The sequence below is a fragment of the Suncus etruscus genome, chromosome 3 (genome assembly GCF_024139225.1).
Source record: "Suncus etruscus isolate mSunEtr1 chromosome 3, mSunEtr1.pri.cur, whole genome shotgun sequence".
In the NCBI taxonomy this organism is placed as follows: Eukaryota; Metazoa; Chordata; class Mammalia; order Eulipotyphla; family Soricidae; genus Suncus; species Suncus etruscus.
The window spans coordinates 338,876-483,054 of record NC_064850.1 but is presented as its reverse complement, the minus strand read 5'-3'; the positions used below and the strand labels follow the sequence as shown (position 1 = coordinate 483,054).

Sequence of the window (144,179 nt, the reverse complement as noted above, 5' to 3'; positions counted from 1 at the left end):
TTGCTTTGCACAGGGTTGACCTTGGTTCAATTCCCCCACCCCTAGCACTCCCAGGTTCTCTGAACCCCTCCAGGCATGATACCTGAGAACAGCGCCAGGAGTCCATTGCCCAAGATAGCCCCAAAATAAAAAAGAAAAATTTAAATAAACACTTTCCACAGAAATAAAGACTGTGAGGGGGACAAAATTGGAATCATTAAAAATATGTTTTAATTAGGGACATTTTGTACTCCAAGATCACACAAAAGATTTAAAATTCAGGAGCCGGAGAGATAGCATGGAGGTAAGGTGTTTGCCTTGCATGCAGAAGGACAGTGGTTTGAATCCCGGCATCCCATATGGTCCCCCAAGCCTGCCAGGAGCAATTTCTGAGCATAGAGCCAGGAGTAGCTCCTGAGCACTGCCGGGTGTGACCCAAAAACCAAACAAAAAAAAAAGATTTAAAATTCAGTCTCTTAACAGAAGTAAAGGAGTAATTGAGGTCTCCCTTACCCTAGATAGAAACCTGTCTCTGGATAAAGGAAAATGCACAGGGCTGTGTGTGTGTTTTAGGGAACAGGAAGGCACACAGAGGAAAGTGAGGCACAGCGTGAACTTTCCAATGGGAGAAATGGAGGTCCAGTGGCAGGCAGGCTCAGAAGTGGCCCCCTTCCTGTCCAGTTCCCTGAGATGATGCCGGTGCTTGCTAGTGAATCATTCTAGTTCATGCCGAGGAATACAGCTCCCCCAAAGTCCACCCACCTGGCAAGAGACCAGAGCATGGCATGCAATTGCACTGCAACCCCAGACCAGGGCCTGATGCCTAAAGTAGAGCCCAACATGACCACACTGTGTCTACACACAGCCGGGTTCTTCCAACCCTTTCTTCAGGGACGTTGCCTCTCAGCTTCCAGTTCCATCCTTTTCCTTGGCCTGTGTTCAGTGTAGAAGCCCTATTTAGAGCAGGGATTCCCAGAGTTGAGTCTCCTCCTGCCACCTCTCCTTGACTGGCTTATAAAAATGATGGTCAGTAATAAACTGCTCAGGCACAAATTCTTAGGTCCTCCTTCACCTCAAACTCCCCAACCTCCTCAGAGTGTTGAGCAACTTGTGAACAGCAGCCAAATCTGACTTATTAACACTTAGAGTCCCTGCTAGACCCCCAAAACAAATGAATAAACAGATGAGCAGATGGTTGAGGCCAGTTCTGCCACATAGAAATGCTACACCAAGCCAGTAAGGTCCATAGCTTCTATTTTCTGAACATCCCATCTTAAAAAGTGAAAAGGTTATTTTCAATAATGTATATGATCCAATTCAATATACTAGTATCGTTTTTATACTTAATCCATAGGAAATAGCTTGACAAAAGAAATTTGATCCCTTCTTTTTCTCAGGCCAAGTCTGTGATGGAGATTACTTGAAACCAAGTTTGCCTAAATGTGCTTTAACTGCCAGAATTCAGTGTCACTCATGGTAACCTCACAGGGCAAGCTTCAATGCCACCAGGATCTTATAAATTTGTGTGAGCTCAATAGTGTACGAGAAAACTATGTTATGCTAAGCCAAGAGACAACATTGTGGTGATGTGAATTACGTTGTACAGGATCCTAAGTTTGGATCGGATCCTAATTTTTTTTTCGGCCACACCCGGCGGTGCTCAGGGGTTACTCCTGGCTGTCTGCTCAGAAATAGCTCCTGGCAGGCACGGGGGACCCTATGGGACACCAGGATTCGAACCAACCACCTAGGTCCTGGATCGGCTGTTTGCAAGGCAAACGCTGCTGTGCTATCTCTCCGGGCCTCTAATTCTACCAATGACAATTTTTGCAACCCCAGCCATGTGACAGGACCACTTCGTAACTGTGTCTTCCTCTAAAATTCTGCATCAATCAGTAGATCCCTGTTATGGGAATAATGTCTTGAGCAATGAGTCAAGATCTAGTAAGCCCTCAGGACAATCCTTGTCACATAGCAAATACTTGATAACATTAGCAACATAATTATTATATTTATATTTTATATACAGCCTTGTTCACTTCCTGCCACAAAAGGTAGGAGGTAATTTACTCACAGTACAGTCTGCTATGAGAAATAATGGAAGAACAATAATCATTCTGGACCTACATTTTGCACATAGTCTCTTGTGGACACCACTAGATAACTCTGTAAAAGAGACAGATTATGGACATGCAAATCGACCAGGCCTGGGACATCCTTTTATAACATTCACAGAAAATTTAGGTCTTTTCCTGGTCCACATTATCACTGATGAAAATTGGGAGAGTACTGGTTTAAATAAAAATCTTTTATAGCTTCATACCATTCTTCTTCATGTGTTTCTTACATCTGCTAAATTCAAATCCCACTGTCTGACACAGACAAGCTGTTTCTCTTCCAGTCCAGCAGAGAGCAAATGAGATTTGCATTGTATTTCCTGTGCAGGGCAGAGATTCTACCCAGAAACACTGAGCGCTTCACAAAGCAGGGAAGAGGGGACTTGGAAGCCAGGGCACCACATCTGGCACAAGGTTATAATACCTCCCTGGCTGTCATGCTGCAAAGTTTCAATGTTTCATTGAAAAAATTTAAGTGACAGTGCTTGAACCAGACTAGATACTAGATCAAAGTTTCCTAAAGAAAATGGTCTTACTAACAATAACATGATCTCATTTAAAAAAAAAGTCTTCTTTATAAATTTTTAATAATATCTTTATTTAAGCCCCATGATTACAAACATGTTTGTAGTTGGATGTCAGTCATAAAAAAATACACCCCCCACCAGTGCAACCTTCCCACCCCCAATGTCCCCCATCACCCTCCTCCCCCACCTCCTGCTTGTCTTTGAGACAGGCATTTATTTTTCTCATTACCATGGTCATGGTTGTCAGTGTATTTATTTTTCTAACTGCATTCTCCAATCTTTGTCGTAAACTTCATATCGTGAGCCGGTCCTTCCAGCCCTCATCTCTATTTTCTCTAGGAATTATTACCAAACTGTCTTTTATTTTTCTTAAATCCCACAGTTGAGTGAGACTATTATATGTCTATCTCTCTCCCTCTGACTTATTTCACTCACCATAATAGTTTCCGTTTCTATCCATGTATAGGAAAATCTCATGAATTGATATTTTTCCTGATGGTTACATAGTATTCCATTATGAATCTGTGCCACAGTTTCTTTAGCCACTCATCTGTTGTTGGGCATCTGGGTTGTTTCCAGATTCTGGCTATTGTAGATAGGGTTACAATGAATATAGGCATGCAGAGGCCACTTTTATATTGTGTTGTGGTGTGTGTGTGTGTGTGTGTGTGTGTGTTTGTGTGTGTGTTCCTAGGGTATATCCCTAGGAGTGGTATAGCTGGATCATCAGCAGTGAATGAGAGTTCCTTCTCACATCCTTGCCAGCACTTACTGTTCTTGGACTTTTAGATGTGTGCTAGTCTCTGTGGCTTGAGATGGTACCTCATTGTTTTGATTTGCATCTCCCTGATAATTAGTGATGTGGAGCACTTTTTCATGTGTCTTTTGACCAGTTGTATTTCTTCTTTGAGGAAATGTCTGTTCCTTTAGACTAAATTTTATCCAATTAGGCTACACAGGACTGAATCAAATTCCTCTTTCAAAAGATCCTCAACTCTTATTAGGTTGATCTTTCATGTTCTTTCCACCAAGTTTTCTTTTTCTACAACCAAACATCCCAGATCTCCTCCAACAAGACAATTTATCGTCTTTAAAGTATTCGAAAGCATCTGGACTCTAGTGAGTCCCAAGATGCCTCTCAGCACCAATACAGACGGAGTCTGAGGCGCTGGAGAGTCTCAAGCGTGGTCCTGTGGGCTCCGAACAAAGTGAAGCTCCTACGTGTCTGATGTTTCTTCGTTGGATAAAGTCCAAGGGTCTTTCTCCATAGATTCACTGCATGGACTGCAGATGCTGTTTCGTTTGACAGAGACTGTTTCAGGATTAATATGTGCTCCCCACTTGAAATCCGGTTCTGAACCTCTGAAGTGACATTTATTGTGGTCTTGGGAAAGGTTCAGTGGAGGTGAGAAGTGACAGCTGAGGGTGATAAATCCAATGCAGCTCAGTTTTCATTTAAGGACAAACAATCGTCCGGTTTGCCCAGCCCAATCTTCAGTCTGCCCTCTGCAGCTAAGTGATTCCTTTTGTAAATGGTAAACAACAGGAAACCAAGAGAATTGCTTCCACTATTAGAATGCTCCTTCAGCTTCTGTTTTCTGTTCCAATGTGATATCTTAAGCTGCAGGTTAATCATGTTAAGAAAACATTTCAGGACTAGTCAGGATCATGATTCCTTTCTTTGAAACGATGCCACACACAGCATGCTCATTACAGTTCTTGTTTGTTCTATGAAATCTAACATATTGAAGGTTCTAAAAATCTGCCACCAGCCATCTATTAAGGTAGCCCACGTGGCCACTCAGTGTTAGCAATCCAAATAGTTTGAATTGACATTTAGCTACAAAATAATACCAGGAGACTTAGTATAGAAAGAGTAAACTACTTCATATTAATATTTTATATTGACTGTTGAATTAATTATATTTTATATATTGAATTAGATGAAATGATTATTAAAAATTAATTTTACTTCTTATTTGTACTTTTTTTTCTAATGTGGCTACATTAAATTAGTCCCAGAGAGATAGTACAGTGGGGAAGATGCTTGCCTTCATGCATCTGATTCAGGTTTGAACCCTGGCACTACATATGCTCCACCCCTGTTCTCACCAGGAGTGATTTCGGAGCACAGAGCTAGGAATAAGCCTTATGCACCACGAATGCCCCACCCCAAAGGAAAGAAGAAACATTAAATTACTCATGTGACTCATTGCTGTGTATGTAAACATTTTTATGGGATTATTATGTTACTGACCCTACCCTGATCGGTGATTGTGCCCTACCCTAGCGTGTGACCTGGCATTCTGCTCCCACCCTAGGGTGGTACCTGATTCTGCTCCCACAATTGGGTGGTATCTGATCCCACCATTGGGTGGTACTTGATTCTGGGGCATAAAAGCAAGGGTCTGTGGAAGGTGAGGGGCTTTTTTCCTGGGGCCTATTCTTAGGCCTTTTGGCTTCGGCCTCTTCACGGAATAAAGAGCTGTTTCCTTCGGAATTCTGACTGCCTGTTGGCTTTCTTCCCGTCGCATTCGCCTCAGAGCCGCTGGCTGAACAGGGTAACAGACGCGTGGTCCGAGCTGGAGGAGAAAGGCCTCATCCTCCATCCCTCCATCAGTCAACCTCATCAGGGGCTGACTTGCAACAACTCATAATATGGGCCCTTTTATATGTCTTAATAATATTGGTCTTAAGGTAATAGAGGAGCTGAAAGCCCATTTCTCTAGTACTTCCTCTTGTTTAGACTCACAAGCAAAAAGGTCTACATTAGAAGTTATCACGGGGGGCCGGAGAGATAGCATGGAGGTAAGGCGTTTGCCTTTCATGCAGAAGGTCATCAGTTCGAATACCGGCGCCCCATATGGTCCTCTGTGCCTGCCAGGAGCAATTTCTGAGCCTGGAGCCAGAAATAACCCCTGAGCACTGCCGGGTGTGACCCAAAAACCACAAAAAAAAAAAAAAAAAAAAAAAAAAAAAAAAAAAAAAGAAGTTATCACGGGCTTAAATTTTGGTGAGCATAGCGCCATGTACAGAATTGTGTCCCCCAACAATTACGGATGTCTTTAGCTCTTATTAAATAAGAGCCCACTCAGTGGTGCAGGGGACCATGCGATGCTGGGGAGCAGACTCGGGGCCTTAAACCAGCCTCCCGTGAGCTCTCCCCCTCAAGCTGTGTCCCTGGTTTAGAGATGAGCCACCTAAAAGTGAGGTAAAAGGAAGCAAAAGGGGTAGGTCCTTTTTGGTGCTGAAATTTCAGGAGGAAAACCCCAGAATTTGCTCTCTCCTGGACAGATACCACACCAGGATGTAAAAGTGTTAAACGCTGTTAACAATCTAGACTTCTCTTGGCCTTTGCAAGCTCCATGAATTGATTCCCCAGCTCTGCAATTGCAGCAGGGAGAGAATCATTTTGACCCAAATTTATTTGATCACAAATGCCCACCCCCCACCCCCGGTTTGGCAAAGCAATTTGGAACATACAACCAGCACCCTGTCTACTTAATGGATAAGCTATACATATAGGCCCAACCGTAAGCCATATACTGAATTTTAGTCAAGTGTGTTTTTACATAAAAATAAGGTATGAAATCATACTGATATTTTCCCTGGGTCCCAGTGGGCCATCTTTAGCTGCCAGAAGTTTCCCACTAACCAAGTCCTAATAGTTCATCTGTCCTGCTCTTTGTAACTGCCCTCTACTCTTAGACACATCTGTGCATTCCTCGTGATTCACTCGTAAATCTTTGTGTAGCTCTCTCTTTCCCACCATATCCCTCAGTCTCTTTGCAGCTGATCTGGACTAAAGTCACCTTTATTGACTTATCACGTTAAATTGCAGGTGTTTGCTCAGCCTGTCCATTCCTAAAGGGCATACACTGTGCTTTCTTTCTCTCTTACCTATGCTTTGATTATAGTTCACAGCTCACAGGATGCATTTTTCTACATGTTTATAAAATAAGCAAGCTAATGATTGATAGTGTACTTAATTAAGAAGCAAGTTGAAACTCTTCTCTACAAAGGTGAAATCACACTAATATATAGTAAGAAATAGCCCACCTGAAGGATCCCTGCACACAAAATTATCTAAAGGCATATTAGACTTTTGAAGAAAAGGAAAATTCAGAGTCAATCTTGTGGTGCTCAGAGACTACTCCTGGCTCTGTGCTCAGGGAATGCAATGCGGTGAATTTAAATCCAGGTCTCCTGCAAACAAAGCACACAAATCCGTTGAGCTGTCTCCCTGCCGGGCACACCAGATTCTAAGTTCGGGCTTATACAATCACATAGAATTTACAGGTGAGCCGAGGAGGGAAAAGTTGCTCACTGCAGAAAAATCAGAGGTTTGAAGTTTGTTTTTTCTTATTCCTTTCCCTGCTCTTTCTGAATTCTTTAATTGTCTTAAGGTCAGCATCTTTCTGGCAAAGCCATAATGGATGGCTTGTGTGAGGCTTCAGTGCATCTCTGTGGGGCAGGACAAATATGGATGGGGAACAAGAGAGCTCTTTAAAGTGCTGGTAATCTGTGATCTATGCCCTGGTCTGCACTGCAAAAAAATAAATGAAACCTTGGGTGCAAGCTGCAGGCATTCATTTGCTGAAAGGATCACCTTTTAAGTGCCCTTCTTCTTTGAAGCCTCACTAGTTTCGAGTGTGAGAAGTTTGCTTCTCCTGCTTCCTTGCCTGCAACTACTGGACTCTACCTGAGTGGAAAGCTGGTGCTGGATTGGGGACCAGGCAACTAAGATCAGTGCTCTGCTATGGTCATGCTTATATAAAAACTTTACATCTCAGCAGGAATTTAAAAGACACCAAGTAGTACGTGATCTATTTATCTTCATACACCTACTTAAAAAAGGAATGACCCTATGACATGCTGGAAAGTCAAATACACATCAGTGTCTAGATAGGAATAACTTTCCAAGCTGATTACCAAGTCACATTAGCAAGTGAAAGGATTTCATGCTATTCCCCTAAAAGTGGAATTGCCAGATTTACTGAATAAAAATATGGGATCCCTGGTTACATTTAAACTTCAGATAGATAACTTTGTTAGGTCAACACATGTTCCAAACATTGCATTGTTTTGCATTTTTCTGGCAACTCTGAGAGAAGTGAACGCTATCTTTTATCTACAGGAAATAATTTTGTTTCTGAGAAGGTGTCTGTTCCGTTAAATGAGAGGTATCTATCAATAAACACTCAAGCCCTTAAAATTGAAGTATCTAAGTTTTTTCTCTTTTAGTTCACACACTGGTTCTACCATGCTATATTCCCAGTTTTGTTTTGTTTTGTTTCCACACCTGTTCTGTGTGAGGCTCTGACTTACTTGGTAGGAAAATAAAGATTCCAGGAAATACAGAGGTTCCTGCCTTCTTGCACCTTGCAAGGTCGGTTATGTGACCCTGAACCTTGCTGAACCTTGTTTTGCCATCCTGGTAATAAAGTTGTTTGTGCTCTTGGAACTATGTTTTCCAACGTTTGTTTTAGGCTAACAGATAATATGCCAAAGATCCTCTGATCCAAAGTGGAAGAAATGCTGAGTCAAACACAATGAATGATACTTGGATATGAAGCTTCTCAACAGCCTAATGGTTGTTGTTTGATCCCAGAATGGTCCTTTCAAGTAGCCAGTCTGGGGACTGTGGAAATGCTATTCTAAGCTGATGCCAATTTATTTGTGGAATAAGTTGAGAAGAGCAAAGAAACACTGTTAGTCGTTCCTTCTCTAATAGAAGAGCTCAGTCTTCACACACAGATTGCTCTTAATAAATAATCATAGATACCAATACCCAGTTTGGTACACTCAAGAATTTCTTCATTCAGTCTGTACAATAATCATGGAAGGTGTCACGGGGGACACATGTACTGTCTTGTCAGAATATTGGGCTGCGAAGTTAAAAACTGATTCCTAATTCCTGTGAACTCTGTGAATTAAGAGAATTCAATTCAATTCAAACATTCAAGGAACTGGTTGAACATAATTCCAAGGTTATATGCCAGAGACCAAAGTAAAGCTTTCCAGTTCTTTTCTGAAAGTCTAAATCCCACTTACTTCAAAACCTTCACAGGAAGAATTCAGAAATGCATTTAAGAAGCAATATTTAAAGTAAGTTCTATTGATGAAGGGTATTGTATACAATATGACTGAAATTCAACCATGTAACTGTGGGGAAAAAACCCAACTGTGTTATGAACAATTTATAAGCCAAAGTGTTTAAATAAAGCAATAAAATAAAGTTCTATTCCCAAAATACACAAATAGTTCAATATTAAGAAATTACAATTCCACCCACCATGTGGGAGAAAATATTCACCCAATACCCATCAGATAAGGGGCTAATATCCAAAATATACAGGGCACTGACAGAACTTTACAAGAAAAATACATCTAATTCCACCAAAAAATGGGGAGAAGAAATGAATAGACACTTTGATAAAAAACGAAATACAAATGGCCAAAAGGCACATGAAAAAATGCTCCTCATCACTGATCATCGGGGAGATGCAAATCAAAACAACGATGAGATACCATCTCACACCACAGAGATTGACACACATCACAAAGAATGAGGACAAGCAGTGCTGGCGGGGATGTGGAGAGAAAGAAACTCTTATCCACTGCTGGTGGGAATGCCGTCTAGTCCAACCTCTATGGAAAGCGATATGGAGATTCCTCCAAAATCTGGAAATTGTGCTCCCATTCGACCCAGCTATTTCACTCCTAGGGACATACCCTAGGAACACAAGAATACAATACAAAAACCCCTTTCTCACACCTATATTTATTGCAGCACTATTCACAATATCCAGGCTGTGGAAACCACCAAGATGCCCTTCAACAGATGAATGGCTAAGGAACTGTGATACATATACACAATGGAATATTATGCAGCCATCAGGAGAGATGAAGTCATGAAATTTTCCTATACATGGATGTACAGGGAGTCTATCATGCTGAGTGAAATAAGTCAGAGGAAGAGAGAGAGATGCAGAATAGTTTCACTCATCTATGAGTTTTAAGAAAAATAAAAGTCATTTTTGCAACAATCCTCAGAGACAATGAGAGGAGGGCTGGAACGTCCAGCTCACTTCATGAAGTTCACCACAAAGAGTGGTGAGTGCAGTTACAGAAATAACTACACTGAGATCTACCATAATCATGTGAATGAATGAGGGAACTGGAAAGCCTGTCTAGAGTACAGGTGGGGGTGGGGTGGGATGGAGGGAGATTTGGGACATGGGTGATGGGAATGTTGCACTGGTGAAGGGGGTGTTCTTTACATGACTGAAATCTAATCATGATCATATATGTAATCAAGATGTTTAAATAAAGAAAAAAAGTTTAAAAAAAAGAAATTACAATTCCCATATTGTCAAAGTCAAAGGGGATCATGTACTTACATAAATACAAGCTTACAAAGAATTTAGTAAAAATATTCATTCTTCATAAAACTCATAACAATAGAAATAGGTTATTATTTATAACTATAATATAAGTACTTTGTGTAAATTTAGAGAAGAGAAGACAACTCAATATGTAGAACTCAAAAGAGTTGACTTAATAGTGGTAAGTTTTACAGGGATATTTGTTAAAATCAGAAAGGGGCGTTATTCCCTATTTCTGCTCATGGCCACCAATGCTTGGAGTGTTAAGGAACTCAAACTGAGGACAAAGAAGAGTTTAACTCTCAAGTGTTGAGCATTGCTCCAGGTCACAGACCAATGGATAATAAGCAGTGCTGAAATAAGCAGCACTTCCTGTAGCTCTCAGCTCCCACCACACTGTCAGTCTCTTCATTAGTGTAACCAGGATTTGGTGAAAACTCACCTTTCCACACCCTGAGCCCAAGCTCCAATTCCCCATAAGCTCTGATATTAGTCCTCCTTATCCCCATGGGATGCCTCACAGTGCCTGCCTACGTCCCAGTCAGTCACCTGACATAATTTCAAGCTCCTCCCTCAAATTCTCAGGGCTAAGCACTCAGTCTGGCTAGGCAGATAAACACAAACCTGGAGGGGTTGAGGGATGACTGACTCCTCCTTGAAATACTGTCTTTGCAATAGAGCGGCTTTAGAAAGAACAAATACCTCAGCTGTTAGGAGGAATCTTGATAAAACGAGTTTTCAGTAAGAGTGACGGAAATGGGTTTTATCATGTAGAAATTTCTGCCCAGGGTACGTTGTTTGACATGTTCGTTACAGTTATACTATAACTATAGCATAGTTATGCCTACCTATGTTTAAAGGTCCTGTACCTTTATCCTTTTAACCTGCACCTGTTTATGTGGTTGTTCATTTATTAAAATTGAATCTTGTATGCCTGTTTCCAAAATGAAAATAACTTGAAAGAAACAAGAATAAAAATCACCAAAAGAAAATAGCATGTTAGTATTGAGCTTTCTGGAAGCTGAGGCAGAAAATGAAAAACAGCACATTACATACCTCTCACTGCTTGGCAATGAGCACCCTGTGCTCCCCAGAGAAGACAAAGTTTTTTCTATTGTTAATTCCAAATCCTACACACAAGCATGCATATCCTGAAAATTATCTTTTCAATCCCTGCCATGAGGCCTGCAATTTGGCCGGAAGCTTCTCCACCATGAGCACTAACTGAGCATAAGGCAATTTCTCTGTAAAATGGACTAAAACAAAAAAGCCAAAGAGGGACATTCAAAAGGACATCCCAAAACATCACACTTTTCCATGTATGGATTCTCGGCAACACTATGCACAGGCTCATTTTCTTTTGTGGTAATGGTGGGGGAAAGGGGCCCCTGAGTTTATCAGGAGTAAGGTGCTTGCATGCAGCTGACCTTGGTTTAATCTTCACCACCATATATTGCTCCTCAAGTAACAGCAGGCTCTGAGCACAGAGCCTGGAATAGCTCCTGAGCACCACAAGATTTAGCCTAAGCCTGCCCACCCCTCTGCCCCAGAAAGAATGAGAAATTGGGGTGGGGACTTAAGAAGAGCATTTAAAACATAGAAAATTAATCTTAATAAAATTTAAATTTTTCTAATGTGTTTTTAAAAATGTCTAAGTTCATAGCAATACTATCCAAAGAACTGATTTTCTTTTGTGCTTGGACCTAAGAACTTGTCTTGTGAATCTGATGTTTGTTTTATACGCCTTTATTTATTTTTTTACACTGGTGCTTCAAATGACTGAGCATGTGAAATCTGAGTGCTCAAGTTTTGGCACTTCTAGAAAGCAATCAATTGCCAGGAGCTGGTTTCTTACTGTTTCCGTCAGTGGGGAAATAAAATCAAACTGACAGCTCACTTAAATACATTAAATAAAGTCTGAAAAGGTGGTTGATGGATTGATTCATCAATGATGAAATGATGCCAAACTGTCAGTTAATTAGCTCTCTCCTCTTTTGTGCAAATTACCTTACAGCTGATTAGTTCCATGGTAAAAATGCTATAAAAAGTTTGCAGTTATAATCTTCGCAGATCATGAACCATCCTAGAATTATCCTTTTAGAACTGACTTTCAGAACAGGTTGTTTGATAAGAATTTTGTATCAGAGGAGGGAAAATACTATGCAACTATTTCTATGGGGAGACACCCTTGGAAGAGAAAGATATTGGGTTAAATCCAGCTGTGTGTGGGGGGGGGTAGTTTAATCACCAATGCACCAATGTTTAAATGTTTAAAAAAACACTATAAAGATTGAAATAGGGCTGTCTACAAAGTCTTCATTATTCATATATATATATATATATAATGTGGCTTGTTTTCAGTTCTTCAGTGTGGAAGCCGTGAGACATGATAAAGTTCCAAGACAGCATGAATCACTGTTGCCTCTTATTAGAAAGCAGCATTTTTCTTCTTGGGGTTATGTATGGCCATTTTTCTTCCTCATTACTGATGCAGCATCAAGCTGTGAACTTCTCCATGGCTGAAAATAATTCATACAACCAATCTTCTTTAACAAACTAATCATCTCATCCCTTCAGGAAGTACAAGCCATGGAACACTGGTGATGATTATGAAAAAACAAGAGTATTTATAAAACCCACAAGGCTGCACATTAATATGGCTAAGAAAAAGTTAACTGGGATTAAATGATATTTCCAATTAATGCTTTCATTGAGACCTGGTGTAGGACCTCCTACACCATTTTCAGAAAAAAATGTTGTAAGTATTTTGCACTCAGAACCCCTTTATACTTTTAAAATATATTTAAGGAACTTAAGGACTAATAGACATGTATTATAGATAGTACCAATATTTGCCACTTTAAAAATTAAGCCAAAATGTTCAACCAGGGCTGGAGAGATAGTACAGTATAAAGTATGCTCATCTTGCAGATAGCCAACCTGTGTTCAACACCCAGAATCCCATATATGATTATTTAGTTTCATAAAAAGTGATCCATGAACACAGAGTGAGGAGTAAAACCTGAGTACCACTAGGTGTAGACCAAACATGCTTTCAATTCAACCAATATGTGTTTGTTACCATTTTTTAAAGACATCACTCAGGGCAAGAGACATAGTCCAGCAGGTAGACACTTGCCTTACACATGGCTGACCTGGGTTTGTTCCATGGCAATCACTTGGTCCCACAATTCCTGCCATGATGGATCCTTGAGCATAGAGCCAATATTAATATCTGAGCACCACTGGGTATGGCCCTCAAGCAAACAAACATAAAAATGTCTAGCCCCACACTAACATCTTTATCAAATATGACTATATTACCTAAAATTAAATAGGGAACCAGAGCAATAGTACAGTGGGTAAGGCACTTCACCTTGCATGTCGCTGGCCTGAGTTTGATCCCTGGTGTCCCATGGAGCCCTCTGAGCCTGCCAGGAATAATTCCTAAGTGCAGAGCCAGGAGTAACCCCTGAGTAACCCCATGAGTGGCCCTCAAACAAACAAAAAATACAAAATAGAAACATTAGAGAGAAGACTGGTATTGTTTTATATTTTTCTTAATTCCCTTAATGCTTGTATTTATAGAAAATAGTTGGGCTCTCTTAACTGCTTCTGTATTTAATCTCTTCTGATATAACACAGCATGTAATGACTAGAAATCTCCAGTGTATGTTCATGAAGAATATAGGGTCAAAAGGCAAATGCAACTATGATCTTACAAGAGAATTTTACCTTAGAGACCCTGCTAGATACTGAAAATATCCTGGATTCTCCTGGTGTTCCCTTTTGTGAGAACTGCTCAATTAGGATAAGAATGACTCCTATAAATATTTCTATAAATATATGTATAGTGTGATATTAAAATACATAAAATAGGTCTGAAGAGATAGTACAATGGGGAAGGTGCTTGCCTTGTATACCTCTGACCCAGATTCTATACATGGCACCACAAATGGTCCTCTGAGCCCTGCCAGGAATGATCTCTAAGCAGAGCCAGGAGTAAGCTCTGAGCACAGATAGCTGTGGCCCAAAAACCAAGCAGTCAAAAAAAAAAAAAAAAAACCCTCACTATATATGTGTATATAATACTCTTCTAATATATAATATATATGAAATGCTATTAAAATTACAAAAATGTGGTTAATATCACAGGATGAAAACCCAACAATTAGAAAAACAAAATTTTCAGCCCTCACTCTCTCGAAATTAAGAAGTAAATACAATATTTGTCTAGTTTAAGGAACTTAAAATTTATCTTCCCATAGGGTAGTGGAGTGTATTTCTTCACTCTTCAAAAGATCTTCTTCTCTTTGTAGAGTAAGCTCTAAATTGACCCTCCCAACAAAGGTTTGCCCAGTGGGATAGTACACTGTTTCCACCCCATTTGTGTATCATGACTGGCCATCTGATTCTCCTTAGCCAAAGAAATGGGAGTGGAAATAAGTGCTACTTTTGAGCAGAAGCTAAGGATGAGTGTTTATTTCCTCCCTCCCTCATCTCTCCTGTGAGATCCTGAGTGTTCCAGGAAGGGTTGCTTCATCACAAAGGGCCCTGATGAAGTAGTAACAGCCAATCTCAGAAGTGTAAGTCATGAAGTGGTAGTATTATGAACCCCATGATTATTTGATCTTCAGTGCACTAGATGTGGACAGGAAGCCAAGAGAGATTCGGGTTGTATTCTTCGTCTCTTGGCTTATACTAGTAGGGAAGTTAGTCCAGGACACGTGTCTTGGCAGGGTCTCCCAAGAGTGCAAGGGAATTTTTTAAAGGTGCAGCAGAGGGAAAGGAGTGGACCTAATTCTGTATGGGCCTGGGTGTGATGGCTCAGTAGTCAGAACATGTCTCATCAGGGAAGCCCTATCTCTTTAGTATATTAAATCTCCACCCTTAGGTATGACCATTAGTATAAAGATGAGGTCATGATATGACTGTACTGGGGGAGGTCCATCTCAGCATAAGCTAGGTCACTCCAGTTTCTTTGGTTGAATAAAACATCCTTCCTCTGAATTCTCATGAGATACGTCGCTCACAGATGTGCAGCTTAGTCTTTCCTTTTGCGGTGTTAAGCAAAAGGAAAGTGTTTGGTGTGGAGTCCCAAACACAGCTCCTTTTTGGAACTGGTTGGCCTACAAAAAAAGAAACCAGGGGAGATAAAATTAACACACAAAATGTATGCAACAAGAAACCAACAAAATTCATCTCACAGGTCAAAGAATATAAAATTAAATAAAAAGAGATTAAAAGAGGTAAGGACCTTGCTTGTATGTGAAAGCAAAATTATACTAGGATTCCTGGTACCACATATGATCCCCAGATCACATCAGAAAAGCACAGAGTCAGGAATAGCCCCTGAATAAGGGGCCCAAGCAAGATCTCTCCAATAATAATAATAATAATAATAATAACAACAACAACAACAACAACAACATAGGGGTTGGAGAGATAATACAATGGATAAGACACCTGCCTTATGCAAGCCAATCTGGCTTGATCCCTGGAACCTTGTATGGTCCTCTTAGCCCATGAGACATAATCTCTGAGAGTAAATCCTGAGCACAGTGAAATGTGGCAGAAAAAGGAGAAAAAGAAGGAGGAGGAGGTGGTGAAGGATAGAGAGGAGAGGAGGAGAGGTGGAGGAGGAGGAGGCAGAGGGAAAAGGAAGAAGAGGAGGAGATGAAAAGAAAGAGAAAAAGGAAAAAGGAGGAAGAGGAGGTGTAGAAGGAGGAAGAGGAGGAAAAGTTGGATCTACATAAGCATCCTCAATATTTTTAGCAAGTGTTAGAGATAATTATGAAGTCTAGCCTAACGCTAGGCAGTAAGTATTGAGGAATGAGTAAGACATGATCTCAACATGGACGAGGTGGTGGAAAATGTGGCTTCAACATTAGAGCTAGAGTGGAAGTGAACTATTCACAACTACATGACCTTGGGTAGATTTCTCTGAGTCTTAGCCTACTCTGTAAAACTGGAGTAATAATACCTACTTTGAGTAATTATGAGAATGAAATGATATGATTATTCCTAGTATATAGCAAATAGCCTATTGCCTCTGTTATTGCGATAAAGACCACTTTCCTGCCTCCTTCATGTCCCCATCACCTACTTCAAACCCTTTAGATGTGGGATTTTAACACCAGCTAACTCTTAGATTTCTCAGTTTCTTCTCTAAATTTTAGTTCTTCCAAAGCTGAAAGAGTACATGTATTAAACACACAGATATTCATTCTAGCCTGTTATCAAATAATACTTATTAAAAACTATTACTGAGCCCACTTACAAATGTAAAACCTCAAACACTAAGAAGTTAAATACTTCCCAAGTTATATGTAAATTCATCTCTTTAGCTCATTTTAAGGATTTATATTATAATTATATATTTTTATTTTAATATTCCTTTTTGATATGTTATATGTTTTTGATATGTTATCATCAAAATCATAAAACATCCTTTGATAAACATTGTTTAATGTGCTACTACATTTGTAGAACATCCTTAGAATAAAATTTCGAGGACAAGAAGTATAGAGATTTAGGCACCAGAGCACAACAGGGAAGGCATTTATTTGCCTTGCATGCAGCCAACCCAGGTTCTATCCCCATACCCCCAGTGGTCCCCCAGGCCTGCCAGGAGTAATTTCCCCTAAGACTGCCAGGAGTAATTTTTGAGTGCAATGCCTGGAGTCCTGAGTACCACTGGATGTGCCCAAACACCAAAAGTATATAAATTTAAAATCTGATAATTATTATAAAATTGAATCCTCTTGGCCTGCAACAGCTTGTGCCTCTAGTTCAATGTTTACCATAGGGAACTCATGTTCCCTAGAATATTATCATTGGGCACTGTTGAGGAAAAGCAGAGTATGGAGCCTCTTTCCAGTGTCTGCTGGGTAAAGCCTTCTTTCTCTGCTCTCACCACCGTGCGTTTGGAGAATCTACTTGGAAATAGGCTTTGTTCTCCCCTGAACTCCACAAGAATAATTTATCCACCTAAAAGGTAACTTGTATATTGATCCCACAGCATTGCAGGAGTGTAGCTTTTTCATTGATTATTTGATAATGGGTCATTTCATTTCATATATACTTCTGACTTCTCTGTCTAATTCAGATTAAAAAGAGAAAAGAAAAGATAGGCATCTTTGAGAACATAATCTGTCTCAGCGGAAAGTGTTTTCCTGCCATATCATATTAACTCCAAACAGTGACCCTGCAAATCTCCAAGTCATTCAGAACAATACATTCCTGAAATGACTCTTCCCACTTGCCTTGTTCTTGCTCAATATTTGAACAAGAAACTGAAGAGCATTTAGTTTGAAACAAATTGCATTTCATATTTCCTTGGAATGAAGTCAATCAAATCTAAAACACCCTTCAATGAAGTGAGCCTCCATTGACCAGAGAACTTGTAATAGCTTCCATTCTGTGTTCTTGGGCAATTTACAGCTGCATTTGTTGAACTTATAATAATCAGCTGGGATTCACAGAGGCCTAATACCCAGTACTCCACCGGGGAATACTACTCTGACATTTAAATATTTATTGATGATAATTGGATGACAGGATGGGCTCAGCCAGAAATAAATTCAATCTGCTGGCACAAGCCCCCTAATCAGGTTTTTCCTCATACCACACGAATGTGGTGGAGATGAAAGAGAAATGGAGTTAAAGAAAAGTCTGAAGGTAAGTGGAAACTAAGAAATTGAATGCTATGATTGATGACTGCTCTGTTTGGTCGACAGTAAACTAAAATAAAAGGCAAACTTTTATTACTGCTTTAAACTAATTATTAGTACAACCACAAGAGAAAAGAATTTAGAATGTTGTTTTATAGATTTTTTAACTTTTCTTCCATTTAAAAAAATATCTGAGTGCTTATGAACATTAGAAATTCAGTCTTTACAGATTAAAAGGATGTTTCTATCAAAGAATGGAAAATGGAAGGTCGAAAAAATAAAGACATGAGAGGGAAAAGGTTGGGGAGGGAGGAATCAGGAAAAATAATAAAGTTTGACTAAATTTTTAAAGATGTTGTCACTAGTCATATTCGATGATTGATTACTTCAACTAAGTTTCCCAAAATAACTAAGGAAAATTAAATAGAGCAACAATGCTTATAATGGGGCCAGAGTTAGCAGTTTTGCCTTGCATGCAGCCAATCTGGTTTTTATCCCCAATCCCAAGCACCACACATCGTCCCCCAAATCCTGCCAGGAGTTAGCCTTTGACAAAAAATAACCCAACATGCCCTCCCCAAAATAAAATAATGTTTATAGCCACCATAATACACCATAATAACAGCTAAAACTAAGAACTTACCCATGCCAGGGCCTATTCTATAAAGTTTTTTGTTTTGTTTTGTTTTTGGGCCACATCCGGTGACACTCAGGGGTTACACCTGACTCTAAGCTCAGAAATAGCCCCTGGCTTGGAGGACCACATGGGATGCCGGGGGATCGAACCGAGGTCCATCCTAGGCTAGCTCACGCAAGGCAGTTGCCTTATGCCCTATGCCACCGCTCCACCTCCCTCCACCCCATTCTATAAACTTTGAAGGGCTATTTAACTTAATCCTCACACTAACTTCAAACTTCTAAAAGGTAAATACTATTAATACTTCATTTTCAGGTGAGATAATACTTAAAGCATTGTAAGAAACGACAAGAGTCAAGCCCAGTTAATTATATTTTGAGTCCATGTTCTCAGCTTCTTCACTATGAATCTAATTAACATGTGGTCATTATTGAGTCTACCAGAAAAAAATGATCTGGTAGTCAATTCAATTACTCTATAGTTTGTAGGCTGTGCTACAAATTGCGGGGGTCATTCAGACAAATAATATTTAACTATGGTCTGTGATTATAATCAGCATCTCCCAATATGACAATTAACTTACATAATAGTTATTGAAAAAAGGAAGAAAGAGCAAATGTAAATGGGATATTCATTGCCACTAATAGAAGAAAACTAATGGATGCACTTCAGCTGGTAGTCAAGAATATCCCTGCCACAGACAGCAGGCCACAGATCTCCTGGACTGAACACTTGGTCCAGGAGACTGGGACCCCCCACGCCAGGCGGGTCTTCATGGCCGGCCCTGGCAACTCGGGCCCTGGGGGGTGGGTGGAAGAGGGAAACCCCTCCCCTATGTATATTGGACCCCCTGTTTTGTTTGCTAGTAATACTATTTTTCAAAACTGCGAGGGCGCAAATGCCGCGACAAATATAATTTTTAAGCATTATCCAAAAACGTTCCTGATCCTAGACTGTTCCTAGGAATAGAATCAGGATGCCCAAGATTTTGATAAAACACTCAAATTGACCTTTATTGTCTAGTCCTTTTATGTATTGCCTCTCCCCTCACCCCTGTGTCTCTCCTACCTCCTCATACCCAAACCCTGAACCATTATCTTCCCCTTATTCAACCCTCCTTATCCTCAGTTCCTAATTGGGTAGACACCAAGACTGACCTTTTGCCCCAACACCACCATCCAGCTCCTCATTGAAAGACACCCTCTCGGTCCCCAGCTCATGCCTCTACAAATAATTACAACCAACATGCCTGTTGACCCATGCTTGGTGGCCCTCATGCCCCCATCAAACTATGGACTGTTGCATGATACCAGAATCAGCTTCAGCAAAACCCCTAGTTCAAGGACAATATAGGTTTCCGTAATGCCTCAAAACATGTCTCAAACTCAACTATCACCTGTTGTCTTCAAATACCCTTGTTTTCTTTCTTTGTTGTTTTTTTTTAAACATAAAAGGGTCACATGCATCTCTTTTGTATATCTCAGATGTATTCCCTTAAATCTATAACTCTTTTTCAAATATCCTCATATAGTGACAATTTTGCCCACTAGATTAGTTATTTGATTGTTTGATTTCCCCCTGTGAGATCTGTTTTATAAGCAATACTGGTATAAGAGTAACTCTGTATAGTTTCATGTTTATACCAAGTTACGGGAAATGTTGGACTTTATTTGTCGGCCCCCAGATGCACCAACAATATCTTGTGGCATTGCTTCTCTTTCGCATAGGCACATTAATACATATGCAAACAAGTTCTTATCTAATAGAGATGGGAACACAAATTTGGTAATGTAATTAGGCCTTTTACCCTGAACATTGGCATAATGATTTGGCTCAGGCCTCAGAAGAATGGGCATCGCCCACACACACCTAAATGATGGATACCATCTATGGAAACAACCACAATTGTCTTTAACATTACCAGGATCCAAGCCTCTACCAGAGAAGACCTACCACTGTTTTGGCATTGACTTACTCCAAAGAGTGCTCCCAACATCCAGGCGACTCAGCAACAGTCTGCATGCAGGGCAGATCGCTCCGCACTTAATGATATGCTGAAACTAGAGGATGCTCCACATCAGCCTGACATCGATGAAAGAAATGCACAGAATCCAGAGTCTTTAAATATGAGTCTGATACCAACAATAGCTAAAGTGTGAAAAAGTTTCACCGGGACCTTGAGAATGACTGGAGTTGGATAGACTGGTATGCCTGGAACCCAGAGTCTTTCTTATGCCAATAAACTTCTGGGGTGAGGCCTTTTTGTAATCAGGTCAAGGATTTTTTTTTTCCATTTTCTCCATTTTTCTGGACCTATGCAAACGTTGGCGATTGCCACTATCACACCTTTACTATATTTTTTTTACTCTTATCCTTTAAGGAAAAAAAATACAACTTACTGAACTTAAAAACAAATTACTGTAGTAGAATGCCTGTCTCGAATACAGGCAGGGGATGGGAAGGGGGAGGAGGTAATGTTGCACTGGTGAAGGGGGGTGTTCTGGTTATGACTGTAACCCAAATATGATCATGATACTTAAATAAAAAAATATATTAAAAAAAAGAATATCCCTGCCATAAATAAAATTTGTTATTTCAACTTCTTCAGTCCCATAAGAGAAGATATACAGGCCATATTCTGAAAATTGAATCTCATCATTTCATCACTTTTTTTTTTAAAAAAAAGAAGATTGATTGTGGAAGAAATAAATTTAAGAAAGTGTCATAGGGTAGAAGCAGAAGATATAATTTAAACTATTCTCTAGGGAGAGGAAGATCTTTGAAAGTAGCAAGCAAGATTCAATGGACTTGTCAGGTACTATCTTGGGGTAAAGGGTATAATAAATTGGAGAATGAACTTAGTGCCTATTACCTTTAGTGAAAGTACTAGTTGTCTTACTTTTGTATCAACAAGTGAGTATTGAAATGAAAATTTTGTAAATCCCATATCTGTTTTAAATAAGACAAAATGGTGTGCACTAACTCCAAGATATCACCACTAATGCTTTGTCTAACAAAACAAATCTCTTTCCAGATAAAAAACAACATTTAATGTGTTTCTCTGTGTGTTACAATGTAAAACAAATTACTGGTCCCTCGGTAACAAATGAATTCTCCTCCCTGATATCTCAGAAAGTCTCCTTCTTGATTTCTCAGAAATTTTTGAAGATTCATGAGATGAGATTTTTTCCTTACTAATTCTATAAACTATTCCCAACTCTTTGTTGCCTTGTTTTGTTTTGATTTGTTCTTAGGTCACACTTGTAATGCTCTGGCCTTACTCCTGCCATTCAAGGATTACTCCTGGTTGGCTCGTGCATAGAGCAATCACCCTGCTTACTGTACTACCACTCTACCTCCTCATTGCTTTTTTTTTTCACATGGAAAAGCAGGCTGCAACTAACTATTTCTATGACCACCGTGTACAGACCAACTGTTGAGAAAAGCATAAACAGAAAGCTGCTCTCAGCATATTCTTTGTCATATCTATGATGCCAGTTGCCTGACTGTATTTTGTCTGGAGCCTCAAGTCCTATTTCTCTGGTTGACTCAGCAGGACTGTAACATAAGTCAGCACTGGCTTCTAAATGTCCATGTAGCTCTATTGTCCTTTGATCTTACTTTTCTTCAGGCACCAGGAACCTTTCAGTCACTGGGAAGAATCCTTCCTATAAAGAAAATGTGCATATTCCCAGGAAGCTAGATACCAAGTTTGTATATCCATGGTGGTATGGTTCTGCTGTTTTTCTACCTATTTGTGCAACTCTCTTCTTTTTCTCCTAAATGTCCTTTTTTAAGATTTAAAAAAGTGGGCTGGAGAGATAATACAATGAATAAGACATTTGTCTTGCACATAGCCAACTCAAGTTCAATTCCCTGACATCATATATGGTCCCATGAATGCTACTAAGAATGATTCCTGAGTGCAGAACCTGGAGCGACCCCTAAATACCACAGTATGTGCCCCCCACCCCCACCAATTTTTTTTTACTCAAACAGAATTGGCTGAATGTAAGAGGAGAGCCTCCATGAAGCTGTTTTTTTTCTGGAGTACTGAGGGTTTACTGTGGCGAAAGTTAACAGTTATATTGAGGAAAAAAGCAGGACACTCTTGCTCCTCTTTGCTCCTTTGATAAGACTCACAAAATACTCACTAATCTTTACGGAAAACAGCACTTCCAGTAATAGTAGTTTTGAATCCATATCCTTTCTAAAGTGAAATCCACAGACCTGTGCTAGTAAACAGATAGCCAGGATGGATGAAGTATGACAGATACTCCATACTCATGCTTTGTTTTCCCCTTTCCTGTTGGATGCAATCCCTGAGCCTCTCCATAAAACCACGACTCTGAGCACAATAGCAAAAACCTACTCTGCTAACCAGACTCTACTGGCCTGAGATACTATGAACCCTCCATTTAACAGAATCATTTTTGGGTGCTGGGGACTCAGGTGCAAAGTTTGCCTTAAGTGGTCATTTGCGATTTAAATTAGTTCCTGCTTGAAGAAATAATGATATTTATTATTTATTACATTTACTTATATATTTTATAATTTTATACTATATAAAATAATATGATTTTATAAATTTATGAATATAATAATTAAAAGAAAATAATATGAATTTTGTAATATTTATTATAAGTAATATCTTAGGCTCTATTATAAGAATGTGTGTATGGAGGTATCTATTTTCAACAAGGCTTAACTCAGAACAAAGCAAAGACTGAGGAATACAAGGCAGTCTGTGAGCAGTAAGTCTGTTCAGAACTCAAAGCACAAAAGTGGGGAGGTAGGAGAGATACTCTACACTCTTGGTCTGTGCAGTGGCTGCCTTACTATTTTTTTTTTTGAGGGCCATACCTGAGGGGATTCAGGGGTCACTCCTGGCTCTGCACTCAGAAAGCACTCCTGGCTGGCTCAGAGGCCCAGGGATCAAACCCAGATCAGTCAGTCATGTGCAAGGCAAATGCCTGCCTGTTGTTCTATCACTCCGGCCTCAACTTACATAATTTTTGAATGAGACAAACTCCTAGATACAAAAACCAATGTACTTTCCTTGAGGAAAATTGACTTCCTGTTGATGCACTAAAATTGGTCTATTTTATTTGACCTGAAGGCAGTGGACAACAAAGTAATAACACCACTTTCAGGTAATGGTTTAAAGATTCTTTTAAGACATATGCATTTGGGTTGATCTCTGCCTTCCCCACAAGTTTGCAATACCTACAATGATGTTTCAGTCCCCATGGCCATAAGTATCATGAATCATTCACCCTCTTTCTGGGACGTAGTCTTTCTCAATAAGTTGGCAAAGGAGTTATGGACACGTGGAAGTATGTGCCCTAAAAGTTGTTGAATAAATAGGCCTTGATTAGGATACAAACCTGTCCTAAGCTGCTATGGCTGCAGCTTTCTTTAATACACACTGTGATCACAGACGCCACACCAGCTGCATCCACCACCAAAAAGCACTGCTTCACCAACGAGACCCCACTTCACCACTCAACCACTGATCTCTGCAGAGACTCCAACCCTAGCAAAACATCACATAATGATGTGAACTGACATCCCAAAAGTTTGTTGGAGTAAGCGTGGGAACCTTTTCCCAACCTTCTTTTACTTCCAGAAAGCCTAGTAGACAAAACCACTCCCCACAAGTGCCAAAATATCAGAGCTCGGAATTCTTCAACTATGCAGCTCTGCATGGGTGGCCAAGCAACAACTCCAAATTTTTGAATGCTATCATCCCAGTAGGAACACACTAATTTAGACTCCAATGTGGAATAAAAGCCACCTATTGTTCAGAAACAAAACAAATAGATCAATTCACAACAAATAGCACAGTAAATCATCCGACAGTGACTTAACTTCATTATGAGATGCAATAATTTTCACAAATTTGTTCTTTGTTGTACTTTTTATTTGTTTTTGTTTTTTTTGTTTTTTGTTTTGTTTTGTTTTGTTTTGTTTGGCCACACCCGGCGGTGCTCAGGGGTTACTCCTGGCTGTCTGCTCAGAAATAGCTCCTGGCAGGCACGGGGGACCGTATGGAACACCGGGATTCGAACCAACCACCTTTGGTCCTGGATGGGCTGCTTGCAAGGCAAACGCCTCTGTGCTATCTCTCCAGGCCCTCTTTGTTGTACTTTTAGAAAATAATTTTATTACCAGTTACCTGTAATCAAGCAATAACAAAATATATTTTTTCATCTGGCTTTGAAATGGGTGGCTATTTGGGGACAAGGTTGTAATTTTACAACAGTGATGGGATTGGTATTGAAAAAGGAGTGGCAGAAACAAATGCATGTTGAGCAACTATGTAAAATATGGTCTTTAAATAAAGTAATTTATAATTTTAAGAAAAGTTCCTAAATCCCATGAATACTTATTTTCATTTTTTTTTGTTTTGTTTTCGGGACACACCTCAACTCAGGGTTTACTCCTGGCCATGCGCTCAGAAATAGCTCCTGGCTTGGGGGACCATATGGGATGCCAGGGGATCGAACCACAGTCCGTCCTAGGTTAGAGCATGCAAGGCAGTTGCCTTACTGCTTGCACCATTGCTTGGGCCCCTTATTTTATTTTATTTTTTTTTTTGTTTTGGGGCCACACCCGGTGACACTCAAGGGTTACTCCTGGCCATGTGCTCAGAAATAGCTCCTGGCTTGGGGGACCATATGGGACACCAGGTGATCAAACCAAGGTCTGTCCTAGGTCAGCACATGCAAGGCAACTGCCCTACCACTATGCCACCGCTCCAACCCCCATAAATACTTATTTTTCTTTTTTTAATTAGGTGTTTATTTATTTATTTATTTATTTATTTATTTTTTTTTTGGTTTTTGGGCCACACCCTGTGACACTCAGGGGTTACTCCTGGCTATGCGCTCAGAAGTTGCTCCTGGCTTCTTGGGGGACCATATGGGATGCCGGGGGATCGAACCACGGTCCGTCCTAGTCTAGCGCAGGCAAGGCAGGCACCTTACCTCCAGCGCCACCGCCCGGCCCCATATTTATTTATTTTTATAAATATTTATTTAAGCACCATGATCACAAGCATGTTTGTAGTTGGGTTTCAGTCATAAACAGAATACCCCCCTTTGCCAGTGCAACATTCCCACCACCAATGCCCCCTTTGTCCCCCCACCCCTGCCTGTATTCTCGATAGGTATTGTCCTTCTCTTATTTTTTTTAACATTGTCATGCTAGTTAGTGTAGTTATTTCCCTAACAGCATTCACCACTCTTTGTGATGAGCTTCCAGTTGTGAGCTGGTCCTTCTGGCCCTTCCAGCCTTAACTCTTTTGTCTCTGGGCCTTATTACAGTAATGTCTTTAATTTTTCTTAAAAACCATAGATAAGTGAGACTATTCTATGATACTTATTTTCAAGTAGAACCAAGTGTACACAAACCCCCAAACTAATATTTTGTCGAACAAAAATCTCTTTCCAGATGAAAATAATATTTAATGTGATTCTCTGTATTCGACAATGTAAAACCAATTAGCAGTCATGAATGGTCATGGAATGATTCTCACACCTAGCACAGGGCTCAGTCCTGATTCTGTGTGCAGAGATCACTCTTAGAGAGCTTGAGGAAGGGGCCAGAAAGATAGCATGGAGGTAAGGCATTTGCCTTGCATGCAGATGGACAGTGGTTAGAATCCCAGCATCCCATAGGGACCTCCCCTAGAGCCTGCCAGGAGCGATTTCTGAGCATAGAGCCAGGAATAAACCCTGAGCGATGCCAGGTGTGACCCAAAAACCAAAACAAAGAGAGCTTGAGGGAACAAGGCAAATGTCCTACCCACTCCTGTCCCAGAAGCTGCTTTCTGACTGGCATTTCCAGGCAGCTCCTCACACTAACTAGAAGGAGGTTAAAGCCTGTGCTAGGGGGTGTCTTTGCACTGGTATTTTAATTTTAATTGCCACAGAAAAACCTGAACATATACAAGCCATACAGACTTCAGCTAAAGTTTTGCATTATGACATTTGAGGTATAACAGTCAACAAAAAAAGTGTCTGTAGTATGCGTCTCACAGACCATTTGGGTCCTCATAGCAAGCTCACTGCACAGCCAAGGGTCAAGAGATGATGGGTCTTATCATGGTCAGGTGCCTTTTTTCTGCCAAGAGCCACTTGGATATTTATAATATCATTTTCAGGTTATTAAAGGCATATTGGCCACTCACAGCTGATGAGAGGCATATGTGTCTGTTACATGTTGGCAGGGCCAGACTACATGATTTCAGAGACCTATTTGACCCTTGGGCCAGGTATCCCCACCTCTCCCTGAATGAAATGACATTGTCCTAGACAGCCAGGACATATTATTCTCAGTTCTTTCTTAGTCTTATTTAGAAAAAGTTTTCATTCTTATTTCTATGTTTGCCAAACAGATGCTTAGCTGTCTAGAATACATCTTTAAGAGTCCCACAGAAATTTGGCAGTCACATCAGAGCAAGGGAACACATTCAGAGTGATTAGAACGGAAAGCTACAGCAGTAATTTTCTAATATTACTAATTCACCACAGAGATTTGGAGACCTCAGGGTGAGCCATTATTTAGTTTGTTAGGAAGGAAAAAGACAGCAGGGTGAAGGCAGAGGAATTAGAACTTAGACCAAGTTCCAACACTGGGCCCTGGGATGTGGCTCATTGTAGGCACTAGTCATGCATGTATGAAGACCTGTGCTCAATTTCCAGCACTTCCAGAGCAATTCCTTAGCAAACCTCACTCTTCCCCTGACCTCCTTTATCCTCCAAATTCCAGAGATTTAAAAGCTGTGCACATGCCTCCTAGCACAGAGACAAGAAGGAACAGTGGAGCCATCACTCAGGAGAAGGCACAAAGGTGGAGTGGGTGGCAGATGTCCTTGTACTGGAGTTCTAAATGACCTTCCTCAATGGGCTCCTTCTGACACTGTCCTCCCTTGAAGGGTATCAGATGTGACAGTGACTAAGAGGTAAAGCTCACCTTGAAAGCCACAGTTCTCCTAGTTTCCTAACAGATTAGGAAAAGGGTAAAAAGCACCAGTTACTTTATTTTTCTTGATATTGAGGAAAAGGTTTGTCCTCCATGGATTCTAATAAAGTTGACTACAGGGGGGCCAGAGTGATATTACAGTAGGCAGAGCATGTAGCACCCAACACAGGTTCAATCTTTGCATCCTATATGGTCCCCTGAGCCTGCCAGTTGTAATTTCTTAGTACAAAGCCTGGAGTAACCCCTGAGCACTGTCGTGTGCAACCCAGAAAACAAAACAAAACAAAAAATTTACTACAGTGAATAAAACAGTTCCTACCAATATTTCTTATTATCAGGAATAAATTTTGGTTCAGAAACACATAGCTCAAAGTGGTAGGCAAATTATGATATATTTTCATGAATATCATGAAAACCCAGTTAAGACACACTTTGAGATAAAGCACAATTATCTATAAGGTATTTTGATCGTATAATGTTTCAGTCATTATCTACAAGAAATATCATAGATTAGGGAATGAAAAACAACAACAACAACAAAAAAGAAAGCCACAGCTCACTTACCTGGATGCTTCAGACTAGAATTATTTTGTTTGGTGCTTGTTTGTTGGCCACATCTGGTGCCGGGTGTGGGGGGGTGGGGGTGGGAATCATACGGAGTGCTGGGGTTTAAGGGCCCGTATACTACCGTATACTATCTGTATGCCCTTGGATTAGGACCTAATAGCACTAAGTGGGAAGTGGAAGTGGACTTGGGTGAGGACAGGACAGGAAGTAAACACAGGTGAGGTATTACAGTTTCCCTACAAGTCTTCAGAATAGGTGCCATGGCGTTACCCAGGGGGCACTCTGGACAAGATTTTAAGAGAAAAAAAATATATCTTAGGACAATCCTCAGGGTAGGGAAGAAGAGTAGAATGGAGAGGATAGCCATACTCTACCTCTAGTCTCAGTGGCCACACTGTCTTCAGTGAGTGTTTCCCCACATTCCTTATTTAGTAGGATAGGACAGGCCCCCAGACCCATTTCCTGGGGACTCAACCCTTATTCACTGGCAGAGAAAGGGCACAGACCAAGATGTACCTGAGAGGCATGACAGAATGTGGAACTGTAGGAAACCATTTCCCTAGCAGAGTCAATGTCAAGGCCCAGATCATTCTTGAAACAAGCTTCCTATTGAAGGTCCCACAGCTGCCAGATCCTGAAAGACCTGCAACTTATTCCTAAAAACAAGCCTGGGGGCTGGAGAGATAGGAAGGGCATTTGCCTTACATGCTGTTGACCCTGGTTTCATCCTTAGCACATGATTTTCTGAGCACGGCCAATTAAGACATTTTATCTTTCCCATGATAATACTTCACTTTCTGTGCTACTGCCCCAAGGTAAAATTGCAAGTGACTTTGGCCTCTTTACCAACTTGTGTTTCTTCTCTCTTTCAGGATCTGAGAAAATATTCTTCCCCATAATCCTTCCACCCAATCATTTTAACAGCTGTTAATATTTCTTGCCTAAATTGAAGCTATTATAGCTAAAAATGGTTTTATCATTCTGTTATTCCTCTACATTTATTAGCATGTCTACAAAGAAGGGCTTTCTCTTCCTTGTCCCTCATAAATTTATACAAATATAGATGGAGTGAATTGTTTTTTAATGCAATGTCTTATTGTCCATTATTATCCTTATTCATTTTGATGCTGAATTTGACCTTTTAAGCAAATCCTATGAAAGAGATTCAAAGAAATATAGGGAGAGGAAGAAAAGGCAGTTATGTTGGTTATGGTAAAAACAGAAATTCTTCTCAACTAAAAGAGATCTTATTCATAGAATGGGGCTGACTGAGAAATCACTAGGGAAAAACTCAAGTCTTGTCTTAAATTCTGAACCAGAGAAATAATAAGAAAGGAGGACACTTGCCTTGCATGTGGCCACTTTGAATACATCCCAAGTTTGATCCACAGCAACATTCTCCTGAGTATTGCCAGGAGTGATCCCTGACCCTAGTCCTACAGTCCAGCACTAGCTAGCTATTAAAGGGGTTCACCTCTTGGGGCTGGAGAGATAGCATGGAGGTAAGGTGTTTGCCTTGCATGCAGAAGGACAGTGATTGGAATCCCGGCAGCCCATATGGTCCCCCAAGCCTGCCAGGAGTGATTTCTGAGCATAGAGCCAGGAGCAACCCCTGAGCACTGCCGGGTGTGACCCAAAAACCAAAAAAAAAAGGGGGGGTTCACCCCTTTAAGTAAGGCCCTAATTGTGATTGCCTAGCTGAGGCTATAAACCCTTCCCCCCAACCCCCTGAACAACTGGGATGGAGAGTTGTTGGCAATTAGAAGAGACAGTTGAAGGAACAATTGGACTGAACTGTTTCTATGCCTGGCTACAGCTTTTCCCCCCTGTTTTGGACAGATAATTTGGCTTCTTTTAGCTGTATTATTTTACTTTACATCACATATCTATTCCTTTACCTGGTCCTCAATCTGACCTTACCCTGGTGCCAAACCCATCTCTCTCTCCCTCTTTATCTTCTCCTGGCCTAGGGGTTTGTCATAGGCCCCTGGACTTCTCTAATAAAAAAGATTGAGATATTTGTCAGAGTCTTGCCTGCAAGCCTTCCTTGGATACCAGCAGTGAGGACTCATCGCAGCAGCTCAGCTCCAAAACCTGAGCACTGTAAAGTGTGCTCCCCTCAAAACAAATCAATACCAAAAATATATGTATTAGGTTCTGGCAAATCCAATGAAGTAGAAGAAGTACTGTTTGAAGTGGAAGAAGCACTGTTCAGACCATTCTTCAAAATAATTCATATTAACTTAAATTTCAAAATATATCTATCATAGGGCTGAAGTGATAGAACAACAGGTAGGGCATTTGTCTTGCATGCAGCTGACCCGGGTTTGATCCCTAGCATCCCATATGGTTCCCCAAGCCTTCCAGGAGTAATTTCTGAGTACAGAGCCAGGAGTAACCCCTAAGTGCTGCCAGGTGTGCTATAAAAATCAAAAGAACAAATAAGAAATAAAAAATAAGCAATAATAAAAATAATCTACCTGAGTAGTAAACATGAGTCTACAATGAATCTTGAAATAAAAGTCCAATGGGCTCTGATACATCTCAAGTTCAACTGGCAATTAAGTAATTTTCACAGGGATAGATATCCTAGTTCAATGTTCTTTCCTTCTAGCAGAAAGAAATTAAAAATGGGAATAGAAGAAAACAAATTACCACAAGAAGGAAACTGGGGAGTTTGAGGGATAGTATATTACAGTGGTCGGCAATCTTCGGCTCGCGAGCCACATGTGGGTCTTTACACTTTTAATCTGGCTCTTCTGTGTGCCGGGCGGCCGCTCCAGGAGTCAGGACTCTGCTCCTAGCCTCTGTCAGTGCACGCCCTGTGTGGCTCTCAAAATAAATTTCAATCGTGGTTTTGGCGAGATTTGGCTCCGTTGAAAAAAAAAAGGTTGCTGACCACTGGTATAGCAGATAGGGTCTTGCCTTGCATGTGGCCAACTTGGGTTCAATCACCAGCATCCCATGTGTTGTCCTGAGCAACACCACGAGTAATTTTTTGAGTTCAACACCAGAAGTAATCCCTGAGTATTGCTGGTGGTGACTATTAAATAAGAAAAGAAATAAAAAGAAACTGGAGACGACCATGACTTAGGAACATCCATAACATTGGCTGTATCTCACAGAGGAGCCGGGCACAGCAGAACAGCACAAAAAGAGGCCATATTAGCTCTGCCACAAAGCAACCAGCAGAGTCTACAGTCAAATGAATGGAAGAGAATAAAAGATAAACTGAATTTCAACAAGATAAGAAATGATCCTAGGGCAGACAAAAGATAAGAAACCAGAAAACAAAGAAAGCACTGTGAAGCCTTTAGTGTCTTCCCAAATAATGTCTGTTGGGCAAAATCCACATTTCCAAGTATTTGGGAGAGACTGAGGCACCTTCATGGAAACATTTCCAAAAGAACCATTGATTGAACCTTAAATGGTCATGGCAGCCTGTTCATACAAACCTTGGCTTTTCTATTGTGAATTCCTGAACATCATTGACAAGAAAAATTCACTTTTCTTTCTAGACTTAGTTTGCTTATATGCATTGTCTCTTGCCTCCCTCTAGTGCTTGGATAGGTGCGGTGCATGAGAACCCACTAGTAATTGGAAAATTAAAGACCCGCAATAATAACAATGGTTCTTTATATCTATATAATATTTCATGACCCTTCATGTACCCTCACTCATGTAATATCATCTATCCTCCAAGGTGCTTTGAAACAATCAGTGTGGGTTCATGTCCTCCCAAATTCCCTCATGCTGACCATTTTAGTCATCAGAACCAGAGCAGGAACAACCTAAGGGGTTGGCATCAGCCATGCATGCAGAGCCCAGGGCTGCGGTGAACCTTCATAATCACTCTCCTGTGGCTTCAATGCTGAGCTCCAGAGTTGTGTGTAAAATGGGACTGCATGTTCTCAGAGAGATGCAAAAAGGACTCCATCAATTAATGAAACTAACTGGCGTGAAGGGTGTGGAAAGATTTAGTGGTGCTACTGCCAATATCTTCCAGGAATGATTTTCACTTGTATTTAGAAATCCATTTTCAATTTCTGAACCTGTAGGGAAGCATGTCTTTCTTCAACAAGCTAAAAGCATGCTGCCCTAACTACTACTAAAATCTTTCTTCTGTTTTTCTACCAAGCATTTCTGCCTTTGGGGACTAAATTATGATTGGCCATCCAGTTAGCTTCTGAAGGAGAACTTTGGCATTATGGACTTTGAGACCCTCTTGTTCTCCCTCAGCTTTGGTCTTGTCATGCTATAAAAACACAGGATGGGGTTAGAGCCATAGGACAGTAGGTGAGGTGCTTGCTTTGCATGCAGCTAACTCAGGTTTGATTCCCAGCACCCCATATGGACCCTGAAGCCCCACCAGGGGTGATCCCTGAGCACAGAGCCAGAAGTAAGCCCTCAGTACCACAAGAAAAACAAAAACAAAAACACAGGAACAACTAACTGCCTAGAAAAGAGGACTTTAAGTTGTTTACAGTGAAATAAGTTGGGAAGAGTTGGAGAACTGCTTCAAAGAGTGGCAGTTCGCATATTCCTATTATGAGTAGAGTGATGTCTGTCACAGCTTATGCACACTCTAGTTGGTTGTGGTTTTTTATTTTTTTCAGGAAACCCATACATATTCATGAAACTGTGTAATAGGAAACAAAGATACACATTACAAGCTCAGAAAATAGAGGCAAAATCACAGGGGTGTGTTTAAGTAAGATCAAGGAAGCTAGAGGCAAAAATGCATGCAGTGTCCACTGGTAGGTGCTGAGAGCCAATGGGCTAGGGTCTTGGTCAGTGCAGAACATTCTTTTTTTTTTTTTTTTTTTTAATTTTTTTTTTATTTAAACACCTTGATTACATACATGATTGTGTTTGGGTTTCAGTCATAAAAGGAACACCACCCATCACCAGTGCAACATTCCCATCACCCAAGTCCCAAATCTCCCTCCTCCCCACCCAACCCCCGCCTGTACCCTAAACAGGCTCAACATTTCCCTCATACATTCTCAATATTAGGACAGTTCAAAATGTAGTTATTTCTCTTACTAAACTCATCACTCTTTGTGGTGAGCTTCCTGAGGTGAGCTGGAACTTCCAGCTCTTTTCTCTTTTGTGTCTGAAAATTATTATTACAAGGGTGTCTTTCATTTTTCTTAAAACCCATAGATGAGTGAGACCATTCTGCGTTTTTCTCTCTCTCTCTGACTTATTTCACTCAGCATAATAGATTCCATGTACATCCATGTATAGGAAAATTTCATGACTTCATCTCTCCTGACAGCTGCATAATATTCCATTGTGTATATGTACCACAGTTTCTTTAGCCATTCGTCTGTTGAAGGGCATCTTGGTTGTTTCCAGAGTCTTGCTATGGTAAATAGAGCTGCAATGAATATAGGTGTAAGGAAGGGGTTTTTGTATTGTATTTTTGTGTTCCTAGGGTATATTCCTAGGAGTGGTATAGCTGGATCGTATGGGAGCTCGATTTCCAGTTTTTGGAGGAATCTCCATATCGCTTTCCATAAAGGTTGAACTAGACAGCATTCCCACCAGCAGTGGATAAGAGTTCCTTTCTCTCCACATCCCCGCCAACACTGTTTATTCTCATTCTTTGTGATGTGTGCCATTCTCTGGGGTGTGAGGTGGTATCTCATTGTTGTTTTGATTTGCATCTCCCTGATGATTAGTGATGTGGAACATTTTTTCATGTGTCTTTTGGCCATTTGTATTTCTTCTTTGTCAAAGTGTCTGTTCATTTCTTCTCCCCATTTTTTGATGGGGTTAGATGTTTTTTTCTTGTAAAGTTCTGTCAGTGCCTTGTATATTTTGGAGATTAGCCCCTTATCTGATGGGTATTGGGTGAATAGTTTCTCCCACTCAGTGGGTGGCTCTTGTATCCTGGGCACTATTTCCTTTGAGGTGCAGAAGCTTCTCAGCTTAATATATTCCCATCTGTTAATCTAGTGCAGAACATTCTTAAAGCTCTTTTCTCCCCTGACCAGAAGGCAGCTTCTCCCAGGTAGCTATCGTCACATCCTCCAGAACAGCCTCGGACTCATCTGTTTAGCTTTTGCTAACCCCAGAGAGTTCTTCCAAATTTTCTGAGGGGAAAGAAAAATAGTGAAGTTGCAAAAAGCTTTTACAGTCGCTAGCTCAGAGCCATAAGTAAACCTATAAGCAGAAGGCCCTTTCTTGCTGCTCCTCCAGATACTGTGAGCACCTATGTCTACCTCAGGCTCCTAGGGAGCAGAACACAGTCCAAAAAGCAGGTGCAAACCAGGTGCTGTTAGCATGCATTCTCCTCCTCCAAGACCCATCCCCTGGTTAGTAAGGAAACTCAGCATTGGGCATGGGAAGAGGTAGAGACGACCTGCAGGGGCTCTTTAGACTAAAGCAGACTCATTATCACTAAGCAAGCCTGCGCGTGCGCGCGCGCACGCGCGCGCGCGCACACACACACACACACACACACACACACACACACACACACACACACAACTTAAAGCAATTACAGGCTCATGAGATCTGCCAGAGGGTGGTGGAAAGTAAATCCTGTAGTCAGCTCCCCAAAATAGCTCGACACCTGGGCTGAACAGATGTCAGAGAGCAGAGCAAACAGCCTGGTCCTGAACTAACACCTTTGGCACAACAGGGTCATCTGGGCCTGGCATAAGCTTCTGTCTCTGCGCCAGGAAGGAGGCTGAAGCCAGATTTTGTTTCGTCCCTTGGAGTGTTAAAAGACAACACTAGTGAAAGGAAGCAAGAGGGAGAACTGAACTCAAACTCATCCTGATATCTCCCGCCTCTTGGGAGTTGTCAGACATTTGTTCAGAATTCATGCTCCAGGAGACTGGACATCAGCCAGACAGCCAGGCCTGTGTAAAGTTCTAATGCTTCCTTCCATTAGCTGCAGGAACCCACTCGAAGGGCCCAGAAAGGGCAAGCAGGAGGCTTCATTAAGGCCTCCACTATATCAAAACCTCCAATGGGTCTCATAAACCCACACCAAAGACAGAGAGAAATGGACAAAACCAGGGTCCTACTCTGCAGGCCCACTTTAAGTCCCAACAAAACACCTCTTATTTGCATTGCTTCAGGCTCTCACCCCTATAGTTAAAAACAGGGGTGAGAGATACCTTCATGGCTGCTGCCAGAAGAAGCCGGAAGCAGACCCAAGGAATTAGAGTTCAGGTTTGGAAGACAAATCCCCAACACAGGTCGCGTGCCAGACTTGGTGCCAGACACAGACTTCAGGCCTCATAATAATCCTGGAAGGTAAAGGTAGAGAGAGACTCAGAGTCTGGGTCGCTTACACATGGTCACACAGCTTGAGAAACACATTTGGAAACAAATGCCTGGTTTCTTGGAAGGCATCGGAACAGCGTAGCTTCTTCAAAGGTAGGACATGTAGGTGCCCACTGTTAGCGGGAAAGGAGGCGTGCAAACCTGGAGGAGCTTGGCTGAGGCGGTAGTGGCCCAGCTCAGCTCAGCAGACAGCACGTTGACTGCCAGAGTGGAGCTGCAGCAGCACCCCATTCAGTAAGTGGGAGGAGCTCTTCACCTGGATGAAGTCAGTGGAAAGAAGAGGCTGAATTATACTGGAATGAAACTAAGTTCAGCTCCATGCCATACAGTCAGTGGGAATCTTGATGGACTCCCTGGGCTTTTGGTCAATAAGTCTCACTTGCATTTTATTCTACAAAAAGATAATAATAATAGAATCAGCATTCCATATGAAAGTTCAATGATGCAAAAACACTTAAAGCACTTAGCCCAGATGTCAGAACATGGAAATAATTCAATAAGGTGATTACTAACATAATTTTGAGTTATAAATAAATTTGAGTAAATTGATTGCTAACATAATTTTGAGTTAACAATCACAATCAGACCCAATTGAAAAGAAATAGTTTACACTGCAGTATATTCAGATACTAGTTTCCAAATGCCTTTTTGTTAGGAACAACTTCAGCCTGCATGGCTAAAGAATAGAGAAATAACGACACCAACAACTATCATGACAATGGTAGTGAGTGAAATACGATTCCTGTCTCAAAGTCAGCAGGGGGTGGGAGAGGAGGAAGATGGGGAACACTGATGGTGGAAAAGTTGCACGTGTGAATGGGGGGTTTACTTTTTATATGACTGAACCCCAACTACAAACATGTTTGTAATCGTGGTGCTTAAATAAAAAATATTAATTTAAAAAAAGAGAAAAAAAGAAAAGGCCTTGAGTCAGACATCCATCCTGTGGGACATACATCCTTTTTTTTTTTTTTTTTTTTTTTTTTGGTTTTTGGTTTTGGGGCCACACCCAGCGGTGCTCAGGGGTGACTCCTGGCTGTCTGTTCAGAAATAGCTTCTGGCAGGCACGGGGGACCCTATGGGACACCGGGATTTGAACCAACCACCTTAGGTCCTGGATCGGCTGCTTGCAAGGCAAACGCCCCTGTGCTATCTCTCCGGGCCTGGGACATACATCCTTTTTACAGGTCTGGGGAAGGTGGACCTCCAACCCCAAAAGCAATGTTTAGAGCACTCACATGGGCTATCATAGAGTGGATGAATGCATTGAGGTCAAAGTAAGAGAGCACAATATCATGCCTCCAAGATATGAACCTTTCCTGAAACCCAAGCCCTTGATATTAAATTCAAGAAATAACTACAGTTCGTTTAAGTCCACATACAACGGTCAATATGGTTTCTTTACCACATTTTAAGGCATTTTAAAATAATCGCTTGCTTTGCCACCACTTTTTGGCACATACCTGTGAGGAACAATGGGTGTATTCTGTAGACTTCTCCACAAAAACAAGAGGGGTGGTGGTGGTGGTGGTGAGAGAGGGAAAGTAAGGGAAGAGGTGAGAGGAAAAGAGACAGAGATAGAATTCATAAGATAAAAAGGATTGCAATAAAGTGGAGGTTGACAAGTCCCAAGATCTTTATGATGAGGTAGAAAATTGTTGACACAGGCAAGGTAATGCTATAGGTTCAGTATCAAAGCCAGGGGGCTGGAGAGATAGCATGAAGGTAAGGCGTTTGCCTTTCATGCAGGAGGTCATCAGTTCAAATCCCAGCGCCCCATATGGTCCCCTGTGCCTGCCAGGAGCAATTTCTGAGCCTGGAGCCAGGAATAACCCCTGAGCACTGCCCGGTGTGACCCACAAAACCCCCCCCCCCCAAAAAAAAAAAAAAACCAGTATCAAAGCCAGTGAAAGGGAATCCAACATGAGTGGGGCTTTATGTCCAAGTTTGAAGGCAGCAAAGCCTGATACCCCAGCTCCAGGTAAATTAGGAGGGTTTCTCTCCTGAAGAGTTGGGTGATGTATTCTCTCCCTTTCAGGAAAAGGTCAGTATTTTAGGTCCCATTTGGAACTAAACTACTTGGATGAGGCTGAGCAGTTCTCTGTAACCCGTCGACCAATTAATTCAGAGGTCGGTTTGTCCCAAGCCTGCATAGAACTGCATGTGTACTACCAGGAGTGATTCCTGAGCACACCACTGCCACGGCATCATAAACCTTTAGGGGAATTCAGCCCACCAGAGGGATCCTTAGATTTTCCTTGTGGGGAGAACTGCAATTTCCCCCACGGGGTTCCTCAAAAGGCCTGCTGTGGATGCCTTTTCCCCTGTGTGGATGGTTGAGGAATTCCCGAAGAGATGCTTGGCAATATCTCAGGCAAAAGTGTGGCCTCTATCAAATAATTCGGCTCAGAAATCCCAGCACCAAAGATTACTAAGAGAAACTCTTTTTCTGGAGATGTATAACCCTAAAACTTCAGACAATGTTTCAAATATGTCCTTGCAGCTGAAGTTTCTGGTAAACAAGGGCGAAATTGACTCTGCTCAGAAAATAGGAAAATACATTTTAGGAGATTTGGTTTCTTCCTGAGCTTGACCCAAAAACAATGGAGTCCGGCTCAGGAAGATCAAGTTTCTAGATATTTCTTACCTCCTCCTAACCTTTGTTTTGCATTTGAGGTTGTTTGCTAAAAGCTGCCCTGAGTGTTACCTTTTCTTTTGCAATTAACCTTGCCTTGTTATTGTAAACGTCCTTCTCTGCACCTGGGACTGGCTTACCCCTATCAAAACTCGTTTGGAAAATAAACTCGTTGCACTCCTGCCAGAAGACCCACATACTCTCTGTGGCTTCACTTATTTCATATTTCATATTTTTCTGTAAGCCGGTCCGGGCAACCCACAATCTCCCTAAAGTGAATTCATCGAAATCCCACTGGCACTGCAAGACAGAAGCCGCTTGCAGCACACCACCAGGAATAAACCCTTTAAAAAAAAAAGCAAAACAAAACAAATCCTGTTCTTAAATGCAAGACCAAGATCAAGACTAAAGAGAGATACAAGACCAGAATAAGTGATCTTTCTAGAATCTGCTATTATTTATTTAGTTAGGGTTTTTTTGGCCATAACTGGTGACATTCAGGGGTTACTCCTGGCAATGCACTCAGAAATTGCTCCTGGCTTGGAGGACCATATTGGAAGCCAAGGATCGAACCCAGGTCCGTCCTGGGCCAACTGTTTGCAAGGCAAACGCCCTACCACTGTGCTATATCGTTCAGGCCCCAGAAGCTGCAATTTTAGATCTGCTGTTTCTGTCAGACTGTACTATGAACTTGGTAAAACATGGCTTAGTAATAACAATAAGTGAGGGAAAGGGACTTAGAGATTATTAAACTTTTAAGATAACGAAGGAGAGATAATTTTCAGTCTCTGTGGACAGGGTGCATTGGCACTCCAGAGAAATTCCATACACAGCTGCCCTGTTTGGGCTGGTCTAGTCTTTGGGGATCACCATGGAACATCCATCAAGGGGCAGAGGGCAGGAAACTGTCATACAGAACATCAACTTTCTATAGCTATTATAGTAAGTTACCACAAACCTGGTTCCTTAAAATAGTTTTTATTCTCCTACAGTTTGGAGGTCAGAAGTACAATGCAGGTAACACTGCTATAAAAATTAGGTGATTTAAAATTTTATTTATTTAATTAAATTATCTTTCATGATTTTTTTTTGTATGTTGAAATATTCTTGGCAGACAGAGGTGAGCTTGTTCTGACTCCAATAATTTCAGTTGGAAACAAAGCAAGACCTACTCAGAGTGTATTTTGGTTGCTTATGGTTACGATGCTGGTGAAAGTTCTAGAATGATTTAAGTGGGGAGAGAGAGGCTGAAGGAAATCTGCTTTCTCTCTCTCTCTCCGCCTCTGCCACCTGGGAATGGCTGGGGAAGTCTTGGACTGTGAAGGTTACTCTTTGCAGGAAAGGAAAGTCCTAGATCCAAGCTTTCAGATCTGTCGCCTTGCTCTCAGAAAATAATTGCATCTGCCAGGCTTAGTGAGCCTAACCAGTAGTGACACAGAAGGCTCAACTAGTACTACTCAACTAGGCCAGTAAATCCTTAGACACTGATTTTGATTACACCATGGAGATATAATAATTTTAAATTTACCCCTGTTGATCTAAGTTTTGAAAATTCCATTTGCAAAAAAAAAAAAAAAGTAAAATTGTTTGACCTGCAAGGGGACAGGCTAGGGTGGAGGGTGGTAAATTGAGGACACTGGTGAAGAGGTCACAGTGGTGGTGGGAATGGTCTTTAAACATTTAAAGTCTGAAGCAACTGTATTATGAACAACATGTTAAATCATGGTGCTATAATAAAAAAAAAACTAGACAAAATAAAAATGATCACAATGGATGCTCAGTCAGCTAAAAGGAAAATAATCAGATTGGTTCATTCAGATAAAAAGAGCCATATAAGTTGAACCTCCCTTTCAGAAGAATCTTTCTAAGGTTAATAAAGCAACTCCTTAAAAAAAAACAAACATGTTTTAGTAGAGGAGCAATAAAACAAAAGAGGTTTATTTAGAAATTCCAAGGGGGGTACGGAAAGAGGGAGAGACAGACAGAGACAGAGAGAAAATAGTTCACCCAAGATAGATAGTTCATATTCCAGCATTCAAGTATGAAATGTACTTTGGGCACAATCAGTACCTGGGCGCAGCAGTGGCACTGGGACCAGGGAGGATGTATGCCTGCTTCCTTTGTTCCAAGTTGGCTATAGAGGGTTCCTTCCACCCAGTCCCATTGCTAGGATGGTTGTCTAAGTGAAGATTTGGGCACAGCTGATGGTCCTCTTGGACCTTCCTTTCATGGCCTTTGTTCCTTAAGGAACTTCTCTTACCAGTCCTAAGTTCCTGAATCCACAAGTGAGACCTGGTAACCTTAAGGTTAGTGATGAGTAACTTTTTCTTTCTTTTTTTTTTTTTTTAAATTTTTTAAGTTTTTTATTTAAGTTATTTTTTTTTATTTAAACAACTTTATTACATACATGATTGTGTTTGGGTTTCAGTCATGTAAAGACCACCACCCATCACCAGTGCAACATTCCCATCACCAATGTCCCAAATCTCTCTCCTCCCCACACATCCCCCACCTGTACTCTAGACAGGCTTTCTATTTCCCTCGTACATTCTCTTTATTAGGATAGTTCAAAACGTAGTTATTTCTCTAACTAAACTCGTCCCTGTTTGTGGTGAGCTTCATGAGGTGAGCTGGAAGTTCCAGCTCTTTTGTGTCTGAAAGTTATTATCGCAAGAATGTCTTTCATTTTTCTTAAAATCTATAGATGAGTGAGACCATTCTGCGTCTTTCTCTCTCTCTGACTTATTTCACTCAGCATAATAGATTCCATGTACATCCATGTATAGAAAAATTTCATGACTTCATCTCTCCTGACGGCTGCATAATATTCCATTGTGTATATGTACCACAGTTTCTTTAGCCATTCATCTGTTGAAGGGCATCTTGGTTGTTTCCAGAGTCTTGCTATGGTAAATAGTGCTGCAACGAATATAGGTGTAAGGAAGGGATTTTTGTATTGTATTTTTGTGTTCCTAGGGTATATTCCTAGGAGTGGTATAGCTGGGTCGTATGGGAACTAGATTTCCAGTTTTTGGAGGAATCTCCATATTGCTTTCCATAAAGGTTGAACTAGACGGCATTCCCACCAGCACTGGATAAGAGTTCCTTTCTTTCCACATCCTCACCAACACTGCTTGTTCTCATTCTTTGTGATGTGTGCCAATCTCTGTGGTGTGAGGTGGTAACTCATAGTTGTTTTGATTTTCATCTCCCTGATGATTAGTGATGTGGAGCATTTTTTCATGTGTCTTTTGGCCATTTGCATTTTTCTTCTTTGTCAAAGTGTCTGTTCATTTCTTCTCCCCATTTATTGATGGGATTAGATGTTTTTTTCTTGTAAATTTCTGTCAGTGCCTTGTATATTTTGGAGATTAGCCCCTTGTCTGATGGGTGTTGGGTGAATAGTTTCTTCTACTTAGTGGGGGGCTCTTGTATCCTGGGCACTATTTCTTTTGAGGTGCAGAAGCTTCTCAGCTTAATATATTCCCACCTGTTAATCTCTGCTTTCACTTGCTTGGAGAGTGCAGTTTCCTCCTTGAAGATGCCTTTAGTCTCAATGTCCTGGAGTGTTTTGCCTATGTGCTGTTCTATATATCTTATGGTTTCAGGTCTGATATTGAGGTCTTTCATCCATTTGGATTTAACCTTCGTACATGATGTTAGCTGGGGGGTCTAAGTTCAATTTTTTGCAAGTGGCTAGCCAGTTGTGCCAACACCACTTGTTGAAGAGGCTTTCTTTGCTCCATTTAGGATTTCTTGCTACTTTATCAAAAATTAAGTGATTGTATGTCTGGGAAACATTCTCTGAGTATTTAAGCCTATTCTACTGATCTTAGGGCCTGTCTTTATTCCAATACCATGCTGTTTTTAATAACTATTGCTTTGTAGTACAGTTTAAAGTTGGGGAAAGTAATTCCTCCCATATTCTTTTTCCCAATGATTGCTTTAGCTATTCTAGGGTGTTTATTGTTCCAAATGAATTTCAAAAGTGCCCGATCCACTTCTTTGAAGAATGTCATGGGTATCTTTAGAGGGATCGCATTAAATCTGTACAATGCTTTGGGGAGTATTGCCATTTTGATGTTAATCCTGCCAATCCATGAGCAGGGTATGTGCTTCCATTTGCGCGTGTCCTCCCTTATTTTTTGGAGCAGAGTTTTATAGTTTTCTTTGTATAGGTCCTTCACATTTTTAGTCAAGTTGATTTCAAGATATTTGAGTTTGTGTGGCACTATTGTGAATGGGGTTGTTTTCTTAATGTCCATTTCTTCCTTATTACTATTGGTGTTTAGAAAGGCCATTGATTTTTGTGTGTTAATTTTGTAGCCTGCCACCTTGCTATATGAGTCTATTGTTTCTAGAAGCTTTTTCGTAGAGACTTTAGGGTTTTCTAGGTAGAGTATCATGTCATCTGCAAACAGCGAGAGCTTGACTTCTTCCTTTCCTATCTGGATTCCCTTGATATCTTTTTCTTGCCTAATCGCTATAGCAAGTACTTCCAGTGCTATGTTGAATAAGAGTGGTGAGAGAGGACAGCCTTGTCTTGTGCCAGAATTTAGAGGAAAGGCTTTCAGTTTTTCTCCACTGAGGACAATATTTGCCTCTGGCTGTGGTAGATGGCCTTAAATATTTTGAGAAAGGTTCCTTCCATTCCCATCTTGCTGAGAGTTTTGATCAAGAATGGGTGTTGGACCTTATAAAATGCTTTCTCTGCATCTATTGATATGATCATGTGATTTCTATTTTTCTTGTTGTTAATGTTGTGTATTATGTTGATAGATTTACGGATGTTAAACCATCCTTGCATTCCTGGGATGAAATCTACTTGACTGTAGTGGATCTTTTTTTGTTTTTGTTTTTGGGCCACACCCGGTGACGCTTAGGGGTTACTCCTGGCTATGTGCTCAGAAGTCGCTCCTGGCTTGGGGGACTATATGGGACACCGGGGGATCAAACCGCAGTCCGTCCTAGGCTAGCACTGGCAAGGCAGACACCTTGCCTCTAGCGCCACCGCCCGGCCCGGATAATCTTCTTAATGAGACACTGAATCCTATTTGCCAGGATTTTGTTGAGGATCTTTGCATCTGCATTCATCAGCAATATTGGTTTGTAATTTTCTTTTTTCGTAGCATCTCTGTCTGATTTAGGTGTCAAGGTGATGTTGGCTTCATAAAAGCTATTTGGAAGTGTTTCTGTTTGTTCAATTTCATGAAAGAGTCTTTCCAGGATTGGTAGTAGTTCCTCTTGGAAAGTTTGAAAGAATTCATTAGTGGATCCATCTGGGCCTGGGCTTTTGTTTTGGGGCAGACATTTGATTACCGTTTTAATTTCATCAATGATGATGGGGGTGTTTAGATATGCTACATCCTCTTCCTTCAACCGTGGAAGATTATAAGAGTCCAAGAATTTATCCATTTCTTCCAGGTTCTCATTTTTAGTGGCGTAGTTTCTTAAAGTAGTTTCTAATTACCCTTTGAATCTCTGCCATATCAGTAGTGATCTCTCCTTTTTCATTCCTAATACGAGTTATCAAGTTTCTTTCTCTTTATTAGTTTTGCCAGTGGTCTATCAATCTTGTTTATTTTTTCAAAAAACCAACTTCTGCTTTCATTGATCATTCGGATTGTTTTTTGTTTCCACTTCATTGATTTCTGCTCTCAGCTTTGTTATTTCCTTCTGTCTCCCTATTTTTGGGTCCTTTTATTGAGCACTTTCTAGTTCTATTAGCTGTGTCATTAAGCTACTCAGGTAAGCTCCTTCTTCCTTCCTGATGTGTGCTTGCAAAGCTATAAATTTTCCTCTCAGTACTGCTTTTGCTGTGTCCCATAAGTTCTGATAGTTTGTGTCTTTATTATCATTTGTTTCCAGGAACCTTTTGATTTCCTCCTTGATTTCATCTCAGACCCACTGGTTATTCAGTCTGAGGCTGTTTAACTTCCAGGTGTTAAAGTTTTTCTTCTGTGTCCCTTTGGAATTCACAAATAATTTCAAAACGAAGGTCAGCGAAGGTAGCCTGCAATATTTCTATCCTCTTGATGTTATATAGGTATGTTTTATGTGCCAGCATGTAGTCTATCCTGGAGAATGTCCCATGTACATTGGAGATGAATGTGTATCCAGGTTTCTGGGGATGGAGTGTCATATATATATATATATATATATATATATATATATATATATATACACTAGGCCTCTTTCTTCCATTTCTTTTTTTTTTTTTTTTTTTTTTGTGGTTTTTGGGTCCCACCCGGCAGTGCTCAGAGGTTATTCCTGGCTCCAGGCTCAGAAATTGCTCCTGGCTGGCACGGGGGACCATATGGGACACCGGGATTCGAACTGATGACCTCCTGCATGAAAGGCAAACGCCTTACCTCCATGCTATCTCTCCGGCCCCTCTTTCTTCCATTTCTCTCCTCAGGTCTAGTATATTCTTGTTGGGTTTCAGTCTGGATGACCTATCCAGTGTTGACAGAGCCGTGTTGAGGTCCCCCACACTTATTGTGTTGTTATTGATATTATTTTTCAGATTTGTCAACAATTGTATTAAATATTTTGCTGGACCCTCATTTGGTGCATATAGGTTTAGGAGAGTGATTTCTTCCTGCTCTACATACCCCTTGATTAATATAAAATATCCATCTTTGTCCCTTACAACCTTCCTGAGTATAAAGTTTGCATTATCTGATATTAGTATGGCCACTCCAGCTTTTTTATGAGTGTTGTTTGCTTGGATAATTTTTCTCCAGCCTTTTATTTTGAGTCTGTTTGTTCTGACTATTCAGGTGCGTTTCTTGTAGGCAGCAGAAGGTTGGATTGAGTTTTTTGATCCATTTAGCCATTCTGTGTCTCTTAACTGTTGCATTTAGTCCATTGACATTGAGAGAAAGAATTGTCCTGGGATTTAATGCCATCTTTATATCGAAATTTGGTGTGTCTTTTGGTTAGTCTTGTCTTAAATTAGGTCTTTCAGTTTTTCTCTTAAGACTGGTTTTGAGTCTGTAAAGTTTCTGAGCTGTTTTTTGTCTGTGAAACCATGTATTCTTCCGTCAAACCAGAAAGTGAGTTTTGCTGGGTACAGTATTCTAGGTGAAGCATTCATTTTATTCAGTCTTGTCACAATATCCCACCACTGCTTTCTGGCCTTGAGTGTTTCTGGTGACAGGTCTGCTGTAAATCTCAAGGATGCTCCCTTGAATGTAATTTCCCTTTTTGATCTTGTGTTTTCAGAATTCTGTCTCTATCTGTGGGATTCGTCATTGTGACTAGGATGTGTCTTGGGGTATTTTTTCTGGGATCTCTTTTGGTTGGTACTCTTCAAGCATGCAGGATTTGATCACATATACTCTTTAGCTCTGGAAGTTTCTCTTTAATGATGTTCTTGACCATTGATTCTTCCTGGAAATTTTCTTCCTGGGTCTCTGGGACTCCAATGATTCTTGTTGTTTCTGTTGAGCTTATCATTGACTTCTATTTTCATCTGTTCCCATTCTTTGACTAATTTTTCCATTGTCTGTTCATTTGCTTTAAGGTTTTTTTTTTTTCCAATCTGTCCCGCTGTATGGAATTGTTATTTATCTCATCTTCCACAGCACCAAATCTATTCTCAGCTTCTGTTACCCTGTCCCAGAGCTTATCCATTTTATCATTCACTTTGTTTACTGAGTTTTTCAGGCCTGTTAGTTGACATGTTATTTCAGTTTGGAGTTTTGTGATTTCTATCTTCGTATTTTCTTGGTTCTTGTTAGTGTTCTGTTCAACTCGATCCATGGTTTCTTTGATTTCGTTGAGGATCTTCCATATTACTTGTCTAAAGTCCTTATCTGAGAGGTTGATTAGTTGGTTGGTCATTATCTGGTCATCAGAATTGTCATCTTCATTCTCTATGTCTGATGCTGGCCTGCATTGTTTCCCCATTGTTACACTTGTATTGTGGGTTTTTCTATGTGTTGTGGTGGTATTCATTGGCTAAATGATGTACGCAGCCACACTCCTCTGGCTCCACCCTTTCTGGGTGCGTCGACTTGCCTCGAAGGGAGGGGAGGATCAAATCTTAGGCCTCAGCACGCAGCAGAGTAGACAATCCGGAGATAAATGCTGGGCTTCAGTGATCCAGCACAGTTCTTAGTGTAATTTTTTTCTTGTTGCAATGGTGTTCTTTCCTTAGAAAGAACGCACAGCCGAGTGGCCGTGCCCTTCTGGAGCCTCTTTTCGGCCCACTCCCAAGAGTTTCACGTGACAGGAGACAGACACACACAGGCAGCACTCACAATTTTTCGCAGTCGAGCCCCACTGGGCAGGCGTAGTTTCGTAGATTTTCCCAGCCTGACATCACAAACACGGGACCAGGCTTCTGCAAAGTACTGCTTATAGCCAGTTTTCACCGATGAGTAACTTTTTCAAATTCCATCTCTTGGTTTCATAATGTCCCCAAAACTTTATTGCCAGGGGGCATTATAAGGGTCCCTTCTCCATAGAACTCCTACTCACAACAGGGCAATTGATCTACATAAAAATTCTTTTGTTAGGGGCCAGAGTGGTGGTGCAGCAGTAGGGCGTTTGCCTTGCATGTGGTTAACCTAGGATGAACAGCTGTTGGATCTCCTGGTGTTTCATATGGTCCCGAGGCAGGAGTGATTTCTGAGCGTATAGCCAGGAGTAACCCGAGCATCAATGGATGTGAACCAAAAACAGAAAATAAAATCTTTTGTTGTTACAGTGCACATGGTTCTTGTCTTTAAGCAGCCAGGTCTGAAAGCAGGGAACAATGCAAAAATATTCAAATTTAGAAAATATTTTAGAATAGGTGGCAAGCCTGCCATGGAATAAAAACAATCTCCTAAGTAGGATTACAGAGGATGGCGAAAACACCTCTCCTTTATACCTTAACTAGGAGGTCGAATGAGCATTTTTCAATGACTTCAAAATCGAGAGAGGACCAGAAAAAAAGCACTTGCTTTGCACACGGCTGACCTCAGTTCAATCCATACCCTATTATGGTCCCTAAACCCCACCAGGAGCTAGGGATCAAGAACTAGGACTAAATCCTGAGCACTGCTGGGTGTGGCTCAAACCAAACAATGAAACAAGTTAAGACAGGGTGGGGAAGAGTCCACTCAACTCTAGAGTTTGTTGCTAAGGTATTTACCTTCTTGTGCTCTTATCATGACCTTCGATCTCTCTAGAAACTATTCTTCTCTGAGGGAATCCACTCCTCGGGTGGTGCCTCATTTTCTCCATCTTCAGAGACCACTATTTGTATCTCCAATGCAAGTGGTCTTTTGCTTCTGGCCAGATGATTAGCCAGATCACAAACTGGTTTGACACTAAAGGAAAAATTCATTGGCAGGGGCCTGCCATCCTTCTATCTCTTAAAATTTTGCTGCAAAAGAGCCCATTAGCTTCACCCAAGAAAGGTGAAGCTAAGTCTGAAATGGGAAAAGATGTCTCCGTAGAAGGCAATAAATCCTAGAGATTATGGGAATTTTTTATCTGTTGACAAGAAGTCCAGGCCATCAACTTCAAATGTTCTTTTAAGTATATCAAGACAAGAAAAAAAAAAATCTCAACCCAAAGAAGAACAGCAGCTCAGTCTCAACATCCTCAAGACCCATCACCAGTTGATTGCTACTGTTCACATTTCTGGGAGCTCCAGGGGAGGACTAGTACCAGGCCACTGTGTCACTGCTACCTGCAGGTGGGCTGGCTTCAAGTCCCTGTTCCCCATAAGCACTGAACAGCCTTCACTCACACCCTTCAGTCCCAAGCCCCCCTGAGCCAGGCCCACAACCACTTAGTATGGAGCAAAACTGAGTGCCAAAAGGGCCTCTCAGGGCTGCTAACAGGGACAGCACAGCTATTTGTACCAGTGAAACTGGTCTGAACCTGGCAGTTCAGAGAAGGCAGGTGGCCAATGGACTTGAGAAGAGGTGCTGAGTAATGTAACATTAGATGTGATTAGTCCTCTGCACCCAGGGCACTATGTGGCTGCTAAAGAAGTCCAGTCTGAATGTGGCCGGTGCAGAATCCTGTTTCCCTACTGCTTGAGTCCAGTGCTGCCCAGAATGGTTACGCTGGGCATGCTCTCCCTAAACTTACCGGAGTTTTCTCATTAAACACATTTAATGGGGGGTTCAGGAAGTAGTGAGATAGTACAACTGATAGTACATACAGTGATAGTACAGTTTTCCTTGCATATGGCCAACCCAGGTTCAATCCCAGCTTCCCATATGGTCCCTCAGGCATTGCTAGGAGTAATTCTTGAGTGCTGAGCCTAGAACTAACCCCTAAGCATCATTGAGTATAGCCCAAGACAAAAAAATACATATTTTATGGGGGTTAGAGTGATAATACAGCAGGAAGGCACTTGTTCTGAACACGGCTGACCTGGGTTCGATTCCTAGCACCCCAGTTGGCCAAAAATGATCTCTCAGTGCAGAGGTAGGAATAAGCCCTGAGCACAGCAGAATATACCTACAATTCCATTCCCCCCACCAAAATAAGCTCAAAATATTTTATATCTACAAAGTGTTTTTCTACAAAGGATTACGTTATGTGTGTAGTTATTTCCTGCTAGCTATCAACAAAGACAGTAACTAAATAAGAACTGAAAAAACTTTAAAGGTAGTTTCTATGGTATGACTAAATGAATGTCAAAGCAGTAAAATTAAATCCCTAAAATGATATGAAACAGAACATCAAGACAAGAGGTTGTGATATTTTCCATTGTAACTGAAAATGAATATGAAAAACACCAGGCCAGTTAGCTCCCAAATTTTGGCTACAGAGTTCCTATACATATTTACAAAGTGTGATAGGGTGCCTGCCTGTTTGCATGCTGGAGGCCTGGGTCTGTCCCTGGCACCAAATGGTCCCCATATCACCGTAGGTTATGCCTCCCAAAAGAAACAAACAAAAGAACCCTAAATATGCAATAATACCTATCTTATTTTATCCAAAGGTTACAATTAATAATATATTCTAAATGTTACTCTAGAGTGCTAATGAAATGTCCAGAGTTCAATAGAAATTAAAACAAGTTTGAATAATAAGTATCATCCCTTTATTTGTTGACGCCATTACAAAAACTGATTACATTAGCAACAAAGTGTATTGAGTTGAAGTTGCAGTTACTTCTCAAAATGTTAAGTAAAACAGTGTACAACATCGGTATTAAAATGTTATATTTTACATTGTCTTTCCCACTTTTGAACTTCTGAACAATTTTATTAAGCAAATAAGATAAAAGATTACATGTTTATCTTCAGTAATGTAAAGGTCTAATTATTCAAACCGTTTTTATTATAAAACTAAACTCTGAAGGTGTCTACAGAGTTGGCTTTTTTCTCTCTTTAAATCAGTAGTCTAACAAGGATTAGAAAAGACAAAACTCTGTTCAGTGTTTCTGACAAAGTAGAAAGGGTGAAAACATAAATAAGGCTTTAATTTGGCAAAATATAATACAATGCCTTCTGTTATCCTTCAATAATTTGCCAATTACTTCACTCTGTAAAAGATCAGAAAGAAAACAATTTTAAACAAAGAATATAAAAGCAATCAATCAGTCAATCAATCAAAAGACATGTCAGTTAACAAGACAACTTTTATTCCATTTAGCATGAACTTTTCAATCAGAATCAAAGAAATTAATATTTAAGACATTAAAAGAGAAATATGTCTCAGTATTCTAAACAAAACTGCTTTTAGGTAGCTGTTAAAATGTGATCTGGGGGCCGGAGAGATAGCATGGAGGTAAGGCGTTTGCCTTGCATGCAGAAGGTTGGTGGTTCGAATCCCAGCATCCCATGTGGTCCCCTGAGCCTGTCAGGAGCAATTTCTGAGCATAGAGCCAGGAGTAACCGCTGAGCGCTGCTGGGAATGACACCCCCCCCCCCAATGTAATCCAAACAATACAAAATAAAAATAATGTGGGGATTTCTCTAAAAGAACACAAGACTGGGAACCCACTTTTATGAATTTTATTCAAAGAAATATAAAACGAACAGTAATAATAAAGAGAGGCAAAATTGGCAAGTCTCTCCTCTATGAATCAACTTGTTTCAGGCACATTTTCTTTAAGTCATCTTAAGTTTTCTTAGCCAGAAAAGACAACTAAAGAAATTAAACTTCAAGGGCTGGAGTGACAGCACAGCAGCCAGGGCGCTTGATTGCACGCTGCCAACCCTGGTTCAATCCAAGGCATCCCATATGGTCCCCCAAGCCTATGAGAAGTGATTTCTGAGTATAAAGCCAAGAGTATACCCTGAGCACTGCCAGGTGTGGCCCCAAAACCAAAAACCAAAAAAGAAAGAAGCATGTAGTTCAGTGGAAAAGCACTCTCCTTACATGAGCATGAGACCTGAGTCCCATTTCTGGTATTATCTACACTCCTTACTCCACAGCTCCTGAAGGGTGTGCTACCTTCCTAAGGACCTGCCAGGACCAACTAAGTATCCCTCTACCCCCAATTAAACTTTAAAGACTCCAGAGATAAACAGGTAAATATTTGGGTTTGAGAAATTCAAATATGGGTTAATATGGATGATACTATAAGACTACTTTTTATACATTTCTGTATACTAGGGGTCTGTAAGACTATCTTTGTTTTTTGATGTATTCTGAAGATGTTTGGGGGTAAAACTTCATATCAAAAGTTACTTTTAAATAGTATGATATCAAAATATATACAAAAAGATGAAACTATGTGCTGTGTAAACATACATCCAATTTACATTCAAATTACATTGTATAAAAATTTTCAAGATAGAAAGTCCACTGGCAAAGAAGTAAAAACAGAAAATTAAAAACTAAAGTTATGATTGGCTATATCATATTTGCTAACTGGGAAAAGTTTAACAGCTAACTAGAAAATCTTTATAGCATTTTGTTTTTTGTTTTGTTTTTGGACCACACCTGACAATGCTAAGGGTTTACTCCTGGCTCTGAGCTTAGTGGGTTCTGGGGACCAAATGGGATGCAGGGGATTGAATCTGAACTTGGCTGGATGCAAGACAAGCATCCGATTACCCACTGTACTATCATTCCAGCAACAAAACAAAACAAAGCAAAAACAAAACAAAGCTACATATCCTACGTAAACTACAAAGTACCAAAGAAAATTATAACTTACACATATTTCAATAATATCATAAAAGGAATATTTTCCTTTTGGAAACAAGACTACTCAGAGAAAAAAATTGTGTCAAAAAAGTAGGATAGTTACATAAAGATATTTATCACAAAACATGACTATTTTGAAATAACACACAGATGGCCTACTTCTCCTGTTCAGTCCTTACAACCAAAATATTGACAACAGGAACTAGAAAATACAGAGAAAAGAATGGCAAAAGTGTTCAGATACAAAGTGCCTCATTAAGGGAGAAGAAAAGCACAGGCTCTGAGATCAACCATCCTGATTTAAAGTCCAGCTTAACACAGTTACCTTTAGGTCACAGCACTAAGTTGGAAATAGAAAAAAATTTTAATCTAATAGCTGATGTCAAGAAATTTCTTTTTAGTACATACTGCAAGTACATACTATTTAAGAGAATACTGGTTGAAGTAGCCCTTTGTATGGGGGTTGGGAGTGGGCCTGGGTCTGGGTCAGTGCTCAGGGTTTACTCCAGTCTGTACTCAAGGGAACACAGGCAGTTCCAGGGAACAACAATGTTGATTGAGTAGAAGGAACCTTAGTCCTGGACTCTCTTTCACCCTCTTCTTCATCATCATCATCATCATCATCATCATCATCATCATCATCTTGTTAGGGGTCACACATGGCAATGCTCAAGACATACTGCTGCTCTATACTGAGAGATCACTTCTAGTGGTGCTCGGGGTATCATATAGTGCACAGGGATAGAATCTAGGTTGGCCAGGTGCAAGGCAAGCACCTTACCCACTGTACTATTATGCCTGGCCCCATGCTCTTATTTTTTTCTATTTGGGAGCATTCCTAGCAGTGCTCAGAGGGAATAGATTGGGTGGCAGGGATTGATGCCAGATTGGCTGCACTTACCCAATGTATTATCTTTCTAGTCCAGTAACTTTGTTTTGTTTTGGGGCCACACCTGGCAGCACTCAGGAGTTACTGTGCTCAGAAATCACTCCTGGCAGCTTGGGTCGGCTGCATGCAAGGCAGGCTCTTGACCGACTATATTACCCCTATTTTAGCTCTTCTTAAGAGTAACAGACCTGAGATAGTATTTCAGGTAACTAACTTGGGTTATTAACTTAGGGCAGAGAATCGCGCTACGATAATCAACAGAGTGACTCAATCCAACTTTCCTAGGACACCTAACCTACTGGTAGGCTTTTGTATAGTGATCAGTCTTAATGATAGGTTCTTACAGTGAGAAAAATCAGTGATGAGTTTTCCTGTTAGTTGTACAGGCTTAATTATTAGATTATTGAACAATTAGATTATTAAAGCCTAAAAGGAGAATATACTCAGAGCTGTCATTCATAAGGTGACAAAAAGTTTTATCTCCCTCCAAATTGCAAGACAATTATGTACAAGAAGAAATATAAGATAAAAATAAAATTTCAGGGGCTGGAGTGATAGCACAGGGAATTTGTCTTGCAAGTGGCTGATCCAGGACAGACCTGGTTTGTTTTTTTTTCCCCAATAAATTTAAGGCTGTCATTTGCAGGTTCTAAGGAAAACAAATGGAACTATTTGTCTTAGGGTAAACAGAACTCCTCTATTTTATAGCAAACATATATATATATATATATATATATATATATATATATATATATATATATATATATATATATATATACACACACACATACACACGTACTGTTAATTACCCAGAGAGAGTAATAGTACTTCAATTATTGTTACCTGAACCCTGTTAGTGTTACTTCTCCTTTGTGAGTTGTTGGTTTACTTCCTGAAGCAACTGCTGTAACTGTGTAACAGTCTGATTTAGACTTATAGACATTGTCTCCTTCTCAGAAGATTCCTAAAAAGAAATTAAGATCAGAAGTCTAAAAACCACAAATAAGTCATTCATAACAAAAACAAAAATTATTTGTTTTTCTAAATTAAACATGAAAAATAACATGAAAATTAAAATTGCAAAAAATGATCAAAGCATTTTATTGCTAAACTACTTTATGAGCAGTGCCAGGTGTGGCCCCAAAACCAAAAATAAAAGAGAAACAAACCAAAGCACCCAATGGCTAAAGTCATCAGAATGGAAGCCTTTATATACAGAAGAGCTGGGCTTGCACAGGACTGGATATTAGGAGGCTGAAACATTGGAAGGTGCTGTTGGGACACTGCTGAAAGGAAGTGGGCTCTCTGTATTGAGGAGTAGAGTATCGAAATAATTTGTGAGTGCAGAGTATAATTAATAGTATTGTAAATCCCAGACCTTAAAAAGGGTTAAAAACAAACAAACAAACATTTAATTTACTACCGAGTGTTGCAAATTAGTTTGCATCTAAGTGAGCTATGTGGTAGACATTATCATGTCACAAAGGAAAAAAAACTTGATGAAAAATGTCAAATGTAAATCTGTTTCTCCTTTCATGAGAGCAAATTCATAAAAAGTGTGAAAATAAGGGGTTGGGTTGGAAAGATATAGTACAGGGGATAAGGCGTATGCCTTGCCTATGGTCAAACCCGTTAGATCTGTGGCACCATGTGGTACCCTGAGCAACATCACTGGTAGCATAGCAGCCCAGGAGGCCCCAGATTGCCACTGAGGTGCCCTGGGCAGTCTCCAGCAGGGCAGCACCACATCCTTATACTCTCCTGTTTAACCATATCCAGCTGAAGGTGCTACCTGGGCCTCTTGAGCAACACTTAGGAGGTCCCAAAGTTAAAAGATAACGGTTAGTTCATATTGAGTTCTTAGTAAATGCTTGACACTGTTGTTAATCTCAAGCAGGAAAGATCCCAATGCGCTATTGTATAAACTTTGCATGCCACTGGCTCAAGTTAGATTCCTGGAGCTTCATGTGGTTCCTGCCAGGAATAGTCCCTGTTCCCCAAATCCCCAAAAAGAAAAGAAAAAATAATCACATAACATCTAACAAACCTGAAATAAAAACAACATCAAGAGGTTAGAGTGATAGTATAGTGCAGGAATGGCGAACCTATGGCATGCGAAGGCCTTGCAGCTGGCACACGGGAAGGTCTACAATTAATAAATTTATAAAATTTATAAAGAGTTTTTAGATACTAAAGTCTTGTTATTAAGATTTAATTGCCGTGCTGGCACTTTGAGGAAATTCTTGGGTTTTGTGCGGCAGTTTGGGCACTCGGGCTCAAAAAGGTTAGCCATCACTGGTATAGTGCGTAGAGTGCTTGCCTTGTACTCAGCTGAACTGGGTCCAATCCTCAGCATTCCATATGGTCTCCTAAGTACCACCAGGAATGACTGTGGCATGCACAGTTATGAATAACTCCTTACCACTGCCAGGTAAGGCCCAAATCACACCCCCTTCTCCCTCCAAAAAAAAAAAAAAAAAAAAGACCCAAACAAACAAAACCAACATTATTTCAGATTTAGGATATCTCAGGCCAGAGAGATAAGACAAAGGTTAAGGCATTTGCCTTACATGCAGTTAATCCTAGTTTGATATATAATATTGTTCTGTGGCTTCTTGAGTCCTGCCAGAAATGATCTCTGAACAGATAGGCTTAAGCCTGAGCAGCATCAAGAAGGGCCCAATACAACTGCACCCTCTCCCACTGACCCCCAAAATAGGCTATTTCAAAAATAAATAAAATAGGAGCCAGAGCGGTGGCACAGTGGTAAGGCATTTGCCTTGGACACGATGAACCTCAGTTCGATCCCCCCGAGTCCCATATAGTCCCCTAAGCCAGGAGGGATTTCTGAGTGCATGGCCATGAATAACTGCTGAGCATCACCAGGTGTGGCCCAAAATCCAAAAAAAAAACAAAAAAAAAACTGTCAGGGCTGTAGAGTTAGTTCAATGGGTTGGAGCACATGCTTTGCATGCAGGAGTCTGGGGTTTGATCCCTGGCATCACAGGTCCCCCAAGGAATGACTCCTGTGCAACATCAGACAGATATGGCACAAAAAAGAAAAAGCCTTCAATAAGAATGCATTATAAATAATAGAAGCACATCGCAATGACATATCTTAAAGTCAAAAGATTTATCTCATACATTTTAAATTCTTCACTTAATTTATAAGAAGAAAAATCTGGAGCTTGAAAATGCATACCGTTTCAGGGCAAATGTCACTATTCTCAATAACAGTGGTGTCTCCAGCAGCTTTGACTATTTTTAACTGGATAAGGTCCAGTGACTGTTGAGCCTGCAAGGTAAGAAATGTGTATTATTGTAGTCGCTAAATGATGCGGCTAATACAGAAGCATATACTAGAAAAACTGAGCACTATCTTATCCATTTTGTACAAGAGTAAAGATTTTCTCAAAATAAATTCTAAAATCACCTACCCTTTTTCTCCATAATAAAAATAGTTTCCTAAACTAGACGAGTACTAATCACAGCTAGTATTTCTCTTAACTTAGTCTAGATTAAGAGTCAGCTAAGGGGCTGGAGCTGTAGTACAGTGGGGAGAACACAGCCTTGCACAAAGCCAGCCTGGGTTCAATTCCTGACAGCCCATAGGCACCACCACCAGGGGGCCTGAATAACCCTTGAGCAGAAATGTATAAAAATTTTTAAAAAATAATGAATTAGCTAAATCTGGTGACAGCCACCACTAAGAAGGGCTTCTACATTTTAAAGGGGTATGTTAAATGAGAAGAAAACTACAAAATGTATACCTGGTACACAAATAATTTTTGGATTTGCTGGCCCCAGTCGAAATCCCTCTTCTTTGCATTTGTATTTTAAATTTACTTGGCTGAGTTATCAAGTATTCTGCTAACTTCTTTATGTCAAAAAATATTTGTGTACACACCCATTTTTCCTTTTTTGCTGTCATAAATAACATGGAATAGCTATATGGATCTGTGCACATCTCAACTATCCTTAAACACTAAACTACAAGTGTGTGTGTGTGTGTGTGTGTGTGTGTGTGTGTGTGTGTGTGCACATCTCAACTATCCTTAAACACTAAACTACAAGTGTGTGTGTGTGTGTGTGTGTGTGTTCATTCGTTCACGCATCCCCAAGTATTCCCAACTTCGCACTCTGGGGTCATTCACTATCTCTCTGGCCCTAAAACTGCATGTTTCTATCTTGATTCAGAAATCAAAATGCTTTTTATCAAACACATTACTTGACAGTGAATCATCACTTTGAACTCTCAAACAAGCTGACATTTATTAACTGGCAATAACAACAAAATAATTCTGAACTTCTACATATTTGGGTTTTGGGGGATATTCAACTGGTGATACTCTGGGGTTACTCCTAGTTGTGCACTCAATTATGCCTGGGCAGTTTCCAGGGCCTAAATGGGAAGCCAGGGGTTGAACCTGATTTGGTTGCATGAAAAGCAAATGCCCTACACCAGGGTTCTCAAACTCAATTTACCTGGGGGCCGCAAGAGGCAAAGTCGGGGTGACCCTTGAGTGCAAAGTCAGTAGTAAGCCTTGAACATTGGGGGGTGTGACCCAAACAACTAAAACAAAACAAAACAAAAAAAGATTCCTCTAGGGTAGGGTCACAAAATGTTGTACGAAGGGCCGTTTGCAGCCCGCGGGCCTAGAGTTTGAGACCCCTGGTTTAAGTCTTAGTTTTTGTAAATACTACTATGTATCTCTTTGAATTACATGAATTGATTTTGTGCTCTTGAGCTAGACACCAAAGAGAGAAATAGCTAGAATATATGAGTTCTATTTTAATCTATTTATCTATTTTGGTTTTCGGGCCACACTCATTGACGCTCAGGGGTTACTCCTGGCTATGTGCTCAGAAATCACTCCTGGCTTGGGAGACCATCTGGGACTGGACACCGGGGAATCTAACTACAGTCCGTCCTAGGTTAGCCACATGCAAGGCAAATGCTCTACCACTTGCACCACTGCCCCGGTTCTGAGAGTTCTATTTTTTGTTTGTTTGTTTGTTTTTTGTGTCACACCCGGCGTTGCTCAGGGGTGACTCCTGGCTGTCTGCTCAGAAATAGCTCCTGGCAGGCACGGGGGACCATGTGGGACACCGGGATTCGAACCAACCACCTTTGGTTCTGGGTCGGCTGTTTGCAAGGCAAACACCGCTGTGCTCTCTCTCCGGGCCCGAGAGTTCTATTTTTAATATTTTTAGTAACATCTGCATTGCTTTCCATAAAAGCTGAAGTGGTTTACATTCCCATCAACTGTGAATTAAAATTAGTTCTTTTCCTAATCTACCTGACAGCACTTGTTTATGGACCTTTTTTGTCAATCTCAACAGTATGATATGATAACTAACCACTTTTTTGATTGCATACACTGATCATCGTGACAATTAGATTTTTCTCAAATGTCAAGTCTTTATTGGAGAAATCTCTGCTCAGTTTTTCTCCGTTTTTTGAGGGGTTGCTTTCTGATTTCTGACTTGAATATCAGCCCTTACTTTAAGTTTTTAATTCTTTAGCATGTTATTCACCAATTTCCCAATACCTCTTTGTTAAAGAGGCTTTGCTTTCTCCATTTTATGCTTAATCTTACACACAAATTTTATTTTGTTCCATGGTTTTATCAGAATTAAATTGAATCTGTATAGTGCATTTTAACAATACTAACTTTTCCATTTCTATTTTTTAAATATTTTATTAAAACACTTTGATTACAAACATGATTGTGGTTGGGTTTCCGTCATGTAAAGAATGCCCCCGATCACCAGTGCAACATTCCCAATACCGGTGTCCCAAATCTCCCTATTCCCCCACCCCACACCTGCCTGTACTCTAGACAGGCTTTTTATTTCTCTCATACATTCTCATTGTTAGGATAGTTCACAATGTAGTTAGTTCTCTAACTAAACTCATCACCCTTAGTGGTGAGATTCATGAAGTGGGCTGTAACTTCCAGCCCTCCTCTCTTCTGTCTCTGAAAATTATTATTGCAAGAATGTCTTTCATTTTTCCTAAAACCCATAGATGAGACCATTCTGCATCTTCCTCTCTCTTTCTGACTTATTTCACTCAGCATAATAGATTCCATGAACATCCTCTTTTTTTTTAAGGGTAGACGAGGCAAGCACACCTGCGCGCCTCCCGTCCCACCCCAATTTTTCCATTTCTTTTTTTTGTTTTTTGGGTCTCACCCAGCAGTGCTCAGGGGTTACTCCTGGCTCCATGCTCAGAAATTGCTCCTGGCAAGCACGGGGGATCATATGGAATGCCGGGATTCGAACCGATGACCTTCTGCATGAAAGGCAAACGCCTTACCTCCATGCTATCTCTCCAGCCTCATTTTTCCATTTCTTTTTTGTTTGTTTGTTTTTTGGGGGGCCACACCTATTTGATGCTCAGGGGTTACTCCTGGCTAAGAACTCAGAAATCACCTCTGGCTTGGGGGGACCATATGGGATGCCGGGGGATTGAACCGCGGTTCTTCCTTGGCTAGAGCTTGCAAGGCAGACACCTTACTTCTAGCGCCACCTCACAGGCCCCATTTTTTCATATCCTCATGTTTCTTTTCTTTTAATAGTAATTTTCAATTTTTACCTCCGTTGTTAAGTTGATTTCTAGGTACTTTTTTGTTGTTGTTGTTGTTTTTGTTTTTTGGGTCACACCTGGCAGTGCTCAGGGGTTACTCCTGTCTGTCTGCTCAGAAATCGCTCCTGGCAAGCACGGGGGACCATATGGGACACCGGGATTCGAACCAACCACCTTAGGTCCTGGATCGGCTGCTTGCAAGGCAAACGCCGCTGTGCTATCTCTCCGGGCCCGATTTCTAGGTACTTTCTAAAGAATGAAATAGTAACCAGGTTTTTTTTTTGGGTGGGGGGGTTGGTTTTTGGGTCACACTCGGCAGCACTTAGGGGTTACTCCTGGCTCTATGCTCAGAAATCGCTCCTGGCAGGCATAAGGGACCATATATGGGATGCTGGGATTCAAACCACCATTGGTCCTGGGTCGGCTGCTTGCAAGGCAAATGCCGCTGTGCTAACTCTCTGGGCCCTCTATACCTACCTTTTAACTGTTATTATTTTATTCTTGTTTTGTTGATATAGTCTATTAGATAACCCTGCACATGCTGGGCCATCCTAACATACCTGGAATAAATTCCACTTGGTCTATCTAGATGTACAGATTTTTTTTTTAAAGTAAAAGAGAACTAACTCTAAGAAATATTCCAGATCCAGGGGCCATACCTATAGCACAATGGCAGGGCATTTACCTTGCACACAGCTGACTTGGGATAGGCCTGGGTTCGATCCCCGGCATCACTTTGGTCTCCCAAGCCTGCCAGGAGTAACCCGAGCACTACCAGATGTGGGCCCCAGCCCCCCAAAAGAAATATTCCAGATCCAACAATCCAAGGAAAAAGGAGGACCTGTGGAGGCAGAGGCTTGGCCCTGCATTACTCACTCCCCAAAGTGAGGCTGAGTATCTGTACCGTTCGGATACCTAGTGGCCATCACACAAGATGGGTAGCAGTCAGTCTAGTTGGTAACTAGCCTTGTCTTGGTTCTCTCCTGGCGAAGAGAAAATGCATGCTTGAATTCTCCTGATGCACAAATCTTTGTACTGCCACAGTATGGGGGCCACAACCCTCAAGCTGCCTCAGAGTCTGTCTTGTGATAGGGGACCCTTATCCTTAGATCTCTGGGGTCCAATATGCAAGTATTCTGTCATAGCCTTATATTCAGGTCCCCATTCAGTAGGTCTGGGGGGTGCAATGTTGTTAGAGCTGAAATGTTCCTTGCCCCGAGAAGCTGTCACCAGGCAGCTTCTCATTTTCCTGGTTTTATGGGTCTTGACACTGAGTCACTTTAAGTACTCCATCAAGGGGCTGCTGCGGGTCTGGGGCATTAGTACCAACAGCTCCTTCAAGTTCAACCAAGGGAGCTGCAGGGGTGCAAGCATCATGGGACCCTGGGTGTTGCAAAACCAAGAAGGAAGTCAAAGGAATAGCCACATAGCACCACCATTCACAGCTCAGACAAGAAGCTCAATGCCAAAAAGTCCCACACAAGAAGACCCCAGCTTCCAAGAACAAAAAAGAAGGCAAGGCCAAGAAGGCAGGGCAAGGCCAAGTAGGTAAAAAAAAAAAAAAAAAAAAAAAAAAAGGTGGCCACGCCCAACATCCCCAAAGTAGCCAAAGGCCACAGTGAGTGTGCCCAGTGGCTGGACAGACAAGGGGCTTGGAGTGGTCAACATCCCCAATCCCCACCTCTGCATGGGGCTGTGATAGGCCTAGATGTATGAACTTGGTGTGCTGGTTTTGTTATGACTGTTATATCTGGGGCCGGAGAGATAGTATGGAGGTAAGGTGTTTGCCTTGCATGTAGGACAGTGGTTCGAATCCCGGCATCCCCTATGGTCCCCTGAGCCTGCCAGGAGCAATTTCTGAGCTCAGGAGTAACTTCTGAGTGTTGCCAGGTGTGACCCAAAAACAAAAAACAAACAAAGGACTGTTGCATCTACGTTTTTTAGGGACCATAATTTCATGTGTGATGTGTGCTTAAGCACTTTTAAGTATCAGGTTTTGATATGAAGCTAGGCTCATAGAAACTATTTGGAAGATATTCCTCTCTAAATTGTTGGGGAAGATTGAGAAGCAGAGCTAATGAGTCTTCCCTGAAGATTTAGTAAAACTCCCTAGTAAATCTATATGGATCTGAGCTTTTGTTTATGGGGAGATTTTCAATTACTGTTTCAATTTCCTTGCTAGGTCTGTTCAAGGTTTTCTATTTCCTCCAGAGTAGTCTTGGAAGGTGTTTGAGTCTAAAAATCTATTCATTTCTTCTAGGTATAAGATTACTCAAAGTGGTCGTTTGTAATTCTATTGAAACTGTGTGATTTAACCACTTTTGTTTCTGGTCCTAATTAACAGATCCTACTGGTTTTTAATCTGGTTTATTCTTTTAAAGGACCAGATTTTGGTATCACTGAATTTTTATATTGTCTTTCCTATTCTTCTTTTGTTTACTTCCACTCTAATTTTTATTATTCCCTTCCTTTTACTGACTTTGGTTTCTTTTGCTACAGCCTTACCACACTGACACCTGCAGTCTGCGCTGACATCAATGCATTAAAGATGTAAGGTAATATCAAGTCTTTTCTCATAGTAACACAGCTTATAAAATACTGATGAAATATTAAATTAAGAACAATGGTAAGCCAAGTAGGCAGACCTCCAAAATGCAAGTTGTGTAACAGTTTATATTTACTAAAGATTAATCCCAGAATCAGAGATGTTCAGGGCAAGCAATGTCTTACCTTATGCAAGTCACCAGCTACCTTCTGTCTTTCACTTTGTTCAGTTCTAAGTTTTGTGAGTGTTTCATTTAACTGTCTCTTTAACTGTAAAAATAAAGAAACAGCACAATTAACTTGATTTGCATCCTCTTTTGATTATGCTGAGTGAGACCTCTAGGATCAAAGAATGAATGAGAGAATGAGATCAGTAACAATTATTATGCACAGTGGATTAGGCAATATGCTGCACCAAGTGTACAGAAGAGCTAAGCAGTGGAGCTTCCCATCTGTAAAGGTAAACATAAAAAAAGCTATAGGAAATAACTTCAGATTAGAGCAGAAAATTCCAAGTGTAAAAATAAATCATCAAATACCAGTAAAGAGCCTTTGTTCATAAGTTATTCCAAGTTAAAGGTAAGTGGTTAGAAATTTTACAAATTCATTTTTAAGGATTTTCTTAATCTGTTTCAATTAGAGGTATCAATTGTCTAATATACTAAAAAGACAACTGAAGGTGACAAAACCAATAAAATAAAAACCTCAAAGATTTGTTTATTATTCTTTAAGTCATCACTAGAGAAATCAGCGTAAAATTATACTGACCTACTTAACACCACCAAGAAATGTCATTAAAATATACTCAATAACTAACATGCCAAACATATTATAAAGTCCTTTATAAGTCTCGTGTTAACAATATAGTATCTCTTTCTCCTAATAACTGATTCACTTAAATATGAGTAAGTAAAAATAAATGAGTAAAATGAATAAAAATAGATTACACCAACCCCCCCCCAAAAAAAAGTATTAAATTCAATTTAACTGTTTCTGCCTCCTACCTATGGAGCATAACATTCCAAATAGGTCAAGAGACCTAGAATGGTATCCCTGGATTTAAAATGGAAGGGAAATTAGTAGGTCTATTTGGAAATTTGAGGTCTAAAGGTCTATTAGAAAATTTAAACTTGGTTATTAACATCACTTAACTCTATTAAAGTAACTAAATGCTTCATTTTTTCCTCTTTAATACATCAAAGAGGATAATCCTTTAGCAAAATATATAAAGTATGTAAGGCCCAACAAAATCATTTTATCTTTTATTTTGCAATAAATAAATAAGAATGTTTAAATGTTTGAGCTATTCTAAGAAAACTAACTCAAAGCATAGCCAGGAGTAACTCCTGAGCATCACTGGGTGTGGCCCAAAAACCAAAATAAAATTAAATTAAATTAAATAAAGGGTAGTATCAGACTTGTAGATTCTAATTCTGAAAGTCTAATTCCAATAAATGATGTCACAACATAGAAAAATCACGAATGAAAACCACAGTTTTCTTTGAGGGGCTGAAGTGACAGCATAGCAGGCAAGGATGCCTTGCACATGGCAGGCTGTGGTTTGAACCCTGACACCCCATATGGTCTACTTAGGTGATCCCTAAGCACCGCCAGGAGTAAGCCCACACCAACACTGCCAGGAGTGGCCTAAAACCAGAACATAAAAAGTTTTGTTATATATAGCAGTACTAATAAGAAAATATCTGGGCTGGAGAGAGTACAAGGGTTAAGGTACTTGCCTCGAAAGCTGCTGCCCAGGTCAAACCCTGGTACCACATAACCATTGAGCAGTGTCTAGAGTGCTCCTTGAGCACAACTGGGTGTGGCCCCAAAACAAAAGAATAACAGCAAATTGGCAGAGTTAATATAAGAACAAAACTTAACTTTGTTCTTAGAGTTTATACAAGTACTGTTTCAAATGCTATCAGTATTTTTAAGTCTCAGAAATATATAATTACTACTGTTTGAAGTACAAAATAAGGTACCTATGCTTATCTAATAACTAAGCTTACCGTAATTAGTTTAAGTTTAAGAATGGAACTAGAGGGTTAAGATACTTAGCTGACTTGACTTCAATATCTTAAAATCTACAATTTATGTTAACATTCAAATTAATACTGTTGGTAATAAAAAATTTCAAAAGCTTTGTGTCATACATAACCTAAAGAACAACTAATTAAAATAAGCTCAGCTGAATGATTGCCCCTGAATGAAGAACTATCATAAATATCAATAATCTCCTTCCAGATGGAAAAACTAAATCTGGATAATAAATTTTTTAATCTTGATAATAAAATTAAAATGGCTCAGAAAATAGAATATTTGGAAATGAGAATCTTCACAATCTGTTTCATTCCTTTATTCACTGAAAATAATTGTATTTAAGAAACTAGGTTTTATAAAATGCAGTCAAAAATTTTGAAGAGTTTCAGAAAAATTTTTGAAAGAGTTGCAAGCCAAACATGCCGTTGTTAGGAGCTAAGAAAAGAAAGACCTTCTTAAGAATGAAGGTAAGAAAGATCATCTTAGGAGTCATCAGAATATGAAGACTGCCTTCAACTTAAAAGATGCCAGGCTGAAGATGTTAGAAAGGAAAAAGGTTCTGATGGTTCCTCCACGTCAAGAAGTGTTTTCAGAGCCTACTGGATACCCAGTGAACAAACTTCTTACCAAATTTAGCTCTTCATTCTGTCTTACTGCTTCAGAATATGAATCATCAAGTTTTTTCTGCAATTCAGTCAACAGATCTTTCAGCTGCAATGAAGTTTAGAGTTTAAGGTTGATCTCCTTAAGAAAGCCCATATTTGTATGCTACTCCGAAGTTCTGGTACAACTTATATACTGAAATATTCTACCACTGTTGTAATATTAATTTGAATTGATTGAAAAAATAAGTTGAAAATAAATTGCTACGTACCTCTCTGACTTCTGTAACATACGTAGATCTTTCGATTTCTGCCTTCTCTAGTTCCATTTCCAAATGTTCTCGTTCTCTTCTCAGCTAGTAATAAAAAAGGAAAAGTTAAACATATTCTAAATTTCCTTTAATGATGCTTCCCCACATTAATAAGTCAGCTTTACTCAGACACTACCCAAGGTATTTTTAAAAGCGTTACAACTTCATCATCAGATAAAGCAGAGACTCAGATACAACCCTTAAGAGCAAAATTTAGCCTGGGGTTGGAGAGAGTGTGTAACAGATGAGGCACTTGCACCACATGTTGTTAACCCAGATTCAACCCCTAACTCTGGCACTACATGTAGTTCCCAAGCTCTGCCAGTAGTGATCCGAGCACTGAACTAGAACTAAGCCCTGTGCACAGCCAGATGTGGTCCAAAAACAAAATCAAGGACTAAAACAAGTCTATGTAGAAAACAAATCAAATACGGAAATAACTTACATTTTCAGTATCTTTATTTTCTTTTCTTAACCGTTCAAGCTCTTGTTCTGAAGTTGTGAATGACAACTGCATCTGAAATACATAAAATAATTACGTAATACATGACCTAGAGAGGTTTTTGTTAGATACTTTAATGTCATTTAAACCATAATGAATTACAAACACTATGTATAAAGAAATTAGTGTCACACGGAATTTTAAATTGCACTCAAAACCTACTCCTCATCAATATTTTAGTACACTGAGCCAAAAATGTAGTTGTTTTAAAAACCATTAACAACTAATTGAACTTGACCACGAAATGCATTGAAAAAAAAGTATAACAGATTAACCTAGAAAAACAAGTGGACAACAAAGCAACTACAGCCAAGAAAATGGGAGATTTAACACTGCATTTCCTATGAATGAAAGGACTTACCCATTTAACATAGATTACATATCAATATTTAAAAACTTATCTTAAATTTTAAAAGCTTTACTTTAAATCACATGAATTTGGTATTTTTATTCTGTACCATTGCTCCTAGTTGTTGATATATGCACACACAATTTGAGAACCTCTACTCTGAAGCCCATTACACACAACACACACATACACACACAAATTTGAGGACCTCTACTCTAAACCCACTATACACACACCCCTCTTTTTGGGCTACACACATTGGTTCTCAGAGCTTTTGGCTCCATAAATGGGAATCACTCTGACCTAAGGGACATATAAGGTTAAACCTGGGTCTGCCAGATGCAAGGCAAGTGCTTCACCACTATACGATCTCTCTAGCCCCAAAGCCCTTTAAAAACAAAAACAAAAACCTGCTTAATAGTCCTTTGTGATTCATCAACCTTAACTTTCCATTTATTTTCTTCTTGCTCCACACTTCTCTGTAGTTTCTGTAAAATTCCCTCCTATAGACAAAAGTTTTGAAAATTCATGTAATAGGAGTAAGTTAACAATTAAAAAATTTTTTGAAGACTAAAAATTATTTCTTACTGTTTCTGCAAGGACAGATTTATATTTTTCACATTCTAGCTGTAACAATGTATGCATTTCATCAGCCTCTTTCAACTTGTGCTCTAAAACCTGTAAAAAATGAAATAAAAATATTCTCTATTTTTCCAAGAGTCATGCTTTAAATTTGTTAGTGCTTTTACAGTAAGCAAATGATTTGTCTATATTTATATAAATATTTAATATAAAATATCTAAAATACTTTCTAATCTTTTCAAGTAGTAATAGTGTTCAAGAATATTTTGATTTTTTTTAAGCCTACAAGAGAATACTTCATACATGATTTTTAATAAGAAGTTTCTCCTCCTTAGCCAGGAGGTAAAATCAAACTGAAGTAAGATCACAGTGCCTAACTTCCCCCACCTCTCTCTCTCTCTCCCCCCTCCCTCCCCTTCCTCCTTCTCTCTCTCTCTTCCTCCCTTCTATTTTTGGTTTTTGGGCTATACCCGGCAGCACTCAAGGGTTACTCCTGGCTCTGCATTCAGATATCACTCCTGGCAAGCTCAGGGGACCTTTTAATATGCCAGATATCAAACCCGGGTCAGCTGCGTGAAAGGCAAATGCCCTACCCACTGTGCTATTGCTCCAGTGAAAACAAAGTTTTCAAATTTTAATTATTAAGACGAAAAAAATAAAATGAGGTTTTGAACCCGCCTGACGATGATTATGAAGATACCCTAGAAAACCAGTTTTTAATCTACCCACATTAAGTGATCCTTACTTTTTAAATTCAAGAAAAGAACAAGGAAGGAACAGTTAAATATTGTTTTAGAAATGCTTAAGATATACATTTAGGGGCCTGAGTGGTGGTGCAAGTGGTAAAGCGTCTGCCTTTCCCCATGCTAGCGTAGGACGGCCCATGGTTCCATCCCAACATCCCATATGGTCCCCCAAGTTAGGATTGATTTCTGAACACATAGCCAGAAGTAGCCCCTAAGCGTCACCAGGTGTGGCCCAAAAACCAAACCAAAACAAAAAGACATAGATTTAAAGGTCAAACATTAAGTTTTATACATAAATTAAATGCATCAACTTTGTACAGAAAAGCAAGGAAGATGGCAATACTACCAAAGTTTACAAAAATAAAATCAGTTTTACAAATTTTCTTAAAAGATAATTACTATGCACAAACTAATTCTATTTTTCAAGCTCTTAAAGAAGAATTTTTATTTATTTCTTCTCTATGTTGGTTGAAATACTTTTGAACTAACCTTAACTTCTTCGGAACCTGAGGTTGCAGCCACACATTCTTTTGCTTTCTTTTCAAAGCCATGTAACCATTCACTGTAACTCTGTAAAGAAAAGTCCAAATATTCAATTTTCAAAAATATCTAATAAAATTAGGTAACAAAATTTAAAATTAGAAATCTGTAACAGTACAACTGGAATTTTCAAAAAAGAAAATATTATATTGTGTATACTGTAGTTATACACAATCTAGTCTTTAAAATAAACACTAAAAATAATAGCTATGAAGCTGAAGAGATAGTACAATGGGCAAGACAACACTTGCCTTGTATACAGCTGACCCAGGGTTGGTCCCTGGCATTCTATATGTTCCCCTGAGCCCCAATGACTGATCACTGAATACAGAGGCAGGAGTTAAGTCCTGAGCACTGTTGGGTTTGACTCAAAGAAACAATAATAAATGAACAGAAATAAAAATATAGCTATAAGTTATCACCAAAACGAAAATATTTGCCTTAATCAAGGATATTGTAGTCAAATAGAGGATGTCGGGGTATATGGGATAAAACCGTTCTCAACTACTGACAAGGACCAGTATAGTTTATCACTGAGAAACTGAGAAAAATAAGCATTTTTTTCAAAATTTTGTTCCAAGAAAACCAAGGATTCTGAACTCATAACTCCAATTTTCAACTAATGCTATATTATGTTCACAAGATTTCATTCCTGGCAGGCTTAGGACCATATTACCAAGGATCAGACCCAGGTTGGCCTCATGGGCCAAATTCAAATTATTATAATTTTTTGGGTGGTGGTGTTTGGGTGATGCTGAGGAGTTACTCCTGACAGGCTCGGGGGACCATATGGGGATAAAAACCAGCATCAGCTATGTGCAAGGCATATGCCCGACAGCAGTGCTATCACTCTGGCCCATGGTTATACATGTTTTCAGTGGGAGAAAAATGTTGACTTTGGTTCAAAAATTAATAGTGTTAATAGCTGAGAGCAAAAAAAAAGTTACAATTAATGTCCATAAAATAAGGGGTCTTACTTTTAATGGAAAATTATATGAGTACTCAGAAGTTGAGAGAACAGCATAATAAGCTACACACCCAATATCCCCTTTCAATATTTTGCAGTCCTTTAACTCCTTCCTTACATTTTCTGAAATTCTTTTGAAAGGGAGTCAAGCATTAAAACATTCTATCTATAAATATTTCAATACATACCTTTAAGAGTTAAGAATTCTATTAAAAATTTACTTACTTTTAAAAAACACATCAAATTAGGATGTATTTTTTAAAAGTAAGTAAATTTTGGGTATCTTTTCATTATTAAATAGAATTTATAAAAAATTCTACCAAATGTATAATTTTAACATTTTAGGCACCGTTAAATTTAAAAACGAGGCATTTTTGTGACAGTATAGAATTCCCAAACTGATTCAGAAAAAAATCAAGTGGATAAATATCTTTCAACTGTTTAAAAGTGCAGAGCCAGGAGTAATCTCTGAGCATCAACTACACGCCCTCCCAAATAATGTTCTACTTTGAAGAAAGTCATGGATATTAGCCAGGGATAATTTTCCAATATATTTATGATGTATCTCATATTATAGATTATCAGCTGAAAAAAATGACCAGTTGAATGAACACAAGTTTTCAAATCATTGTCTTAATTACCAAGTCTCTGATTTTTTTTTTTAACTTTATTGATTGATTGACTGACTGATTTTTGAGCCACACCCAGCAGTACTCCTGGCTCTGCACTTAGAAATCACCCTTGGCAAGCTCCGGAGACCATATAGGATGCTGGGAATTGAACTGGGTCCCTCCTGGGTCGGCCACATGCAAGGCAAATGCCCTACTGCTGTGCTATCTCTCTGGCCCCAAGTCTCTGGTCTTAACTATTCAAAAACACCATTTATTAAAACTTTTAGAATTTTTTTAAGTTTAAAATATTGGTCCACTATAGTCATTAAATCCAACACACAGTACTGCTTATTCACAACTTTGTTGAATAATGATAAAGATGGTATATCTAATAAAAATAATCTTACCAAATTAGAAGGAACAGACACCTTAGGAAATAATTTTTTGAGAACTTCTTTAGCTTCCAACTCAATAGCTTCTATGCACTGTTGTTTTTCCTAAATTAGAAGATAAACCAAATCAAACGTGATTTTTAGAAACTTTTAAAGAACTAGAAAGCTCTGATCTTTTAAGTTTGAATGGAAGCAAAAGTTATATTTTAACACTTGTTTTTGGGCCACACCCAATGATGCTCAGGGGCCACTCCTGGCTATGCGCTCAGAAATTGCCCCTGGCTTGGGGGACCAGATGGGACGCCAGGGGATGAAACTGTGGTTCAAATTTGTGCAAGGCAAACGCCCCACCTCCTGCACCACCGCTCCATCTCCCCTTTAACGCGTTTTTAAAAATTTAATACTGATAAATATTTACATGTTAAAATTCAAAATCCATAAGAAATATACAAAGGGGCCGGGCGGTGGCGCTGGAGGTAAGGTGCCTGCCTTGCCTGCGCTAACCTAGGACGGACCGCGGTTCGATCCCCCGGCGTCCCATATGGTCCCCCAAGAAGCCAGGAGCAACTTCTGAGCGCATAGCCAGGAGTAACCCCTGAGCCTCACAGGGTGTGGCCCAAAAACCAAAAAAAAAAAAAAAAAAGAAATATACAAAACAGCTTAATAAAATTTTAAAATATTTACCTAGGGCAGGGGTCTCAAACTCGTGGCCCGCGGGCCATTTGAGGCCCTCCGTACAACATTTTGTGGCCCTGCCCTAGAAGAATCTTTATTTGTTTTGTTTTGTTTTGTTTTGTTTTAGTTGTTTGGGTCACACCCCCCAATGTTCAAGGCTTACTACTGACTTTGCACTCAAGGATCACCCCGACTTTGCCTCCTGCAGCCCCCAGGTAAATTGAGTTTGAGACCCCTGATCTAGGGCAATATCTAACAATATGGTTATCTCCATATCTAACAATAGATATCTCCATATCTAACAATATGGTTATCACCTAAGTTATTGGGCAGCCAAAGAGACATTACAGAACAAAATATAAGGCACAGTGGTTTTGACCCCTGATAACACATATGATCCACTAGGAGTATGCCCTGAGTACCACCAGGGTAGCACAAAAAGTCAAAACACCTAAGCAATTTTTGCCTCTCTAGAAATAAAAAAATGCTAGAGCTAATGTAACCCCCAAATCCACCTGTATTAAAATCTTTCAGCTAAAGTTTAAACTGCACATATAAAAAAATATACTTCTGAACCATTGAGGTTTAGTGCCTAGTAAGTCTCTACTGAAAAAAGTCATCACTGGTCAACTATGAAATTGCTATGTAATTAAAATGCAGAGTTCATGTATTTAACTTCAAGAACAGGTGATGCTGCTTAAACAAATCAATTTTGTTTTTTTAGTTTTGGTGCCAGACCTGGCAGCGCTCAGGGGTTACTCCTGGCATGCTCAAGGGACCATGGGATGGCAGTTACTGAACAGGGTCTGTCCCAGGTCGCCTGTATGTATTCAAGGCAAACGCCCTTCTTCAGTGCTACCTCTCTGGCTCCACCAAATCAAATTTTTAATAAATTTTAAAAAACCTGATACATAGAATATAAAAGGAAAGAGAAAAACTGGTGACATATTTCTCCACCAGTGCCAAGTAAGAATTCTGACATTATGGGCACATATATATATATATATGTATATGACATATATGGGCTCTGTCAAGTGTAAATTTAGAGATGAACGTACCACTATTTTTCTGAAGTCAGTAAATTTATCCAAATCTAAAAAGTAGCGATTATTAACTCAAAAAAGTTGATCAAAATTAGGCTGATGATAAGACAAGTAAAAATCTACTAGTCAAAACTGTTTCCACCAAATGTAAAAATCTACAAAATGCAAAACTGAACCAAGCCAAAAGAAACATCTCAAAATCTTTGAGAAGCATAAAAGATAGTACAGTAGGTATGACACTTTGCCTTGCACAAACCCAACCTGAATACAATTTCTGGCACCACATCTTCCAACTTCTGCTGAAAATGATCGTTGAGGAGCAAGACCGTAGAGCAATAGCGCAGTGGGTAGGGTGTTTGCCTTGCAACATAGCCAGCTCAGGTTCAATCCCCAGCATCCTATTTGGTACCCCCAAGCCTGCCAGGAGTAATTTCTGAGCGCAGAACCAGAAGTAACTCCTGAGCAACATGGCATGTGGCCCCAAAACCAAAAAACCAAACAAAAAAATTATCGCTGAGCAAAGAACTAGGAATAAGTCCTTGAGCACCACCAAACCCCGACATCACCCGCAAAAGATACTGAAGTTCAATGAGTCACAGGGTAAGCAAACAAGGTATAGCAAGATCTTAACCTATCCCCCCACACCACCATTTAAAATTATTTTCAAATTATATCTGAAATGCACACTCTTCAAATTTTTAAATATAGAAACATAAAGTTATGAGTACCAGAAGAGACAGTACAAAGGATAAATAAGGTTCATGTCTTGCATGAGACTAACCCGTTTGATCCCTAGCACATGTTGTTTCTCCCAGCAACACTAGGAGTGATCCATATACAAAAAGCCAGCAGTAAGCCTGGAATGAAGCCATCATGGCCTAATCCTAATCCCTACCTCACCTTCCCAAGCTCCAAAATTTATACCTAAAGTTACATATAACAAGCTAGAAATCGTATTGTATAGAAACACAAGTTACTTAGTGGTCACATTTCAGAAATAAGGTATTTTCATGGAATGTTTTTAATAATTCAATAAAATCTACCCCTTTTTAGGATTATACTCATCTAGCTACATAAAATAAGATTCCCATCCAAGGAAAATAAACACCAATTTATCATTAAAAGATAGTTTTTTAGCATCTGACCATACAGTGGTAGAGCAATTTCTTTAAAAAATTAGAAAAGTGAAAACTGTACAACTTTTACAAAACATCCCAAGGGAAAAAAGAATTTAAGAAAAATAAGTGTTCAGCCTGTAATTAAGAGGCACAAAAATGAGAAGTCACTTTTAATGTTATACAATTTATATACAAAATCATCTGACATAATGTGGCTGTAGACAACTATTGTCCCATTTCACTTTAATACCAGGAAAAAAATCTGATATTAAAAATCACATTATTGGGACTGGAGCGATACAGCTGGTAGGATATTTGCCTTGCACACAGCCGACCCGGTTTCAGTCCCCAGAACTCCATATGGTCCCCAGAGCCTATCAGAGTAATTTCTGAGTGCAGAGCCAGGAGTAACCCTAAGTGTTGCTGGGTGTGGTTCCAAAAAAGGAAAGAAAAAAATCACATTATTGTAATGTCTTTAACTATCTTCAAGTATAAGATACATTAAGTATCTTTGATGTAAATTCATCATTTCTAGAAACTCTTCCCCAGGAATACTTACTTTAGGCAAAGGTTTGCATGTGGATAGCTTAGATCCCTTGCATCACAAGAAGTACCACCAGGTATGATTCCAAAACCAACTAGCAAAAGCAGAATATTTACTACTTTAAAATAATCCTGAAGGAGCCAGAGACTGAATCTAGTTCAAGCCCCTAGTGGCACGTATGGTCTCAACACCACCAAACATGGACCCTGAACACCACCAGTGTGCTAGACTTCCCAAAATAAAAATAATCCTTGAATAGTAGTATATTAGTCTCAATTACACTAACGGTAAAGCCTACTGTTAAAAAGTCATGGAGAAGGGCCAAAGAGGTACGACAGCAGCTTGCTTGTGACCGGTGTTTAATCCCCAGCATCCCATGTGGTACTCCAAGGAGTTCTCCAGAAGGGATTCCTGAGGTCAGAGCCCAGAGCAACCACTGAGCACCACTGCATATCACCCAAAAACAGTCATACAGCACTTGATGAATTTTGAAATGTGGCTAAATGCCTAATATTCAACATCAAACATATCATATAACATAAATTCAGGGATGTAACTTAGTGGTAGAGCACTTGCCTCGCGTGTGAGAACCCTGGGTTCAATTCCAGGCAAGAAAATTTTCTAAATAGCCATATTCTGACTTTCCTTTGGAGTCATAACATGTAGGAATGATTATGATAGATGCATTTAACTTTATTGTAAAATAGCACCATAAAGAGATTAACACATCCTACATATTCATTGTTAGTAACAAAAAACAAAGTTGCTGACACAATCAGAAACTTAACAGAAATCTTACTGCTGCCAAAACTAACTGAAACCAAAAATCACCAAAAAATGCAGTATGTTCTACACTTGATCAGATTTTCCTATTTCCTGTTCTGTATTCCCCCCCGGCCCGTTCTGTATTTTCTGATCTCAATATCTGCTAGCTATTTAAATTTAGGCTTTAGTGAAAACCAGAGAAAATTAGATATATAAAATTAAATCTATTACTAAAGGAACTGTAACTATACAAGTATATACTCAATAATGCATTTTTTAAAATAAAAGCTCAATTTCGCTAAAAAGCGAAGTCCTTCAAATAATATTAATACTTACACTTAAAATTCAACAAATCACTTTGGTATATAGAATACTAAATGGAATAATACACAATTAACCCAACTTGCTTAATTCAAAACTCTTGTTTCACATGTATTCAGAATAGTTGAGAGAATTGGTACATTTATTTCTGTCAATCTTTAAATACAATTTTTGGGCTGGAGAGATAGCATGGAGATAGGGCGTTTGCCTTGCATGCAGAAGGTTGGTGGTTTGAATCCTGGCATCCCATATGGTTGGTCCCCCCGAGCCTGCCAATGGGCGATTTCTGAGCGTAGAGCAAGGAGTGACCCCTGAGCGCTACCGGGTATGACCCAAAAAAACAAAAAATAAAATAAAATAAAATACAAATAAAAAAATTTTTTTTTGGTTTTTGGGCCGCACCCGGTAACACTTGGGTTACTCCTGGCTATGCACTCAGAAATTGCTCCTGGCTTGGGGAACCATATGGGACTCTGGGGATCAAGCCCAGGTCTGTCCTGGGACAGGCACGTGCAAGGCAAATGCCTACCACTATGCTATTGCTCTCTAGCCCCTAAAAACAATTTTCAAATTACAATACATCAGAGACTCTACAAACCCATAGAACAACTTGAAATCAGAATAGTCTTCATCATTTCTGATGCTCAAGGGAGGGGGAGGAAATATACGTTTCAAAAATACTTTCTTCACATCATCCCTTATATAAAAACCATCTATTAATAATAACACATGCATCATCATTGCCCAATAGTTTAAAAATCTGAAGTTCAATTTTAAAAAAACTACCTCTTCTAAGAAACCATCTTCACTAACATACCCACAACTGATCCCTTCTTGAACTTCGTGAAACATTTTCAACCTAATCTCAATGATCTTGGTGTGCCCCCACAAAAGATCCTGAGAGCTCCCTATTCACATGATTATCTCACAGGTAACTGAAGGGTTTTGCTGCTGCTGCTGCTGCTGTTGTTAATTTAGTTAAGATTCTTTTGGCTCAGAACTATCTTCAGTGTTTTCTTAACCCAACAGGTACTCTGCAGAGTTAACATGAGTAGCAAAGGTCTTCTAAGATGCTTAGTCTAAAGCAATATGTATCAGAGCCCAAACAATTAGGTAACTACAACAAACTAGCATGCCCAAAATTAAAGCTTCAAGGAGTAGATGAAAAAGCAGAGATGACAGAGATGATAGATGTGGATGATAGGAGATTGGTATATTTAAACTGCAGTAAAAATTAAATGCCTTAATTTTATTTTAAGACAAGCTGCAGATTGTTCTCTGTTCAGTGGATTATTTCTAGGAGTTACAACCTTGGAAGTCTTGTTCACTTTGTCCTGCAGCATTTTTTCAGTTGATGCCAATGCTTCCATTGCTTCCCAGTTTTTCTCCCGAAGGTCCTAATCATTTTTAGAAAGAATGATTTCAGTTTATCCATAATTGAAAGATTTTTGCTTTTTACTTCATCAGTATTTGCACTGCATTTAAATGCTGAATACTGCAAAAATTATTTAATGGGAAAATATGTATATTAGCCAAAAAAAAAATAAAGCCATGTTAAAAAGTCGAATGAGGAAACAAAGATGCTCGCATCCCAGATTTTAGTATGACCACCTAACAAGTCAGTTTTAAGGTAACTGCTTATACACACAAAAAGGAGAAAACATTCAAAGTAAACACACAAGCCAAATTACAAATAAGATTTTAGATACATCAAACTTTAGAGGATTAAGGACAGAGGCAACAAGCGTTATGTCTGATTAAACAAGGCCTATCTCACTTGTGGGACTGTCCAGTGCAGCATTAACATTTTTCCTACAATTGCATTTTGAATGACCACACTTTAAGTCTATCTAGGCATGACACAATAATTCATTCTAATCCTAAATGTCTTGGCATAATCAGATTTGTATGTCGTAAGACAACCTGGCACGAGCTCCTTAATTGAGGCAAAGTGGGAAGCTAAAAGCCAAAAAATACATTATTTTCTTAGAAGTGAAACATATCATTGGAACCTGACCTCTAGATTTTAAACAGCATTTTACTAGCAAACAAAAACAAGATAAACTATTTCAGTCATTCTTCACAATTAAGAGAAATATTAAGAAAATAAAAATTAGGGGCCAGAGAGATAGCATGGAGGTAAGGCATTTGCCTTGCATGCAGAAGTACGGTGGTTCGAATCCTGGCATCCCATATGATCCCCTGTGCCTGCCAGGAGCGATTTCTGAGCACAGAGCCGGGGGTAACCCCTGAGCACTGCCAGGTGTGAGCCAAAAACCAAAACAATTAGCATTTACGAAATGCTCATTTAAATGCTAAACACTGGTACTCCATATAGATTCTCATGAATCCTCACACAATAACACCCAAGAAGCTAGTATTTATTCCTGGTAGGTTAAAAATTGAGCAAGTAAACACAGTCAATGAAGTATCTGAACTAGAACAGATGACATCCCAATCTGCTGGTCTCTAGCGTCCTGGCTATTTCCACATGCTCAATGCTTCCATGCTGCTTAGTATCTTCTGCTTAGCTCAGAATTTTCACTGACACCTGGTTAAATGTAAGCAGTAAATTCAACTCAAGGTGGCCATGCAATGAAATAAGTCATATTACACAAACATGCAAAAGGCAATTCACATACCTAATTTTGAAACTTGGGAATGCAGCAAATGTCAACCCATCAACAAATTAACACAAAATCTGAACTTTTATTTATCTTACATTGAAGAGTATTTACCAAATCGCCTTAGATTTTGGCAATATCTTTGGCTTTGTTCATCTGAACTTTCATACTTTTACATTTAAAAATTACTTCTCTAGGATTTTATCTATAGCTGTCACTTTCTGGTCAGAGAAAATGTAAGAAAGTATCTAAATAATCTACTTATTCAGCAAAATTATTGGGATTTTTATTTCTTAAGCCACTATCTCTTCTTATTCTAACATAAATGTGAACAATACTTGCAAAATGCTTGAACAGCAAAACTTAACTGGCATTCAGTTTAAGAACATAGACATTCCTCCTTGTTTGAGGGAAGCACCTGATCATCACATGGCCAATCTGCTGGAGTTTGAAGCCTCCCATAGCACTACCAGATCCAACAAGCTATAGTTTCCTGCCTTTAATCATTCTCGCCCAGCTACCTTCCACACTGGCTCTAGTTTCTCTGATCTATGTAAGAGAAAGGCTGTAAGCCTTATACTTGATAAACCTTATATTTAATACTTCACATTAATCCTTATACTTCAGGCAGGCTCTAAATATGAGCACAGAACCAATGCACTGTACCTATATTTCTAACATTAATGCACTTTATTATATTGGGCTTCTTTGTTTTTTTTTTGTTTTGTTTTGTTTTGTTTTGGTGTTTGGGCCACACCCGGCGGTGCTCAGGGGTTAATCCTGGCTGTCTGCTCAGAAATAGATCCTGGCAGGAACGGGGGACCCTATGGGACACCGGGATTCGAACCAACCACCTTTGGTCCTGGATCGGCTGCTTGCAAGGCAAATGCCGCTGTGCTATCTCTCCAGGCCCTATATTGGGCTTCTTAATGTTACTATTCATTGCATTAGTAAAGTGCAGCATTAAGTTTCTTTTGTTTGCTTTTGGGTCACACCCGGCAGTGCTCAGGTGTTACTTCTGGCTCTATGCTCAGAAATCGCTCTTGGCAGGCTCAGGGGACCATATGGGATGCCGGTATTCGAACCACCATCCTTCTGCATGCAAGGCAAACACCCTACCTCCATGCTATCTCTCTGGCCCTGCAGCATTAAGTTTTTTTTGTTTTGTTTTGTTTTTTTTTTGTGGTTTTTGGGTCACACCCGGCAGTGCTCAGGGGTTACTCCTGGCTTCATGCTCAGAAATTGCTCCTGGCAGGCATGGGGGACCATATGGGACGCTGGGATTTGAACCGATGACCTTCTGCATGAAAGGCAAACGACTACCTCCATGCTATCTCTCTGGCCCCAGCATTAAGTTTTAAAACAAAAAATTTCCAAAAGACTGAAAGTTATTTACTGAAAACATATTATTGAAAATACTAAATTCTCACAATAACCCTAATTAATTACTAAAAATACTGGGTTTATTAAATAATATCATTAGTTTGTTACAAAAAGATTATCCCCAATTAAAGTGAGATGAAATACTTTTCACTTTACTAAGTTGAAAGACATTTTCTAAATGTCAATTCACAGAAAGTCAATTTCATGGTTATTAAAAAATGAAGCTATTAGCTCTGATAGTTGAAATTACATGTAGAAGTACAGAACTTGGTGTTTTCATTTATTCACTTTTAAAATCTAATAATAAAGTGACTACCTCTAAAAACCACACCAGATTTTTACAAATAAAGTAATAGTACTTTCTTAGGAAAATTACAAAATCTAAAGATTAAGAAAGTAAATTAAAAAAAAAAAACACAACAAAAAACTTCTGAACCATGTATTCCAATGAATATAAGAAAAATCCTCAATTCTGAGAATGATTTGCTTACATTATTCTTCTGCCTTTGGTGTTCAACAGCATCCTTCAAAGAATCCAACTCATTCTGGAGATCAGTTATTTTTTTCTCCCTTTCTGAAATTCTAAACCAAAATATAAATACAGAGAACAAGTTTAGGTAAAACAAATATTTTCTACTACTACTCAAAAACCCCCAACCCAACAATAAACAATACTTTGAAACATGCATTCTTTAATGAGTAAATTCTTTAATCTTAATTACTGTTACCAGATAAAGTCTTGTTTTCAGAATTTACGGCATTGAAAGAGCTCAACAGTGGCTGGAGTGCATAGCAGGGCTATATTTTGTGTGGATGGGTGGGTGGGCACGTGTGTGCGCAAATGCGCATGCCGCACTCAGGATTCACTGAGGAAATTTACTCAGATTTCCTGATTTACTCAGAAATCTGAGATGAGAGAAATGTATTCAAGGGAAAACATGGGCTTCTCCAAGGGGAAAAAGCAATACTTTAAAAATACAAAATCAGGTGTCTGGAACAATAATACAAATGTACAATGGGTAGGGCTCTTGCCTTGTATACACCCAACCCAGGTTCAATCCCTAGCATCCTATATGGTCTCCAGGAGAAATTCCTGAGTGTAGAGCCAAGAGTAACCCTGAGAGTTGCTAGGTATGACCCAAAGAATAGAGCAAAACAAAAATGATTTCAAGTAACTATGTGATTACCAATAAATGCTTGATTTAAACATGTTTATTTATATACCTATGCTGGGGTCATGTAAACATTTCTTAGGTAAAAAGGCAGTCCACACATAGAAAAATTGTAAAAAATACTATACAAAAGGGTCAAAGCAAGAGCACAGTGGTTGATATTTGCCTTGCAAGCAACTAACTAGGATTTGATTTCCGTCATCCCATATGAACACCAGAGCCTGCCAGGAGTAATTTCTGAGGACACAGCCAGAAGTAATCACTGAGTGTCATCAGGTGTAGCTCCAAAACCAAAAACAAACAACAAACTATACAAATGACTCAATTTAATGTTGAACAATCAAATCTAACAAACTACCATTTTTGGAGGGAGGAAAGGTGCGAGTTGCAGAGTTCTCATCCAAAAATGCTCAGAGCTGAGAGCATAACAAGATACTAAAAACTATAGGTCAACAATAAGTGAGAAATGTTTGACTGAGAAGTTTCCATAAAACTGCTTAAAAATCCATGATACAAAAAAAATCCATAATACTAAAGACATTTTTAAATGCCTTATTAAATAAAAATGTGCACTGTTTGGGAACTGGAGTGATAGTACAGTAGATAAGAATGTTTGTCTTGCACGTGGTCAACATGGGTTTGATCCCGGAATCTCTATGGTCTCCCAAGTGCACCAGGAGTGTGATCCCAGAGAACAGAGCCAGGAGCCCTGACAATGCTGGTTCTAATACAACTAACAAAATAAAACATTTGCACTATTCAATTCTACAATATCAAAAAATAACAATTATGACAAATACCTCCAAAATATTAACTGATTAGGTATTTTTCTGAAGCCTTAAACCCTGAAAGTTAAAAAAACTCCCTGGACATAATATTCAAAGAAGCCCAAACTATGAAAAGGTACATCAGCCATTAGCTCAAAGGCACAGATAAGGTGCACTGACCTGCAGTTCAAGGTATCAAACAGAAGTATAAAGATTTGGTGACTGCAGCTCTGTAACTGTTCACCTATGAACTACTCAGCACATAAATTATGACTTCTAAAACTGAAACGAATTATTACTTACACATTTAAGAATTCTTCGTGAGGGGGATAAGATACCTGTTGAAAAGGCTAAAAGTTATTTAAAAAATACTTTCTATAAGTCTTAAAAATGAAAAAATTTTAAACAAAAACGTTAAGTCAACATTAAACTCAAAATATTTGTATTCTATATGCCCAAATAACTTAAGAAATAGGTTAAAATTTATAAAGTACTATATCAATATTGTCACAAACTTAATTTAATAATTACGTATCAATTTTCCACTTTGTGTAGAGCAGAATACCTTAGGTGTTCGTACGATACAATTCATACTTGACATTGTCTCTAAAAGTTAAAAAAAGTGAAGACTTACGAAGCAATTTTTTTAACTAGGTAAATGGTATCTGACAAATTTGACATAAGAAATGAAAGTATACAGCTCTCACACAAATTGTTGGAGACTACAATCAATCTCCTGAATTATTGTAAATATCTCGTCATTAAGAACCCTATACATTTATACTCCTCAAAACACTTTCTACCTTATTCTTAAATTGTACGTTGTGTTTTCTTGATTATACATACCAAATTGCTTTGTTTAGCAAATTTCTTAAGCACAGTTTATTATTAATGAAACAGCAAAAATAATGACAGTTACAGGTTATATTACTTGCTACAAAATATAGTATTTATTACTAAGTAATAGTACCTACCTGTTTTTGTTGCTTCAACTGCTCAATTTGAGATTTAAATAATTTGTTTTCCTCCTGTGCCACCTGTTTAAACAATATTTAAAAATCAAAGGCTGAAGATTGTACTTTCCACCTAACCTTTTAAAATATACAAGTTATAAAAATTCTAAAATAACTATTTCAAGCATTATTTTATAAATTCTCCTTATATTAACATACATTATGAAGAATATAATTAATATAATTATTTAGTGCAGGCAAGGAGGTAGGTAAAGTAGGTATCCCAGTGACACAAAGACCTAGAAGAGTTCTATTCGCGTGGGTGGGTTTGGGAAAGGAGAGGAAGAGGCAGCAGCAAGGCAGGGTGCTTGCCTTGCAGTAACCGGCTTGAATTTGATAACATATGGTTGCCACCCGTGGCCCAAACCCCAGCCCACCATTCCACCAAAAGAAAGTATTCTGCACAGCCTGGCCTTTCAAACCAGTGAGCAAGTTTTGGTTAATTGTCTGAGTATTTCTTTGATATAGGGGTTGTTCCATGCCGGGGATATTTTATATAGGACATCTGCCAATATCTATGACAGCCAACTACAGTAGCACCCTTTCACCAGCATGACAACAAAAACCATCTCCAAAGATAATTAACTATGGAACAAACACATCTGTACAGTAGTAGCAGTAGTCATTTAAGAATGTAGCTAGTCTTATTCTTGGGGTTTTTGGTTCTGTTTTGTTTTTTGGCTTTGGGCTTCCCTGGCAGATCCCCAAACACAAAAAGATCCCCAGAAATTAAAATGAGGATATGAAACATTTTATATTCCACATTAATTCTGGGTAGAAAATGAAGTTCAATGAAAAAACTTAGCAAACCACCTCACATTATAACAAAAGGCTCATTTTCTTTTCTTATATATAGTGGGGGGGTGATGGAGGTTGACACCCAGATTATGCTCAGAGCTTAGTCCTAGTTCTGAGCTCAGGGATCACTCCTGGCTGACTCAGGACCATTGAAAAGCTGAGAATGAGACTGGGTCAGGTGTAAGCAGGGGAATGATTTACCCACTGCACTATGTTTCCAGCAGCAAAAGGCTAACTTGCATTACGTAAAATGTTTCTAGAAAACATCAACTCATAAGACAATGTAGAAAATATTAAAAGTGATGGGGCCGGAGAGACAGCACAGCGGTGGAGCATTTGCCTTGCATATGGCTGACCTGGGAGGGACCCAGTTCAATTTCTGGCATCCCATATGGTCCCTTGAGCCTGCCAGGTGTGACTTCTGAGCATAGAGCCACTGAGCACTGTTGGGTGTGGCCCAAAAACCAATCAATCAATAAATAAAGTTTAGAAAAAACGCTAAAAGAAAAGAAAAATATTAAAAGCACAATTCCTATAAAAATAAAACAAATGAAAACAATACAACCATCTTTCAGATATCAGCAAACATTTTCAACCACTTTTTTTAAGGGGCTGGATCGATAATACGACAAGTAGGGCACCTGACCTGTACCTAGCTGATCCTGGTTCATTCCCAAAATTCAGAATGGGCGCAAGCCCCACCAGAAGTGATTCCTAAGTGGAGCTAGGCAAGAGCATCGCCAGGTGTGTCAACCCCACATACACCCCAGCTTTAAAAAAAAATCTATTATGTAATACGATTTTAAATCTTTTTTTTTTTTTTTAATTTCTTTTGGGTAACACTCTGCTGTGCTCAGAGATTACTCTTGGCAGAGCTTGGGGTAACATGTGATGTCAGAGATCAAATCTGGGTTGGTTGTATGCAAAGCTATTGCCTTAAACTCTGTACTATCTCTTTGGTGCCCAAATATGATAGACCCAATGGCTCCAGCAGAGCAACACTAGTCTGAGACAAAATGGAGGGGTCTACAAACTTTCTATCACCTAAAATTAATATATTGTTTTCTCAAAAAAAAAAAATGCTAAAAAAAATTGACCCAAATTTCACTACCAAGAGTTCAAAGCATACACTAGGAAAAAAAAACCTGTATACAAAGACATTCACTGTAAGTTCTACAGTGCGTCGATTCAAAAATCAACTCTAAACAATATATTGAGAGTAGATACACAAATGATGTAAAAATAACCCAATAGAATACTATAAAAGTCATTGTAAGTCATACGCCAGAAACATGCTTAGTTGAAAAAAAAAATCAAAACATAATGCAAAAGTTGGCGAAGAGCAAAATACTCAAGTGTGTCTCAAAAACAAGTATATACTTATCTTATGCCTGGATACTTTGTCTAAAGCTATATATAAAAACATATATGTATATTACATATTATGTATATACATTATAAGTGATAAGTTATCTCATAAATGAGACAGTATTAGGGTGGGAACAAGATTTTATTGTGATTTCTATTTTATTTTGTTGTGGGTAAAACTGCCTTAAGTCGAGAGTAATTTAAACAATAATTTTAAATAAACATATTCACCTGTAACAGCTTTGCTTTGCTAGAAAGATCACTCTCCCTCTCTTTTAGTATTGTTTCTACTCTCTTCATTTCCTTTTCTTTTTCTTTCAACCTAGAATTTTCACAAAAATCAGTTTTAATTATGTTCATTAAAATGTCACTAGACTATAAAATCATCCCTAAGAAAAATGATAGCACAAACAGGGCAGTGCTCTTCCTTGCTAACTTAGAATTTATTTGAAAAGACAATTATGTCCATAATCCTTTAATCCAGAATCAAGGATATTCTTCTTAAAACTGCTATCATTTACTTCAGACTCAGTATTTCTTCTCTACACCCAATATCAAGCCCAAACCCTTCACCTGCAGACATGCACTACTCTCCCAGTAACACCTCAGCTTAACATTTTTTAAATAAAGTATTATCTAGAAGAAAGATCTAAAAACAAGATAAAACTCTATTGCAATTCATTACAAAAATGAGCACTTGAAATAAACCATTTTATTCCTAGTAGTCTAATCATATAATAGATACTAAAAATTATACCCAACTCTAGAGCTAGAGAGCTCTTACATAAACTTACCAAACATAGATATAAATTTTTCTATATCTAGCCCAAGTGAATCCCAAGTGCCCCGGTCACTCAAAGCAATAGATCTCTAGTGTAACACTTTGCAGTAATGAAATGAGCTGCACAATTCATTCCTCAGGGAACACATTTTTTTTGCCTTTCAGTATTTCCAGGGACAGAGAAGGTCTAACACGCTCTCAAATATTTGCTGAGTTGAATGCTATTTCTATCATACTGTAATCCAGAATTTTAATGTCTACATAAAAAAATACCAAAATATAGATAAAGTGGGATTGGAGTATTAAAAGGACCAACCTTAAATATATAATGCTAAATGAAAAATACTAATCTGTAAAATCATATACAGCATGATTTAACAATATGATTCCAAGAAAAGGCAAAATTATGGAGCCAATAAATGGAGTAGGAATCAAGAGAGATTGCTCAAAGAATGGACAAGAATGCATGCTATTATTATCACATGTGCCACTCTCCCACAACCCAAAACATGTAGCCTTGATGGTCCCAAGTATGATTGGAGCAATTAGAATTTTACTTCTCCTAATGTAATAAAAATAACTTAAAATAATTTATTATTCACAAAGCCTATGTCAGAAAATTACTTTTGAAAGATTTGGAAAGAATAGTTTCCAAATAATTTAAAACACTTCAAGGTTCTGTTTATTATACCAGAGACTTAGCCTATTTGCTAATTCCTACTTTATAAAAAAACAAATCACAACAGCAAAAACATTCTGGAAAACAATGAAGTCACTTTTTAAAATGCTAGATAAAAATATACTTACACAGTCTCAAGTTCTTCAAATCGTGACACAGAACATGCCTATGAAACAGATTCAGATTCCCATCAGGCATTATAATATGAATATTGAAAACTATAAGCATCAATAAAAATAAACATAATTATATAGTAAATTTACGATAAGTTGTATATAAAGCAAAACATTGTTTTACTTAACAAAACATTTTAATGTGTACTAAAATGATTAGCAAGTTATGCACCAATTAAACAGAATAATTGTTATATCTCATAAAGGATAGAGGAAGCCCTGATTAGCAAATCAGATAATAATAGATTTAAAAGAGATAAAAGCTAATCCACAGTATTATCCACAAGGACTATAGTTCAACCATAATTTCAAGGGATAAGAAACTCAGAAAAAATAGTGACTAATTTCTAGCACAGTAAAATAAAACTTTCTCGTTCCTTTTAGCATTACGTGTATTTCATTATACCTCTTTCAAGTTATGCTGTGCTACCTCTTGAACATGGGCTTTCAAAGATTCATTTTCTTCTTGAAGATCCTGAAAAAGAATAGGTGTGAAATGAACAGAGAAGTTAAGATTAAGAAAAAAAAAATTATTTGGTTTTTAACTTCTCACCTGTAACCATTTCCCTCTAGTGGCTAGTTCTTTTTCTTTTTCTTCTAAAGCACCCTTCATGGTATTCATCTGTTGTTCCTTTCCTTTTAACCTGACAAAACAAGTTAACTATCAACAAGTGTTACATGATGACCTAAGAAGTAGAAAGGCATGTTTTATCTTTCACTCAGTCAAACCTCTTACTATAAGGTTAAAAAACACACTAAGAATAAGGGCCCGCTTTTCTTGCATAATAAAGAACTATTGGATGATATAAAAACTGCTTCATCTACAAAAAAGACTCAGTTGTTTTGGGTTTTTTTTTTTTTGGTTTTTGGGCCACACCCAGCGGTGCTCAGGGGTTACTCCTGGCTGTCTGCTCAGAAATAGCTCCTGGCAGGCACAGGGGACCGTATGGGACACCGGGATTCGAACCAACCACCTTAGGTCCTGGATTGGCTGCTTGCAAGGCAAACACCCCTGTGCTATATCTCCGGGCCCAACACTCAGTTCTTAAGGTAGCTCTCTCTCCCTAGTAACCTGTTTTAAGACAGTATCAAAAATTAAACTGATCACAATTGCTTTGGAATATAAAATACAGTTCTTAAGCAGACACTGAAAAGGTGAAGAGCAACATGTTAAAGATCATATTCAGAATATAAGTTATAGAAGCAGAACGATAGTATAGTATAGTATGCCAGGGGTAATTTCTGAGCACTCCCAGGTATGGCCCCAAAACGATAAAACAAACAGAAAAAGAATATAAATTATCTAATCCCATACCCCCAATTTTTTAAGTCAAATCTAAAAATGTAAGATCTTGAGTCCTCTTGGAATAAAATTTGGAACTTTTATTTCAGCAGTCAAGGCATTTGCCTTGTTCACAGCCAACCCAGGTTCAATCCCTGCCACCTGACATGGTTCACTGAGCTTGATAGTAGTGATGTGATCTCTGAATGCAGTGCTAGGAAAAAGCCCTGGCTGTGGCCCCAAGAACAACAACAGGAAAAAAACCCTACCTGAAATAGTATCAGAGGTATACTGACAGATGGAGCCCAGTTCAATGCCCGGTACCCTATATGACCCCCCAAACACATCAGGAGTGACCCTTGCATGCAGCATCAGAAGGACTAAACAGAGTCACATGGCTAAAAAAAAAAAAAAAAGCTTTTTTTCATTATATTAACTTGTAGAAAGATATTAAAGGAAAATAAAAGAACTGTTACTTACAAATTTTGAAGCTCCTGAATTTGAGAAGTGATAGATAACTGAAATACAAAGAAAATGTCAAGAGAAAAATTATATTCTTTCAAACTGCCTCATTAAGTTTTATGATAAACCTTAAACTGTATGTACCTCAAATTACAAAAATCCCAAATAAATCATTTACACCAAACTGATAAAACTTGTTTCACCTACCCAGGATTCAAGTTCCATTAATAACAAAAAAATTAAAATAGATGTGGGGAGGGCAAAGGGTAGGGTTGCAAGAAAGACAAGTAGGTAAGTCTAAATGTAATGTTTTAATCTAATTGTGGAAATTAGAATATTAGATGTCCACAGACCTCCCCCTAACATATCAGGGCTTTTCATCCCAATCTTCAAAGCCAATTACTCAACAGTACTCTACATTTTCCTTCTTTATCTCTTTTTCTTATCATACGTAGTTCAACAGTACCTTTTATCCCCCAATGTCTTCTCATAGTCCCTTCAGATTTGGCTTAGATGACAGTTCCTCGGGAGGAGACTTTCCTGAACTCTCAATCTATATTAGAGGAGTATGATTTTTTTCATCATACCCTGTTTCGTTCAACACATTATCTACAATTACTAGCTTAGTGCTTTGACAAGTAGGAGGAACTCAATAAATACTGAACATTGAATGAATCTGATGGATGAATAAATGAATCATCTCTTCCATGCAATCTTATTGTTGTTTTCAATGAGGCCTTTTCAGATTACCCAAAACCTATGTATGTCCAAAAACCACATTGATTCAGAAATTACCTATGAACTTAGTATTTTGATCCATAATCTAAGGCTAAGCAATTCATATTCTATATTTTAGTCCATGCAGTTTAAGATAAAAACTTAAAGATTTATGAAAGTATTTTAAGTTGGCAAGCTAAAATAAGTACTAATGCACACACAAAATATTTATGAAAAAGAATCTAATAATAGAAAGAAATTAATTCTCAAAAACACTTCAATATCAAGCAAAATGGACTGAAAAAAAGCACACAATCCAATATACTTACAGTATACTACTACCAAAAATTTTTTTTCTGAGTAGTAAGAAAAACCCGAATCGCTTATCAATACACATATACTAAAAAAATCTGTCATGCCATGGCTCTGGGATCTTTTTTACCTGTTGAGCCTTTTCAAGCTGGACACTTCCTATTTCTTCTTTTAGAGTCTCTATTTCCTGTTTCAAATCCTTGACAATGACAAAACAAACAAGATTGGACAATGGAAACACAGAAATTGACATAAAATGCAATGTACAGACAAACACATGAAAATAAATGGTTTTCACTAAAGTTGATAAACAAGAAACAAAATCAGTTTACTCTCTTCCAATACCTGAATATTTTTTTCCTTATTAGCAACTTTGAGTAGTTCGGCTTCTAGAAGCTCTTCCACAGATTTGATCTTTCCATCTTTTTCATGGATCCTTAAAGAAATGTAGTATTAATACGAATATAAATTTATGAAGATAAAATTTGCTGATATAAAATAGCACCAAATCAAGAAAAGGTTCTTCAACTTTCCCAATTTATATAAAATAGCAACATAAGTAACAGAAAAAAAGGGGGTGGGTAGAGGAAAAATACTTAAAAGAATTCAGTAATCTATAGATGTCTCTACCTTATGTCCACATGGATAAGCTGGCAATATGCTTCAATAGTACCCAGATAAGGATTTGTACCCCAGAGGGAAAGATCAAGTTTCTCTCACATTAGTTCTAAATTTTTGAATCTAACTTTATGGACACTCCAAGAGGGTACATGTAAAGAACTGAATGCTACACATTATAAAATTCACTAATTTTAGGGCAGGAGCAATAGCACAGTGGTAAGGTTGCCTTGCACGCAACCAACATGGACGGGTGAACGGCGATTCAAATCCTGGCATCCCATGTGGTCCCCCGAGCCTGCCAGGGTTGATTTCTGAGCACAGAGCCAGAGCTAGGAGTAACCCCTGAGCGCTGCCCGGTGTGACACCCAAAGGAAAAAAAGAATTCACTAATTTCTATAAAAAACAGAAAATCAATTCGTAAGAAAGTAAGTGGAGGGGTCAGTGGGTAGTGCATTTATTTGTCTTGCACAGCCCTGAGTTTGATAGTACTTTCTGAGCACACAGCCAGGAGTAACTACCAAGTGCCACCATGGTATGGCCCCAAAACAAACAAACCAAAAGAGAAATCACATTGGAAAAGACTTATTTAACAATCACTTGCATTTAGGAAATCAAAGCTAACACCTTTCATTAATGAAAAATACAGTGAAAGTTAAAGGGACATATTCGTTGTCCTAAAAGCAAAACATCAACATTTATGACAATCAATAAATGAACCAAAAGAGAAAAAAACCATTTAATAAATCATCACTCACGCTTTCTTCAGTTCTTCAACTAGAGATGCAAAAGAAACCTGTAAATAGACAGGATCATAGAGTGGGTCAAAAATATAAAATATGTTATCTTTTTCCACTACCAAGACAAAAATGTGAAAACTTTCCAAGTTTTTAAAAATTGTCATAATTCTTAAAGGACAGAAATATTTTCAAAATAATCAGCTCCCCCGACCTTTTGGGTATCCCAAGCACTGCTCTGAGGGTGGGTCCTGGGGCCACTCCCAGAGGAACCGGGCTTAGCTGTGTAGGCTTTCACAATTCACTGCAAAGACACAGCAACAGCCTCTCAGAGCAACTCCCAGTAGGTCTTAAGAGGGCTGGGCAGGCGGGCAAACAGGACCAAACACATGCTTAGCATGCACTATAGCACTGACTGCTGTTCACAAAAGCAAGCAGTTTTCAGAGCATCAAAGTATGAGTTAAAAGCAAAACAATAAGCTGCAGTAATGCAAAGGGTAGGGTGCTTGCCTTGCATGTGGCTGACCCAGGTTGGGTCCCTGGCATCCCACATGGTCCCCCAAGCCTGCCAGGCATGATTCCTGAGTGCAGAGCCTGGATTAACCCGAGCACCACCGGGTGTGACCCAAAAACCAAATAAATGGGGGGAGGGGTGAACAATAAAAAATAAGCATTAAAGTTGCTGAATTAGTCATTCTAATCAAATAAAAACTAGGACTTCCCAAAGTTCCTCATTTCCAAATAGCATAATTAAGCTTCTTTTGCTATTAGAATCTTTCACATTTACATACTCAAAATCTTTGTAGTTCTTTGTAGCAATGGTATGTAGATTACTCTCCCCAAAGCTGTCTGCAGACAGTGAATCACAGACAATGAATCACAGCTCTACATACTGAATATCAAATCATTTATCATTCAGATTAAGAATATAACTGAAAAAGACTATACTTTTAGGGACCATTCCTATAGGAAGTTACTAGAGAAGTTTCTCTGATCATGTAGAATACCCGAAACCATGAGGAGGAGCCAGAGCATCCTCTCCTGAGCATGAAGCCGCTTCTAGGTGTTGCTTCTGCAACTGCCTTTTGCCACTGATAATTGTTCTTCCCTTCTTTTAGAAGGGTTAGAGAGGGATAAGGATACAGTCTGAATGGTAAAAAAAAAAAAAAAAACACCTGAAAAATAATAGTTAGAAGGGAAAATAATTATGAGGTTCTTTGTTTTGGTTTGGTTTTGGTTTTTGAGCCACAACTAGCTACATTCAGGGCTTATTCCTGGCTCTGTGCTCAAGAATCACTCCTGGCAGGGTTTTGAAGACCATATTGTATGCCAGGGATCAAACTCAGTTGGTCACATGCAAGGCACAAACACCACTTGTTATATATCGCTCTGTGCACAAAAGGATTGTCCATATTTGAATAAAAGTGTTCATGCTATAACGAATATAAGTTAACTATTTACTAGTTGCATTACCTGATCATTCTGCTTAGCCTTTAAGTCTTGTACTTCTTTGGTCAGAGAAGAATTTTCTGTTCTTATTGCCTTTTCAAAGACACAAAACACACATACTTTTTAGTTTCTGAACTAAAACAAAACAAAATGGAGGTTTCAAAATATATAAAAATGTCTGTCTTTAGCTGATTTCTATTCACTGTGACACTAAAAATTTTTTTGATTTTGTGTTATGGTTATTTCCCAGCAATGTTCATGGCTACTTCTGGTTGTGTCAGGGATGACAATTAGTAGAACTCACATGGGGTACAGGTAATCTATTGCAGGTCATTTGCATCCAAGGAAAGCGCCTTACCCACTGACTACATGGTCCCTCTTCAACCTTTTTTATGCTTGCAGACCAGCCTGCCTGGACAACAGGCCATCGCCCAGCAGTTATAATCAAAGCAGCAGCCCAGAAATTTTAAGCCTTTCTACACCTGCTGCTCCATAGACAGATTACAATTCTGCAATTTCTATAGGTAGTCATAGAGACTTTAAAACTAAATTATTCCCACAAATATTTTTATTCATGTTTCCATGACCTCAAAACCAGAATATACTACATGTCAAGTTATTTTCTCCCTAACTACGAATAAAACTTTAGCTTGTTTCTAATGACCCTATCCCTAAGTTCAGATTAGTCGAACACAAAGCAGAAATAAATTGCCTTCTACATACTATCCCAAAGTTAAGAAATATGCTCATAATCCTTTAGTATACTATACCACTTACTTTAGACATACATGAAGGTGAGAAAACACATTAAAAAATAACAATAGATTATTTCATTAAGGAACTAAAGACTATACATAGCAATGTACTTTTGTATCTAATGTATCTACTTTTATATCTAATATAAAATCATGACATGTGGGTACTTTCTCCTGTAATATAAAGGCTAGAAACCTCCAAATTGAGCTAAAAATGGTGAAGCTCTCAATAATCATTTTTAAACATGAGTAACATTAAAATCCATAAAAGTAGAACTTACACAAATTACATATTCATTGAAAATCACAAGGAAAACAAATGTAAAAAATGTCTTACATTCAGTTCCTCTTCTTTAGTGGCCACCTGAATAAGTCCAGTTTCAAGTAGTTCTTCCACAGTCTTCAACTTTTCATCTTTTTCTTGAATGCTAAAATTATAAACTTAAAATCTATATTTCAAAGTAAATTATATCTTAAATATTTTACATGAATCAATTCTTGTGTCCATTAGCCTTATAAACTTTTAATATCTTAGAAATTAGAAAGGTTTCTGAAAATCTTTCTATCAAGTTCACTCTATCAATAAAATGTATTCAAGTCATGCATGCTTACATGCATTAAACACAAATACAAGTAAATCAATGCCACATGACAGCCACAAATCTAAAGTAATGACAAATCAAAACCAATAGCATACCAATCTCTTCCATTATGAGATACAAAGAGAATCAAGAATTTAGATTAATGTAATATTTAATAAATTTGTTATTCAAACTTGGTAGAAATTAGATTAAAATTAATCTAAAATTAAATACATTAAAATACAATAAGAAATATTTAATCTCTTACCATTTTTCCATCTGTTCCACAACATCTTTATTAGGCTAAAATTAAAAAATAATAATTTTACCAATTTTTCATAGAATAAAAATGAGTTTATAAACAAACCTTTAAAAACTGTCATTGATTTATATTAATGTTAATCCAAATTGTATAAGGATTAACCATATTTGAAAATTGCTAATAATTGAAGTTTTAATCCAGAAGTTAGACATGAGAAGCTACTAAAGACCCAGAAAAGCTGGCAAAACTAGTTGGTGTCTTTTGAGCAATTTTTATCATTAAAGAAAATCTTTTTTTTTTTTTTTTTTTTTTTTGGTTTTTGGGTCACACCCAGCGGCACTCAGGGGTTACTCCTGGCAGGCTCCAGGGGACTATTGGGACATCGGAATTCGAACCACTGTCCATCCTGGATCGGCTGTGTGCAAGGTAAAGGCCCTACCGCTGTGTTATCTCTTCATCCTGAAGAAAATCTTAATTCAAATTATACTAAGCAACCGACTCAGTGACCAATGCGTATCTGGACATGCTGGAGACCAAAAGGAGCATATTAGGTAATGAGGACAGGATAGAGAGAGGGAGAGAGCATATATATGTATATATCATCTATATATGTACAATTTTTCAAAATGTAAAAACTTAAGACTATGACACCCAGCTATTAATCCAAAACAATGGCGTTCCCCCCCATCTTCCTCTTTCCCATAATCTCTCTTTGATATGTTAAAGCCCATATGAATTACTCGTGACCTTCGCCCTCCTGGGGTCTGGGTACTGGCTTAATATAGGCTGCTCTGGCTTTTGGCTCAGAGAGGACCATGAGGCGAAAGCAGACTGATTTCATGACCCCTCCTGATTGGCTTGGTTTATTGACTCTTCACCACTACCCTGCTTCTTCAGATTCATTTGCCTGGGCTGGAGACAAGGTGTATGGGGTGATCTCACAACTTGTGTATTTTACTTTACATAAGACTTTCCAGGAAAAAAGTCTTTCTTTCTTTATACTGTTGGCCAAGGCACAAAATCCTGTTACAACTCAATACGTTTTTAACAAGTAGATACAACCACTACCCAACAAAGAAAAATGTTTTAAAATTGACTGCCAGTTACAAAAGCAACACGACTACACCAGTCCTCTAATTTTTAAAATGGTTTTCAACCCATGGATCTGCAAGCATCAAAAGACTGAAAACCATCTGTTAAATAAGACACGTAAGCTAACTCCCATCCTTATTTAGTTCATCTTTTGGTTTTGGGGCCACACTTGGCAATGTTCAGAGGTTACTCCTGGCTCAGCACTTGTGCTTGGGGGACTATGTAGTATGCCAGGGATCAAATATGCATGCAAGGCAAGCACCCAATCCACTGTGCCATCTATCCTAAACCCCACTTTTAATCAGTTCCCACTATTCTGTATCTATAAAGCCCCCATTGTTATAAAGTAGGGCTTTACCCCTTACCAATTTCAGGCCTTCAGAAAGTTAAAACAGCTTAAGTTTTGAGATCTCAGCCTACATAATTCTTTATCTGCTTTTCCTAAATCTGCTTTCCAGGTCCCTTGCCTAATTTTATTAAGCCCTTTTTCTAAACTATTAATTTTTCTTGCTAAATTCAAGTTCTAAGGAATATTTCTTAAATTAGTAGGTGAGAGAAAGTACAAGGAGACCTGACCTGAGTCAGATCTCTAGCACCCGTGATGCCTCCCCACTTTGCTATGAGTGAGCCCCAAGCATGGCTGTGTATGGTCCAAAGCTTAAAAAATAAAAATCTTAAATTAACCCTTTTTCTTCAGTGCCTTCACTTCATACATCTCAAATACTGCAAATTCTAATTTTTCTTTCTGGCTTATTGCTATGATTATTTAATGAGGAATAAAAGAACTTCCTAATGAAAAAAAAATCTTCCCACTATCAGAAAGTAGATCTGTCAAAAGTACTTAAAATCAGATACTATGAAATACATAACTTGCAGAAAGAATAAATCTTTCACAGAGATAATTTTTGTACCTTTTGGGGGCCTGGAGGGATTAGGCTACATCTGCTGATGCTCAGGAGTTACTGCTGGCTCTGCACTCAAGAATTACTCCTTGCAGCTCAGGGGACCATATGAGATGCCAGGGATTGAACCCTGCTTAGCCATGTGTACGGCAAGTGCCTTATACTCTGTAATATCTCCCTGACATTTGTGCATCTTCAGTTTTGATTAAAGTTCTTCAACTTTGAAAAAAAAAAAGCCTTAGTAAATCCAATTTACTCACTTAAATCATTCAGTTGTTTTTTTATATTTAGTCCTACAGTTTTAACCACATAAATTTAAATACCTCATCATTAGCAAGTGAACTTTCTAAGATGCTAGAGAAAATGCTTATGCATCCTAGCAATACCCTCCAGTGGCTAGACCATATGCTAACTCCAGTTCATATTTATTACTCAGCAAACAAGATTCTTCATAAATAAGTTCTAGTAAACCTTTTCCACTACTTATACAGTAGACGTGGCACTTCTACAATACGTCAATTTGCAATGAATGTGTCTATTTTTCTATACACTGCCATGACTTTTAAATATTGCATCTCTTCAACCTTGATTGCTTCTTAGATCTTTGGCAAATTCATATTTATTTTTCAAATATGGGCAGAAACCAAAACTCATTTATCACTTAAGACTCAGCAAGTAGCAAATAATAGCAAAGTTGATCAATTTAACAATTATAGTACACACACACACACACACACACACCCCTTCTCCCTAGCTTATACAAGTAATTCTTCAACACACACACACACACACACACACACATACCCCTTCTCCCTAGCTTATACAATTCTTCAACACACACACACACACACACACACACACACACCCCTCTTCTCCCTAGCTTATACAAGTAATTCTTCAACAATGGGGGGGGGTTTTATCTGGTCAAAGGTCATCCCTGACAGTGCTGGGGGGATCAGATGGGATGCCAAGGATCAAACACCTTACCTGGTCACTGTGCTATCACTCCAGTCCCTCCTCTATTATTTTTAAGTTGGTATTCTAATCAATGATTCTTAAAAATCTAAAAAAAAATAAAAAATACTGTTCTTTTTTTTTTTTTTCAAGAAAAAGGTCAAGATGGTGAGGAACTTCAGAGAGCTTAAGCCATTCGTTTTATTTTATTCTAAATAAGATGTTATTAAGTGATTTATCTATATAATCTATCCATTCAAAAATAGGGAACCTCAGAAATTACTTCAGAAAAATAAAATAAGGTTTGATTTTATTCTAAGAAAGTGAAATATTACTGATAGTAATTATATACTTTATCTATGAGTCTATATCCAAATGGAATCTTCCTCTCTTTAACTTTTAAACTAATTACCTTACCTTGTATCTGTTATTTTTCTCCTTCCTACATCTCAAAAAACAACCACTTGGCACCATTACTGGTTGCTACTTCAGTAAGCCCAAACTTTTCCTCAGGGTAAAAAAGCCATCGTGCCAAAGAACTGAATCTTTTTTTAACATAACTGAACTGTTCATCTCTCAACTGCCACTTGGAATTCTGACTGTTGGGTAGGAAGGGGTTAAAGGTGAAAATTAAAAGATTAAAATTATAATAATCACTACTTCTTTCAGTAGTAATAGCAACCAAAGTGGTCAGGAAAAAAGTAAAAAAAAAATCAAGATGTTTGGTCTACCAACGTAAGAGAAATAAAGTCGTATCTGCAACCAAATACTAATATAAAATGCTTTATAAACTATAAAAGGAAAAAAAAAAAGCTTTTAGAACTAAAGAAAATTTCTAAGAATTATAAAACAACAAACCTTAAATTATGATAAAAAAATAAACTACCCTTCCTCAACTGTCTTTTCTTAATGTGGCTATGAAATTTTACTGAATAGATTTTTTCATACAATTACTCATCATTTATTAATAAATCCTTTTCATGCTATAGAAATTACTTTCATAGAATAGCAGTAGTACACAAAATAGAAAGCTGATTCAGGAGACGGAGATAACAGTACAGTAGGTAAAGTACTTTCCTTACACACAGCTGACCCAGGCTCAAACTTCCGGCAAGATGGTTCTGAGCACTACTGATCGCTCAGCATAGAGCCAGGGATGACCACTGAGCTCACCAGATGTGTTCCCAATTACCCCAACAAAAGAAAGTTGAGTCAATGAGGCAAATAAAGAAATTAAAAGAATATTATCGGATGTTAAACATAAATGAACAGCAACTTTACACTGGAATTCTAGGACAAAATCAAATCTAGGACGAAATCTTTTTCCCCTATAGCTACGTAATAATTTTAGAACAGCGAAACTTTATATGTTGCAATATACAGTCTGGAGAGATAGAATCAGGAGTAAGGTGCTTGCTTTACACAGAGTCAAGCTGGGAACAACCAGGCACCACCAGGTACAATTCTGAGCACTTGAAAGAGACTTGAAAACAGATGCCATCCCAGCACACTTGGATCAAACCAGGGGGATATTACGGCCAATGCTCTGAAATCTGCTAAGTCTAACCATAGGCTTATGCTAATTGTTCTCAAATTTATCCCATTAAAGATATTAAAAATGAACTTCCTTTATACTGTAAGTTCATTTCCTAAAAAGCTCATGTAACATTAACCTTTTAAGTTAAAGAGCAAGAGTTTAAGCCTCTGCTGAAGTCTATGCCAACTTGAAACTTCAACATGAGGCAGCAGTATTTTCTTAATGGTCATAATATTATTTATTACATTTCAGTTAAAAGTATCAAAATGCCTAATACTAATACCCCAATCCCTAAATTATTAAAAACCCTAAAATGAAGCTGCTTCTTTAAGTTTGTAATTCAACATGAACATTCACCACAGGACTTGGTCAAGAGATCATACCCTCTATCTTTAGATTTAGTCTAATGCATAACTCAGTCATTTTTTTTGGGGGGGGGGGCACACACAGTGACGCTCAGGGGTTACTCTTGGCTATGTGCTCAGGAATCGCTCCTGGCTCAGGGGACCTTATGAAACACTGTAGATTGAACCCAAGTCCGTCCTGGGTCAGCCACGTGCAGGGCAAACGTCAGCCCTCCTGCTGTGCTATCGCTCTGGTCCCTTAACTCAGTCATTTTACCTACATTCACACCCTGCACCTTATTCTCTACTAACCACAAAGACAATGGTACATTGGTGCATTACATAAAGTATTTGGTGCTTGAACCAAACAGTGCATACTGCCTTCAGTATCTTTTTTTTTGGGGGGGGGGGGGAAAGGAGGCACACATGCAGTGCTCATGGGTTGCTCCTGGCTCTGCACTCAGAAATCACTCCCGGAACATTGGGGAACCATATGGGATACCAGGGATAGAACCCAGGACTGTCCCAGGTTGGCCGCATGCAAGGCAAACGCCCTACCACTGTACTGTCACTCCAGCCCCCCTGTCTTGAGTATCATAGTTCCTGCTGGTTTATTCATATCTGGCTGTGCATTTGTAATAATTTTTTCATAGTTAGACCTATTATTGGGGATAATAATAGGTTGGGGATTTGGAATGTGACTGATTCCCCTAATGACCACATATGGCATCCCACAAATAAGAAAGTGAGACATACATAACCAAATACTAATAATAAGCTTTACTAATCCAAGTCATCACATTTGCATCTTAGAACTAGCATCTAACAGTTTTAAAAGGTTGCTGACCTGGGGCCAGAATGACAGTACAGCAGCAGTTAGGGTCTTGCCTTGCAAGCAGCCAACTCATGTTTGATCCTCAGAACCCCCACATAGTCCTCATGCACTGCCAAGAGTAATTCCTCAGCACAGAGCCTGGAGTAACCGCTGAGTAATGCCAGGTATGACCATTCCACCCTAAAGCTGTTGATTATGAAAGTCTAGAATGTGATTATAAAATACATCCAAACTTCACAAAGATAAACTGAGGGGGAGACTTTAACATTAATAAAATATTTATCTTAAGGCCTTAGTGATACAGTACAGCATGTAGGGCATTTGCCTTGCATGAGGCTGATCCAGGTTAGATCCCTCTGCACCTCACATCATTCCCCGAGTACTGCCAGAAGTATTATCTGAGTGCAAAGCAAGGAATACCCCCTGAGCTTGGCTGGAAATACCTCAAAAGTAAATAAATCAACTACTGTATCTCTTATAAACTATATCATAACCAAGAGATTTAAGAATAAAACAGCATTTTACAATTAGAGCAATATCACCATGACCCTGCACTGGTCATCATTATCTCCGCTATCAACTTAAGTTTGCAAGTTCTATGCAGAGAAATTAGTAAATTAGTGAATTTAAGGGAAAAAGAAGAAATGAGATTCCATCTTGATAAATTATTAACACTTTCAGTAGCACAACTACTTCCACTGTTCATTACCTGTATTAATGTTTTTTTTTCTTTTTTTTGTTTTTGGGTCACACTTGGCAGAGCTCAGTTTATTCCTGGCTCTACCCTCAGGAATCACTCCTGGCAATCTCTTGGGGATCATATCAGATGCTGAGGCTTGAACGAGGATTGTCCACCCGCAAGGCAAGCACCCTACCCATGCACTATCTCTTCTTCCCTAAGCTGGTTTTTTTGTTTGTTTGTTTGGGGGTTTTTCTTGAGTTTTGGGTCACACCCGGCGGCACTCAGGGGTCGCTCCTGGCAGTCATGGGGGACCGTATGGATGCCAGGATTCGAACCACCATCTGTCCTGGAGCGGCTGACTGCAAGGTAAATTGCCCTACTGCTGTGCTATAGCTCTGGCCCCCAAGTATAAGTTTTTAAATTAATAAAATGCACCTGCAAAAAAAAAAGCCCTATCATTTGCAGTAACATTTTTAGATCTAAGAAATGTGCTTGCTAAAAAAAAAAAAAAAAAACTGTCATTTGCAGTAACATTTTATTTAAAAATTCATCCACTAAATAAACACCTATTATTTTAGGAAGTATTTTTCTGCTAATAAATAAATGTGCATCACTCAGGCCAGAGAGATTGTACAGGCATTAAGGTGCTTCTCTAATTGCAGGTAACTCCAGCACTAAGGTGGGACTCTTGAGCATAAAGCCAGAGTAGCCTTTGTGAACCATAGGAGTGTGACCACCCCAGTCCTACCAGTATATCCCCGATATTTAATAATATTAGAGAAAATGAAGAATTCCATTTATAGCATAATATCTAATAACAGAGTTTTTAGGATATTTGAAAAGTGGAATTTAAAGAGCTACACATTAGAAAATAAAAGCAACCACGAGGAATAGCCAAAGAATGCTAAGTTTCAGATTGCCTTCATTTCAAGGCAATAGGATGGAGAGATTAAGTGGAAAAACCATCGAAAGAAATCAAGATTTTATAAGCCAATCATAGGGAAAATATTAAGTTGTGTACTCTATGTAAACTCCCACTTAAAGCTAACAATCCATGCCATGTGAAATATAACCTCAATGTGCAAAAGAGTAATGAAATATGTCAAAGATTAAGCTAGTTGTTCAGTTTCACTCTTCAAGTGAAGACCATAGATTTCAAACCCATTCTCCTAGGGAAAACATGCTACTTTAGAAAACTAAAAAATATATATTTTTAAATTTTGCTAAGAATTTTTTGTTTTTGTTTCTGGGTCACAGTTGGCAGCGCTCAGGGGCTACTCCTGGTACTACACTCAGAAATCGCTCCTGGCAGGATCAGGGGATCATATGGGATGCCGGGATTCGAACCACCATTCTTCTGCATGCAAGGCAAATGCCTTACCTCCATGTTATCTCTCCGGCCCTTTGCTAAGAATTTTTACTTTGAAAGTCAAATGTATAAAAATTGTTTACATAAGGGCCGGAGTGGTGGTACAGTGGTAAGGCGTTTGCCTTGCACGCGTCTGACCTAGGACGAACCGCGGTTCAATCCCCTGATATCCCATATGGTCCCCCAACCCAGGAGCAATTTCTGAGCGCACAGCCAGGAGTGACCCCTGAGCGTCACAGGGTGTGGCCCAGAAAATCCAAAAAAAGAAAAATTGTTTACATAATATTCTATTATAGAATAAAATGTCTTTTTTTTTTTAAGTGCTTATAAACAGGTTAGTGCTAACTTTCTGTAAGGCAGAATTTCCCAAATACTTTTGAGAGGGGGAAAAGATAATTGCTCATGACACCTCTAGAAATCTTCCTTTTTCAAGCAAACACAAGGCAGGGCTGAAGCAATAGTACAACTGGTAGGTTGTTTGCCTTGCAGCCAACCCAAGTTCAATCCACACCATCACATATAGTCCCTTAAGCACTGCCAGGATAATTCCTGAGTGCAGAATCAGAAGTAATTCCTGAGCATCATAGGGTGTGGGGAAAAAAAAAAAGGGCAAGACCTGCAGGTAAATTGAGTTTGAGACCCCTGCTCTAGGGAATAGTATGATCCATTTGGTGAATCATTATGGGCAAGTTCTAAGGGAAGAAAAATTGTATTTTCCTTAATTTAAATACCTGATAAGCACAAGATGAACAGAAATGCAATTAAAAGACATTAAATTTAAACAAAATTTCTCAAAGTTTCTGCTTTAGAAGAAACAGATCTGGGCCCGGAGAGATAGCACAGCGGCCGATCCAGGACCAAAGGTGGTTGGTTCGAATCCCGGTGTCCCATATGGTCCCCCGTGCCTGCCAGGAGCTATTTCTGAGCAGACAGCCAGGAGTAACCCCTGAGCACTGCCGGGTGTGACCCAAAAACCAAAAAAAAAAGAAGAACCAGATCTTATTATATGTTAGTATTTCTATCTTACAATTCATGAAAAGTCTTACCTGTTTGGAAACAAGAGCCTGTAGCTTCTGAACTTCTAGTCGTAATGTTTTGTTCTGGTCATTCAGAATCTGGAAAAAAAAGTAAGGAAAAAGAATCTCACTTTACTGTTTTATTTTGAAAAGTTAACAATGCGATCATGGATATTTGAAAATTCAAACCTATTTTACTGCTTTAAGTACTCACAAAGAAAACATTAGAAACTGACCTGAGAATGCAAATTTCAAGTGGCTGCACTGTTCTCAGTATCAGTTGCTTTACAGACTACCTGCCTAGAACATAAGTGGAGACCTCTAAAGCAATAGTTTGAGTCCCGATTCAGTTTTGTAATTTATTCCAAGACCATATTAACTTAAATCATATCATATGATTTTCAAAAGAATTAAGCCATTTCTGCCAGTAGCTTATTAGACTTTCTGCTTGAACAAGTGAGAACTAAATATTTCTTTTTTCTTTTAGAAAGGAAAAAGTGCAAATCTTTTTTGTTTGTTTGTTTGTTTGTGGAGACACAGCCGGCAGCATTCAGGGGATACTCCTGGCTCTACTCTCAGAAATTGCTCCTGGCAGGCTTGGGGACCATGTGGGATACTGGGATTCGAACCACTGTTTTTCTGCATGCAAGGCAAATGCCCTCCCTCCATGCTATCTCTCCGGGCCCCAAAAGTGCAAATCTTATTGCGTGCTGAAACTGCACAGTGATTATCAGAATGCTTTAAAATGCTCCAACTGGGAGCCATGACCACAAGGTAGTACTACACCAACAATGGAGAGAAAACCATCACAAAATAAATACCAAGTGTAGATAAAGGATAGGCAATATTCTCAAGCCCATTTTAAGAAAGTTACATAAAGATATACTAGGCAAAGCCAGAACGATAGCACAGCAGCAAGAGCATTTGTCTTCATGTAGCTAGACACATTTTTTCAGGGTAATTATATATAAGATATTTCAAGATTCACTTCAAATGAAAACTATTTAAAATACTCCAAACATGGGGCCGGAGAGATAGCCTGGATGTGAGGCGCCAGGCAGAAGGACTGTGGTTCGAATCCCTGCATCCCATATGGTCCCCTGAGCGTGCCAGGAGCGATTTCTGAGCATAGAGCCAGGAGTAACCCCTGAGTGCTGCCCGGTGTGACCCAAAAACCAAAAAAAAAAAAAAAAAACAAAAAAACTCCAAACAAAACTGAATTGACAAGTCTAATCACATACCTTAAATTCTTCCATTTTGTTTGAAATTTCACATTGCAGCTGTTCTTCAAGCAATCTTATTTTATCATCCTTAACATGAACACTATGAGAAAAAGTCAATCAAAATGCTTCATATATGCAGAATATTATAAATTATATGCAAAATGATCAGATACAAGAAGCAACATTTTGTGTTGTTAAATTATATTTAAATATAACTGTTTGAGTCTAGCACAGTAATACTTCACTCACCTTTTTTGCATTTTCTCCAGTTCATGTGCTGCCATCGCCTGTTTGGAATGAGATGAGAATTAAATCATTTTCCAAGAAATCATTTTTTAAAACCATTTTTTCACTTATTCTTAAATTTTAATATATGTGAATTTTTAGATTGTGCCATACTTTTCACCATCTAACATTTTGTACTTCTCACTCTACTTCAATTTTCATCCTAGCAGAGGATGTATCTTTTGATTAAATAGAAGTTAAAACAAGTAAGTTTTTAAAGAGTTCCTTTATTTTAAAAGTGGTCAATTAATTGAATCAGACACTAATTGCAATTATGTGAAGAATATCATCTATGTGAACATGAGACCCTCAAATAAAACTTTCAACAATAACTCACACTGTCAAACATAACCATCATATTTACATGAATGAAAGTGTCTTATATTGTCAATGCAAACAAATATATTCAAACCAAAATTCTCACATAAGTGTTAAAAAAATCAATAAACATCTACCTGTTCATTTGCTAGGGCTTGTAATTTTTGTACTTCAGCTTTTAATAAGAAATTCATATTCTGTATATCCTAGAAAAATAAACAAAGTAGTATTGGAGGTATTTAATAATAGCTGACATTTATAATGTATAAAACATCTTTTCTACCAAGTCCAAGGTCTTAAATTATAATTTATTATTTCAGAGAGAATGTATCCATTTTATTGGTAATATTGATCAAATTATAATAATTATATTATGTAATAAAAGTCCTGTAATTTCTCTTTGAGATCTATAAAAGATGTTGTATATGAAAATATGTTGTATGACCAAAACACATTATGAACAATTTATTGGAGGGGAGGTACAACTGGTCTTGGGGGTTACTCATGGCTCTGTGCTCATGGGGTGATTCTTGGCTGCAAGTCAGCCCTTGATGGGGTTGACTGATGGAGGGATGGAGGATGAGGTCTTTCCCCTCCAGCTCGTAGCTCGCGTCTGCCACCCTGTTCAGCCGGCAGTTCTGAGGTGAAGCAGCAGGTAAAAGGCTAGCAGACAGTCAGGCTTGTGAAAATATTAGCTTTATTTGGTGGACAAGACTGAAGCCCAAAGCCTCAGCATCAGTTTCAGCCAAAAAGCCCTTCGCCTTCCACAGACCCTTGCTTTTATCCCCCAGAATCAGGTACCACCCAATGGTGGGATTAGGTACCACCCAATGGTGAGAGCAGAATCAGGTACCACCCTAGGGTGGGAGCAGAATGCCAGGTCACACCCTAGGGTAGGGCACAATCACCAATCAGGGTAGGGTCAGTAACATAATAATCCCATTGAAATGTTTACATACCCAACACTTGGCTTTGCTGGGGAACCATATGGGATGTAGGGGATGCAGCAATGCAAATGCCCTACCTGCCATGCTATTGCTCTGGCCCCATCAACAGCTTTTTAAACTCTATTTCTCAAAGTACCGTATATACTCGGGTCATATAGGTTATCCGATTCAGTGCACACACACTGAATCAAATGCACGTATTCTCCAGTCAGTCGTCTTCTGCCTTCTGCTGGAGGGGGCGGTGCTTCAGCTCAGTCCACAAGTCATGGTCGAGCTGAAGAGGTAGGCTGCTGAACTTAACTGGATGCCACTAAACCATTTAACCCATAATATTCTGTGCTTTGTATGAGACTGACAGCAGTGATGAGGATATCTGTGAACTCAGTGATGATGACAATGTCTGTGCTAATACCCTCACATTAGATACAGCTGAAGCTCTGTTTGGACATACAGATGAGGATAAGGAGGAGGAATCCAGTTTTGAAGGATTTTAACCTTTGTGATTTAGCTTGATTACCTGTTAAGCTAAGGTTTTCAAGTTATTGTTGTTAGTTTACAGTTCTTTAGCAATAAATATGAAAAAAACATTTAACCTACTGATACTTCAATTATTGTAATTGCTTTGGGTATATATTTTTATTTTTGAAATTTATCAGTGGCTGCTGCATTTTCCACCTTGGCTTATACTCAAGTCAGTAAGTTTTCCCAGTTTTTAGGGTAAAATTGGGGGGGGGGGGGGTCCGGCTTATACTTTGGCTGGCTTAATCTCAAGTATATATGGTAATTTCTCTTTTTAAGTGAAAAACAGAAAAACAGCAGTTATTTGTAGAAATGACTGTACCTTGAGTTCCTCCTCTTTACTTGTTAAATGATCATGTTCGTTTGCTAAAGAATCCTCAGTCTGCTTTATCTGCTTATCCTTTTCAGCAATCCTTTAACAGGAAATACATTTGTATATTCAATAAACATTTAGAAGTCACAAATCAAAGAACTGAATTACCTTATTTTTCCCCCAAATTATTGTATCTTCTATTTATTTTATAGCCCTTAAGTTTAGTAATGAAATGTCATATGCACTACTATAACATACATACTAATTTAAAACTCAAGGTCAAGTAATAAGAAACAAAATTTTTTGATCATACTACTTATAGTTAAGCGTAGTTATAACTACTTATTAAACACAATAACCAATTTACTGCCAATGATCCCATATCACACTGATCTCTTCCACACAACTGCTAAAACCAAATGACTTTTTATAAAGTTTACCCCAATCTTTCTATGAGGAAAAATTAGTAACACAAATGTGTAACATATTTAGGACCCAACTCACTGAGCAGGGAGGGGTGGGGGATTGCTCCAAATCTTCTTGAAAGTATTTCTGAACAAGTTAAAATACATAGTTAATTTTTAAGTGCTGTGTCTAATAGGTATCAGTTAGTGGTGACAAAGTAACTATTAAAAAAAGTAGAAAGATAAGCTTACACTTTATGCAATTCTTCTGCTAAAACTGAAGCGGAAGTCTGAAAAAGAAAAAAATGGGTCAACATGCAAGTGTTTAATTGTATAACAGTACTCGGAACAGCTTTAAAAGTGTGTTTTAAAATAATGTACACGAATAGATGATACCAAACCCCTGGTAGTCTAAAAGCAAGTTTGATCATCAACAGCAATATTAATAATTATTAATATTTTAAACGAAATAAATGAATGGGCTTGAAAACAATGTAACTGATATGTGACAAGTATGTCACAAAAGCAGCAAAGATTTTCATCTCTATGCTTCCTTAGTAACAACTTCCAATAATGAAAAGATACCGCTCATAATTCAGATTACTTGTTCTTAGTAATACCCACTTTAGAGATACAGCTCAACTGGGCTAGATTGCACGAGAGGCGGTCCCTGTTCTATCCTTGGCATTGCCAGGAGTGAGGACCAAGCTGGGAGAACCCCAAGCACAAAACAAAAATAAAAGGTACTTATAATACTTTGAGTATTTAACTCTTGCTAAATTTTCTAGAGCTACACTTCAGCTGATAATTTAAGATCTCAATCCAATGGCCAGAGATAGTATAGCTTGCCCCTGATATTCTATTTGCTATCCCCCAAGCCCTTCCAGGAGTGATCAATCTGTGACAGTAGAACTAAGGTTAAACCCTAGACACTAGGGAGTGAGCTCAAAATACTTAATTAAAAAAAAAAAAAAAAGCCCTTAATCTATGGCCAGAGATTTAACTCAACAGGCTAGAGAACAGGCTTATTCCTAGTGCCATCTACCCAAGTACCACCAGGAACATTCCCCAAACTTCACATCAGGAGTAGCTCAGTACTAGGCAGGTCAGAAAGCAAAACTGGGGCTGGAGCTTTAGTACAGTGGGGAGAGCATTTTCCCATCACACAGCTGTCCTGGGTTCAATCCCCGGCATCCCATGGTCCCCCAGCCTGCCAGGAGTAATCCCTGAAAGAAGTGTCAGAAGCAAGCCCTAAGCACAACCAGGTAAAGTTCCAAAAAAACAAAACGAAACAAAAATGAAAACATTTTCTGAAACAAAATTTCAATCCAATTTAATCTGATAAATTAAAAATACATCCATAAATATGCAATTTCCCCACTTTTAGACTATAATTTCTACCAAAAAGTAATGATAGCTGTCTGTCTCCTCCTTTTTATTGAGAAAACATGTGAATAAGCTTTAAGCATATTGTTGTTGTTCTTCTTCTTATTATTATTATTATATACTGCAACACTACATCACCACCCCCACATCCAATGTATCAATAACCCAACAGTCTCTCAAGGTCCTTCTCCCAGGCACCTTTTGCACAATGTTTTTTTTTTGTTGTTGTTGTTGACACTACCTCTGGGCTTGTTTCTATGTGAGTTTGAATTCAATACTGTAACTACATTTTACCAAAGACAATAGAGTCAAGAGCCAAGATGTCTGGCCTATGGTAAGATGCCATAAAGAGGGGAAAGTTAGGGCAGAGAAGGGACCACTATGACAATATTTGGAAATAATCACTCTGGACAAGAACTAGGTGCTGAAAGGAGAGGAAGAAGAGAAGAGGAAAGGGAGGGGAAGGGGGAGAGAGAGAGAGAGAAAGGAGGAGAGATTGAGAGAAAGAGAGAGTGAGAGAGAGAGAAAGAAAGAGAGAATGTTTGCCAGAGACCAACTGGACGTGGGATGGATAAGAATGAGGATATTGGTGATGTGTAATGGTAAAGAAATGGATGCTGGGGGCCGGGCGGTGGCGATGGAGGTAAGGTGCCTGCCTTGCCTGCGCTAGCCTAGGACGGACCGCGGTTCGATCCCCCGGCGTCCCATATGGTCCCCCAAGAAGCCAGGAGCAACTTCTGAGCGCATAGCCAGGAGTAACCCCTGAGCGTCACAGGGTGTGGCCCAAAAACCAAAAAAAAAAAAAAAAAAAAAAAGAAATGGATGCTGGAACCATCAACAACGTGTAACTATCTTATGATGATATGACTGAAATTTTTTATTTTTTTAATTATACTAAAAGCTTAAACATTTTAATTTAAAAGATAAAATTCTTAAAAATAAAAGATAAACCTATATTTTACATAAGAAAGTCATATTTCTTTTTTTTGTTTTTGTTTTTGTTTTGTTTGTTTTTTTTCCAGCCTCACCCATTTGATGCTCAGGGGTTACTCCTGGCTAAGTGCTCAGATATTGCCCCTGGCTTGGGGGGACCATATGGGACGCCTGGGGGATCGAACCGCGGTCCTTCCTTGGCTAGCGCTTGCAAGGCAGACACCTTACCTCTAGCGCCACCTCATTGGCCCCAGAAAGTCATATTTCAATCCCACCCACATCCCCCTTTTATGGCTTTTAGCTCTTGGGCCATACCTCATAGTGTTCAGAGGGCTGCTCAGAAAACCATGCCTGGCAGGGGATTAAATCCAGGACACATGCATGCAAAGCATGTGCTCCAGGCAACTAAATTATCCATCTCTCCAATTCTCAGTTAATCTAAGCGGTACTTTATGCTAGAATTTTTAAGTTGAACTGAAGCTGAAATTCGTAACATTCCTGTGAAGCTTCTCTTTTTCTAAGTTTCTATTATTTACAACTAAGGAACAGATATAAGTATATATCAATAATGTTATCAAAGAATGACACGTTTTTCCATTCTAAATTGGAAGGCTTGCCCACTCATTAAACTGAACAAGTACATTTCAAATTATTCTTTTGAATATATAATCAGAGAGAAATGGTTTAAAAACTGCTACCTTTAATAAAGGTGCATAAGGCATTTCCTTACAGCTAAAAAGTATTAATGAACAGTTTTTAAAATACAACTAGTTTTGAACTATTTGGTCAATTACTCCTGTTTTGTAGAAAAAAATAGATATATTTCTCAATGGTGAGATGAATTTACCTGCTAATTTGTTAGACTGAGCTTTCTAATATATAGTAATCAGGATCATCACTGCTGATCCAATTACTAGCCTTCCAACTACTAATCTAATGTTTGGCATTCAACAAGCACTACGATGAGTACTTAAATGGCTAAGAAGCTATTAGTAATAATAAGCACTAAGTAAGCACCATTACCTGAGCTGCTATCTGGGAATGGAACTGTTGAATTTGAGCTTTCAAAGCTTCATTCTGCTCCAAAATATCCTTTCATAAGTATCGATAAAAGGGGCAGCAAAAAAAAAAAAAAAAAAAAAAAAGTAACAATAAAAGGGTGGGAGGGAAAAGCAATACCAATTAATAAATATATTTTAAAAATCTTTCTTATATTGCAAACATCATTTTAACAACATCGTTTTAAACATTTTAATTCATGATTTTATTCACATCATTATAAACAATGATTAACTTTGTACAATAGAGTATATCGTGCAGTTCCTACAAGAGTTCAGACTGGGAGAAGACATTTTCAAGTACTATTTAAACATAAAATACTGAATGACATTGCTCAACAATTAAGCCATGGATCATTTATTACCGCTCCAGAATTAAGATATGATACTTCCTCTTCTACACAGACACAAATAATGCCCACCTTTTTTATTTTTTGAAAAATAGATATTTACATACCTGGACTTGCATTTGGAGAGCCTCTTCTTTGTTTACCCTTTTCTGCTCTGATTCTATCAACTGCATTAGTCTTTGTTCCAACTGTTGCTTTGATACCAAGGTATCTGTAAGTTTACTATGTAGAGACTGCACTTCACTTTCTTTGCCCACAAATTTACTCTGTAAATCTGTAACAAAACATCACATTTTAAGCAAGCCTTCCTTTGCTGATTGCTGCTACTGATCTTTATTTTGGTATCAGCTCCTCCAGAAAACCTTCTTTAAATCTCTCAAGATCCTTTCCTCCTGCATACTCACTCCTAGCATATGCCTACCATTTGATGTATACTTATCACTAACATTGTATCCTCTTCATCCAGAGAAGCTTGTCAAGATTAGAGCTTGTATTCTTCTCTAAGCAAAACTAGACTCAAGGCTTATTTGGCACAAAATAAATGTGTCGAGTGACTAATAAATAAGCACTCAACATTTCTTTATGTATTCTCTTTTTTATAATCCCTCCTTCTTTATCTTCCCAATGATACTTTTTCAAACATGATCAGATAAACTTTCTTTTAAATTTCCCATACTCTCCTATCTGAGAAAGAAAGATGCCATTGGCTAACAAATATCATGGTTTAAAATGAACAAAACCTTTCTCTGGATCCCAGAGATAGCTCAAAGACACCTGCCTTGCAAGCATGAAATTGGTGAAACAAAAACTCAATCCCTGGGGCCGGAGAGATAGCATGGGAGGTAGGGCGTTTGCCTTTCATGCAGGAGGTCATCGGTTCGAATCCCGGCGTCCCATGACCTGCCAGGAACAATTTCTGAGCCTGGAGCCAGGAATAATCCCTGAGCACTGCCGGGTGTGACCCAAAAACCACACACACAAAAAAAAAAAAAAACTCAATCCCTAGCTCCTGCTCAGGTGGGCTGACTGCAATTCCAGTTGTTCTAATACTTGGAATCTCTGAAACTACAACGAAGCAGGCAATCTGTCACATTAGCATGAAGTATATGTGTAAATAATGCAACTAAAGTCTACATCCCTTAGGAAGCACTGCAACGAAGTATGAAAAAGGCAGCATCCACTAAATGGAGGAGCATCCTTGGTCATCACAAGGGAGAGAACATGAGAAAAACAAAAATAAAAAGGCAACACAAACAAGTAAACCAATTTGTCTGTTTCTCTTTTTAGCAATGATGCCAAATAACAAAGAAAATAAGGGGTAAATTCTTGATGTAATCCAAAATAAATGTGACTTCAAATCATAAAGAAATTAACAAACCAGTGAGACAGCATTAAGGATTAAGGCTCAAGTCTTGCATGCTGCCAAACCAATTTGATCTCATATACAATATAGCCCCCTGAACATCTCTATATACAGCCCTGAAGGATTCCAAGTATCTGGGGGCCCCAAGCCACATCAGAGTGGCCTAAGTAATCCTCAGTATATTGACTAAACTGCATGGTCATGCTTAATCAAGAACCAAGATGTCCTGAACCCGGCCCCAAAATAATGCTTAGTATTAGTAGACTTCAAACAATTCATAAATGAAAATAAACAAACAAATAATTGCTAAATTTGTATAGAGGAGAGGGGAGGAAACTGTTTCAATCTAGAAAGGTTCAGGATATGGAGACACAGATAAATGGGATGGGAGAGGATCACAACCAAGGATAAAGAAATGATGCAAAGAAGGAAAAAAAAGACTTTGTAGAGGTAGAGGACAGCAGAGACACAAATACATGGATAAGTTTTAAGACGGTACTTCTTGATAAACCATAACAGATTAGAACTCAAAAATAATTAGCATATTTCTTACCAACAAGCAAAAAAGTTGAATTTTGCAAGAAAAATTACTTCCAACTTAGAACTCTACTCAGTAAAACTCCAAACATAAAAGCAGAAAGCATAAAGGCATTCTCATATGCACAAAGCTGCAATAAAACTACTTCAAGATTTATGCCATGCCAAAGATTTATGCCATGCCAAAGATCTATCATTACATGAGGGAGATAAAGCAAGCAAGATGACAGTGTTCATGTAACTCAGAAAACAAGACTAAGAAGTCGGCTATATATTCAACCCAGAAAAAAGTCAAGAGGAGACAACCAAGGGGAAAAAATTTTCAAAATAAAAAACACCAGTAATTTTCCAGTATCTAACTGGAAAGCTAGAGAGGGGAAAAGGTTGCATACAAAAAATTTAACTATGTCTTAAGTTTTAAACAAAATCAAGCAAGGTAAAATGTATGGCAATAATTAGCTCTACAGAATTGCTTAAAATTTTAGAAAATTGAAGTATCTCAGATCATCTTAATGATATAAACAATAACTATTAATATAATCAGAACATATGAAAAACCATAAACTGAGAATGAAGGGAAGGTGGGTGGAATAATCTGAGACTATTAAGCTTTCACTTTCTATTATAGAAAGAACAGACACAATAGATGAACTTCTGGTCAGAGTGAGGTTCTACTATTTATAATTGTAAACTGCACAGACGAATAAACAATTTAATTATGATGGCAAAAACCATCATAAATCATGCTTTGTTGAGTATTTTTCGTTTTGGTTTTTGGCCCACACCTGGTGACACTCAGGGGTTACTCCTCACTCTGCGCTCAGAAATCGCTCCTGCCTTGTCCGTCTTAGGCTACTGCACACAAGGCAGACGCCTTACTGCTTCCGCCACCACTCAGGCCTCACTTTGCTGATATTTTTAAAATAAGCCAATGGATCTTACCGAAATACAAACTATATGTAAAATATCTCCATATATCTGGAGTAAACTTAAATACTAAACATAAACCAAGGACAACAAAGCACCAAATAGTTTGCACTATCATTAAGAAGATTATGACTTCATTAATAGGATCAAGGGAGAAAACAGTTAAAAAAATTTTTTTTCTGGCCACACCTGGTGGTACACAAGGGTTACTCCTGGATTTGTGCTCAGGAGATCATATTAGATGCCAAGGATCGAACTTGGGTTGGCAGCAAGCAAGGCAAGTGTCCTACCCACCAGAGTAATGTTATAAAAAAGGAACAATAAATAATAAATAATAGATGGGGACTGAAATGATATTACAGCGGTAGGGCGTTTGTCTTGCATGCTGCCAACCCAGGACTGACCTGAGTTCAATCCTTGGCACCCCATATGGTCCCCCCAAAGCCTGCCAGGAGCAATTGAGAACAGAGCCAGGAGTAACTCCTGAGCACTGCCAGGTGTGGATCAAAAAATAAACAAAAAAATGAATGAATAAATAATAAATAAAACAAGTATTACCTAATGAACTTAGTAAATTAAAAATTGCAAATGTTTACATTTAAACAGGCTGTTTTAAGTTGGAATAGTAATGTTTGCTGCTTTTCTCTTCAAAATATACTAAGTGTTTTATTTCTGAGCAACAAAACCTAAATGACCCCCCAAAAAATCAGAGTAAATAACCAGAGAAACTAAAATAAGTTAAGTAAGTAGGCTCCCATTACCCTATTATGGGCCACAATTTTATCTACAACTTAATGTTTCACACAAAACTAACATAGAGGCTATTCTTAAAACTCTGAGAAAGAGGGCAAGAGCAATAGCACAGCAGGTAAGGTAGGTCTATCTTGCAATGGGGGAACCCAGATTCAGTCACTGGCATCCCATATGGTCACCTCAGCCTGCCAGGAGTAATTCTGAGTGCAGAGTCAGGAGTAACCCCTGAGCCGCTAGATGGGCCAAAAAACAACCAACCAACAAACAAATAAAGTAACTCTACACTGTAAAACGTGTTTAATTAAGCTATAAAAAACTCCAGGTCATAATTTCTTTATACATGAAGGGGAGAAAATTTTATCCAGAATACATAATCTAAAATTACAAGAATACATTTTCTTACCTTGCTGTGCTGCTTCATGCTCTGCTGTTCTCTTCCTGATATAGCTCTGGATTTCTTCCCACCTTCTCTCAGCTTCTTGCAATTGAACCTCAAAGAAGAAAGGATAAGTTAGCACAAACACAAAATTTTTAATCTTATCAAAGCATACACATTCACTCTTTTTTTTTTTTTTTTTTTTTTCTTTTTTGGGCTGGACTCTACATTTACTCCTTGTTAAGAGCTGCTTATTTTGGGCTGGAGCAATAGCATAGCAGTTGGGCATATTCCGGAAGCGGCCAACCCAGGACAAATCCAGAATTGTCCAACATCCCATGTTCCCCAAACCTACCAGGAGTGATTTCTGAGCACAGTCAGGAGTAACCCCTGAGCACCGCTGGGTGTGGCCCCAAAACAAAACAAAAAATAAGAGCACATTCTAAAGCACATATTCAAACTTTTTGTAAGGTATGCTCGACCTGCACAAAGATATAATCATGGGGCCGGAGAGATAGCATGGAGGTAAGGTGTTTGCCTTGCATGCAAAAGGATGGTGGTTCGAATCCCGGCATCCCGTATAGTCCCGAGTCTGCCAGGAGTGATTTCTGAGCGTAGAGCCAAGAGTAAGCCCTGAGTGCTGCTGGGTGTGACCAAAAACAAACAAACAAAAACAAAACAAAACAAAAAAAGGTATCATCAGTCAAAATCACTGTATACTTAACGTGCATATATATATACTGTATTTGCCGGCGTATAAGATGACCCCCTAATTTTGCAGTTAAAACATAGGTTTAGGCCTATATTTGCTGTATCAGACAGAATGTTCCTGCGCTGCATGTGCTGCATGTGTTCCTGTGCTCATGTACCACACAGTGAGCCAATCGCAACAAGCAAAGGTCCAAAGGTTATACTGTCATAGACTTCCTCTCTGACTCTGGCCAATCTGAGCAGGCTTTTGACAGTGTAGATTCGGTCCAGAACGTTGTCTAATTTGCATGCATAAAAAGCCAGCTTGGATTGGCTGAGTTAGAGAGGCGGTCGGAGCAGCCTTGCAGTGATTGGTGCAGGATCGAGTTGGAAAATTCGTTTTGTGGCAATATTCAGACAATTTTCGTTTAGCGGCATATTGAAACATTTTTACATTTTTCGGGATATACTCGGCGTATAAGACGACCCCCGATTTTCAGTTGACTTTTTTTTTGTTTCAAAAGTCGTCTTATACGCCGGAAAATACGGTATGTAGAGATTTTATGTATATGTATATACTGGAAATTATTTTAGAAGCCCAATTATGTGGCCTTTTCTTATCAATAGTTGGATCACGTGTGTAGATCCAAACTACATACATGTTAGATACAACCTGATTTCCACCAAAGCCTTCTTCAGCTGGAAGCTCTCAAAAAAATTTTACTTGTAACTAAACTGAAGTAGGCATTGTAAAATTCTGATTTTGAGGTACAGTACAGCATTCTAGTACAACTATAATTTTTTTTTGGGGGGGCACACCTGGTAATGCTCAGGGGTTACTTCTGGCTATGCGCTCAGAAATCGCTGCTGGCTTGGGGAACCATATGGGACACCGGGGGATCAAACTGAGGTCTGTCCTAGGCTATCGCGGGCAAGGCAGACTCCTTACCCCTTGTACCACTTCTCCGGCCCCTACACCTATAATTTTCAATGCAACTTACTTATCCAAATCTAGATAGAACAAATCTCCATTTACTAGCAGTAAATCTATAAGCAACACAAATATTACAACAAAAATATTAAATAAATCTCCCGCCCAAAAATACAAAAATTATCAAGAGTAAATATTAAGTTTTAAGATTATATTACATTTTAATTAAAATAAATTAATTTAAACTAAATTAGTTTAAAATTAAATTAATTAAATTAAAATTAAATTTTTTTTATTTTTTATTTAAACACCTTGATTACATACATATTTGTGTTTGGGTTTCAGTCATATAAAGAACACCACCCATCACCAGTGCAACATTCCCGTCACCAATGTCCCAAGTCTCCCTCCTCCCCACCCGACCCCCGCCTGTACTCTAAACAGGCTCTCCATTTCCCTCATACATTTTCATTATTAGGACAGTTCAAAATGTAGTTATTTCTCTAATCTCATCACTCTTTGTGGTGAGCTTCCTGAGGTAAACTGGAACTTTAAAATTAAATTAATTAAATTAAAATTAAAAATTTTAAATTAAAAACTTGAACATTCCATTATGCTCAGTCTTTTTAACCTCAATTACTCTGGAACTGGCCTCATGATGATACATTACCGGTACAATCAAGATTTTATCAATGACAGAATTAAGAAGCTATGATACAGTTCCTGAGTGCAGAGCCAGAAATAATCTCTAAGCATTGGCCCACTCTCCCAAATAAAAAGAATCTGGTTCACTTTAAAGAATCCTCTTCCCCATAAAGACTGAGCAAATCACACTATTCAATGTGTGTATGCTATAAAGTACAAGCAAGAGTTAAAAATTTTTTTTCTTGCAACTCTTTCAAAGTAATGAAATGTACTCAAGGACAATTCTGTAATGAAAGATTGTGACTTTAGTACACTATACATCAAGTAAAAGATACTGGAACATTACTTGGTTAATCTATTTCAATGCTGGAAGAAAAATTGACTACTAAACTTACTGAAGCTATGAATGAGTGATGATAATTTTAATTACATGACCTTTATAATACACATGTAAATTTAAAGTCAAAATATAAGACAATTTCATTTTTTCCAAACTCTGAATAGTCTTTAACTTTGAATTCTAATGTATACTCAATTTTCTCCTCAGGAAATACATGTCTATATAAGCAGAGCCTTTAGACTACAAGTCCACTAATCTTCAAACTACTATTTCCAGATATATATACAGTATATACCAGTACTTCTCAATCCTTTACCAATTGTGTACCTTTCTGACACTGATTCTATTCTTTTGGTGGCCCCGATAGGCTACCAGTGGCCCTTTGGTCTTGTGGGATCCCTAAATGATATACTTTTCACTGTGACTATCTTGGAATATTTTAGAAACCCACAGAAGGTGATGTGGCCCCCAGCTGAAAAATGCTGCTATCTAGGATTTAAGAGACACTGAATTGAGTGCCTCTAGGTTATTTATGATTATAAATGAGAATGTATCACCTTCAATTGAGTAACTGCTTGTTCAGCACTTTTCTTTTGGACTTCCTCTTGCTGTAGCTTTCCTGTCTTCTCAGCAAGTTCATTTACCAATCTACCATAATCCTGGCGCAGTTTATTTAGCTCAGCAGACTGCCTAAAAACAGAAATTAAATTAGAAACTTTCAATTCTTACAAACATATGTACACAAACAAAATATCCTATCTAAGTTGTTACAACCTAGTTAATAATTTCACTTAGAAGACCAGAGATCTTCTATATGAGGGTTATGAGGGTTAAAGCTCTTGTCTTGCATTCCACCAATCCCAGTGTGAATCTTGACAACATATACAGTATACTAAACACCAATAAGGATAACTCATGAGCACAGATCAAGTATAGTCCCTAAGCACTCACTGGTGTTGGGACAAATGGCCAGCTACATAAAAAAAAGTAAACTCAGACATCTATCTAACACCATGCACAAAGGTCAATTCCAAATAGAGTAAAGACCTTGATATCAGACCTAAATTATAAAGTGTATAGAAGAAGGGGCCGGAGAGATAGTATGGAGGTAAGGCGTTTGCCTTGCATGCAGAAGGATGGTGGTTCGAATTCCAGCATCCCATATATATGGTCCCCTGAGCCTGCTAGGAGCGATTTCTGAGCATAGAGCCAGGAGTAACCCCTGAGCGCTGCCATGTGTGACCAAAAACAAAAAATTAAAGTGTATAGAAGGAAACACGTGGCATTGAGAGTACAAAGGCATCTTCAAAGAGGAAACACCACTGTCCAAACAAGTGAAAGCAGAGATAAATGGGACTATATTAAACTGAGAAGCTTCTGCATCTCAAAGGAAACAGTAACTAGGATACAAAGGTCATCAACAAAATGGGAGAAACTATTCGTCCAATACTCATCAGATAAGAGGCTAATATTTAAGATATACAAGATATTGACAGAATTCAACAAGAAAAAAAGACATCTAGAAATAAACAGACATTTCCTCAAAGAAGAAAATACAGATAGCCAAAAGGCACATGGAAAAATGCTCCAGATCACTAATCATCAGGGAAACAACAATGAGATATCATCTCATGTCACAAAGATTGTGACAAAGAACAAGAAAAACAGTACTGGCATGGAGGCAGATAGAAAGGAATTCTCATTCACTGCTGTTGGGAATGCTATCTAGCCCAACCTTTCTGGAAAACAATATGGATATTTCTAAAAAAAAGTGTGCTCCCATTTGATCCAGCAATACCACTCCTAGGGATATACTCTAGGAGCACAAAAACACAATACAAAAATGCTCTCTGCATGCCTATGTTCATTGCAGCATTATTTACAGTAGCCAGAATCTGGAAACAACCCAAGAGGGCCAACAGCAAGTGGCTAAGGAAACTGTGGTACATTTATTCAATGAAATATTACACAGCTGTTAGAAAAATGAAGCCATAAAATTTGCCTACAAATGAATGGACATAGAGACTATTATGCTAAATGAAACGAGTCAGAGGGAAAGAGACACATACAGAATAATCTCACTCATCTGTAGGATTTAAAAAAAAAAAGACAGTATGGTAATAGTACCCTAATAAAATAGAGATAAGGGCCAGAAAGACCAGTCCACAATATGAAGCTTTCCACAAAGAGTGTTGAGTGCAGTTAGAGAAATAATTGCACCAACAGTTAACTACTATGACAATGATAGTGAGAGAAATAGAACACCTGTCTCAAAGACAGGGCAGGGGATTGGAGGAATGGAAATGGGGAACATTGGTGGCGGGAAAGTTACTTTGGTGAAGGGTGGTGGTGTACATTTGATGATGGAAATCCAACTACAAACATTTTTGTAGACAGGGCGCTTAAATAAACTATTATTTAATAAGAAAAGTATGTAATAAGACAAAAATAGCTTCTGTCCTCATGAAATGCTAATCTGGTGGAGAAGATAAAATAAGCATATGAATATTAATAAAATTACAATTATTATAATAAAATATCTATTCATAGCTAATTAAAAAGCAATGCTTTAAATGAATACTAAAAATAAAGACTGGGAGGTTGAAAAGAGACAATAGCAGTCAGACCACTTGCTTAGAGGCAGATGACCTGGGTTGGATATCCAGCACTATAAGGTTCCCCAAGAATTGCCAAGAGTGATCCCTGACTAAGGAGTCAGAAATAAGCTCTGAGCAAAGCCAAATATGGCTCAAATACCAAAACAATGACAATATAAATTAGAATTATGTTTGGTCGAGTGTAATTTCTTAACAGTTCTGATGACAGTTATACCAAAATTACTAAAAGATAATTAACAGGGCCGAAGAAATAGCACTGCACAGGGTGTTTGCCTTGTACCCAGCCAACTTAGGAAGGACCCAGGTTCAACTCCTGGCTTCCCATATGGTCCCTGAGCCTGCCAGGAGCGATTTCAGAGTGAAGAGCCAGGAGTAACCCGAGTGCCACTGGGTATGACCCAAAAACAAATAAAAAAAAAAAAAAGGAAGAAGATAATTAATAAAAATGGATGACCACATTTACAATGAAGCTTGCTTACATCATACAGGTGCTGTGAAAATAAAAATCAGTGAGTGTTTAACCTGTGCTAGTACGCTAATTAATATTCTCTAGAACACTGTTAGCCAAAATATAATCTACAGTCAACAACATTACAATCACAAAGAATTACATTTTAATTTAGTGGAACAACATTACAATCACAAAGTCTCTCTTGCTGGGTAGGTTCTTGAGCTATTACCTCCAAAGCCACTGGATCATAATCTTCTAGAAGGGTCAGACTCAAGAATATGTGGTTTGGTTTTGTCTTGTAACTAACTTATCAGGCATGGCTCAGAATAATCAAGTTTCAGACTTATAGTCAAAAGAGATAAACAGAATCTGAAGACTAACATTGACTTTTGCTGAAGAAAGTCTTCACATGGAAAAGAGAATAGTTTTTGAAAAACTCATTTTCAAAACAAATGATCATATAAAACAATTTAAAAATTCAAATAAATAAAACTGTCATTCACTGAAAATATAGCAGCAATAAATTAGAAACATACTTGTTTTCTAGCTGATTTGTAGTATTGCTGACAGCATCTCTCAGGATGCCATTTTCCTGCTTCAGGTGAGCTATCTCTGCTTCCATTTGCTCACGAAGTTGCTGGAACTAAAATTATATACCCACAGATTTAGAAAACAGTAACTGCCACCAAAGTTAACCTTACAAAAACTTTATAACGAGAATAAAAGAACATCAAGAGAATAATGTTTGATTTATTCTGATCAAATGAACATGAACAAATTTAAAAGAGGTTAATTTTGATAGTGATGACACATTAAAAGTTATGTAGGTACTTAGAGTCAGAGATATAGCTCTATGTATCATTTTATAGATATTTCATTTTATATATATACATATATATACATACAAATATATATTTAATGTGTAGGGCATTTGCTTTGCACACAGCCAATCCAAACTAAATATCCAAGATCTCAATACAGTCCCTGAATCTGCCAGGAATGATCCTGAATTCAGAGTAAGCCCTGGGCATCATTGAGTATAGTCCAAAAATAACAGCAAAAATTTAACTGAAGAAAATATAGATAAAATGAATTTTAAGAAATAAAAGATGGCTTGGAGCTTCCTTCCTAAACAGTTTCATGTATAATTGATTAAGAATGTCCTGATCCTAGAGCATGTCCATTTTATAACAGCAATTTTTCTCTTCTGTTCAGTTGTCACTTGGTGGACCAGAGCTACCCCCAGGTTGGTGCCAAGGGACCATGCAGTGCCAGGGATTAAACCAAGGCTTAAAAAGATAGCACTCAACTATCTTTCTGGTCCCATCTGTGCACTATATATTTGGGGGTAGAGGGAGTCATACCTGGCAGCACTCAGGCATTATTTCTGGCTCTGTGCTCAGAAATCACTCCCTGGGGCAGAGTGGTAGCACAGCAGTAGGGCATTTGCCTTGGATGCTTATGACCCAGGAAGGACCTGGGTTCGATCCCTGGTATCCCATATAGTTTCCTGAGCTAGGAGCAATTTCTGAGCACAGAACCAAGAGTAACCTCTGAGTGCTGCTGCTGGATGTGGTCCAAAAAACAAAAAGAAAAAAAAGAAAAAGAAATCACTCCCTGTAGCCTTGCTAGACCATACAGGATGCCAGGAATCTAATAATCCGGGCCATCTGTATGCAAGACAAACTACCCATCTGCAGTGCTATTGCTCCAGCCTATAATATTTTTAATGAAAAATTTGCTACAATAACTAAAATGATATTCAAACTGTAATCAAATAAATGGTAAATTCATTATAAAAAGTCTACTTATTAAAATATGAGCTTTTCCTTTTACATGAGAATTATAGAATTTTTTTAATAAAAAATATTAAACGGGCTGGAGAGATAGCATGTAGGTAAGGCATTTGCCTTACATGCAGAAGGACAGTGGTTCAAATCCCGGCATCCCATATGGTCCCTCGTGCCTGCCAGGGGCGATTTCTGAGCGTAGAGCCAGGAGTAACCCCTGAGCGTTGCCGGGTGTGACCCAAACCCCCCCCCCCCAAATTTTTTTTTACAAAATCCTCGGGGCCAGTGAGATAGTAGGAGGGTGGAGCATTCATCTTGATGCAGAGGACCCATGTTTGATTACAAATTCAAATCACACTGTTATCCTATACAGTTCCTCAATATACCCAGAAGTAATTCCTAAGTACAGAGCCAACGACAGATCTAAAACATCATTGAAGTGTGCCTTACTCCTCAACTCCCCAAGAAAGAATTACATAATCTAGAGCTAGAATGAAGGCATAGAGGATAGGGTGTTTGTCTTGCACACAAAAATCCAGGTTCAATCTGCAAGACCATGCATGGTCCCCAGTTCATTACCAGGAGAGAATCCTAAGCTCAAAGCCAGGAGTACGTCCTGCACATCATCGGATGTCCCAAAAACAAATAAAAAATTATAGAATACAAAGAACATGAAGTCCTTAATTTCTGTAAAGTTGTCTCAATTCAGAAGAAAATAATCTTAGTGATAATTCTTTTTTTTTTTTTTGGGCCACACCCGTTTGACGCTCAGGGGTAACTCCTGACTATGTGCTCAGAAATCGCCCCTGGCTTGGGGGGACCATATGGGACGCCGGGGGATCGAACCATGGTCCTTCCTTGGCTAGCGCTTGCAAGGCAGACAGCTTACCTCCGGCGCCACCTACCCGGCCCCTTCTTTATTTATTTATTTATTTTTTTTGGTTTTTTTTGGGCCACACTTGGTGACGCTCAGGGGTTACTCCTGGCTCTGCGCTCAGAAATCGCTCCTGCCTTGGGGGACCATATGGGATGCTGGGGATCAAACCGTGGTCCATCCTGGGTCAGCCGCATGCAAGGCAAATACCCTACTGCTTACGCCACCACTCTGGCCCCTAATGATAATTCTTAAGTGAATCTATTCAATGAAAAGAAATGAGTTTTTATTTTTCAGAAAATGTGAATTCCTTATTCTAGCCTCTATGCACAATCAAGTTAAAGAGTCACATTTTATTCTCAATAAAAATGTCATTGCAAACACCAGACTAATGTTTAAACAAATCACAGATAAAAATTAAGAGAAAAAGATCTGAGGCCAGAGATATAACATAGAGGTAAAGCACTAACATCACATGCAGCCAACCATGATTCAATAACCAGCACCACATTTGGTCCTCTGCACACCATCAGGAGTGATTCCTGGGCACAGCTCGGTGTGATCCCAAACTCTGGTCCCACCATCTCCCAATAAAGGGAAAGAAAATAATACCTTCATCTGCATCTTTTGAGTTTCTTGATAACTGGCATGCATTTTACTCTGAAATACATTATGTTCCTTTTCTAATGTACCAATTCTATCTTTCATCCTGGCTATAACCATGTTGCTTCTTTCTTTCTCAGTCATCAACTCCTAAAAGTATACCAGAAAAAGAAAAGCATTAAAAAGTACCATAAGAACACATTTTTTAACACTAGAAAAATGGCATCAGTAAATTATTCATGAATTCTGAAATAAGAACTTGCAAGATCAAGAGCAAGAGAGAAAGCTAAATAAGCTGCAGTGCTTGCATTGCATGCAAGAGATAGGTCAAGCTCTAGTATCACATAGTACACCCCAAGTACCACCTTGAGTGATCCCTGGGCCAGGAGAAACCCCGGAGCAACAACAAGATCCCCTCCCCCTAAATGATTAAGGATCTTTTGATTTTTTTTAAAACATCATCTTTTGCATCCCTTCTAAGGGTTAAACCATTGACCCTAAAATAAATCTATAACTTGATTAGAACAAGTTAGATTAGAACAATGACTAAACATTTTGTTTAGTTCTGACATTTGGGCTCAGGGATTACTCCTAATGGTCTTCAGAAGACCACTTGAAGTGCTGGGAATTGAACCCAAGTAAGCCACACACAAAGCAAGGAGTTTGCCTACTATGCTAACTTCCTAGCCCCAAAAGAAGGTTTTTAAAACAAAATGGTTATAGTTCTCTATAAATTTGCAGGTATTCGCTCCCTTATATGGTACAGCACAGTCCAATAAATGAGCTTATATCTGAGAACAAGTCTGCTCATGAGCAAGAATATAAGGATTTCTGTGTAAAAGGAGGAAAGTTTGGAATATCTAAAATAAAAATCAAACAACAAAGTTTCACCTTTCTAAAGTACATCTTTTTGTTTTTGTTTTTGTTTTTGTTTTTGGGCCACACCCGGCGGTGCTCAGGGGTTATTCCTGGCTGTCTGCTCAGAAATAGCTCCTGGCAGGCACGGGGGACCATATGGGACACCGGGATTCGAACCAACCACCTTTGGTCCTGGATCGGCTGCTTGCAAGGCAAACACTGCTGTGCTATCTCTCCGGGCCCTCTAAAGTACATATTTAAAGATTAATTTCATTTTCTGTTTCAACTATTCTGAACTCCCAGAACAAATATTAATTACTTCAGAATAAGAGTTAAGGAATTCTAAACAAATCTAGATATGAACAATTCATATCCCTGCTCTAAGAAACTAATAAAATGAAAGATTTTTATATAAATCATGACTAGCTTTAAAGGTTAAGTCATTAACTTTTAAAAATGATAACACTGATGTAAACCATGTAGTAAAAACATTTTTAAAAGTATATACATCAAATACACAGGTCAATAAACTATAGATTACCTTATTTTTAATTTTTGAAAGATTAGTCACTAAAATGATACTTAATTTATAATTTCTAAGGAAATTGCTAACTAATATCTTTAATTTTAATGAAATTTTTCAAATGACCTTTTCAATTTTGTTTAAAATTTATAATAAGAATTTCACTATTGGGGCAGTTTTGAGGAAATTTTCTAAAAACTAAGGAATTTTATTAAATTTTAGATTTATGTCAGAGCGATAGCAGAGTGGTAAGGCGTTTGCCTTGCATGCGGCCAATACAGAAAGGACCACAGTATGAATCTCGGATTCCCTGAGCCTGTCAGGAGCAACTTCTAAGCTCAGAGCCAGGAGTAACCCCTGTGAGCCACCGGGTGTGACCCCCCCCAAAATAAATAAAATAAAATCTAGATTTATTTTATGACTGAAACCCAACTACAAACATGTTAGTAATCATGGTGCTTAAATAAAGATATTATTTTAAAAATAAATAAAATAAAATTTAGATTTATCACACAATACCTTCATAAATAAATTCCCTAAGACTTCACATTTATGTGTAAATTAGATTTGAACTAGAACATAGCATGTTTTATTTCTGTAAAAAATAATTCTAAATAAGAGCTAACTGAATCATGTTCTCAATTCCAAATGTCTGTTATTCACAGATCAACCCTTGGATATAATAGGAACATGAAAAAATAAAGACACAACCACCACCAAACTCGAAAAGATTTTTCCCAGTTAAAAATGACTAAATCAGAAATTATCATTTTATACTATTTCACTGCTACTGATTTAGAAAAAGTGTATCCCTTAAAGAGAAGACTGTCTTCACCTGTGTTAACTGCTTACACCGGTCCTTTGTTGCAGTAGCATCTTCCTTCACAACAGTAAGTATTTTGTCTTTTTCTTGAAGTTGATGTACAAGAGCCATCAATTCTCCTTTACTTGACTACAAATGAAGAAAAAATATTAAATAACCAAGAAGTATTAACAGAGCAAGAAAGACAGTACTAGTATTAGGGGATGGTGGCATGTATGCTTAATTCTAGCTTGATCTCCAGCACATTCCTTAAGATATATTACCAGGTATAGTTAATGTTGAAGGCCCCCAGTACCACCTGGGCAGTCATGGCTCTTGAAGAAATGAGCAATACTGCATCCTTGGTCCTTTACACTGAACAGCTAAGAAGAAACAAGAGTATTCCTAGGTTACTCTAACCACCATCTGGGAGAAAATCCCTTCCCCCACAAGAAAGGAGAGCTAATAAAAATATGAAAAGAAATAGCAAGTGTTCTTAGGCTAATGAAAAACTATTATATATAAACCAGATATAATGAAATAATTTCTGTATTCTCTAACTTTTAAATGTGACTATGTGCTTTGGAGAGTGAAGGGTTAAATGGCATAATAATTTAGTGCACTACGGAAGTATTCCATGGTGAACTTCTGATCAATACTCCAAAATAGGATCATAAAAAAAGCATATTCACCTTCTTTAGAGCATCCTGTATCACACCAGATTTCTCCTTTAGCAGGTCTACAATACAAAGGGCCTCATCTTCAGAAAACATCATAGTTTTCAAGGAGAGAAGAAAGTCTTTAAATTTCACTTCAGCATTTTCTTAAAAAAAAAAAAAAAAAGAGGGGGGGAGTGAGATAAGCATTTCTAAGATCCAAATAATTAATTTCAGTAAAGGTCGGCACCAATATTTACATTTCAGGTCAAATAATAAATGCTCCTACAAAATGAGGAAAAAAACGTATTACCCTTCAACCCATGAAAAACTTCCTAAAAGTCAGGAGTCATATTATATGCTGGTATACAGCATGCTGAAACTTGTTCCAGCTTCAGAGACAAGTGATCTGCATCCCTCTTACTTTTAAAAAGTAAGTTACTTTTAAGACTTTCAGGAAGTTTTTCATGGGTTGAAGGGTCGTCTTACATGCCGGCAAATACGGTATCTTACAAATCTTTAATATGGAACGATATTAACTAAAATTCTGCTCAAGTTAGAATACTAAGGCATCAACATGCTCTCAATTTTTCATGATCATTTAAATGTCTAATTATGGTAGCCTCTACTATATAACAGATAAGTTCAATATTCTTATTTAACCTTAATAACTGTGATGTATAGACCATACTTTGCAGGTGAGAAAATAAGCTTACAGTTTTTGAAAGAATATTTGACATCATAAAGATCAAATACAGAAAAGAACACTAATATTTTTTAAGTATATTTACGTAAGTTTTATGGCTTTAAATTGCCTGTGTGCTGTTAAGAAATATTATAAGGGGCCGGAGAGATAGCATGGAGGAAAGGCATTTGCCTTTCATGCAGGAGGTCATCGGTTCGAATCCCGGCGCCCCATATGGTCCCCTGTGCCTGCCAGGAGCAATTTCTGAGCCTGGAGCCAGGAATAACCCCTGAGCACTGCCGGATGTGACCCAAAAACCACACACACACAAAAAAAGAAATATTATAATGTGTTACAATCTGGGGACTTGAGGGACAAAGTAATTGTACATGGATTCTGTTTTATTTATCTTAATGTTCTTTGGCTGAAAGTTCAAAGTTAAGATATCAGCAAGGGGACTTCTTCTTAGAATTATGTTATGGGTGATCGTCCTTCCACTGTAACTTTACCTTGTCCTCTTTCTTTGCATCCTTGTTCTCATAATTAAAAATAAAAAAATTTAAAAAAAATTCAAGCATCTAGGGAAAAGAGTTAGTAATACAGTGGTCAAGGTACTTGCCCAGACTAGAAGGGATCCCTGACCACAAAGCCACTAGCAAACCCTGTGTGCCACTGGATGTGGCACCAAAACAAAGTAATAAAAATAAATACATCAAGCATCTCTTGATTCACCTATCCCAACAATTCCCCAACTTCCTCTTTAAAGGAACTAATTAAATCCTGAGGAGCCCAGGAGCCAGAGTTTGATGGCTCAAACATGGCCAATTTGGGTTCATTTCCAATACCCGAGCACCATCTGATATGACCCCAAGATGACCAACAATATAGTAAATCCGAAGGAGCCCAGGGATTTTATATCTTCAACTACATTTAAATTTTTACATATAGACGTGGGTTCAATCCTCGGCATCCCATAGGTTCCCCAAGCCAGGCGTGATTTCTGAGCCCAGAGTAACCCCTGAGCAACATAAGGAGTGGGAAGGCCAGAGTGATAATACAGTGGTTATGGGCATTTGCCTTGCATGCAGCCAACCAAGATTCAATCCCTAGCCCCCATCTAGCTCCCCAAGTACCATCGAGAGTGATCCCTAAGTGAAGAGCCAGCATACCACCAAGTCTGCTCCACCCCCAAAAGAGTTTTAATGCAGTTATGTGAGGAAAGGTGGTAAATGGAAAAACTCTGTACCTCCTGATTTTGTAGTAAACTTAAAACTACTCTGAAAAATATTTAAGTAAACGAACTCTATCTTTTAAGGGGGTCAGAAGGGATTTAGATATAGCTTGAACCAGAGGAATAATACAAAAGGAGAGCAGTTAACACAGCTGACCTAGAATTCCTTATGGCCTGAGCCCTGCCAGGAGTGATCCCTGAGCATAGGCACGTGTAGTCAAAAAAAAAAAAAAGGGGGGCCGGCGAGATGGCGCTAGAGGTAAGGTGTCTGCCTTGCAGGCGCTAGCCAAGAAAGGACCCTGGTGCATCCCATAAGGTCCCCCCAAGCCAGGGGCAGTTTCTGAGTGCTTAGCCAGGAGTAACCCCCGAGCATCAAACAGGTGTGGCCCGAAAACCAAAAAAAAAAAATTTAATAAAATAAGATAATAATAATAATAATAATAAAACAAAACAAAAAAATAGAGCCTTAAGAAGAAAAATGAGTAAACTGGAAAAGGTTGACAGGAAAAGTTACAAAATCTTAAGTTCAATTTCAGTGATCATGTAAATAAACTTAAGTTGACTAGAAAATACTGTAAGATACAATTGCTTTTGCAACTGTTTCTATAAGAAAATGTACCAAATTCTCTCAGAATTCAAGACTGTATTATTATTATTATTATTATTATTATTATTATTATTATTATTTGCTTTTTGGGCCACACCTGGTGATGCAATTCTCAGGGATTACTCCTGGCTAAGTGTCAAAAATCGCTCCTGGCTTGGGGGACCATATGGGACGCTGGGGGATCGAACTGTCCTAGATTGGTGAATGCAAGACAAACGCCCTACTATTTGCACCACCGCTCCAGCCCCATAAAAATTGTATTTCTGTAATACAACAAACTGCAATACTCTGTACATTACCTTTGTCGGTTTCAGTCTTTGGTTTTTTAGTTCCCATTTTCTGATTTCCTTCTACTTGATCAGGTTTAATCAACTCAATAACTCCCTTCTTATCCGTAACAGAATTTGCGTCAGTGTTATCCATCAGGGGAATATAAGTAGTTGCATGAATAAGGGGTTCATCAACCAAGACTACAATTTAATTTCAAAAAAATTATAATTAAGACATTTTATATCTATACTTTAAAATATGTATGTTGACAAATTTCATAATAAATGCAGTTACTTTAAAATCTCTCAAACTATTATCTATTTGGTTTTAAATTCCAATTTTATCACCTAAGTCAAAACATATTCTAAAGAAGTACAAATTCAATATTAACTTTAATCATTTAAATCATCTAAAATATGCATATTTTCTTTGAAAATTTCTTCTTAGGCATTATTTAGAGTTCATTTCTCTTCTATTCACCCATTTAATTAAGGTTTAAAAAACTATTAATTCTTATTCATTGTTGTACTTAACCAAATCTTACTACAAAGTAAATGATTTTTTTAATTATTTTATTGAAAGCAACGTGATTTACAAAGTTCTTCATGGCTGGGTTTAAGACATACAATGTTTCAGGACCTATCCAACCATCAGTGTTGATCTCCGTCCATCAGGGTTCCCAAAGTGTGTCCCATACCCTTGTGCCCCAACCTGTCAGTATAACAGTCCTATTTTAAGTTTTCATTGTTAAAGTTTGGTTTTCATTGCTGTTGACTCTAGCTTGGATATTTAGTTCTATCCTTTTTTTTTTTATTATTATTGGGTCACACCCGGCAATGCTCAGGGGTTACTACTGGCTCAGCATTCAGAAGTTGCTCCTGACAGCCTCAGGGGACAATATGGGATGTCTGGAATCAAACCCAGGTAAGTCCTGGGTTGGCCGTGTGCAAGGCAATGCCCTACTGCTGTGCTATCGCTCTGGCCTCCTTTTATTTAATTTTTGTCCTTTCTAATGCACATGAAAACTCTTGGCCCTGTCTGGTTTCAGACCTTTCACATTTGTTTCTTCTCCTCCATTTAATTCCTTTCTCTTCTCTTCACTATACTCTGTGAGACCTAGTGTTATCGACAATTCCCATTTAAACCATTGCAGTTATTCTAAATACCACATAAGCCATATCATATCTACTTACTTCATTTAACATAGAATCTTCCAGTTTGATCCATGTTTCAGTAAATTGTATGATTGCATCATTCCTTACAGCCATGCAATATTACATTGTATATATGTACCTTATTCCAACTCTTAGCTATTGTACTATGAATAGCAGTGTGGCTCAGTGTTTTTCTGTATGGGATACCCAAAAGCAGGATTGCTGGGTCATATGACAGTTTGATTCTTAGTTTACTGAGAACAGCCCATACTATTTTCCATAGAGCTTGGACCAGGTAGCATTCTCACCAGCAGTGGAAGAGTTTCTTTCTCACCACATCCCGCAAAAAGACACTGTTCCCACTATTTTTGATATGTGCCATCATAACTGGAGTAAGATGGTATCTCACTGTTGTCTTGATTTAGATTTCCCTAATGATAAGTGATGATGAACATTTTTTTCATTTGCCTTTTAATCATCTATTGGTTTTCCTCAGAAATGTCTGTTCATTTCCTCCCTATTTTTTGATGGGGTTTTCAGGTTCTGTGGGGTTAATCTTCGTGAGTACTTTGTATAACCTAGATATCAACCCTTTATCCATTGTGTTGAGTGCAAATATTTTCTCCTACTCATTTAGCTGTCTTTTAATTTTAGCCTGTTTCTTTTCCCATACAAAAACTTCTTTAGTTTGATGTAGTCCCATTTATTCAAATTTTGTTTCTACAGTCCTTGCCATTGGCATCCTATCACTGAAGACTCCCTTTTGCAGTCTAAATCTTTTGAGTATCCTGCCTATGTTTTCCTTAATAAACTTCATGGATTCAGGTCTAATTTCAAGGTCTTTGATCCACTTTGAATTGAATTTTTGTGTAAGGTGTAAGACAGGGATCAATCTTTAATTTCTAATACATGGTTAGCCAACTGATCGAACATCATTTGTTGAAGAGATTACTTTTATTCCATTTCAAATTCTTCGTTCCTTTGTCAAAGATTAATTGACCATATGCTTGGGGGTTGTCACTGGATAGTCTATTCTGACCCACTGGTCTGAAAGTCTGTCTTTATTCTACTACCCTGCTGTTCTGATCACTACGGCTTTGTAGTATAGCTTCACATTAGGTAATGAGATGCCTCCCAGTTTCTTGATTTATTTTTTTTTTGGCTTTTGGGTCACACCCAACAGTGCTCAGGAGTTACTCCTGGCTCTACGCTCAGAAATCACTCCTGGCAGGTTCGGGGGACCATATGGGATGCTGGGATTCGAACTGCTGTCCTTCTGCATGCAAGGCAAATGCCTTACCTCCATGCTATTCTGAACATATAAAAATTGCCACACCACTTTTAGGTGTTTCCAATTATACAAATTATGTTAATACTTGAGAATACAAAGTAATAAATAATAGTTCAGAGCCTCAAATGTAATCTTCTCAAATGATATATATAGAAACAAAAATATTTTAGAAACTTATAGGTTTTATTCTATTTATACTATTCTCAACACTGAGCTAAGAGAATGGAAGTGTTTTATCTTTTTAAATTTCAGGTAAATGCTATCCATTCTCATGAGCAGCGAAAAAGACTAAAAACAACCTGGGACTTAAGACTACAGTTTTACAGTACACATCAACCTGGAAATAAAAGGCTTGAAAGTCTCTAAACTTGTGCTAGTTTACTTCTCTATAATTAGAATTTATAGGGAAAAAAAAAAAGGTTAATGCAGGAAATAAGTACCTGTCTTGTATGCAATCAACCCAGTTTTGATCCTGGCACTAAATATATAGTCTCTGCGCACCACCAGAAGCAATCCCTGAGCATAGAGCCAGGATTAAGTCTTGGGGTACCAATGGATATGGCTGAAATAACACATAGTCCCCCATCAAATTAACATATATAAAATACATTTCTACACATCTTACCATTTTCTGTCTTTTGCTTCTTTGATGGAACTTTCTTCTTTCCTGATCCACTTTCCTGTTTAATCTCTTGAAGGAGGGGTAATGAATCTTGCTTTTTTGAAGGTGTCATAATAGTTTCCACCTTTTTATCTTGATCATCTTTATTAAATATAAATGAAAATATCCTATCAAACAATGAACATATCAAAAATATAAAACAATCATAATTCCCAGGACATTTTGTCTGGAATTTAACAATACCTTTTTAAATTCTGATATACAGCTCTCACCAACTATGCAGTATCCTACTCTACTATATCCACTCTTTAACATTACAAAGACTTCTAGGGCTGGAGAGATAGATAGTGCAGGAATTAAGGTGCTTGCCTTTGCATGCCACAAACCCTAGCTGATTCTCCAGCACTGCATGAAGATACCTCTAGGTGTGACCCATGAGCAACAGTCACCTGCACCACAAGGTAGCTTCTGAGCACCACCAGGTGTCACCAGAACCAAACAAGATGTTTAGTACACCATCTTTTATATAATTTCATATTTGAAAATATATCTAAGATATAAACCTGAACATGTAAACTAGCCTGACTGATGATATTCAATAATGTCTAATATTCAGAAGTTAACAAACCATTATTTAATCAGTGTATCTTTTCAGTTTCCTCTCTTAATAGCCCAAGGCCTCGTATTTTGTCATTCAATAATTCACTGTACTCTTGTGCCCTTAGGCCATTTGTGTAATAGTCTACTGATGTTGAGTGAAATAACTATTTGCTGGGTAGTCATTCTTCCTGGAACTCAGCTCATCTATTGCTCCCTCGGTAAAATTTTCACTCCGAGTTCCAATAAGAAGTAACTGCTTTGACTTCTGTACTTCTATTATTTGTAGATAGCTTACAGAAGTCACGTTTTACTGCTGGCTTATATTACCTCTCCCCCACTAAAATAAGGGGTGCTTACTCTCATTGTTCTAGTATGACCAGGATCTAATAAAGCTAAAAGTAAATATTTAAAATCAAACATAATTAATGCTCTACAAAATACACTAACTTAATGGTACAGGAAAACCTTCTCATACAGAGCAAACTTGCAGTTATGCTACCACCATACCATTTATCATGTCCTGTGCCTCTGTGTCTGTTCACCCCTCACCCTGTATACACACCTTACCTACCCTTCTCTAGACACCGAAATAACTAGCTAGTACAGTCAGTACATGTTTATTAGTGACCCATCTTGTAGCTCCTACACCTAAATTATTACTTTTTATATCATAATAGTCTTTTTGTATATATGCTACACCATCTTGAAATTGAAGCATTAATCCCTGTAATCCTAGTACCTAGTAAAATGCATAGCACAATATGCAAGTTTATAAAATAAATGAATTGTGAAGTGTATATAGCTTTTCACCTGTAATTCCTATCAGAGATATTATCAAATACCAGCTAGAAACAAATGTAAATATATCTAACTGCATCTTCCACAAATCCTCAGTGATTTTGAAGTTACTTTATATATTCCTACAAATATATATTTCTATATTCTAAGTATTAAACACTTTATATGCATAAATGATAAGAAAAGTCTTTGAATCTCTGGAGCTAGTAAAACAAATACCATCACTACAATAAAGTTGAAGAGTGTACAATACCGCTTCCATTTTTAGGCTTTTTCTGCCCTGATTTCTTCTTGAAGACAACTGCCTCAGAAGGGGGTGTTGGCTGTGTAGTCACTGGGACAGGTTCTACTTTTTTGCCTATACTCTTTGTTATATCACTTTCTTTGATGACTTGTTCTTCTGGTATAGGTTTGTGTTTCTTCTCCTTCTTCTTTCGTTCTCTAACAATACTTGAAGTTTCAACCATATTCAGTGGAACAGGTACAACCTGCTCATCATCAATTGTGAGGGCATCAGATAATTTAAAATCCCGGACTACGTTATCTGAATCAGACTCATGCAAGTTCCCATTCTGAATTTCTTTCTTTTTATTCTTTTTCTTTTCTGCCTTCTTTTTATCCATTTTGGTAGGAATAAGTTTTTGTTCTCTTTTCTGTTTTGCAAGAACTTCATCATATAATGTTTCTTTCATGAAAAGCCAGAAGAACAGAAAAATCACTGTAATAACTATTGAAGGAATAAGGACAATAAAATATGTTGACTCATAAAACTCCATGGTGTTCTTTTAATGGGATCCTGTAAAACCTAAATGGAAAGGGAAAAAAAATAAGAAACGTCAGTCTCACAAAAATTAAACACAGTATTTCTGCTTTCCAAAAATGGCATCAAATTCTTAGGCACGACGTGTAAAATCACATAGTTGATTATTCTGTCCAATGAAACTCAAATATGGGAGGGAGAGAAAGCTTGCTTTGCACACAGTGGACCCAGGTTTAATTCTCAGCTCTCCATATGGTTCCTGAGCCCCGGCCAAAAGTGTAATCCATTCCTGAGCACAGAGCTAGGATAAGCCCTATGCAATACAGGGTGTGACCCAAAAACCAAAAACTAAATATAACTCATATATAGAATTCATGTTATATAATAAAAGGAAAGTATGTGGGGACTAGAAATAGTAGCTGTTAACATGTCCTTCTATTTTTTTAAATCATGTGAAAAGGCCCTAATGTGAATATGTATTTGGAAATAAAGGGACATTAACTATAAAGAATATAATTAATCTTAACTAAAATACAACTTTGTTCTATCTCTCCAGGCCCTAAAATACAACTCTTTAGCAAAAAGATTAAAAAGAGGTTGGTAGAGGAGTATTTGTCCCTTCGTTTAGAGTTGGGTCTAAACACAAACTTATTAACCCCTTTATTCCAGTGACTTCAGTACTTCATGATATGGAACATTATATATGAAATATAAGAAGGCAAAATCAAGGATAAAATAAAATATAGGAGAAGCTGGAGTGATAGTACAGTGGTTAGGGTGCCTGCCTTGCACATGGCCAACCCAGATTTAAACTGGGTTGATCCCTGAGCCCCAAGCTAATAAATTACCCGGGTTCAATCCCCAGTATCCCTTATGTCAATTCCTGAGCACAGAGCCGCAAGTAACCCCTGAGCAGCACCAGGTATGACCCAAAAAACAATAAACATGTTACTCTGCCAAAACACAGCTACCCATCACAATTATTCCTAGAATGCCCAAAAACTAAGAGGCTTGACTCTTCATTTGAATATCAACTCACCAGTTGAATATCAACTCTTCTTGAGACTATTAATCCAAAAGATACATAATAGTGGAATAATGAATACCCAAAGACATCATTGAATAATGAATTTGGAAACAAAGTGCATGAAAACTGGTATTCAGCAGTAAACATGCCACTTGAGGGGGCTGCTGGGGAATAGGAAAGGAAGGGGGCAACATATATGATGAAGAGAAGCATTCAACCAGAAAGAACAATGCTAAAAGATGTAAAGAGTTGTTTGTAGCCCTATAAGCAACACTAAACTACAATGCAAACAACACAATAATTAAAAAGATTAGTATTTTTAAAGTACCTTTTATAGAGACAGACTAATGAGAGGCAAATGGGGCAGAGGGTATTTTCAGAAACAAGTGGACACTGGTGAAGGGACTGGTGTTGAAACATTATAGGCCTGAAAACCAAACATAACAAATAACTAATTTCAGTGACTAAATTTAAAAAATACTATTTTATTATGGAAGAAATCAAAGCAGAAAAAAATTCCTGGAAATAAATGAGACTAAAATCATTAACTACCAAAACATGCAATGGTTGGTCCAGTGGTTGGCAACCTTTTTTTTTCAACTGAGCCAAATCTCGCCAAAACCACGATTGAAATTTATTTTGAGAGCCACACAGGGCACACACTGACAGAGGCTAGGAGCAGAGTCCTGACTCCTGGAGCGGCCACCTGGCACACAGAAGAGCCAAATTAAAAGTGGAAAGAGCCACATGTGGCTCGCGAGCCACAGGTTGCCGACCACTGGTCTAGACAGATAGTGTAGCAGGTAGGGCATGCACTTATCAGACACAGATTTAATCCCCAGAATCTCATATGGTTCTCCAAGCATTAGCAGGAGTAATTCCTACATGCAAAGCCAGACGTTACCCCTGAGCATCACCAAATGTGGCCCCAAAATCAAAACCAAAGAAAAAAAAAAAAAGACAAAAAACCAAAAACACTTCATATTGTAGAGCAAAAAAACAGCACTAACAGAGGTTACAGCTACACAGACTTTGTAAAAGGCATTACAAAAGATTAATGAACCAAGATCTCTGGGGACAAAAGACTGCCAAACCTGTAGCTAGACTTAGAAAAAAAAATTTTAAATCTAATGGAAAACCAATTGTATTGTGAAAAACCTTGTAATCCTCGTAATTAAATAAAGCAATTTAAAGTATTTTTTAAAATTTAACAGGTAAGAAAGGCCAGAAAGGTGGCACAGCGGTAGGGTGTTTGTCTTGCAAGTGGCTGACCCAGGACAAACCACGGTTCAATCCCCCGGCATCTCATATGGTATCCCAAGCCAGGGAAGATTTCTGACTGCATAGCCAGGAGTAACCAAAAACAAACAAGCAAACAAAAAATTTAACGGATAAGAAATTAAAGAGGTGAAAGTAGAACAGATATTTCAGAAATGCAAAAGATCATAAGAGGGGGCTGGAGAGACAGCACAGCAGTAAGGCATTTGCCTTAGACACAGAAGGACGGTGGTTCGAATCCCAGCATCCCATATGGTCCCCCGAGCCTGCCAGGAGCCATTTCTGAGCATAGAGCCAGGAGTAACCCCTGAGTGCTGCCGGGTGTGACCCAAAAACCAAAATAAATAAATAAATAAATAAATAAATAAATAAATAAATAAATAAATAAATAAATGATAAGAGATTACTCTGAACAATTTAATACTCTAAAAAGAAGAACATAGAAAAAAATTTAGAATCATACAATTGCCCATCACTGAATTAGAAGGACAAGAAAACCTGAATAAATTACTAACAAGAAAATTGAAACAGTTGGGGCTGGGAAGGTGGCGCTAGAGGTAAGGTGTCTGCCTTACAAGCGCTAGCCAAGGAACGGACCGGACCGCTGTTCGATCCCCCGGTGTCCCATATGGTCCCCCCAAGCCAGGGGCGATTTCTGAGCACATAGCCAGGAGTAACCCCTGAGCGTCAAACGGGTGTGGCCCAAAAACCAAAAAAAAAAAAAAAAAAAAAAAGAAAATTGAAACAGTTATCAAAAAAATCTCCCCCCAAAATGAGGGTCCAGATGTTTAATAATGCTTTCTACCAAAGTTTTAAGAGAATCTATCAGCTATCCTCTCATGCCTTTATTTGAAGAAACAGATTTTATTCTAATAGTTTAAATGAGCCAACATTATCCTAATACCAAAAGCTGATAGAGACATCAGTTAAAAAAAACACATAAATTACAGACCAATATTTGTGCTGAACATAGATGCAAAGACTTGCAATAATGTATGACCAAGTGGGATTTATTTCAAGAATATAAATGTTCAACATACTAAATTAAGGTAACACAACATTAAGGTATCATCAACAAAGGGAGAAATAAAGATATTATCTGATTATTCATACTTGTGTAAGCAGACATTATATATATCCCACATAAGAACTGTAGCTGAGGTTCAAATATGATTTTGTTTATTTTTAGACCACATTCAGTGGTGCTTAGGACTTACTTCTTACTTACTTCTTACCTCCTGGCTCCATGCTGGAGAGGTTGGAAGACGTTATGTGATACCAGAAACTGAAGTGGGTCAACTAAGTGTAAAGCAAGTACCCTACCTGCTGTACTATCTTTCCAGCTTGTTACTGAGATATTAAATTCCAAACACCAGAATTCCTATAAATATGGATAAACCATATAAAAGTGACTTGTCTCCCCACCCCAGGGGGTATGAATGTTGGGCAGCACCCAGTGTCCTCAGGGCTTAATTCTGCCTCTGCATTTAATCATTCCTGATCAGTGAAACATATGGGATGCTGGAGACTGAACATGTAAAGCAACAGGGAAACTGCCAATGGAGGAAAAACACCCTGGCCATCACACTAACTCTCCATTCACTCATCTTGCTCTTTTGACTAAAGCAGCCAAGAATTTGAAATGGAACAAAGGCAGTCTTATTAACAAATGGTGTTGGAACAATTGGATAACCATTTTAAGAAATCAGAGATTGGGCCCGGAGAGACAGCACAGCGGCGTTTGCCTTGCAAGCAGCCGATCCAGGACCAAAGGTGGTTGGTTTGATTCCCGGTGTCCCAAATGGTCCCCCATGCCTGCCAGGAGCTATTTCTGAGCAGACAGTCAGGAGTGACCCCTGAGCACCGCTGGGTGTGGCCCAAAAAAAAAAAACAAACAAAAAAAAAACAACAACAACAAAAAGAATTCACTCTGAGAATAAAATAAAGCAAATAATCATTTCCTAAACAGCCATCAAAATATAAAAATTTACCCTAAATATCCATTCTCTAGAATTGAATTACTAGACTCACTCTATTCAGCCTCTGAATCCACAATACAATTATAGAAGTATCTTTTTAAGTATAAAAGAAAAGACTCAAATAAATCAAAATGCAAGACAATCTTGAAAATAAAAGCACTGACAATAGAGTTTTCCTAAAGTTTTGACAAGTTTTCCTAAAGTTAACTCTACAGGCGACAGTGAAATCTCAAAGCCCTGGTACAGTTTCTTCTTTTAAACCACAGCATAGTTATTTCTATGACTCACCATTAACATATCCTTATCCGAAATAAACTAACTAATGCCAGAGATATGTAATGAAACAATTTCCCCATTAAGTAACATGTCACAACACATGGTATTTTCTGTCTCTAACCAAACACATTTTGTTTCCCTTAACACAAACATTCCTTTGTTGGTAGTTTATTCTACAGATATAATCACACAAACACAAAGATATACAAGTAGGTTCTCCAATAACTTTAGCAACCTAACTTCATAAAACTAGATAGACCATACACCAAGCATAATGTGGAAGACTAATCTTGTATTTGATTTTCATGTGGAAAGTGCTTTAAAAATATACACACATTTTATATGTCAAGTGCACTACAGAGGACCAGGGATATAGTTCAGCAGTATAGCAGTTTCCTTGTCTGTGTAAGACCCAGTACAACCCTCAGTACCGAAAGGGCAAAGAGTAGTATAGAGGGTAAAAATTCCTTTTATATGACAGATAAGAGTATAAACTTAGAAAATTCATAAAAAGAAAATCAGAAACCATTAACTCTAAGGTGACTTCTGGGCACTTGCTCTTTTGTTCTGCTAATTTCACCTTACAACCTTGAGAATGCTTCTAGTTTCCTATTGTGAGAATATATTTTTATGATAACTTATATATACTTTCTATATATGGGAGAAGGTGTTTGCTGGGTGGGAATTGAACCCAAGGTTTCAAACACAAGTCATCCCTGAGTACCACCAAGAGTGGGCTTGGTGGTCTCACCCCAAGTATACCATATATTGTTCCTGCAATATTAAAAATACAAATATTTTAGCATATTATTGTTTGGCATAGAAAACTGCTGAAAAATTGGTGAATTCCTGAAGAGGAAAAATTAATTAGAAGTTAATTTTTGGGGCTGGAGCTTGGCACAAGCAGTAAGGCGTCTGCCTTGCTCAAGCTAACCTAGGACAGACCACAGTTCAATCCCCCGGCGTCCCATATGGTCCCCCAAGCCAGGAGTGATTTCTGAGCACATAGGCAGGAGTAACCCCTGAGCGTCACCGGGTGTGACAGGAAACTGACTTTTCAAAGACCTACTTCAACAAAGGGCAGAGCAACAAACAATAAATTCCCTGAAACACAAAGAAAAAGCTTATCTGTTTTTTATACCATCCAAGAGTTTTATGATTTTATGATTACAGGTCTGAGATAGTTAATATCTATATTCTGTCAATTCAGATCACCCCACAACCTCTTCACCAAAAAAGGCCCTAAAGTCATCTAAAAAGATTTCCTAACTAAACAGTAAGTATAGCACAATATTTGCAGATTCATTCCTCCTGGAATAAAACTTACAATTACCCCCACACAAACAGATAAAGAATTCCAAATAACAGAATGAGACTCTAAAATGCTCCAACTATTAGAGATATAAAAGTCATACACACAGAATAAAGCATCCTACAAAAAAAAAGACATTAGAAAGAGTTAAAGAAAATATATGTTACATGATGCACTCTATGCAGGTACACAAACTAAAAAACTAAACTAGATGTGCTGATAATTATATAGTTAAATAAAGATAAACAGAAAACTGAATAAGTCATATAGAGAATATTTTTAGAAAAAATTTTCAAGAAAAACTGACACTGAGGCAAGAATGCAAAGGTCCAGTAAGTAAAAGGGAATTCAAAGAGAAAAAGAACTAAGGAAGGTAATATATGAGGAGATAATTAAGAATTTCAAAAACCATAAAGAATAGTATAGCAGGTAGGGCACTTGCCATGCTTAATAACCAGGGTTCAATCCCAAGAGTAATTCTTCAGTGCAAAGCCAGGAATTACACCTGAGCATCCCCAGGCATGGCCCAAAAAACAAACTAAATAAATAAATTGAAATGAAATCATTACCTCAAAGGTGATCTGCACCCCTGTTTATTGTACCATTCTTTGTAAAAGGCAAGTAATGGAAACAAACTAAGTATTCATCAATAACCAAAAAAGGAAAAATAGAAATTCTAATTTAAAGTAAAGATTAAAGAGGGCTAGAGAAATGGAGGTTAGGGTGCTTAAATGTTGCAATTTGATTCCTGGTACCACTTATGTCCCATCCCACCCCCAGTACTGCCAAAGCCCCCAGTACTGCCAGAAGTGATTCAGGAAAACAAATGGCTGTGGCACGCACGCACATGCGCACAGACACACACACCACACACACACACACACACACACACACACACACACAGAAAAGGACCTAACAACTCAACATTGTCCATATATAAATGGTCAACAAGTATGTGAGATAGTGCTCAGGATGATTAATCATTAAGAAAGTGTAAGTCAAAATCACAAAGAGTTATCTATCACCTGTTAGTAAGTTATCAAAATGACAAACAGTAAGTGCTGACTAAGATGTGAAGAAAAGGAATCCCTTGTACAGTGTTAGAGGGAATGCAAATTAGCCTAGCCAATGTGGAAAATAGTAGGGTGAGTTCTCAAAACTAAAATTAGAAGTATCATATGATCCAGCAATCCCACTATAGAAATATATCCAAAGGAAATGAAATCACTGTCCCAAAGAGGTTATCTGACACCTCTTTACTCCTGCAGCATTATTTGTAAAAGCCAAGAAATAAAAACAACCAAAGTATCCAACAACAAATAAAAGAAAATGGAATATGGTGTGGCTATATGTACATTTACATATATATTCACATCCAAAGGAATATCTTTCATTTATAAAAAAAGGATAAGCATAATGTGTTATTATGTTATTACATGAAATTTGAGGACATTATGCTATGTAAAAAATATAAACAAATTAAAATTGTATAACAACAACTATATGTGGAATCTAAAAATTCCAACTCATAGAAACAAATTGATGACTGGAAGGGGGTATGGATTTGATCAGAGTAAAAACTTGAGAGTTTAAAGATGAGTAAATTTGGAGCTGGAGCAATAGCACAGCAGCAGGGCATTTGCCTTGCATGCAGTTGATCCAGGACTGACCTTGGTTTGATCCCGGCATCCCATATGGTCCCTCAAGCCAGGAGCAATTTCTGAGTGCATAGCCAGGAGTAACCCCTGAGCAACACAGGGTGTGGCCCAAAAAACAAAAAAAAAAAAAAAAAAAAAAAAAAAAAAAGATGAGTAAATTCTAGGGTTAGAGCGATTGTACAGCAGATAGAGCACTTGCTTTTCAGGCCTCTGATCCAGATTCTGGCATCCCATATGGTCCCCGAGCCCACCAGATGTAATTCCTGAATACAGGCAGGAAAATCCCTAAGCATAACCAGGTGTAACCCAAAAACATAGACAGCAGACAGAGCGATATAAATTCTGGGGAAGGAGGGATAAAGAAGAATAAATTCTTTTTTTGGGGGGGGCCACACCCAGCGGTGCTCAGGGGTTACTCCTGGCTGTCTGCTCTGAAGCTATAGAGAGTACAGTGGGTAAGGCAGCTGACTCAGATTCAATCTCCAGTACCCCATTGGTTCTCTGTGCCCTGCCAGGAGTGATCCCTAAGTGAAGAGCCAGAGGTAAGCCCTGAACACAGTCGGTATGACACAAAAACATAAAAGATATATAAATAAGGTCTGGGGATCGAATATATACAGCCTAATGAATACAACAAACAATACTGTGTTACAAGTTTCAGGGATATGCTTCATGGTAAAATAAGTGAGGTCCTGGATTCACTCCCAGGCATTGCACACACCATTCTTATTCATCACTGCCCATCGGTATCCCTGCCAGCTCAAAAGCTTTGCCAGAATAGGCCCCAGAACCCCATAAACTGTAGGGAGGGCCCCAGCATGAAAAACAAATTACCTTACTACATACCACATTTTAATCTCAAAACTATCCATCACACTGTCTTTGCATTACAAAAATTGGCTTAGACTTATCACATAATCATCACATAATTTTTTCAAGACAGTTAAAAGGGAACCAGAGAAAGAACAAGAATGTATTCACTAATGGAATAGGGATGTGCCTTTGTCTTCAGAACTGTGAGTCTTGAGAATAGAAGTCTCAGTGCACATATCATCAATGTGCAAACAAATCCTCTATAGACCACTGTGTTGTTTCTATAATGAGTAGATGACCAGTAGAGATTATTAAACCACCACCCTCAGAACTGTTATGCACCTGGTAATTAAGAATCAGGACCTTCTGGGAGCTAGTGAGATAGTACAGCAGGTAAGGTGCTTGCTTTGCATGCAGCTGACCTGGATTCACTCTTCCACCACAGAGCCCGCCAGGAATAATCCCTGAGCACCTCTCTCTGGTTGTGGTTGAAGAACCAGGAAAAAAAAAGAGTCAGGAACTTCTACCACACAAGTCATAAAAAGCTAAGGGAAATGGAGAGCGCACAGGTCAGGCACTTGTCTTGTACATACCCCAATCGAGGGAGTGTGGGGAGGGGAGGGGATGGAGAGAGAGGGAGGGAGGAAGGAAGGCAGGAAGGAAGGCAGGCAGGAAGGCAGGCAGGCAGGCAGGCAGGCAGGAAGGAAGGAAGGAAGGAAGGAAGGAAGGAAGGAAGGAAGGAAGGAAGGAAGGAAGGAAGGAAGGAAGGAAGGAAGGAAGGAAGGAAGGAAGGAAGGAAAGCTGGCTTATTCCTTATCCTTTGGCCAGAGTGACAGACAGTACAGTAAGTCAGGTAAACTGCTGGGAGGGAGGGAAGGAGGGAGGGAGGAATGGAGGAAGGAAGGAAGGAAGGAAGGAAGGAAGGAAGGAAGGAAGGAAGGAAGGAAGGAAGGAAGGAAGGAAGGAAGGAAGGAAGGAAGGAAGGAAGGAAGGAAGGAAGGAAGGCTGGCTTATCCCTTATCCTTTGGCCAGAGCCAAAGTACAGTACAGTAAAGTACTGTAAGTACTGTAGTAAAGTCAGGTAAGCTGCTTGCCTGAGGGTAGTCAACTGGGTTCAACAAATCTCTGGAATGTAAAGAGCCAAGCTCTGTAAGTGAATCCTGTCAAGACACCAAGACGTCAAATGGTGCCAGGTCCATAGAGAGTGCAGCCATGTGACTCCTCCAATGTCATAGTACTGACAGGCAAGTAGGAGCACTGCAATCAGTGGGAACGTTGCCTAGAAGCCTACCAAGCTCAATGAGTAACAAAGAGGAGTCAACTAGTATAAATCAGCTCAATAAGTCCTCAGTCAATAGTAGAACCATTGTAAGATATAACAATTTCTATAAATTCTCTTATATTGATTATTTGATCATTCAATTTGCATTTTGTTGTAAGCAAAATGAAGTAAATCTGTTAGTGCCAGCTACAGGGTCAGGTATGGGGAGTAGGTAGGAAATTTGGGAAAGTGGAGGGAAAGTCACATTGGTGGAGAGATTAGTGTTGTAAAACTGAATACCCGAAAAACTGCATTATGGACAACTTTGTAAATCATACTGTTTAGAAAAAAGTAAAATGAAACATTTTTAAAAGGCAGAAATTTGAAATTCACTAAATGGACCCGAATACATTGTGGCAGAGTGACAAAGTAAACACTTTACAGGGGTGACACTGAGGACAGCACATCAGGTAACAAAACCAATGACTGCAACACAGATCTTCAGGCACAGATTAATTTTTTTTTTACTTTTGATTGAAAATATTGTAAACTACAAGTCCTTCAAAGTTGGATTTCAGGCATACAGTGACAATGAATTAGGGTCATTCCCACCCCCAGTGTTGACCTCCCTCCACCAAAGTTCCCAGTGTGCATCCAATACCTTTACCCTTAGCTTCCTGGCCTGCCAGTGTAACAGGTCCATTCAGAGTTTATATTGTTATAGTCTGTTACAGTCTCATGATTCTATTGTTGTTGACTCTGGCTTAGGCATTTAGTTCTGCTTTTTCATCTCTACCAATACAGCTGAGACCTCTTGGCTCCTGGCTCCATCCTCTTTTTTTTTTTTTTTTCTTCTCAATTTTGTAGGAAAACAAAGAAATTTGAGGCAAAACAAAGTAATTCAGGTCCCAAGGTTCTATGAAAGAGGCAGGAGCCCTTATCTAGAAGATAAAAATAAAGTTTTTAAAAAAGGAGGTGGCAATTTGGGGATAGTTTTTTTTGCATAGATGCAAACATTGGGGAAAATTAGAAGGAAAATATCCTTGGCCTAAAAAACCCAATGTTCCTACCCATGAAGCGTCTTATCATAAGACTGGGCTCTGGGCATACTAATTGTCTAAATCCAAGGACTTTCTTCATGGTCCCAGGAAAAGTTCTCAATCACAGTTGTCACAGTCAGGCTTCTTTAATTAGAGATCTTGGTCTTTGCATAGATCCTATGTTGAAGTTGGGCTGCAAACAAGTTGTTGCTATTGACTAATTGTCAGGGTCCTATTGTTTCCAGCAGCTTTTAGGTAGTTTTTAGGATTTTCTAAATATAATATGTAATCTGCAAACAATGAGAGCTTTACTTCTTCCTTTCCTATTCTGATGCTCTTGATACACCTTTTTCTTGCCTGATTACCATGGAACGTACTTCCAGTACTATGTTGAATAGAAGTGGCAAGAGTGTGTGCCAGATCTTAAGCTTTTAGTTTTTCCCCATTGACTATATATTTGCCATGGGCTTGTAGTAAATGACCTTGACTATATTGAGAAAAGTTCTTTCATACGCACCTTGTTGACAGCTTTTATCATGAACGAATGAATGGATACTGGATCTTGTCAAATGCTTTCTCTGCATCTAACGTATGATCATATAATTTTTATTTTTCCTTTTGTTGAAATGGTATATTATGATAATTGACTTACCTATGTTAAACCATCCTTGCATCTCTGAAATGAATCCAACTTGGTCATGGTATATGACCTTCTTCTTTTTTTTTTTTTTGTGTGTGTGTGTGTGTGTGTGTGTTTTTGGGCCACACCCAGCGGTGCTCAGGGGTTACTCCTGGCTGTCTGCTCAGAAATAGCTCCTGGTAGGTACGGGGGACCATATGGGACACTGGGATTCGAACCAACCACCTTAGGTCCTGGATCAGCTGCTTGCAAGGCAAACACCGCTGTGCTATCTCTCCGGGCCTGGTATATGACCTTCTTGATGAATGAACCATTGGATCTTTTTTGCGAGAATTCTGCTGAGGGTCTTTGCATCTTTGTTCATCAAGGATATTGTCCTACAGTTCTTTTGTTGTTGTTTTGTTTTGGGGGGAGGGGCATCTGTCTGCTTTTGGTATTAGGATGATGTTAGCTTCATAAAAACTATTTGGGAATGTTTCTGTTTCTTCAATTTCCTGAAATAGCCTGAAAAGGATTGAAAAAGGTCCTCTTTAAAGTTTTGAAATAATTCACTAGTAAATCTCATCTGGGCCAGGGCTTTTGTATTTGAGAAGCCTTTTGATTACCATTTTAATTATCCCAATAGTGATGGTCTGTTCAGAAATTCCAAATCTTGGTTCAACCTTGGTTATAAGAGTTCAAAATTTTATCTATTTCTTCCAGGGTATCTTGTCTTGTGGCATAAATTTTCTAAAAGTAACATGATTGTCCTTTGAATTTCTGTAGTATCTGTAGTCACCTCCCCCTTTTCATTTCTAATAGTTTATTTTCTCTCTCTCCCTTTCTTTGTTCTTGCTAGTGATATATTGTTCTTGTTTATTTTTTTAAAGAATCAACACTTGCTTTCATTGATCTTTCAGATTGTTTTTTTGGGTTTCCAGTTCATTAATTTCTATTGAGCTTTGCTATTTCCTTCTGTCTGCCTATTTTTGGTTCATTTGTTGATCATTTCCATTTTTTTGTTTTTGTTTTGGGGCCACACCTAACAGTTACTCCTAGGTCTTCATTCAGAAATCCCACCTGGCAGGCTCAGGGGACCATATAGGATGCCAGGGATTGAACTCAGGTTGGCCACATGCAAGGCAAGTGCTCTAGCCCCACATTTTCCAAGCTGTGGCATTAAATTACTTATGTAGGGGGCCGGAGAGATAGCATGGAGGTAAGGCGTTTGCCTTTCATGCAGAAGGTCGGTGGTTCAAATCCCAGCATCCCATATGCCCCCCACCCCCAAGCCTGCCAGGAGCGATTTCTGAGCATAGAGCCAGGAGTAACTTCTGAGTGCTGCCGGGTGTGACCCCAAAACCAAAAAAAAAAATTATTTATGTAGGCTTTTTCCTTCCTGAAGAGTGTTTGCAAAGCTATAAATATTCCTCTTAATACTAATTTTTCTGTGTCCCACAAATTCTGATAATTTGTGTTTTCATTCTCATTTGTTTCCAGAAATCTTTTGATTTCCTCTTTATCTCTAATCCACTAGCTGTTCAGTAGTGAGCTGTTTAATTTCCAGGTATTTAAAGTTCTTACTCTATGTCTATTTGTAATTCACTTCTCATTTCAATGCAAGATGATTTGAGAAAGTAGTTGATTTTACAGAATTGTTTTGTGGCCCAGCATGTGGTCTATCTTGGAAAAT

At 38.5% G+C, this 144,179-nt stretch overlaps 1 protein-coding gene and 1 non-coding gene across 9 annotated transcripts; one reads left to right on the top strand and one right to left on the bottom strand.

Annotated features, from left to right (window-relative positions):
• Window positions 1-48,852: 48,852 nt before the first annotated feature.
• Window positions 48,853-131,263, bottom strand: KTN1 (kinectin 1). 8 transcript variants are annotated; one of them, XM_049770296.1, is made up of 43 exons: window positions 130,717-131,263; window positions 129,069-129,206; window positions 126,028-126,198; window positions 123,242-123,372; window positions 122,583-122,699; window positions 120,376-120,516; window positions 117,636-117,742; window positions 114,588-114,720; window positions 111,452-111,539; window positions 107,576-107,742; window positions 107,084-107,152; window positions 103,994-104,031; window positions 103,347-103,437; window positions 101,696-101,764; window positions 101,205-101,242; window positions 100,974-101,055; window positions 99,763-99,831; window positions 91,008-91,042; window positions 90,496-90,586; window positions 89,428-89,496; window positions 87,976-88,013; window positions 86,945-87,035; window positions 86,730-86,798; window positions 85,589-85,626; window positions 84,380-84,470; window positions 84,233-84,301; window positions 83,782-83,819; window positions 82,425-82,515; window positions 79,989-80,051; window positions 79,318-79,352; window positions 77,567-77,657; window positions 74,379-74,465; window positions 68,618-68,707; window positions 66,582-66,662; window positions 65,353-65,442; window positions 65,175-65,267; window positions 64,359-64,430; window positions 63,875-63,958; window positions 63,628-63,711; window positions 61,144-61,227; window positions 55,024-55,116; window positions 52,665-52,785; window positions 48,853-49,319 (listed from the first exon to the last, which is right to left on the bottom strand). In XM_049770296.1, exons 1-42 carry the CDS (start codon window positions 131,237-131,239, stop codon window positions 52,681-52,683), a joined length of 4,044 nt encoding a protein of 1,347 aa, XP_049626253.1. In that variant the 5' UTR covers window positions 131,240-131,263; the 3' UTR covers window positions 48,853-49,319; window positions 52,665-52,680. The 8 variants fall into 8 exon arrangements, with proteins under 8 accessions (XP_049626253.1, XP_049626255.1, XP_049626257.1 ...); XM_049770298.1 differs by lacking the exon at window positions 63,628-63,711; XM_049770300.1 differs by lacking the exon at window positions 74,379-74,465.
• On the top strand, window positions 88,893-89,109 carry LOC126005468 (small nucleolar RNA U3). Its single transcript, XR_007494541.1, has one exon. It is a non-coding gene; the product is annotated as a small nucleolar RNA U3 (small nucleolar RNA).
• Window positions 131,264-144,179: the final 12,916 nt, after the last annotated feature.

Excerpts from the sequence above, each read along its gene's own strand:
- KTN1 (XM_049770296.1), bottom strand. The coding sequence starts at position 131,239 with ATGGAGTTTTATGAGTCAACATATTTTATTGTCCTTATTCCTTCAATA. Across the intron at positions 101,765-103,346 it reads GTAAAGAGGAGGAACTCAAG|GATATACAGAATATGAATTT; the intron begins GTACAGTCATTT and ends TTATTTTTCTAG. Across the intron at positions 90,587-91,007 it reads GTGGAACAGATGGAAAAATG|CATTCAAGAAAAAGATGAAA; the intron begins GTAAGAGATTAA and ends TTATAATTTTAG.